Here is a 144179-nt window from a genome sequence, read left to right as displayed (position 1 = left end):
TCTTAAAAATGGTTTGTTTATTATTTGGGGTTTTTCCTGTTGTTCCTCCCCTCTCTCCACTGATTTGCTTCAGAGAAGCTAAGTGTACTGTACATAAACAGCTACCACAAAAACTACTTTCTGTTTTTTCTCCAGATTTTTACATACGTTTTTAATGACTTTCAATCAGAGACAATCTGTAGTTGTAATAAAGCAATGCATGTTTATTATTATTGCTATTACATTATTATTATTATACTGTACACTATTATTATTGAATTGTAAACTTGAACTCTGTGGTGCATTTTTATAATTTTCTGTGATTTGCAAGTGTTTGGGGGGATCATTTACATAAAACACAGAACTGATGGAGTTTTCATGCATCCTACAGTGAATTTCACTTTGTAGATTTGTTTTAAAAGAGTAATGTCACTCATTTTTGATTACCTTAGTAATTTGCTCTGCCTCTAGTTGGTCACAATTTTAATTTAGGGAAAGGATTCGATGTCTCAGAGACACTGGCGGATCCTGCCAGTGAATCCCACTGCCTGTGGGAAGTGCTGATTGATATTCAGAGCTTTAACACTTCCCATTTTGCTGAAGGAGGAGCTTCATCACAGACATTCTAGCTCTTCGGGCCCTATTTTTCACTTTTTTACATCCCAACCACGTGTCTCGTGCCGTGCCACAGCTACAGTACTGAATTCCTCATCAGAGAGCTCTCTGAAAGCAAGATAATACTCCTGCAGTCTCAGCAGTTACAATGTCCTCTGGGAGGTAAAACAGCAGTTGTGGGGATCAACGGGACCTACGTTCTCCTTGTTTTGCGCTCTTTTCCTTGGTGCAACAAAAAAAAACTTTTCTTGAAGAGAGGGCATTTGTTTAAGGTTGTACACCTTGCCATGCCCTGAGACAAATACTAGTTAGTGAATAGACAGATTTCAAAGCCATCTGGACATCTGTACAGGTTACTGCATGGAGGGCGGCAATTGTCCCTGCTGCGATCCTGGGTTGGTAATGGTTTGAAGGGTTTGCAGGCACACTCACACATCTGTAGGGTACAGCAAGTCACAAGGCACGTAGGTATGAACCGGAGCTGAGCAAAGGCAAAGGTTATGGCTCCAGACGTGAAGCTGACAGTCCTGTTCTTTCAGCTCTGGGTGACAGATAATCCATTTTATAGGCATTTGCTGAATGGGATCAGTCAAGGGGATGTTTGAACACCTGGGACGGTTTGACCTGGGATTGTGTCACCCCTGTGAGGAAGTTTGTCATTCTCAACTGCTCTCTTGCTGCTTTATCTGCCAGCTCTTTTTCACCATGTCCTTTTTAGCTGAGCGAAGTTTATATGTTTCAACCATACGGTAACCACCCATTGCTTAACTTAAAATCCTGCTGCTCACCTGAGCAGAAAGCCAGTTGTAAGCCCAGAAAGCAAAGCACAGGCTCTGCTTTTCCCCCCAGCACCACACAGAGACATTAGAAATGTCTCCTTCGTGCTCACATTTTGAGCAGCTTCCCCCAGCCAGCTAAAGGCTTAACCTCGTGTTTCCTTCTGAATATGGCTGACATGGGCCACGATGAATGTGGCGCTGGAGCCGTGACAGTTTCTGATAATCTCGGCTTTTTTTTTTTTTCCCTCAAGAAAGAAATTGATTTGTATTTTATCTGCTTTTGGCAAAAGCTAGCAAACAAACAGACAAAACAGCTACCGTGGAAAGGTGGGGCCTGAGGCCTGCAGGAAGGCAGCAGCTTCTGGTGAAGAGCTTCAGAAAAAGCCCAGAAGCCCCAGGGGTGGTAGCGCTCTTTCAGCGTTTCTTGGAGACTTGAAAAGGAAAGGACAATAGATTTAATCTCCAGGCAGGTTATTTCTATTAAAGCTCACAAGACAGTAAAGGTAGGGGTGGCTCTGTGAAAAGCTTGGGCAACTTCACTCCCCCAGTGTCCCCAAGAGGAGATGCCACCACAGCCTGATGCCACACGTGTGCAGCCTTGAGGTGCAGGGAGGAAAAGGCAGCCCTGAAACCAAGCTCGTGTGAGTTAAAGCAGTAAAATGGAGAATTGCATTCACCAGGACAAATGCCTGGTGGAGGACATGCTAGCAGCACAGGGCTCCCAGGGAGCTGTGTGGCGGACCTTGTGGTGAGAGCAACAGGTAGCAAATAAGGCGAGCAGCCATAGTAGGGGTGAGCAATGGGATCATGACCAGTGGTTTCTCGGCTGAGGCAGTGAAGCCTGACACCCAGAGTTGTGATAGCTGTGGAAATGTCGCACCTCCATGAGGGTCAGTGGGCTGGTAGAGGAAAGCAGTGACTTGTCACCCGTGCTGTCACTTATCCTTGCCGAGGGAAGGCTTGGACTACGGCCAGAGTGCTCTGGAGGCTGGTAGTTAGCCATAGGGGATTATTAATATGCTCTTATTTTCCTTCTATTTTTTGTTCCCCTCTCCCTTTTTCAATAGATGTTCTGCCGTTTAAATCCATGTGCTTAACTCATGGCGTGGGAGGGTGAAAAAAGAGTGCTCCATGTGCACCCAAGCCATGGGTTTTCTGAGATTTCTGGGTTTGGAGTTTATGCCAGTGTTTCAACATTTCAGGGAGAATTCCCTAGAGGCCCCTCGCAGCTGCCAAAAAGCATCCTGGCAGATGGGTTGCAACTCCATGACTTGATGCAAGTGAGGGGGAGGACATGCCTGCTCGGCATGTCACAGCCCTGACACCTCCCTGCACTTACACTGCTCTTCGGCAGCAGCCGTGCTGCTGGGCCCACCCTGCCCAGCAAGGGGAATGCTCTCAGAGAAACTCTCCTTGCATGCAGCTATTGATCTCACCAAGCATTGCAGTAAATGTTCACTTACAGCGTGATCTGTAATAAGGATGAAGCTGAGATTTATTGAAGCTCCCCTCCTCAAGGGCCAGGGGTATTCATCTGAATTCAGTGGGTCCCCATTTGCCTGGCGACAGGACTGTGCAGATCCTCAGTCATCGCCTTTTTATTTTCGCAGCAGCAGACTCTTTTCTTCTTGAAGACTAGGAGGGCAAAGCCCTCCGAACCAAAAACCCTCGTCAGAGGTTAAAAAAGCTCAAAACACTAATTAAAATAAATAACTAGGGATGTAGTGAGAATGTTTGCCCACAAGGCAGGTTCTTGCAGGCTGTATTTTTCAACATTCCAGAAAATAACCACTGAAAATTTTGCTTTTTTTTTTTTTTTTTTTTTTTTTTTTGCAAGCATCTACTTGCAAAGTCCTTTCAGTAGCATGGTAGTTTCTCTTAAACATTTAGCATGTCACTGTTTGCAAAAAGGCAGTGAATATTTTCTTAGCACATTCTAAATTATTTGATGCTTTTTGCTAAAATAACAAATTAGTGCTCACCTTAGCCAAACCCACAAATATTTGTACAATTAAACAGCAAGCTTTGTAGTCAGAGTAGGAAAAGCATTCTCTTGTATTTTGTGGCACCAAGCAGATTTTTTTTGTCCCACTAGATTAAGTTAGATTAACCAATCAGATAAAAAGAGCAACACTGAATGTATTAAACAATAAATTAAAACCTTCTTTTTTAGGAATGCTTAATTCATTAGCTTTGATATTTGGAAAGACTGAAATGCTGTGGAGGTGGGATGGAGATAAAGTCTTATGTGGCAATTATACCTATGGGTTTTAGAGGATTAGAGAGCATAGCTGTAGCATGCAGGTGGGTGAAAACCAAGTGAATGGAAAGAAAGCAAGGTGGCATGCTACCTTCAACTATGCCTCTTAGAAATGTCTCTTTTTTAGGCCTTACGTAAGTTATTGTTATGTAAGTGACCTGCACTCAGTCTATCCTTGTTTTTGCCTCCTGTCCATTGTAGGCAGTTGGGAAGAAGGTAGAGGTGAGAATAAAACAGGCTAAAAAGGGAAAGGAGAGAGGTGAACTACTTCCTCAACCCAGAGCAGACCTGAGAAGAGCTCCGAAGGTGAGGGCACCGTGCCAGCATGGAGATTTCAGGAGAGGATTGACACACCAAGAAGTGCCTGGTAGGGAAACAGTTTTCTGCGTGAGGAAGCAGGGAGCCTCTGCTGTAGGCACAGGGCAATGTGTGTGTGGATCCTGCCTCCCCTGGCCTGCAGGACACCCCTTTGGCAAAGACCCTCCTTACTGGAGCAGGGCAGCAGTGGGATTTAGGTTGTGTGTCAGCGCCTGCTTAATTTACTATTTCCTGTGATGACTGAGAGGTGGAAAAGGGTGTCACTGACCATCAGAAGTGAATGTGCTATTTTATGTATGATACATCATCCCTTTATTGATAGATGCAACTTGCTCTCTCTGTAATTCACTAAAGACAAGTGAAGGCCAAATATTTCAAAAGTAGTTTTAGAGTGATGTACATAGCTGATAAAAAGGGTGTAACCCCTCCCCTCCAAAAAAAAAACCAAACCAAAAGAAACACTGCTATTTTGTGGAGAGTGTTGACATACTAGAAACTATTCCATTGCTTTAATATAGAATTTCAGCCTTTCTGTTTCCAGGGATATTTTCATAAAGACATGGTCTTTATTGCTTGAGAGATCATCTGCTCCTGCTGCTTATTCATCACTTGCAGCCATATAACACACAGTCCTCTGTGACATCATAATCATCTCCAGAGCAACTAATTATGATGCCACAATCACAGGAGTGACTTCAAGTGAGGAATAAGCAGCAGGAGCAAATGAACTTGCTAAGTAACAAATAGTCTGTTTTCAAGCAAATGTCCCTAGTAATAAAATAGGAGGAGGGGGGAAACCTACAGAAAACATGACACATGGCCAGAAATGTTCGTAAATAGAACATTTAACAAAGTTTTTCACAAACGCCTCTTTGATGTCACATGCTGTAACTAGCTTCTCTGGGCCAAATTCTGAAAAACTGGAATAACTCCAAGGATTTGAGTCACTTGTATTGGCAAGGAAACAAAATACACCGGATTACTTTAGATTTGCCCCATTGCAACTGAACCTACTATGGAAACAGAATTAAAGCAACATCACAAGAGGTTTTTACGTTCAGATTAGGCAAAAGACAAGAAAATTGATTGGAATTGATAATTGTCAAACAACAATGGCTTTAAACTGATTTAGTTAGAATTTGGCTTTGTAGAGTCAATGGTTACTCATACATAAGCATGAAAGAGAAACCATCCTTTCACCTGTGTTACAAGGCTACCATAAGCTTGAAAAGATGGCCCTGAATAAGAAAATTAAAATGGTAATGGCAACTTTGGCAAGAAAATACCATGACAAACCTCAGGTTTCTTGTGGATCCGCTTGGTTTCAAATAAAGGGCAAAAAAAAGAAAAAGATTTTTTGGAAACTGAAGACTGGGTGAAGAAGTAGTGCGGTTGTTTATTTTTTTTTTAATTTACAGAAAGTATACTCTATATTGAACAACAACAGATGTCCTAGGAGTGAATGCAGGGCCATAATTCACTCTCAAGGCTCTGCTGCTGTTCATAAACTGCTCAGGCGCTGTCTGACATCGGCAGAGTCCCGCAAGTGAATTACAGTCCCCTACCCACACTGGGGCCATACATTACTGGATGCAACGGGCAGCCAAGACACAGTTGGCTCATGTCACCAAGTGGTTTGCAGGCAGACTGATAGTGAAGGAAAAAATTTTATTAATCATCAGAGGTATTTTTTCTAAACACCTTTGTTACTTACGAGATACATTCTGAAGCGAGTGTTGGTATTGCAGAGTTGGCTGCATTAACTTCAGGATTTTCTGCTAGAGTAGAAGCAAGGAGCTTTGAGGAGCATGTTAAACCTCCAGGAGAACATGATGTCTGAATTTCATTCATTTCTGCCTGTGCGACACCATGAGAGTAGGAAGGGACATTAGTGCCCACAAAATGGTCTGGGGAACAGGTGTTACAGCTGATGGCAGGTTAAAATAGACCTGGAGGCTCCAAGAAATAGCCATTTCCCAACTACTAGAGAATAGCCCAGATGGTAGATATTCTGATATCAGTGAATCTTTAATACTATCTCATAAAGATTTAAAATGCAGTTCAATTTCAGCACAGTTATAAACTCACATCTTACAGTCATACCAAAAGCTCCCTTAATACAATATGGCTGCTTGCACTAAAAGCAACTTAAGCTAAGGATCACTAGTAAATCATTTGTTTTATGCTCAATTTCTCTGAAAAAGTATTTCCCAGATGTAGTAACTTTGTTCTCAGCATTTTTCTTCTGGGATTTAAGTAACCCACAATCCGTTCTCATCTTACTAGATACCTAAAATGCTACATATTGCAAGAAAATTTGGCCAGAATTCTTCACGTGAAAGGAATATTCAGTTTATTTTGGAATCCTTAATAACTACATAAAACCTCCCCCGCCCCCCCCAAAGCCTTTACTACCACTCCTGTCCCTAAGTCCCATTGCCACATATCCCATAATTACCAACTCCCAGAGGCTGATTTTGAAGCCATCTATCTGGAACAGGCACAGCTGAAAGGAGTGGGAGGACAGCAGTGACTCAGCACTACAGACTATAGTGCAATTTGCTTTCTTTTTATTTCCACTTCACTGTTAAGAATTTAGCCAGAAAGGTTAAAATGAGAAACACGGCAAGAGTCAGGGCAAAAGTCAGAACTGTAAAGAAAATTAATGATTTTTTTTGTTTACATATTTTGCTGGGGTTTTTCTTTTACAAAGCATTGGGGAAGGACTGGAATATAAAAACCTACCTTTTAGGTGAACCTATTAATATAGGCCAGGTAGTTGCTAGGAATAAATTAGGGAAATCCTGTGATAGCTTTTATCAACCTGTTGAAGAGTTATATTTTAACTACTACTTTGTTTTCAACACAAAGGAGCTGGTTTTAGGTATCAAATTTGGAAGAGGAAAGAAATAGTATGCTAATGTAATTCATGGTCAGATGATACAAAGTCAAAAGAAGTTGCAAATCTGAGTGAAGACAGAAAAATTACAATAGGCTATAGAGAGGCTAGAAGCATCGGCAAAAACAGCATTAAGGGATTCAGTGTGGGGAAAAACAGTAGCTCAGATAGAACAATAGAGGCAAGTGATCCAGAACATTGAAATTCAATGGAAAGCAAAAATATGGAAAGCAATTGCTCTGTAAAAAAGGAAATGTTGTTACTGGGCGGTAATTAGATATGGGTTTGAATTGCAAATAAATCAGCCAAACAAAAAAAAAAAAAAAAAGAGGACAAGTGCAACATCAGGCTGTGTATGTCAAAGTGCAACATGAGCAGAGACAGTGGATCTTAAGAAACTGTATTTGGGTTGACTCTTCCTTTCTGAATGTCACACTAGCAAAGGAAAAAAAAATCCTAGCAAGTCATTAACTTCTTTGAGTCTTTTGTGAGGAACTTCAGATTTGTTTTATCTTTTATCCTCCGATGCCTTACAATCAGTGAGGGACTATTCCACTCTGATTTGAAAAATGCTCTTGCCCAAACTGAGTCCAGTAGAGGCAAATTTGTTGGACTACCCCAAGGCCTGACGCTCCTCATCCATGTGCAAGCGCCGAGTGTTCTTTCAGGTACTTCTGTTATTAACTAGCCTCTCTGCTGACATCCCCATACAAACCATTACTGTGGGTTTTTTTCTGTCTTGAAGAAATACACTAGTCTCAAACCAGTCATCTGCATGTTAAGCTGTATTTAGAACAAATCATTTTAAAGCAAAACAACAACAAAAACAACAAAAGAGGCATGCTGATTTTTTTCTAGATTTTTAACAAAATGTTTGATGTTGTAGAGATTTCCAAACAATTAATGTGAAATTGGGGATTGTTGTTCCCATGATTTATTTACCATCTATAGAGAACTCAGCTGTGGTGCTGCTGCTATTGCTACTTTTCCCTCTGCATTCAGAGCTGAAAACTGGTAAGTTCTTTGTTGGGGCATGTTTCCATTGAATTAAAGTGTGCTGGAACTGCAAGGTTCAAGCTCGAGCAGTGTGAAACAGTCGTTGCAACAAAGCACACGCAGAAGAGGCTGGCTTGGGGTCTTTTTTGCTTCTCTCCCTAATATATTGTGTAACCTTGGGAAGGCCTGAAGAGTCATGTTTTTAAACATGACTTGCTTTTGTGGTAAGGAAGGTAGTGCTATTCCCTCATCAGGAATAGGCAGATCACCTGTGTCCAAGGGCTGTTGCTTGGGGCCACTGTTCTCCCTGCCTGTTCAACACTCCCCTCTTGCAGTTAAACAACTCATCATCAAAGGTTGTTTCCTCTTGTAGGCTTCATGCCTCCCTCTAGAAAACTGCAGTAGTGAACTTGTGACATGCTCCATTTCTGTCTAAAAAGTGCAAAACAAACAAAGCAAGGCAAATACCCAATTTTCTTTGAAGCACTGTGGGCTTGCTGTCAAAAAAGGTCCTTTTCCACAGAGGAAGAAAATGTCCAGGTTGCAGCAGATGCAAGGAATAACTTGCAGGGTGCTCTGAATTTTTGTTCTGTACAGCTTAATAGAAAAAGAGTTGTGCCATCAATGATGCATTTAAAGTGAGCTTAAGTAGTGGGGAATATTGTCATGTCCCATCTTAGCTGAATTGCTGTAATTTTGCTCCAGTAAACCCATCTCAGTGGCAGAGGGAGGGAGGGAGGGAGGCAGGCTGGTTGTGGGTCCATTGCAGACCACGCTGACCCTCCACCCTCACCGCCAGCAGATCCCCCTGGGCCACTTCAGGCAGGAAATCTTCGTCCTGGCTTAAGAGACTTCTTCGGTTACTAGTTTCCTTACAACATGATTCATATGGACCTGCAAATGTTCAGCTGTTTTCATTGGGCTTTCTTTTTGAAAAGGCGAATCTCGGAGGGCAGGGGTAGCCACCAGGCCCCAGCTGCTTTGTGCTTGCTCCAGCCAGAGTCAGGCCTTCCCTGTCCACATGCTTGATAAGCACCTAAATTACCAGATTTAGTTCCCCCTACACTTTGCTGGTCCCCCAAGGGGAATCAGTTGACTGACTGGTTTCTATCTATATATAGGATAGAGGGAAGCGATGCAGAGATTTGTGGCAGAACTCGGAGGGAAGGAGGATATTTTGTTTGTCTGTGCTTTCCTCAGCTAGAAAAACATTTTTTTTTTTTTTTTACCACTGCTACTAAGAATCCTATTTCCCCTGTCTCTTGTTTTAATACTGTAGGGCTGCTTTTAATGGTAGCAATGTAGCCAGAATTAGATCTAATAACAGCCATCGTATAGAGAATCCTAGATGCAGCGCCACATAAATAAACCAGACTGGGTATTCTACAAAATTGTAAAAATGAAATAAGGAAGGTGTGAAGTTAGGGGGTTGATTTATATGTAGAAAACTAGTGCCAAGAATATTGTTATGGGCCTGGCTCCTAGAGGCAAGATTTGTTAGCAGAAACTGTCTCTAAATATTTATGCTCAGCTAAATAATTGCTAAATAATTCCAGTTTTCAGCTGGAAATTCAGGATCGGGCCTAGCCCGAATGGGTGACTGAGTAGGATGGTATATTGGTATTTTATACAGCAGTCCTCTTACTCAATGACACTTGTAACTTTCAGGATATAATTAATCTCCTTTTATAAAGTGCTCTTCATGGTCTGTCATTGGAACACTTCTTTTAGAAGTATTTCTTTAAAATAAATGAAGCACTTAAAAGCAATATATTCGGTGTTATTTATTTGGGAATTAGTGAAGAAAGTTGTGCTTTTCTGCTCTGATTGTGTACTCTGCTTTGCATGAACTCTATTTTTGTCAGTTAACAACTTTGCGTGTGAGAGTGAGATTATGCTATTACTGTCATTATTTAGGCTTCCGCAGCTTAGGGACAAGATTTTTTTTAATGTTCTTTTTACCATGTTGGCTAATACTTACTGTGCTCAAGATTAATGGTGGGCTCCCTGTAAGGAGTTTTTTATGGAGAGACTCTAGAAGAAATTACCTCTTATGAACATACAGGGAAGAGAGAGCCTCATCACTCAATGCAGCTGGGAGACAGACATCTACAGTACAATATTCTTGTATTTTCCTCATCTCAGAGCAGTGTTACAGTGATGTGGCAAAGGGGACTATTTTGAGTTTATGATCATGAAACAAAGAAACATTTTAAAGGGACCTTGTCAAGATTGGGAATTCTGATATTGGTGCAGGCCCTCCAATGGACTGGCTTTTGGTTACCTCTGTCTTCTCCCCCAGACCATCCCCTCCTCCCCATAAGACCCCTTTTGTAAATCTGTTGAAATAACCCACTGTCGGGATTTATAAAAAAACTGATAGCAGCAAAAGGGAGAAGAATTTCTTCTGGGCAGTTAGCATAGGACTGTCAGGGCCTGGGAAGGAGCAGTGGGCATCGCGGGCTATTCTACACACGTGTTGTGGGATCTGAGGGCTAGGGATACCAAACAGCGTGCTCTTGACATCAATGAGTCAATGGCTTAGCGTTTTTGAAAACTGAGCCCTTATCCTCAGAGGTGAAATGGCGTTGATCTCTCTTGAAACTCAGATGCTAAGAAGAAGAGGTATTTTTTCCAAATAGAGGCTGGGGAATTTGTCCAGGCTTTCACGTGCTTTGATCTGTAACTCACTGACACCACCAGACTTTTGGGCAAACCTGCCATGGGTTGCCACAGTAGAACCAATGTCTTTCCTTGTTTTCTCTTCTCTCAGATCCCTTTTCTAAAGTGCTGGACTGCCAGAAGCACTCCCTCTCCAGAGGACGGAGAGAGAGTTCTGCAACGTTAAGAAATGACTGGTCGAAAAATGCACTCTAAAAATTTAAGACTCTTAATCTTCTGGACTCTAAGACATTATTGGATTTATGGAAGATAAGATATCTTGTATCACTTACATGTACAAAGCAGCACCTATCTTCTGAACCAGATATATTTTGAATATTTATGCAGAAACAGCTCCTTTATGCATTTTCAAATGTTCCTGATCTAGTTTAATCAATTAAAACAACATTAAATGCATTTGAATATCTCAGCTCTTTCTCTTATCAATATAATTCTCAAATGTTTTCTTTTCAGAGCCCAAGGTGATGAAAAATAGATTCATTTACTCTATTACTTCTTATAATTGTGGCTCCAAGAATTTTTTTTCCTAATTTTGAAGCCACAAGAAGACTTTATGTGGCTCTAAAACTGCTGTTGGTTTTCATACCACAATACTCAAGGGCATATCTCTCCTTAAGGCTGCTATTGTTTGCAATCTGGAGATAAAGGCACACTTGATAAAACTCTTTTAATGATGTTAATATTAATACTTTGGTGGAATACTTTATCCTCTAGTAATAGCTTTAAAGAGTTTGTTGAGATTTTGTCATCTCATACATTTTAATAGAAAATTAGGTTTGTGATTAACAAGAAAAATATATCTACCTGTTACTTTTTATTTTACTTACAGTGTCATATAATGGCTGCCAGTGGAATAATGTATACCTTGCACCATATGTAGCTCAGCACTCATGGTGAATACTTGATGCTTCAGACAGAAAGCGAGGTGCAAACTAGTTATGAGCATTAACATAGGCCACGCTGTTCAATGTCAGTCCCTTGGGAAGCTCTGCGTCGAGGTAACCTGCTCTGAGGGCAGGGTGTGAAGCACTTTTGTCTGAAGGCGGGAAAGCTCCCAATCTCATAGGTAACACAGCTGCTCCAATACTCCCTTTGCAGGGAGAAGGTCATTTTCTTATCTGTAAGCCAGCAGCTCTGTGTAGGCTCTGGAGCTAAGCCAGGAACTCGTAGTTTGTCCCTCTCTGCTCCTTTGGAAAGTTTGTTTGCTCAAGGAAGTAGGAACAGCGGCTTGAGAGCACTTAACTGCAGGGCCATGGTGAGGAGGGCAGAGGAGTCTGCAGCTATGGAGGGCTTTGTTGGTTGGAAACGCCACCAGTAATAGTGTGTGATTGCAGTTGCTGAAGCTATGCAATGCCACCATGGAAGGAAGTTCAGGTTAGACCCAGGGCAGGGAGATTCCACACTGGCTTCAGATCCTGAGGAGATTGGGCTGCAGAGCATGCAGCACAGCATGACATCTGGATCATTGCAGTGGGGTCCACTCTTATAAAAGCCAGGATAAAGAAACAGTTCAGGGCTGCTCAGTGCTTAGGGACATGCCTTTACTGCTGCATGTCTAACAGCCATGATGCACACTCTGCTGACTCTGTTGGCCCCCATTTCTAACCCACATTTGCCATATTTGTCATGGATCTCCTGAGTCTCAGCCAAATCAGCCATCCTCTGGGCTTTAGGTTCAGGTAGTCACAGTCACATTTCATTACACTGCCTGCTTTAGTGATAGGAATACTGACGACATATTAGCTATTGAATCTGCATCCAGTTCTCCAGCAAGTATACAAGCAGGTTAAAGCGAAGGCTTCACTAAAGGGACTTAAGCCCCTACATGAGAAGTCCTCCTATGGGCTGTAGCACTGCTCACTGACGGGGTTTCTTAAGAAATGTGGAAGCAGACCTGCTTAAGGGAAATCTTATCTGGACATAGTCAATGGTATCCAGTGCTATTGCTACCTAACAGGAGGGAGGCAGCATTTGCCAAATAGGCCAGATTTACTCACATGCGGGGCAGTAGGGGACCAACCACCAGTCCCCTTGGCGGAGGGCAACGCTGCTCTGCCCGGCATGGGGCTGCATCGCAGCGATGTGAGCAATATCACTATCCTTGCATGGGTCAATCGCTTCAGATGCTATTGCATTCCCAGCTGCATAATTTATTGTGGCTGCCACGTGAGGGCTAGTGAAGACAGCCAGAATGAAGTGCTGTGCCAGTAACAGCCTTGGTAAATTAAGTAGTGATGGGCCTGAGCAGTAAGATTTTGATATGGATCTGAATTTTGAACAGCTCGAGTTCAAGGGAGCTGGGATCCTGATTTTGGGCTCTGTCCCATTTAGAATTACAGCAAATGAACCCATCACCATTTTGAACCCAATGTTTCACACTGTGATAGTGGCTGTGGGAACACTTGATCAGCTGCTGTCAGTCAGAGCAATAAATTGGCCAGCTTTGTGTCAGCTGATGAAAATGCTGCAGGAAAAAGTGCAGGCTTTAAATGTCCTTTGGTCTTTTTACTCTCAGGCCAAAAAACAAAAGATCTTCGTAATAATATAAATAAGAATGAATTCCCCAGATTCCCCTCTCTTTCAAGCTGGTAAAACAATCATCTTCTCTTCTTGCAATGCTCATCAGAGCTCAATTCTTTGTGTCGCAGCCAAGTATAGCAAAGCCACTGCAAATCAGGGAAAATAAACATTCTCTTCTTGCTTGTCATTGGAGGTTATCTTAACCTGATTCTAGCTGCATGCCACTTTGCAGGGCCTCATTACACAGCCCAACTATTTCTTCACCTGAAGGAACTTGCCTCCTCCTGAAAAACTTCTCAGAGAGGAAGAAGTTTTCATCCCTCACATATGGAAGGATTTTAATCTTGATACTAGACAGTGTGCAGGATTCATGCTTCATAATGAGCTTCCACCGTGAATTAGGATGGGACTTTAGACCTGTTAGGGGTGATGTAATGTGTCGATGAAAGATAATCCTGCTTGGACTTCCCTAAAAAGACCTAATGACTGTTGGGCAAACCAGTAGGACTGACTGTGCTGGTAGTTCAGCTCAGTCTGTACAAGTCTTTGTTTGGGCTGTTCTGAGTGTGTCTTTTTATCTTCCAGGTACATTATCCAGTGTGTAACTTCCAGGTGACACTTAAGTGGTACGTTTAGCCTGAGAATAAAGCTTCATTGCAGAATTCAATGTATGTTGGTTACCTTGCAGGAGCTGCAGAGAAACTCTGCCAGGGCCTGTAGGATGACAGGAAGTCTTCAACTTGCATTAAGAAAATATGATATAGACTACATGGTAGCCTTCTTCTATTTAGTGAGGAGCTGGACTATTATTTCGACTAAGCTTGATAATCTCAAGTATTAACAGTCTCCTTGACCCACGTTAGATGTCCTATAGTTATGTGCATGAGTTCTAGAAATATAGAGCTAGCAATAATGAGTGATATCTTGCTGAATGCCCAGTATTCATGACACTAACTTTTCCCTTTCTCTTTCTGCTGCCCCAGAATTAATTAATACCATTTTCTAGACCTCTATGGCCAGGGAAACTATTTATCAGTTCATTTATTGTTTGATTTTGCTATTCTAGATGTAATTGTTATTCCTGGGAATTTTTCTTTCTTTTCAATTTTTCTTCCAGTATCATTTCTCTTCCAGATAGATTCCTGGGATTTTTTCTTTCTTTTCAATTTTTCTTCCAGTATCATTTCTCTTCCAGATAGTTCACATTGCCCAGTGTAACCTTGCTATCAAAGATAATGGACTTTCTGAAAGACTCTTTAAGTCCCTTCTTCTATGAATAATCCTAATTGCCTAAACAGCCCATATGGCTTCCATGAGATTACTTGTTTAACTAATGGTTTCTCTCTCCTGCCTTACTGTCTCTTTCAATCCATCTGGTAATCCAAGGTTATAATTGGTCACAAATACTTTGTTAATTTGTTTTGCAATTCAAAAAGAAAAAAAAATCACTGAGTAAATGGTTCTTCTTTGCTTACCTTGTAAGGCTATCACTCTTTGACAATTCAAAATTCTAATGAAAAGCTCTAGCAAAGTTTTGAAATATTTTCATCTTCTTGGCTCTTCTGACCAGTATTTTTAAACTCCATTTTCCCTATTATAAATCTACTGGACTCACCTAATGCGTATGCATGACAGTAAGCCTGACAATATCAGGCTACAAATATGATTTAGTAAACATGGTTATTATGAGGAGGGTATTTCTGTCTTGACAGTACCATCATGTATTGTGGTCCTTCACTGTCCTACAGTGCCTTTTAAGCAGTCGCCCTTTTCCAGTCTCAGGAGAACTTTTCAAGTGTGACGAGGTGATAATCTATAATAGGATTTCTGCCTACAGAGTACTCACAGGGTTTTGAAGCTAATAACTTTAACTAAAGATATTAAGCATTCTTGAAGGAAGCATGCCCAAAGAAAGAGTAATCTCAATTCCAATGTAGAACAATAGATCACCAACTTAAAGGCTAACTGATGAGTGCAGATGTTCAGGGATCATGGCTAATTACATCAAAACCTGGCAACCACTGGATTCTAAGTACCATATGTTGTTTCTCAAAAATAAGTGCTGCTGCTCCTATCCAAGAGGCTGCCACCACTGTCAAGAAGCTAATAAAAGAGTTTGGGGTCTCAGTGGATCTGCACTGGAGCCAACAATATAACTTTGAAGCTGCCACTTTACAGATACAGCCTAATGTTTGTGTGCCCGAGACCTAGACAGCAGTGCTCCAGTCACAAGTGTGAGAGCTGCTGTTTGTTCCTCTTGAGAACAATATCTCGCTTGCTAGTATTTGATGGGAAATTTGGTAGGGAAATAGGGAGTCTATGGTAACAGTAAAATGTTGCAACATTATTACAGGCATTCTGCAAATACTTTAACAGTCCACTGTTTGTTCTGTGAATCATATCACCAGTCAAACCTTGGAAAAGTTTTATCTGTTTATTCCATTATGCACGAATATTCAGGATATAAGTCGTCCTCCTGCAGCAGCAGGGAGCAGATCGGCTCTGTTGTGCTCTTAGCTGTGCTTGTCTGCAGGCAGGAGTTGCTCCTCTGTGTATTTTGAAACAGTTGTACCTGTCCCACTGCATGGTCATGGCTGATGTTTCAGCTCAGCCCAATTTTCTGTCCTCTCCAGGGGTGAGGTTTCTCCAGGCACAAGGGTGGCTTGTCTCAGCCAAGGAGTTAGGCAGGCTGGGCAGGTGGAGAGTTTGAGCTGGAGCACCGAGCTGGCAGGACAGTGTAGATATGTCCATGTTGGCTGAGTTCCCTTTTCTTTCAGTGAATCTTGGAATGGACCCCTGGAGACCTGTGCAAACAGAGGCTTGTGGGTATTAGCTGTGAAGGAAAGAAAATATTCCACAGTAGTTTTACATTAAAATTTTCAAGTAGCCCAGTCACAACGATCTGTATTCTAAGAGAACATTTGTGCAAGAAAAATTTCATATTTGATATAAAACAGTGTCGATTTTTATTGTTGGTTGGATGATCTGCTTATCCATACTCACCTTTTTTGCCTCTTATATCAAAAGCTGATCATAGAAATTAAACACCTAGCAACTGTAACAAAAAAAACATAGGGGAAAAAAAGAGTGAGTGCTGAGGGCTCTGAAGTTTCAGTTGCTAAACACAAGACCTCATCCTCTGTTTCATTACAGTAAATGGCAACTTGACCAGCAATTTAGGGAATACAGCCATTATGAAATACAATGTTAAACATCCATTTTTAAAAAGTCCATTCTGTGCAGTTTTTATGATACATTATTTTCTCTGAATTTCAAATGTGTCAGCTGTCTTATGAAGGAAACACTTTCTTTGAAATAGATCTAAATGGAGAATTAAAAAAATGGGGTTTTAGCCAAGACCAGACATCGTAGAAGTAGCTATACTTCAAGTAGGAGGAGCTCTAAAAGGGCAACACAGAAAGTTACCATAATAAATACAGTCACAAAGTTTCAATGAAACAACATGGAATTTAGTACTTAAAAAGGCAAACCCTTTACCTGTTATAAATTATGACAGTAATTTCTAGCTCATAACACCTCACATAGTGACAAGAAAATCTTCATTTGGAGTGAGAGATGCCTCATCAGGTGTGCTGGAGCACTTGCTACACTTGCACCTTCCTGAAATTGCCTATAACCATGACACTTACTATCCTGCTGTTTACTCACATTTAAGATTAAGAAATTATTCATTGTTTAATACATCATGTAATGCCTCCCCTAGAAAACACCTCCTCTGTGCAAACATACCATGTATTTATTATGAATGAAACTCATTAATAAGTAGTGCAATCAATATTTGAGCTCTCGCAAATATCAAATGCTAGAGGTTGCCGTTTGGCTGCTATTCGTCTTAATGTCAGGATTTGGAGAACAGGTTGTACTTCAGCGGAGATATCAATTTCCATAAGTCAGAATCAGAAGTCGTGTCACCTGTTTTGCCATCTACCTACTAAATATTTCATCTGTCTCTTACACACATGCACACACGCTGCAGTCACTAGTTATGACTGCAATACTTACCGGCTTCACCTTTACAGAAGTTTTCCCCACCACTGTGTTTATGCCCGAGTCAGGAAGATCTTTTTCAAATTACTCCCCATTCAATTGCTTTCTACTCAAATTGTTCTCCTCATTCTTAACCAGACTCTCACTGCCATCCACACTTCATCACGTGTGAAGCACTTCAGTCTAGTCCAACTCCCAAAAACTTAGAAAAAATTGAAAATGTAAGTAGGACTGATCAAATTTTTCAGCGTAAACCTCTGTGTATTCTTCTGTTGGCTGTTTTTCTTGCTGTATTTTTCTCTTATGAACTCCGTGCATGGAGCCTGCCTTGTACATCCAGACAAATCCAGACCTGACAAACAAGCAGGGCTGTAATGCGCGAGGTGAGTGAAGTCAGTATGAGTAAATGACTAGATCTGTAGGAAGTTAGAAATGATCCCACTGGCTGAGCTATCGGCAAGGTGTGAGATTTAGCATAATTAGAGAATGACTGCCTTTAAACCAGCTCAAGCCCTCTCTGAATGTGGCTGGAGGTCTCATAGAGAAGCAGCTCTGGGGGTCCTCAGACCATACCTGGTCTTTGCAGGTCACTGCACAGATTTTGGTCCTGGACACATGCCCTGCACTGTAGGGCGAGCAGCTCCTGTGGTGAGCAGTCCCCTACCTTCCCCGTCCTCTGTTCCTGCCTCATCCTGGCAGGGACACTCACTGCCCTGCTCTGCCACTGCCCCCTGCAAGAGCCCATCCTCCAGTGGGCTCACCACAAAGACCAAGTGCCTCCTCCAAAGACTTCTGCTGTGCTGTTTTTTCTGCTGTAACCTTTCATGAAGAAATACTCACCTAAATAAATAAGCTGTACACTTTGGAGAATATTTCCCAAATACAGCTCTCCTTACTATGGTCAGGACAAGAAATACTGAATTCAATGCAAAATTAATTCAGCTGTTTTTCAGTGTTTCTTGCATTTCTCCTGACAGGTCTTTGGACTTTGAGTGATGTCCTTTTGGGAACCTAAAAGATTCCTTTTTGTCACTACTTCTTAAACTTTACAAGCTCAAATTTCTGTTCTTGAACATGAAATTACACATATTCTGTTCCTTTTTTGTTCTTTATCCTTACATGAATTCTTTTTAAATGCCTGTTCTACATCTCTTGTCTTTGTCTTTTTTTCTGAGAGAGGAAAACCCACTGCACCAAACCTTATTCTACATAAAGCTGGTCTGGAGCCATCGTATTATTTTTTAGGGCTGATCTGTTCAGATTATTTATTTTATTCAGTTTATGAGCAATGTAATACCTGACCCATTCACAGACAGACATCCAGGCATCAGGCTTCATAGCCTCACCACAAGTAAATATATAATACAGTAAAAACTAAGAATGTAGCAAGATCAAGAGTGTAAGCAGAGTTCATAATGTCCAACTGAACTCATTAATTGTATGAAGACAGATACCCCAAACCATTACAGGAATATATATGCATGCAATTTAATTCTGTTACACAAATATTTTAAAATGTCATGTGGCACTTTCTAAATTGAAATTTCATTCTTTTATTTTGGGGCTGTTAAGCAGCAAAATACCTATGTGTTCCTATAGGAAACATAGGTACAGATTTCCTGGCTCATTTTCTGCTATAGATCTAGAAACCTTCCGCCCCTTGTTTTTTCACATTTTTTTTTCTTTAGGTATGTGTAGTGGGTTGACCCTGGCTGGATGCCAGGTGCCCACCAAAGCCACTTCATCATTTCCCTCAACTGGACAGGGGAGAGAAAATATAATGAAACGCTCATGGGTCGAGATAAGGACAGGGAGATCACTTAGCAATTACTGTCATGGGCAAAACAGACTCGACTTGGGGAAAAAATTAATTTAATTTATTACTAGTCAAATCAGAGTAGGATAATGAGAAATAAAACCAAATCTTAAAAATGCCTTCCCCCCACCCCTCCCTTCTTCCTGGGCTTAACTTTTTACTCCCAAATTCTCTACCTCCTCCCCTGCAGCAGTGCAGGGAGACGGGGAATGGGGGTTTCAGTCAGTTCATCACACATTGTCTCTGCCGCTCCTTCCTCCTCAGGGGGAGGACTCCTCACACTCTTCCCCTGCTCCAGCGTGGGGTCCCTCCCGTGGGAGACAGTCCTCCACGAACTTCTCCAATGTGAGTCCTTCCCACGGGCTGCAGTTCTTTACAAACTGCTCCAGCATGGGTCCCTTCCATGGGGTGCAGTCCTTTAGGAACAGACTGCTCCAGCGTGGGTCCCCCGCGGGGTCACAAGTCCTGCCAGCAAACCTGCTCCAGTGTGGGCTCCTCTCTCTATGGGTCCACAGGTCCTGCCAGGAGCCTGCTCCAGCGCAGGCTTCCCGTGGGGTCACAGCCTCCTTTGGGCATCCCCCTGCTCCGGCATGGGGTCCTCCACAGGCTGCAGGTGGATATCTGCTCCACCGTGGACCTCCGTGGGCTGCAGGGGGACAGCCTGCCTCACCATGGTCTTCAGCACGGGCTGCAGAGGAATCTGCTCCTGTGCCTGGAGCACCTCCTCCCCATCCTTCTTCCCTGACCTTGGTGTCTGCAGAGTTGTTCCTCTCACATCTTCTCACTCCCCTCTCCGGCTGCAGTTGCTACTCCCCTGTAACCTTTTTTCCCTTTCTTAAATGTGTTATCACAGAGGCACTATCACTGTCGCTGGCTGACTCGGCCTTGGCCAGCGGTGGGTCCATCTTGGAGCCGGCTGGCACTGGCTCTATCAGACACAGGGGAAGCTTCTAGCAGCTTCTCACAGAAGCCACCCCTGTAGCCCCCCTGCTACCAAAACCTTGCCATGCAAACCCAATACAGTATGTAAGAAGCACATTTGCACAGCAGTCCAATACAGCCTGTGAAAATCGGTGTCACTCCATCCAAACAAGCAGAGCTACACTGATTTACACCAGCTGAGGCACCAGCTGAAGATGATCGTAAGTTTTGTGGTGGTTTTTGACTTCAGACTTCCTCCTTTTTCAAGGATATGTGTGATGATATCTCTCATGTAGACCATGGACAAGTGCACTATGCCATTCCTTTTGAGAAGCTGTGTGGGTTTGTGCTACACTTAACTCCTAAAGGTGTTTTTAACTGTCCTTGATTGTTCTTCTACTAAGTCAGCAGTTAAGCATAGCTCTGAAGAGACACAGTTTTCTTACTGTGACTCTAGTTTTCCATGCTTCTTTTTTTTGATTATTGACATCCTTAATGCATGACATGTTAATCGAATAAATACTACTTCAAGCAGTGCATAGCTGAACTTAATTTTTAAGGAAGAATATTCTCCTCTCTTAAGCATCACTGAAAGCTTGTACACAGAAAAAAGAACAGTTATCTGCTGAACTGTATCAGCGTCCTCTGATATAGCCATCTTTAAAGCACTCCTTTGGGTAACAGTACTAATTAAATCCTGCAATGCTTATTCAGTCTTCTGTCCATAAAAACTCCCACTGATAGGATCTGAGAGTCCTCTGAAAAGCAGGGCTAACTTTATTTACGTGTATAGATATGGATTCAAATGCCTAATATTACACAGTTCTTTGGAAAATGTTGGCCTCCATGCTCAAGGACCACAGAATAAGAGACTTCAGAGATGGACTCACAATCAAATAGGGTATTTCTCAGCCTCCTACCAGTACAAAGATGCACAGTAAACTACAGTGTATACTGCTGGGTAGAATTTCTTTCTTTCAAGGAAAAAAAAAGAAACATTGAAATGATAGAAAAGGAAATCAATAGTGACTGATTCCACAGTATAGAAAGAATTTGTGGGACATGAGTTCAAGGTAATGCACAATTACAAGAATAAACTATTTCAACTATTCATACATAATGCTCTGTTCCAAAACATTTGTAACTCCTCTAGAGAAAAGCTCTACACAAAGCCGTCAATATCAGAAAAAGTGGTTTGTTGAAACATTGTTTTGATTAAAAAAACACAGAAAAACTAACTACACAGTAATGTGAGCTAGTCCTATTGTATATGGATAAGCCCTTAATATTTTGTCACAGTTGGGTGTATGGCACATGACACAATGGTGATTCTTCTATTAGCTGTGTTTTGATATCTAATGCCCTGTCCTGTCCAGATTTCTGTGATTTGAGCCGTGGAGTTTTTTCCCTTACTGAATTAGATCTTGTTAGGAAGGGTTTTGTGATCTGCCTGGATCTTACCAGGTTTTGGGGGTGAGTCCTATATTCTCCATTGCTGTTTACATGCCAGGTCATTGTGAATGTGACCTTCTTCAAAATGTCTTGGCAATTCCACTTGACCTTGCCAGACCCTAGCACCTCTGTTTTTCAAAGTCTGATGGAAAATCAGTGGGACTGTGACTCCTAAGACATGGATTTTCAAAGCTGCCTGTTTACATTTTGGTGATTTGGATTTCTAAGTAAGTCCTGAATGGTAATCATCTAAATCCCTTTGGCCTTGCAAAGCTAAGAGGACTGAAGAGAAATGGGGATGGTTTCTGTATAGCACTTGGAAGAATATCAGGTAGTTTATTTTTGCCTGTTCATCCAGCTGCTCAGCCATTTACCATCCTAATAAGTCTAAGTAGGCAACCTTCTGTTTCCCTAAGGAGTCTAGATTGCCTGTGGCTACGTGGATTGGTCTCTAATAGACAAAATATCCTATACGCAGAGGAGGTCGTGCTGGTGCATTGACATTTGCTCGGGGAGGGGAATTTGCCATCGCTGTCCATCTCCTCAGTTGTTTTGCAGGCCATTTCTGTCCCTTCTGCAAAGGCTGTGGATCCCACATGTTAGTCCCCAGCAGCTGCAGAGGTAAGCCTCTCCCCTCTGCCGGCGTGTCAGTACTGTCCTATCCTGGGATGTGGGAACTCTGCTCCCCAAAGTGGGATTGGGGCTGATGCAACTCAGGCATTGCCCCAGAAAGCTGCTTGGCATGCAGTGTGCCTGCTGTGCTTGGCAGCCTGGTGTTTCATGGCTAATCAGCATGTGTGGGAGCACAGACAGCACAGTTTAGAGAGGAACTGACCCCCAAATGTCCCTTTTTGGAAAAAAGCAAGGGTCAGATTAATGTAAATCTCACAACTGAGGTGGCTAGGCTGGAAGCTCTCTTTAGTCTTGCTCCTGGCTCCAAGTGGCCCCTAGCACGGCACAGGCCAGCTGGGAGACTGCCCAAAGAGAAGGGCAAGACCGGCTTTGGACCCCGCTGGCAACCGGCCCCCATGGCCACACCGCCTCTGTCCACAGCCGCTCTGGCCTAGCCAGTGGGCTGGCAAGCCCACAGGATAAACCACGCTCACCCCTTGGCCTGCCACAGCTTCATCTCTGGGGACAGCGGACGTTTATCTGATGTCAGCTATATCAGTTTGACATTAATATCTCCACCAATTAGTGCTTCTACAAATCAGTCATGAACTGCAGTTTTAAACTGATTTTAACAACCAGAGCACACTGCCACTAGGAAATGAAAGCAAGTTTTTCGACAGCAATATTTTAATGAATAGGAAAGAGAAACAGACTGTACCTGCTGTACCTGCTGCTGAGTGCTTTGTATCAGGTTTTAAAGAAAACAAGAGTTTTGTTGCATTTTCTCTTTTTTTTTTTTCTTAGTAGTAGAAGATCAATTTTTCTGGCTGGACACAACACAGGAGAGAAACTCTCAGGCTTGTAATTCCCTCGAACAGGCAGCGAGCTTGCAAAGCAATTATGGGCTTCTGTGAATTAGGATAAATAACCTCTCTGAACTATGGTGTTGCTACATGCAAAACCAAAGTATATCCTACAGCAATCTCTGCTGTGCTTTGGTCTAGCTTGAACCTGCCAAAGACTAACTCAATATATGACTTTCTCATAAGCTGAGCACTAAGTAGACATATTTATGATATTTCCAAACAACTAAAGCAATGCTTGCTCTTCCTCGCTCCTAAGGCCCAAGGAAGCTCAGTGGTGCTGTTTTTTCCTGCAAGGGGGTCCAAGAAGACACTGTTTTAGCATGATGTTATGTTCTCACGAGCACCCTGAAGGAGCTGGGCGTGTGTCTGGGGATGGTGGGAGACTGGCGAGAGCAAAGCAAGAGGACATAAAGAATTCCTTTTCCCAATGAAATTTTGAAGGAATTTTAGGAAAACAAAAAACAGTCTCAATATTTCCAGGAAGATGCCAGGGTATGTGAATGTCTGAAGGTCCGCTTGGATCTTAGTGATGGGTGGGTACCCAGATGTCATATCCTTGATTCCTCTTTACCCATGCATCTATCATGACATTACTTTTATTCCCTGGCACAGAAAGAGATGTGCCAGTATCCTCTTTCAGGCTTTTGGGGGATCTCAGTGGTAGGGGTAGGAGGAAGGAGCATATCCCGTGTTTCAGTAGTCTTCAGGGGCTCCTGGCTTCCAGACAGTGAAAAAAGAAAGCAGGAGAGTTAAAGAAGGCAGAGGATAGGGAGCAACAGAGTGCTCCTTAATGCGCAGCTTTTCTCCCAGGATCAGGCTCCAGTCCGTGGCTGGGGCTGCTAGGGGTGTGTGGGAATCCCACTGCCGGACCAGGGTGCTTCATCTGAGCCCTTGTCCACTTACCGTCATTAAAGAAACCACAATCTTTTAAATGAGACATGACTTAGCCATTACTTTCTGGTTATGTTCCAAATGAGTAATCATATTTTACACAGGTTGCACACTCTTCAGGGAGAGTTTTTGATCTATACTTAGGATACTCATTATTAATAACGGGGACCTTCGCAGAGGTAGGTGATAGCTCATTAACATTCTTCCCAGGACCTTCTATGTTTAGATGTTGTGTTGATAATGCTGTCTTCTGGTACAAGTGCTCAGAAATAAAACTCTAATATAATCGGCAAATTAGCTGCAGAATAATAAGCTTCATTACAGCTAGCCAGCTATTCCAGCCTTCTGCTTTTATCAATGAATTAAAAGCTCTTCATCTGCAGTTATTACTGTAACATGACACGGCAGCAATGCTGAACAGTTGAGAAGGCGATTTTGCTGTGATAAGCATGGTCCCCCACAGACTCTGTGGTTCTGTAGCATGCATCCCTAGCCATGGGATTGTTCTCCATAATCAAAGATTTCATTTAAAAATAAAACTGCATTACATCCAGTGTGCCTGTAAAGGCAGCTTTTAAAATAGTCCTCCAGTGTAGGACAGCGTCAGGATGTCAGTCTGAGTCTGCAGGCAGACAGGAAATTATTAAGCCTAATTCAGTCGCTGCAATCCTCCAGGTATTTTGTGCAGGGGACAATGAGAAAGTGCTCAGGTCCCTGCACAAAGAGTAATCATAGTAGTTAATGTTTAGAAAAACCCTAATTTCTCTTTGGACTTCTGGATTTCCCAGTGGCTCTTTGTGGAGTGTGGGGCCTTCATTGTTGTCAGTGTCCTTTTCTGAGGTATTTGTATTTGTCCTGGATAAAGATTGTAACTTTCAATCCTTCTCCTTTCTGAGATTTAGAGATCTTTATGCTGATACTTTCTTTCAGTGATATATTTCCCGTGATGTTTGCTAGTATCCTATCTGGCCTTTTAGGGCTGGTATGGCTAAACAAATGTATGATCAAAAACAGCTTGAAAAAGATTTTGAAAAATAATTTAAAAACAGTTGTCAGCTCAAAATCTAATTGGAAATCCCTACCGATTTCAGCAGAAGTTACCCCGGGCTTACGTCTCCCAGGTACCTAACTACAACTTTGCTCATTTTGAAAGGGATCTTGTCACTCCCCGGCTTTGGCAATAGCCAAAACCTATCTTTTCCAGGTGAAAAGTCCTTTGAATGGTGGTCACCAGACACAAGGACAAAAGGGCCTTGTGGGAGTGCTGGCAGAATGGATGTCTTGGGTGCTTGATGCCAGGCCTGAGAAACTCTATTTGAAGCAAGAAGTCTGCAGAAACTTCTACTATGTTTCTCTTATAGAAAGTCCGCCTGCATTTCTCCTGCTCTGGGCAATGGTAGCAGTGACATGGCGTTGGTGCTGGCTCTTCTTAAGGTTGGGAACTGCTGCGAGAAATGGGAGGAGAAGGTAAGCCCAGAAGCAGACAAGAGAGAGGTGTTATGTCAAGGCTGGACTGCACTCACCCTCTCCCCACTGAAACTTTTCTCAGGTGTGAAAAAAAATAATTGCTAAGTAGTGTAATAGCACACTAAGCAAGCAGGCGTAAGAAATCTTTTTCTGAGGAGGAATTTCTCTTAAAAACCTTGTTCTCCCACGCTATCTCCAATCAATCTAATAACAATATTTTTGTTAGTCTTCTCCCTCTTCTTTCTTAAACTCTTCTGAAAGTGTTCCTGCATGGTACATTGGCTGAGGCACTGGAAGCAGCCTGTGTTAGCTAAGTACAACTTAATACTCCCTGCTGGCACAAACGAAGGGTTGACACGAAGGTGTGAATGAATATCCAGCAGATGCTCTTTAGGCTGCATTACAGTTAAGGAAAAGTTGTATGCACTCATATGTTATGAATTTAAAACTGTGAAAAAGCCATCCCTTCAACATCTAGAAAGTCCTTCTTCCTTTTTGGAAGTTTCTAGCCTTTAAGCTTCTTTCTGCAAGGATAAGCATATGCACTGAGTGCACCCTATGGAGTCAAGAACTTGGAAGATTTTTACAAAGACCCTAAATCTTTTTTAAAATGAAAGACCTGAAAGCAATCTCAGCCTGAGTCTCGGTGGCTTTTGAATGCTTTAGACACGACTACACAGTTCAGTATCTGGCAAAGAATAGCTGCTTTTTTTTTTTACTGAAAATTGTATTTCTGAAATAAATGCTTTTGCTGATTTTGTGTGTGTGAGAAAAGCATCATTTTCCAATGAAAAAGTTCAGCTGCTGTGCAAGAATGGTCAAAGACAATAATTTTTTTTTTTTTTGAGTTTGCATGACATTTTTGCACATGTATTTTGAAATACCAGTTCAAAATGAAATGCAATTTTGCATTTCTTCCAGACTTGCCATGGGAAAACAACATTTTTCTAATAAAATACCAGTTTGAAATGAAATGCAATTTTGACTTTCTTCCAGATTTGCCATGGGAAAACAACATTTTTCTAATAAAACAATTATTTTTCCACTGAATCTTTTTTTGCATAAGAAAATGTATGGGGTTTTTGTTGTGTTTTGTTTTGTTTTAATCAGCTTTAATAATGATTAATACCAGACATCACTTTATACCAAGTCTTTATTGGCACATGCCACAGATAGCACGTATATTATAAGTTGGCTCCAAAAATAACCAATCCAATCCAGGTAACATTAGCCTTTGCAGGTGCTGATGGAAGGTAGGACAGGAAAAGCTCTGCTCCTTGGACAACTCGGCTACTCATTGCCAAGGAGCTGGTGCAGAGGGGGCCTGGCGTCGCCAACTAGCCAAACTTCTCCTCAGCTGATTCAGTAACACTGCTGATACGCCAGCATTTGTGGGCTTCTAGGTTTTTGGTGGCCTTCCTGGTCTCTGATATCCTGTGCTGGATACAGGCCAGCTATTTTCATCCCGGCCAGGGCAATAGTTTTCCAAGGGATGGGCCATCCAAGAGCCAGTTAATAACTATTGTATTAACTCCTTTAAGGAATTTTTATTCGGCTTCATTGGGGCTGAGTGTTGGTTTGATTTCTGTTGCACATTCGTCTCTGTGTAAAGATGAGGCAGGACTATTTCTGCGCCAAGGAGAGGCCCATCATTGCAGGAGACAAGAGAACAAACATTCTCACAGTATAATCAATCTTATAGAGCAGATGGATACAGTAATTAGAGCAAAAACAATTTTGCCAAGAGTATTAACATTTCAACAGTTTATCAGAAAGGGGGTGTTGACACCGGTCAATAATTTTCTGATTATTGCAAAAACATCTTAAGTTGTTGACTATTTTGTGCAAAGTAGGACAGACTAATTTTGGCCTCCTGACCTTGTTTACAGCAATGGGAGGTAGCATTGCCACCAAAATCTTTTTTAAACAAACAAACAAACAAACATGTGTTTTTCCATGATTTGAAGGTATCGTAGGCCATAAAGATGTATGGGGTTTCCAAAGAGCATATTTATTTATATTTTACTCAGTCTCATGATACTTGGGTGCATGTTGCAAAAATTAAACAACTGTTGCCAACAGTTAGCACAAGTCAAGCCTACCCATTCCTCCCCCTCTTCCCATGTGTGGATGAGATAAACATCATGCCTATGAGCCCAAAAGAAAGAATAGTAATAAAAAAGAACTTAGAAGAATCCAGGTCCATCAAAGTTTAAAACACTCCCTTCACTGGGGAGGAAACAGCTTCTGTTTGATTTCTACCAGCTGAGTGAAAACCTGGCAAATCTTTGTGAGACATGGGAGGAAATACTGGAATAAAATGAGTATAGATGAGGGGTGGGACATTTTACTGCCATTAGTGTATATTTCAGTCATCTATTTGTCTTTTATTTCCTTTTTTCCCTCCATTCTTTATGGTTTCTTCCGTTTTTTCAGTATCAAGGCAATCCTTCCCATGCACATGTTTTCTCCCCTGTGCTGTTCCTCACTTGTCTCTGATGCTGTTCTCCTAGTGCACTTTCAGTGGCGGGCCATTAACACGCTGTTACACAGCCCCAGCGTATTGGATCATTACGCTGTGCTGAAGGACCCTCTCATCTGCCCGCTGGAAGGGATCCCTCCACGGAGCAGCAAGGTGCCTTGATATAACTGTTGATTACACAGCTGGATGTGAACATTTGAGAGAAGTCAGCACAAATCCCCTGAACAATTTCCTGCCCCTATAGGCAGCCCTGTAGCTCACATTCGGGTATTGTGAAAGGACTGGGGGTGCAGATATGAATTCACTTTGTGTCTTGCTTTCCCTTAATGAATCACACGAGCCAGGCTCTGGCAGAGCCCAGGAAGGAGAAATCAGCAGAAGGAGGGAATTTCCTTGATGTCGGGAATGCCCTCCAGCCTACCTACCAGACCCCAGTGCTGAAGAAGTGGATAAAAGACCACATGGCCAGGCAGAAAGCTGCAGTTACAGCTGCTCATCTTACATGTTGCATACAAGTGCTTACTAGCAGTGGTAACACTTTGCAGCTATAACTTCATAGCCCTAAACTATGGCAGTACAGATGGTTTAATACTGACAAGCAGTGCTTCCAGCAAAACCAAAGAGGTATGGGGTGGTATGGCCTTAAATCAAATTTTTTTAGCTCCAGCCTCAGTGCCGGGTGAATATAAGACCAATTCCTACCATAAGTCAGAGAAACATAAAGACTGTTTCAAGTTTTGCTTGGTGGCCCAAGACCTCTGTGGGGCCACAGCAGAACTGAGGGCTCAGGTGGCTGAGCCAATGTGTTGGCTACACACTTTTTTTTGCCCAAACACAATCTTATCCTTGGAAAGTGAGGTGAAGAGATACAGTCCGGTGGCCATGAGTATGTCTTGGAAAGGGTGAAGGTTGGTATCAAATTGCCTGATCCTCCTCAGCAGAATAACTATTTATGACATGTGGCACATTTGCTCCTTTGTTTTTCTTCTTGATGTTATTCCCATGGGTTTGGTGAAGCCATGCCCCAAGGCAGCCAGTGAAGTTGAGGAGGCAGGTTTGATAGAGCCTGCCATAGACCCTTGCTCAGCAGATAAGTTGGAAGCCGGGAGCTGTAGGATCCCAAGTCTGAGGCTGCTCCAGGTATCTGTAGGTGAGGCGTGAAAACTGACAGGCAGAAAGAGCTTTCCTGTCGTGTCTTGTGCCTCTGTCTTACTCATTTGCTGGCTGGGTGTGAGGTAGAGCTGCCCCAGGCTACTCTACATCATGACCACGCTGGGTGGGAGCTGGCTGTGGCGGTTCACCTCCTTTCTTACAGCAGCAGTGAGTTAACCTTTTATACTATAATGTCTAGAAAAGAAAGTAGTTTTTCCCCTTGCCCTAGCAAAGTAGCCAGAGACCATCAGGAGAGCAGCTCAGCAGCTGCAGTAGAAAAGGGGCAGCTGCTACTCAGAGCTCTTGCAGCTGCTCCATGCTGGACCCGGTGGGTTAAAAGTCTGGACTTAAAAGTCCTTGTGAGAATAATTGTCCCATCTATTAGCTGTCTGGCAGCGGTTGTGATCAACAGCTGACGTATTGATTAAACGGGAGACAATGGGTAAACAGATAGACTTATATTTGCAAAAATAAGAGCAAGCAAAATTGAAGCTAAATCACTGGAAATCTGCCCCTTTGAATCTTTAAAGGTCAGGAGTGTGGATCAAAGATTCAAGTAGTGCAGGAAGTGGCAGGGGTATAAATGCCCTGAAGGGCCTGAAACAGCCTGAGTTTTGGCCTTCAAAGTTTGTGCAAGGCATCTCCCAAAAGGAGGTGGAAAGGAGGAGGGCAATCTGAAGCCAAGCCCTAGGGCAGACGGTGGCAGATGCTGCACGCTGGAGCAGTGCTCCATGGGACACGATGCCAGCCCGAGGGTCTGCCTGCACAGGAATGATACATTGGATTAGGCTATTCACCCTGGCTTCAGGAATGAGCTGTATCAAACATGAAATGCAATCACATTGCTTTGATCTGCTTTCCCACGGTGCTTTTTTTGTCCAACATTGCGCTTGCAAGCGGTGTTGTGCTCATGTGCTACGCAGCGCCCTGGGGAGGTACCCCCGGCTGCAGTGCCCGTCCCTCTGCTTGTGGGCCCCAAGAGTGTGTTGCAGAAAGCCCGGTGACAACTGAAGGAGACCTGGGATCAAACCAGTACATTCCTGTGATTCTTTTCCCAGCCATCCCGTAACGTACCCTAAAAAGCTTGGGAGCGATGTCTCATGAGGGGATGATGCAAATACATACGTCTATTTTTTTTCCAAGCATCCTGGAAGCCCTCACTTATCTTTCCCCGGTGTGAACCTTTGCAGTGGGCTTTTGAAGAAGAGAAAGGAACAGGTCAGCTAAACCTGAATGAAAGTGGGATGTGCACAGGGGAGGCTGAAAGAAGGTGGTACCACATGATAAAAAATGGCCCAGTTTTGTAGGCGAACGGGGTCAAAGGAGCCTTACTTTACTCTTGCTGCAGTTAGAGCATAGTTGTGAATAGTGACTGCACCGGTACCATGGCAATGACCAAAATGATTTGGGTATAAATTTTTATGCTGGCGTGTGTGGGAGGGAATGTTTTGTAAATACGGGGTGACCTACTCCTCAATGAAATAATTCAGATCAGTTGTTTTAAAATCTGGTTATGAACGAGATAGGGAATAAAGTACACAAACTGCATTTAGCATACCTGACCAAGAACACAGTGCAAATTTCAGGCCACTCAAATTCGTCTCACTTGTGACTATGGAGCACTCAAAGCAACCATGTCCCTGGCTGGATGCTGGACACTGTCCACATGGATACCATCACTGGGTCACAGAAAGAAAAGAGTACAGCATAATCTTCACATGTTGTCCGGCACTACAGAGTGAAAAGCAGTCCTTGACCTCTTTAAAAGAAGGTCAGATCAACCCTTTGCCTTCACAAATTCTTTGAACTTTTTTTTAAGCTATTTGTGCTTTTGGTATGAAGGGGTGTGTACAGCAGTGAGTTCGGCAAGTTAAATGTGCAGAAAACTGCTCCCTTTTGCTGTTTTTTAATCCTGCTAGTTGATAACTTCAAACATTGCCTCTAGTTGTGTTAGAAGAAATTTTGAATTTTCTTTCTGTATTCACCTTCCATGCACCACTTATGATTTTGCAGGTATTTGCTAAAGAAGCAAGCTGCCACTACCTTTTTGCAAGCCTTCTCTATTTAATCTTCCCTCTGAAACAACTCTGTTACTGTGTTCACTCTTTCTGCATTTTTGCAGGACATCCAGTATGTGAACCACAAAGTGCTCCTCACTTAGTTTTGCCTGGTGGCTAACTCAAATCTCCTTCAATTTAAACTAGTCTTGCAATTCTCCAGTCATCTCTAGGCATGACTGCCCCCAACAAGTTTTTATCTAGATATTTCTTCTCACCTTTCCTCCTTTTCTGTCTCCTTCAGTCTCTCAGTTGATATTAAATCCTTATTAGGCTGGGGATATAGCATTTTGCCTACTAAGGCAAGCCAACAACAACACCTGTACTTGTTTCCCAGTCCAAGCTGTCATGCTGATAATGATAAAGAATCACTTTTCCTACACTTCCTACACTTTTCCTGCACTCTTTTCCCTGCTGTGGCTTGCTCTACGGTAAGTTGTTTTCTAAATTGCTTTCCCCAGGTAAAAATGTTGACTGCGGATGAAAGGCCGTGTTTAGGTTGATGATGGGAGAGTAAAGAAGCATTAAGCCATTTTGGGGCGTGCTACGTGCAGGGGAGCCCCCTTAAGATGGGGCAAGAAGGGACGCACAGTTGTGGGCAGTGCTGCTAGTTATAAGGATGGTGTCCTGCTTTAACGTAGATGTGGAAGAGCAACAACATCTGTAAGGTTGGTCTTGTAAAGACACTTTATTTTGTAACGTGAATAAAAAACCATAGTGCTTTTTGCTTTAAATTCTTTTCTGGGCGAAAGTCCCCTGCAAAGGTAGTAGGACTCTGCATGAATTTTTCTGGCCGCAACAATTTCAAATCATTGCAACTGATGCTTTAAGATGACTATAGCAGTATGAAGCCTCTTGGGGCAACTTACTTGCTCCAAAACTTCACAAGTGTGTGCACTTATATAACTCTGTGCACCCACAGAGGTCATGTTTTTTCTATTCTCTTGCACTATGATAAACGCCTGGGCCATACAACACATTTGATTTTTTTTTTTAATTCTTGTGGCACATCTGGTCCAAGGAAGAGCAGGGCTGTAGGAGACAGCTCAGGAAAGTAGGTTTGAGGCTGCAAACATACTGCTTGTGGTTGGATGTGATCCTGGAGGAAGATGAGAGGGTTTACAGCCTGAATGTTGCTTTAGCACATTGTGTGGGTAAGCAAGTAATCTGGAAAGAGAGTCCTAACTGCATCTGCCATGGTAGCTGTCAGTCTGCAGCTGACAAAAAGAATCCTGCATGTCCTACACACAGGGACAGGACCAGAGGACAAACTGTTAGGGGACCTCTTTTGCCATGGACAGCTGAGGAGGCTTTTGTGTTACCCTAGATATTGCCTGCCAAGGCAAATCCCATGATAGGAGACCATTGTACATTTCAGGTCAGGAATATTGTCCATGGAGTCTTGGCAGTACCTTGAAGTATTTCTCGGTATCACTGTAGCATGGCTTGCAAAAAGAGCCCGTTCCTCCATGCAAGGGTAGCTATTGTGACTTTACTGATGCTCCCATCTTTCTCTGGCACCTTCCTCTTTCCTTTTCCTGCTCCCCTCTGGGATGCATGTTCCCTTGTCCCCTCTACTCCATCAGCTCAGAAACTACTTGCCTGCTGGTGGGTTTCCTCCAGTTGTCACTCTCTTTCCAATGCAAGTAGTCTATTCTAGCAACTCTGCAGGGCTCACAGCATGAATGGTGAGGATAAAGGGTAGGGGTGACATCAGATACATACAGTCCTTGCTGCCTCATATTAAACTGTGGCACATATACCTGAGTGCTGGCATGTAACCAGGAGAGATGATATTTGGGCAAGATGACTGTCGTGGTTTAACCCCAGCCAGCAACGAAGCCCCACACAGCCGCTCGCTCACTGCCCCCCCGGTGGGATGGGGGAGAGAATCGGAAGAGTAAAAGTGAGAATACTCGTAGGCTGAGATAAAGACAGTTTAATACATAAAGCAAAAGCCGCATATGCAAGAAAAGCAAAACAAGGAATACATTCACTGCTTCCCATCGGCAGGCAGGTGTTCAGCCATCTCCAGGAAAGCAGGGCTCCATCACGCATAACAGTTACTTGGGAAGACAAACGCCATTACTCCGAACGTACCCCCTTCCTTCTTCTTCCCCCAGCTTTATATGCTGAGCATGACGTCATGTGGTATGGAATATCCCTTTGGTCAGTTGGGGTCAGCTGTCCCAGCTGTGTTCCCTCCCAACTTCTTGTGCACCCCCAGCCTACTCGCTGGTGGGGTGGGGTGAGAAGCAGAAAAGGCTGTGACTCTGTGTAAGCACTGCTCAGCAATGACGAAAACATCCCTGTATTATCAACACTGTTTCCAGCACAAATCCAAAACATAGCCTCATGCTAGCTACTGGGAAGAAAATTAACTCTATCCCAGCCAAAACCAGCACAATGACCCAGAGCAGGAAGGGTGCCCGGGCCAGGCCAATGCGAAACAACGCAGCGTGGGATAGTGGGAGGACTGCCAGCAGCAGAGCGGGCGGGAAGGCTCCCATATGAACCTGAAAGCAAACAAACTCGCTGCCAAGTAGTGCTACTCCTGCTCCAAGGAGGATCACTTATTGCAGTTTGAATTATTAGCTCATTTGTTGTAGTAAAAGACTGTGTGGACGCAAGGCACTGTGAGGAGACCAAACTAAAATTACATCTGTGTGCAAAAAAAGGCCTGAGAGTATATTTATATCCCTGCTTTGCTATGGGACTGTTATTCAAAGCACAATATAAATCATTATGTAAAAATCAAAATACCTTTGGTCTCTGCAATGTACCTGACATCAAAGCACAAGTTCAATTAAGTTAAGCAGAATTGCTAATACTTGATGCTCAAGTAGATCTTCTGTAGTATCTAATTTATACTGCTCTTAACACATGGGGCATTTGCTTTGGCAAATGAACTTAGCAACGTTTGGTGCTTTCCCAACACACAACCAAAGTACTGACTCAGTAAATCACTGAAACAAAATCACTGGTTTGAGGGAACCTTCCCTTCTTTCTCCATTTGCTGCACCTTCCCAACTTAAAGAAAAAATTAAGTGGAATAATTTACTTTAAAATCTGGACTTTTTTTTCTGTGTTTAAAGTAGCTATACGAAACACAAATCTAAAATCCTGCATTGTAGGGTAGGGAGTCTTTATGATGATAAGCAACCTCTGTATGTGTGACTGGGGCTTGAGACTGTCCCCAGGCCATGGACTTCTTGGAGTCTGGGGCCTCTTTGGTTTTCTTTCAGGCTTAAAAAACACACACTGGGGACTCCAGCATATACACATAAATCTTGTCAGTTAAGTATAGATTAATGGGAATCAACAGGGAGTAAAAATACTCCACTTTTTATGGTAAACATCATAAAACATGGTAAATACTTAACTTCAGTTTTATAGCAAAACCTAAATCCTGCCATCCCCACCCAACACTCAGTTCCCTCTTTTGTAGGCATTTGGCTTTCTTTGCAGTTTAAATTTGATTCCTTGTAAGCAATATTCTTTCCCCATACTTCCCTAAGTATATATGAATTACTCATTTCATACACTCTCAGTGAAGTCCGACTCAGTGAGTTTTACTAACAACTTCCCAACTAATAGTGTTTTGATGTCTCAATTTGTGTTCTTTGTTACAGAAGTCCAGTCTGATTTCTTAATCTTTGCAGAAATGGAAAGGGATTTTTTGGTAGGATTACGCCAGATGGTGAGAAAAAGGAACAGAAAAGGACATAAGGTAATTTTCTAGGTAGTCTAACCGCCGTGAGTCAAGGTGGCATATGCTTGTAGTAGCTTAACTCCTAACAGTATAGATCTCTCACATCCACATAAAGTTGGGATCCTTAATACCCATATCACCTTTGAAAATGCTGCTAAGAATTTAACAAAAATGCTTTTGGTCACTTAGGCCAAGTTAAAAGACTGTACTCGCAGCCCACCCACTGGGACACAAAAATGCACTGATTCAAACCTCTGTGCAGGTAATATGTGACTAGAGAAGCTGAACTACTTGGAAGATAACCTCAGCTATGCTAGAAGAAAGAAAAATGAAGATAATGGAAAAGAAACAGCTATAATAACCATCTGCAAGCGCACATGGCCTCTACTTCAGCACCCATAAAACTTAAAAGCATAAAAGAAAAGGAAATTGCTTTCAAAATAGCAAAGACAATTTTATAAACATTTCTTCTTATCCTTTTAGAGGGTGTTGGACTTGTTGCCCTGTTTCTGGTATTAGGAGTGGGGCATGTATTAGCTTTTAGCGTGAGGAGAGGTATATTCTAGGAAAGTCTTTCCTTCACTTTCCCTTCTACCCTGCATATGCACACGTATTAGTTTAAAAGTAACCACTTGGCACTTCAGCCAGCCCAGGGGTGCCAGTGGTATTGTCTGCACGTCAAATCAGCTTGCATTGCCTGGGCTACATTTCATCCTATCCCATGGCTGTGAACAGGGATCTGTCCTAGCTCCGAGCGACTGTGTGGCTATACAAAGCAATGATCCCATTTCAAATAAGTGAAGAAATTCAGCGGTGACCACAGTGGCTTCCCTGGACTCGGCTTAGGTTTTGCCCTTTTGCAACCAGCATAGCTTTGGGCTATCAATAACTTTATAGCTACTACAGGGGAACTACTACAGGGACTACTACATTCCCTACCAAGGGACTACTATAGCTTAAGTCCCTTAAGCGAGGGCATAGTTTGACTGTCCTTCCCTTGGAATGCAATGCCAAATTACACATCCATGTCCCTCCTAAGGCTTTTTTCCCTCCCAGAGTGGTACTAAGGCTCTTTTCTTTTAACTGGACTAGATCCCAAGCCCAAATCACGGTGCAGCTGCAACACAGTCCTGGGAGCAGCCAAGAGGTGCTGCAGCTGGGAGCTGCTCAAGGAACCCCAAGGGTGCTGCGGCACCTGAGGCAGTTTTAAACATGTGGAATGAAAACCTGCTTTGCTGCCTAATACGTGTCTTCTTAAAGAACTTAATGGAGCTAAAAGGAGAAATTTGCTGCAACCTAAGAGTCATTTGTGCCTTTGAAACTCATCCGGAATTTTGCAAACTTTTAGTCATGTTAGAAGAGCTGCACTGAATTCAAATCCTGAATTGCACCGGCTGTAAATTGTTTCTCTCCTAGGAAAAGAGAACAATGGTGTGTACTTCACAACTTTCAGCTGCAGACTTCTCTCTAGCCTAGACATGAGCCTTGCATAAATTCAGAGCCCACCAATTGTTATGGCTTTATCAAGAACCTTATTAGTGATCATTAAAAATAATCTTGCTTAGAAGGGGACTGGTATGTGCAAAGCCCATATTTCCTATTCAATTTGTGACTATTAATGTTTTTTTTTAATGTTTATACATTAGTGCAAGGAATAGTGTTAGCATAATTCTAGTGTAAAATAAAACCAGCTGTATCCATTATAAGTGCATTACTGCCAGGAACTGTAAATATGTTTATGCCTGATAGCCTTTTGACTCAATAATATCCTGCTATCTCTGTTGGGCAGGCAAGTTTTTAAACCAAGAAAAGACAGGTTATGATTTTCATAACCAAACTGTGTTTCTTTTTGAAGTATGTTATCTAAATTCAAATTTTAAGAAGGTCATTAAAAAAATCTGCCTGTGATTTTAAAGGAGAACAATTGAAATGTCATCTTCAAAGTGGTGGCAAGAAGGTACAATGTGCACTAAGAACAAGTTATTCCTCCCAGATATACACATACGCAGACAAACCCTGCCATATCATACCATACAAACAATTTTAATTGTGTAGTTACAGTCAATAACCACTCCTAGTCAGAACATTTCTGCATAAAGAAAATTGTGATACACTTATAAAAACAGCCAGCTGTAACAAAATAACTGGTGTTTTCATAGCAATAAACTCATAAAAAAGAAATACACCTTTATACAGAAAATTTATACAGCTGTAGCTTTAAAATTGATTGTAAACCAAAGGAAGACACATTGCAAACATCAATTATTTTCACATTAATTGCATAAGTTTCTAAGGTGATCTATTAGTTTTATTTACCTAAGCTTATTTGCATGATAGTAAAAATTGCATACAACAATAAGAGTGAAGCTTATAGTATGAATTGCTTGGATAACATAGAGCACTTTTTATAGGCAACTGTGTAAAGCACATTTTCTCTATTTAAAACTTTTAAGACACTTTGTTTTACTGCCCATCAAAATACATTTATAAATAGAAAAAAAAATCAGTATGATAACAAGAGAAGCAATATTACATTTAACGGAAACTTCCAAAAAAATTAATTACAACATGATGCTGCAGGATCTACAAATAAATAATGAGGACTAAATTGTGTTTCACATTTTCTTTTTCATTTTCTTTAAAACCATGTAACAATGAGAATGGAAAAAAAAAATACAGTGACCTTTATTTCCAAAAGAAAACAAATCTGAATTACGGCAGTGCCATATAATACAAGGCATTTGTTGGCATATGTTATCTTTAAACTGCATTCCACAGTCTATAGTTCTTTTGTAACATACAATAGAACAAGAGTAACAAACTCTTTTTATTTTATTTTTTTAAATAAATGTGAGTTTCCAAAGATCAAGTGTGGAGTGCTACAGTAATAATTAAAAAACAAGAACAAAACAGAAACGAAAAACGGTAAATCACAAAAGTTGTAATGCTTGTCTGAAGGCTCCAGAATCAAAATCACTGGTATCATGCTTATTGGGTACACTCACAGTGTATCCAGTGAACACAAATTAATATCAAACAATCCTCAACGCTTCATCTGTTGCTGCGAAGCAGTTTGTAAAACAGAGTAAAATATCTAGTGCAGTCTGCATTATCCTTTTTTCAACTTTTGTGCAAGTTTTGGAAGATTCATTGGCCAAACAATGAATAATAAAGGTTTTTGACAGAACGCAAGATGGAATTTTCATTTCATTAGTAAATACCAGTGGCACTGTTGAAAGAAAATAATACTTTTAGATCAGTCTTTCAATTCAGCATTAATCTCTGTGTTCCCTTCTACCGATAACTCTTCTTCTAGTTTAACTGAAAAAAGCGTGTTTGCATTTTTGTCTTGGATGCTGTCTTCTAAATCCTTGAGCAACTCTTCTTCCTTGTACTCTGCAACATCCACCTCCAAACCAGAATTGTCCTTCAGCTTCCCATGGTGCTTGAGATAATATCGCTGGTTCTGAAAGAACTTGATAATGGTGTACTTGGGCAGGTCAAGCTGAGCGGAGAGAGTCTGGATTGCTTCTTCATCTGGATACAGGCCTACATCTTGTATGAAACTCTGTAGGATCCCTAGGGCTTCAACAGAAATCTTTGTTCGTGGTCGGGGTTTCTGACGATTTTCATCCTCAGATTCAGCTGGTGATGCTACTGTCGGTTGCCTTGGGGGTAGTCTGGGACCTGGTTGTTGTTGCTGTTGCTGCTGTTGTTGTTGCTGTTGCTGCTGCTGCTGCTGCAAGACAAAGCATAGCACTTTTTTTGTACATGTATTCTTGCTTATATTTTGTGTTACCAAGAAAATCGGGCGTGGGGGTGGGGTGGAATCGCAACGCTATAAACAACGGCTTAGTAAGTGTAAAGAACAAAAAGGAGAAAAAAAAAAGGAAAAAAGAAAAAAAAAGGCCCATTATTGCTGAACCAGAATTAAAATATGAGTTAGTAACTCTCTGCATACCTCGCATGTATCTGTATGTGTGTGAGCAGAGACAGAGGATAAGGGGATGGTGGGATATGGACAGAGAGGTGGAAGGAACACTCTGGCTTTGTCTGACTGAAAGCGCCGATGACGTGACATCGGTGCGGTTTAGCTGACAAATTTTAATGAACATGCTCCATGAGTCAAGTGCAGACAAGACAAAATGCTAAGTAGGTGACATAGTATAGGATTAACTTGACCAGCTTAGCCAGAACTGTAGCAAGGGCAAAGTGAGAAAAGTGCCAGATGAGGGCAAACGCACAGGAGCTCTGCCAGCAGCAGCAGCTGCTGCCCAAAAACAAGAGCTGCAAATCTCTAGCAATAGCTAGACTAAGGGACTGGGGGGATCAGGGAGAAGGAGAGCATTTTAGCTAAGTGCAGAAATATCCCACTGCTGATCTGACCTTAGCATGCACTGAAGTCTTGTCAAACTTGCAAACATTATGACAGAATGCGTTAGCTGGAAGCGCCTAACGTCACGCTGTCAAATCCAGCCTCGGCAAGGAAAAGAGATCTGGAGGTAGGAAATCTGTATTTCCCCTTCTGGCTCCGACCTCTCTTGCCTGTGGTCTCGGAGAGGGTCTGTCTTGCCTGTGCTCAAGTATCCCAACGTATAAACAGGAAACAAACATATTTACCTGCTTCTGTGTTTGTGCTGGGGATTATTTAGTTAATATTTATAAAGGACTAAGATGCAAAGCTCTAAATAAGTTGCACTATTATTATTAGAAGGGAACATGCTGCATTCCAAAAACTCAGGCAATAAAAATGAGCCAGTATGCACATCAGAAGAATAAGATAAAGCAAATCATGATGTAAATAATTAACAAGAGCTTAAAATGAAGTTTTGCAACCATGGATTTGGAAACATTCTTAAAAGGTGAGGCACTGAGCCCTAGGGACAGAAATGTTTTTCTCATCTACCACCGGAGTACAGTACACTATAAGATCATAACATCAAAAAGTAAATTTATCAGCTACTGGTTTTGTTGACAATTCTTTTGCTTCACAGCACAGGAAGCACTGGTTAGTAAGTTATTTTGGATCAGCAAATTTCTTGTCATATGGTACAAACCACCAGTTATTATTAAAAAACAACAGCAGCAGAACAAGCAGTTGCTATCACTACATTTCATTTCCCTTTGCAAGTCTCCCCTCGACAATTTTTTGTGTCGGTAGTGGTTTCCAGGCTTCCAGTTGCAGCTCACTTGTAGACCTCAAGAAGCACAAAATACTGTACGAATAGTATAAATATTGGAGGAATTATAATTCTGTCCACTTCGCAGTGCCACTCGTGCTTGCAGAGGCTTCGCATAGGTCTCAACACCTGGTTTAGAAGCCACTGCTTTAAGTGATCTTCTTATTGTAAGATCTGACACAAATGCTAGTGGAATTAGGGCTCTTGCCTCATCCCTATTCACATCCTTTCATGTTTTATGGTCTGTGAGCAGTCCCATTCAAGGCTTCAATCCCAAAGAGATTCAAGACTACTCCCAGCACATTAAATTCTTACAAGACTAGAGGCTTTGTATATACAGTTTGAAAACATGTGTCTTAGCTGCATATTTATGCATCTACAACAATTACCATGTAGAAGAGCAGAGACAAAACTCAGGCCCAATCTCCCAATCCTTACTCTTACAAGTCATATTAAGAGATTACAATGCAACTGCTTATGTGAATAATATTTGCAAGATCAAACACACAACTTTTATCAACAAGGCAAGAAAATCTAAGTAAGTGGCATAGTGGTTGAATGTTTATACTGTGCATAAGCTTCTCCTTTTATCCCCTTAAGAAGCAATTTTATTAAAAACAATGTACATTTTCAAACAAGTGCTGTTTTATTACTTAATATAGATCTTTCTCTCTCTTTTTGCTAAATCAAACAGCAAGTTTCCAGGCTTTCACAATTATTTTAGTACTTGATATCCTAAGGGATTGTCTTATTCAGTTTGCTTTATCTTTAATATACACTCGTGTTGTTTCTGGCTGCGAGATAACTCTATCCTTCCTAGCTTTGTAAATATTTTTCTGTATAGGTAATACAAATGATACACTGGGTCTCAGCTGAGGTTGGGAAAGCACAGGGTAATATCTGCCCTTTAAGAGGGAGCAGTTAAAAGGCTGACCTCAGGTCTTTCGTGAGAAGGGATTAAAGAGTCCCCAGCTCAGAGAGACAGCAGTCCGCACTGCCGACCTGGGCTACAATATTTAGCAAAACAGCCAGCCACGCTCCCGGTTCGCAGTGCCCGTGCGAGCAAAGGGTGGGTACAGCCCCCGGAGGAGGGGGCACCGCCGGGGCTGCCCCGGAGCGGAGGGCGGCTGCTTCCAAGCCCCGTGGCGTGGATCCTGCATCCCCTCCTCTCTCTCCCTGACACGGTGCCCTTGTGCCAGCTCACCTGCGGAGCAGCACCCAGCCAAGGTCCAGCGGTCAGCAGGCCTGGTAAGAAAGCGCCTCTATGCTCTCCTTTCCCAAGGGTGGTGGGAGAGGGGCTCTGAAGGAAAAACAAACAAACATTGACTCACCCCAGCCTCGACTGGGGTTAAAGTGGGATGAGGAATCCCCTTCCCTTCACTCCTACCCGGGGCGAGTCGCCGCTGTTGAGGGTTCGAGCTTAGCTTTTGAACAGCAGCGCAACAAGGTCCTCCCGCTTTGCTGGTAAGGCGTTTGACAACCAGTGCCACGCGCCTCTGCCTCTTGGTCCTGACGCCTGTCTAGCCAGGGACAGCCAGCACGGAGGCTCGCCCTGCTCGGCACGCAGCTGCCTCTGCGCTACCGCGTCCACGCACGTTTGCAAAAAACCACGGAACTGAAACAAAAACCGTGGGTGGTCGCACGCTCTCCTTTGAACTCTGGTGGTGGACAGCCGCGTGCTCTTATCTCGTACTGGGAGACCTGCATTTAGCCTGGCCGGGAGGAAAGAAACACTAATTTCCTTTGCTCCGTTTAAAGCTTTATTTACTTAGCGCTCTGCGGGATTGGCCAAGGTAAACTAACCTGAATCTGTTCTGCTGGCACATGGATAATGTGGGAAGGCCTGTCACCATGGTGATGAACTGCATTGCTTTCTTGTTCATAAATGGCATCGCGTTCAGGCTGAGGAAGACTGAGGAACCTTCGGATCATGGAGAGATTCTCCCAGAGGGTCCTGTTCTCTGGTGAGGGATCTTCTTTCCAACGTAACAGCTCACAGAGCCACCCCTTGAAGATAACACCAGCAAAACATTAGTTTTTTTCCTCACTTCATGAGGGGCAAAATGAGGGCGAAACGTGTACTTTAGAGGCGCTGCATCCTCTCATGCTCTCCCCCAGTAAGAAATGGCTTTCACTGTACAGGCTGGGCTTAAAGCAAACACCGACACATCGAGAGGCTGCCGCGCCATTTCACAGACCCTCGCCAACTGCGAGCATTTTGGAAAGCACCTTCCCCTTGGTCCCGCACCACAGCGCTGCTGTTTGCTTAGAAACAAACCAGTTGATGAAGGCAGAATCCTTTATACGCTCCCCTCTGCAGGACAGGGGTTTCACTGACACCAGTATACTCTCTCTGCTGTCTGTTTTCTTTTATGCAAGGCTACACCCACCCGAGAGCATCAACACTGTGTTTCAGGAGTCGGCAGATTGTCTGCTGAGCAATTTTTAAAATCCTGGTACTACTACTCAAAACAAGAAAGTACTTCAAATATGTGCCTTGACTGTAGGGCCGCCTAATGTAAATCATAGTGGTAGAGGAGCTCCCGAATCGCCTTTGAAAAGACAGGAATCCTTTGACTAGATACAGTCAAGTCATATCTTCTTCCTATCTGCTACAAGTAGAGGTGCCTCTGCAGGTGAACTTATTTCAAGTAATACATGATTATCTGTTTCAGGATTTTTCTCATAGACCCAGAAAAAACCAGTCTCTCAATTTTACATACACTATTAGGGCTTGGGGGGGGGAGCAAGATATGCTCAAGCTTCTGCTCAAGCTTCTGACATACCCTTTATACCATTTCCACATCACAGGACAGCAAGTTGCCTAAGAGCTTACCTACTCTAATTCAGACATGGTTTTGGGATACATACTACAAAGTCAGCTACAGAATCCCCTGCAAGAACTGCAGCGGTTGCTAATTTGCCTCTAAAAGAGACATACAAGTTCATCTTGAAATTTTAACAATTGTTTTCTTATGTCTTCTTAAAATTTAATTGAGGATTTTTTTCTTAATTGTGCATTGGTAGTTTTAAAAGAAGAGTGCAAACACTCTAGCTAGCACAGTATGTATCAGCAGCAATTTTTTGGTATATTAAAATTTAGAAACAAAATATTACATGTATAAAACATGCATACTTCCTTTCTTTTAGCTTCAAGAATCTGTTTTCAAAACTAGGTCCATGCAATTTTATTTCTTAATGCTGTAGGAAAGATAATGCGACATTTTATTGAATCAACAAATAATATAAATGTACAGAAGCTTTTAGATCCTTTTTATATGTATTGGTAGTTGAAAAATGGTTTATCCAGACTAGTTTACTACTAGATACAATAGATACATAGATACAATATAGATATGTATTTTCTTGAAGACATTCATATCTTTAGCTAACAGTTAATAAATGCAGTGTAGAAATATTGCCACGATAGGAAGAGGTGAAAGTAAACAAATAATCTTAATGCATTCATATTGTGTACAAAAATATTTAGTGAGATGCATATAAAAATTTGAAGTATATTCTCTTGGATATAAGTGGAAAACTGTACAAATGACACAGGAGAAAATGCCCCCGAGAAACAGAAATAATCGAAATGACAAATGTTAGAGATGGTGGTAGCGGAGCTGAGAAAGCAAAAATTTAAATGGGGCCAAAATCCGCCGGGTACTTAGTAGGTGTGCTAGAGAGGGAGGGGAAAGGGAGGAGAGCAGTGGCAGCAGAAGGGCTCCCCTGCACCCTGGGGATGGAGGGCACCCCATTCCTTGACCATGCACTAAGGGTGGATGCCGGGTATTGCCCCAGGGTTTAGCAAGCTGACTGGGAAATGTGGCCAAACGCCTTCATATAGAGCACATAACGTACAGCCTGTCCCAGCTGGAATCATATGGCACGTTTTTAAAACAGTAGCAAGGGTCTGTGGATTCTCCCTCCCCATCGTAAGGCACTCTGGGATGTGTTAGCAGGTTAACGTATGAACTCTCCCTGCCTCTAACAAAATCAACATGTTGCTCGCGGTTCTCCGCCCAGGTTGCTTCCACAGGGATACGTGCTGGATTATGCTCAACAGCAGTATTAGTTTTCTGCAGTGAGTTAAAAGAGGTGCAATCAGAAAGCATAGGTAGTTTGTTGGGGATGGAGGAGAGGAGAAGATGAAGAGAAACAAATCTAAATCTTTTAATTGAAATACAGTTATAAAATTTTTAATTAAAAAAAAAAAAAACAACAGCCCGCCCCAAAGCATAAAAATTGTCCTTTGGTTGTCTGGAGTCTGCACTGCTTCACATTGAAACTGTTGGTTCTCTTTCTAATGGTGGTGAAACAGAGAGCAGAGCTGACTATCATGGCAGTTTGGTGAAAGTCAAAAAACAGACAAGACAACCTGTCCCCTCCCATGACACCTCTCTAAGGTATACAGACAGACTGGAAAAGAAACTGCACCACGCATTTAGAAACTGCATGTATTTTGTTTGGTGACCATGTGAATCACAGATGTTTTTGGAAAAAAGACAGTAGAAACTCTTCTTAATGTCCAGTAGTAAAAATAATTCCTAAGCAATCACATTTTATGCTGATTAAACATATATCACAACAACACAGTTTTTGTTAAGAAATTCCTTCTCCCCTTACTGTCTTTTCTGTTTCTACATTTACTAGATCAGACCTTATTTTTACTAATTACTGATGGCTAACATTGTATTTCCGGTATTTTTCTATCAACTTTTACACTGAAATAATACTTCTAATTCCTTATCTAAAAATGATTTAATGAATTGTAACCTGAAGCATGTCTCTGCTAGCCTTTCAGGGAAGCAGCGATTTTGAGATACTGAAATCAGATGCTTTTGACACGGTACACAGAATAGACTGCTATTCTACCAAAATGTCTCTCTTCCACTGAGTTTGTCATGTTTTTAAAGAAGTAGACATACTCTGATGAAACATAGGATGGGCAACATGGAAACAACCAACTGAATTCTTCTAAAATTACAAGGATAGAAACAATTTTTTGGTCTTCATGGTTTATTTCTGAAAATATTTATGAAAGTTGATCTCACAAATATTCTCAGAAGAGATAGTGAATGGGCAGTAGCAGAGGCTGTAGGGGTTTACTTTGTTAAGAGACTAAAAACTTTATACCAATATGCCTTCTTTTGGTTCAAAAGAAACAAACAAACCCATAAGTATTTTGTTTAGTTTCAGGTTCAGAATTCTGTATATGACATAAAGCTCATTCATAAAAGTCAGCTAAAGGAGAATGTATGAAATGTTTTTGTAAATTTTAGGAAAAGTAATCATACAGACTTTTCTAATGGTGAATTTTAAGTTCTGTAAAATTTGTGAATTTTGTTTCCATTTCATCTAAAGAAGTATGAACTGCTGTAGTTAATGCAGTTGAATTTACAAGTGAACGTAACAAGGCTAATTTTCTCCTCTTATACTCATTTAAATCTAGAGCAATTTCTGTCTAGTTCAAACAATTTATTCTGAAGGAGGGCTTGGGCCACTGGGTTTTTTTGTCTGTATAGTCTTACAGGAAGTGGAAAGGACCACAAAATAATAAGGAAATATTTATAACTCAGATTAGATCACAACCGGTTTATACAGCATATATAATACATCATTAAAAAAACAGTCTTAAAATAATTAAGCTGATATATCTATGCAGCAAGGCAAACCCCCCAAAACTCTGCAATGACATTGGGAACAACCTTGATTTTAAAACAGAGTAAATTTGCCAGGCAACATTACACTGAATATAAAGAGAGTACAAAGCAAAATATAAACATTAGCCACATGTAAATATGTTTGGAGAACTTTCAGGATGTTACTACTTTTCAAACTGACAAAGTTTAATTTGACACCTTCTGTTCTAAAACCTTTGTTTCTATTCAAAATCACGCCTTTAGCTGCTATCAATCACTATGCTCTCCCTATTACTTAAAATACTGGCATGGGCCCTGGATAAGCTGAAAATGCCATGCAGATGAATTCTGAGATAATATGTTCAAACCTGTTATATACAACACAAATCCTGTAAAGTTATGTATTGTAAACCTACATTTATTGGGAACTAAAAGTCTTAAATCCATCTGCTACAAAGAAAATACTGTTATGCACTTTCAAGTAACCAAGTACCATCTGCAAAGGTCTTGCTACAGTAAGCAAGAAAATGGTGAAAAAAAAAAAGATGCTAAACCTAAGATATTTAAAATAAATAAGAGTCTTCTGTCTGGTTTTCTGATAGGGATTTAGTAAAGAAACATAAGACATTAGAGGAAAAAAACCTGTGAAAGCCGAACTGCCAAACTATTGCAGGAAAAGCGCAAAGAGGATAACTGCCAAACATTAGACCCTGCAAGACCCATGAGCATGCTTATTTTAAAGAAAGCATCTATGCATTTTATCTATGTATCCAAATGCTATTTTATTCAGTCTGACCTGTGCTGTATTTAAATAAAATCTTCTGCTCTTTCACGTAGAGTTTCTAACAAATTATTCTTGCATTCTGGTATCTTTCTTATTAAAAGAAAAAAAAAAGATAATTGAAATCTGCACTTAAGGTGTAAATACCAACCCTAACTAGATCAAAGAGCATTACAATCATGAAAGATATTCTCTGGGCAAAGCTTTCCAAATCAGCAACAAACACATCTAGTCTGGGAAGAAAGGACTTCAAGGTGGAGCAATTGAACTCTTTTGTTTGGTGAATTAGTTATCGTGATAATAATTTGCCAAATGATGAGTATTTCTTACAGCATAACTAACAAAGACTCCAACATTTTTTAGAAGAGCTGTAATTTGAGTCTAAGAAGGCAAAACATTTTAGAGTATCAGTGCTAAGATATGAACACTTTTTCTCTGGTATAGTATATCTAAGATTATTTTGTATCATTCTCTGGGGCATACAGTATAATAAAAATATATGGTGTTAAAAGAAATCAGTCTAAATAGGGAGGTATTTGATACAAACATTTTAGCAGAAAGTGTGAATTGCGTTTCAGCATCTACTGTAAACAAAAACTAAGTACATAATCCATTAAACAGTACTTCTAACTCAAAAAAAATTGAGTATTGTAGACTAAAGTAGGCATTTTGAACGAGCACATTTTCAGCAACTAACTATAAAGCTAGCAATTTATCATTCAGCAAATAATTTTCTACTTTTAAAAGAATCTGTAAGTGTTACTTATGCTAATGAAGACTGTTTTTAATCTGCCCACAAACATGCTAATAGAGGGCAATTTTTTTTTATTTACAATGCTGAAGGCACTCCAGTTTATAGAACACAGATATGAAATTACACTTGGTAAAATGGGCTCTTAATTGTCTGAGCAACCCAAATCCTTCACCTTTAACACAAAAGCTTATAGACAAAACAAAGGAAAAGAACTCATGGACTAAACTTTAAATATTGACTTTTTTCCCTTCAAAAGCCATCCAACTTGCTTTACAAATCTCATCTTTGTTCCAAATGGCTGCGTTCATCATAGATATTTCCATTTCTTTTCAAAACAGAATCCACATATAGAAGGGAAGAAAAAAGGCCGACATCACCGCTACAGTATATGCATATAGTCTTAGTATTTAGTATTAAACTTGTAAGCTGCTCATTGCACAGAAAGGTTGCTTTTGGAAAAGTCATAATACTTTGAACGAGATACATAATGGTAGCAAAGGAGTACTGAAAGCATTTTAAATTATTTACTAGGTTAAAAGGGTGAAATGGTACTTTAAATACATCAAATTTCATCATCTGGGCCATTTTTTGGTGGCAAAGTGGTATTGATCTTTCCAAATGCTTAAAATTAACTATTTCCAGAAGGTCATTATTTGATTAAAGGCATTAAAGTTGAGGGCAAGAAATGATGCACTTTGTCTTCTTTCCCATTCAAATAATCATGTAATTTAATCAGAACTATCCCTTCATGTCCTGTAATAAAAATGTTTGTCTTAAGATATTGTTCTTTACCTAACATATTAACCTTTAAATGTTACGAAGTTCTTAAGAATAATCTCTGCTTAGAGAAGATTCTTCCATAATGCAATGAAAGGATCTCCAGCATTTAAATTGATAAGGCCAAATTTCCCCTACACGTTGATTGGAAAACGCATTAAACCCTTCAACTGAGCTTTCTCACAGCGTTCAACAGGATCGAAAATTCAGGGAGTTCTGAATCAGTAAGCTCATGCGTATGGCATTGAGAAGCAAAATAAACAAATGTCACTTCAGCACAAACAAATACGACAAATAAGTAACAATGGATGCTGCTTTAATTTATCTGGGAAATGCTGTTTGCGTTATATTTGTATTATCCGGAAAAATACAGCAGGGAACACCCACTGCAGGGTAAGAACAGAGCATTGAATTAAAAATTCATTTTCAGGCTGAGATTACTTAAATCTGACTTCTTCCTGGGTGAAATACCTGTGGGTTCAGAGACGGGAACAAGCCCAGATGATGAGAGTGGTCCTTTTTAACCTTAAATGTTCTTCTGGAATTTCCTGACTGCAGGAAAATTTATTCTGACTGCAGGTTTATCTTTTCTAAAATACATAAATTGTCCTGGTTATCTCCTATGCAAAGCTGAATAGACCTAAATGCTTCACAGAAGAACTGAAGTCTATTAAAAGAAACGTCACTGGATATTTTTATAAAATTTTAGGAAAACTAATAATCTACCAGACTTAGTAGTTTTTGATACCGACCAACACATTTATTAGTGAAAATCTTTTCAGTTTAGTTTATATTTTCAAGTAATTTTAAACACTGACTTCTGTGAGGCACATACCTTTGAGTAATTTTAAAAACTGCTGTGAATGTTCAATACTTTGGGATTTCCCTATTTTTCTCATAAAACTGTGTACCATTACTTCAAGAAGCAAAAGCTGGTTTTCAGCCTGTTCCAGAAGATGAGTAGAGATACCAGAATACGAATGCCTCTTCCTGAGATGTGGCCTAAAGTGATAATAAATGTCGCCAGAAAGATGGTTGCCTTAGTATTTTATTTACGCTAATCAGCCTTAAGTTTCAGGCTTTGCCTTTGAGCATTCCCCTAAATCAGAGAAAGTTTGAAACCTGAAGCTGTCCTTTATCTCCAGATATTTCTGGTTTATCTATTTTACTGGCTTTCATTACTAGAACATTGAAAGGGGAAGCCAGATGTGAATTTTAAGTAAATCTGTATCTGCCGTCATAATAGATGAGATTTAACAAAACAAACAAACTGAAAACCCCACAACCTCATAGGGCTTTTCAGAAGAAAGGTAAACTTCACTAGCAGGAAAAGCTTCCTTTGAAGAATACTGAAAGAGATTATGCCATTTCCTTAAATTTCTTATCCAACCTATTATTCAGCTACACCACCTGTCTGGATGTTAACCTCTACCTCTTCTCTGGGTTGTGAAAAACAGATGACCAAACAGCCAGCAGTGGTACTGATAGGATTTCACCACAATTTTTTGGTGATATTTTAGGGGAAAAGGATTCCTAACGTCTCTACTTCCCTCTGCCTTTTCTCCTCCCTTGCTGCAGCACTTAAAAATTAAATACATATTTCTATTCTTGTAAACATCCAAACAAATAAATAGGAAAAGGAAACTTGCTAAAGCAACCTCTAAAATTCAATGACAAGCAGCAAACAAGTACAGAAACAAAATGACCTGGACAGCTGTGGCCCTGCTCCCACAGTCTCGTCTGTCGTATTAGACCTCTCCTTCTACCCAGAGCCATGGTGAGTGGCTAAGAGCCAGTGCTACCGAAAAACTTGGCGGATTAAGGTCTGAGGCTGTATCAAAACTGGTGGGTACGTTCCCTGTGTATGAGCACTTGAGACATACCACCAGCTCATGGAAAGAAAAAACCTAACCCGTAAGTCTAAAACTGACTGAAAACACAAGTATCGTTACTTTTTAGTTGAGTACAGAGGGAACTGAATAATCTAAATGAAGGGCTTCTCCCAAGCTTGGTTCCTCTGCTCTCAGCCTCCTCCACCTTTCCTTTCCCTTGTTCAAATGTATCTTTTTTACAGTATTGCCTTCAATTGCCTAGCAATGATAGATAGGCACAAGCCCTGATCAAAAACATAATATGCATGCCTTTGAAAATCTTACATAAAATGCAACTACATTCATATGTAAAAAGAAGGGAAAAAAGTCATAGATACAAAAACATAGTGGGTGAACCTTTATTCTGCCTTCCTCTACTCCAGATCCTTCCTCTGTCACACACACAATTCAATTGGCATTGTAACCACGAGATACATGTGACAAAAATGGACTTAACAATAAAAAAAAAAGTAAACAAGAAAAAACAACTGCTAATTATTAAATAAGTCAGTCTTAGTCTGGTACATTACTTTTTATAGTACAGGCATATAAAATGGGTCAGTGGGTTTCACAGAGGGTGACTGGTAATATATGGCCCTTCATCTTTTATTTAAGTAGAGAGAAGTACTGATGTCACTGCTTGTGAATGCTTCCCTTGAAAGTAAATACAACCCCAAATCCAACCACGACCCTTAATAGCCTGCATTTATTTATTCTTAAACATGCAATCAATTTTTGTATGGCAGCTATATCTGCAGTTTAGTTAGAGAAGAGTCTTTAATAGAAAGAGCCTGGCAATTTAAAAAATCTTTTTTACTACTATCAATTTACAAGTGAACAGCAAATGTTTATTATTACGTTGCTTACAGAGATTTAACATTTGCTTTGGGGGAAAGACCTCCAGTAAAAAGGCCATAGGGCCAAAGTGTCACTTCCATAATTACTTATATGTGTGTATATCACGTTGTTAGATTTATTTTTTTAAAAAAGATTATAATTTCCCAGAAGGAGTAATTTAAATCCGTGGCTTCTTGTCATATGTTTTTTCCTTCCAGAATTCAGTTTGGATCAGGGGAAGATCTACCACACACTGAGGAATCACAGGCTCGTAGATATTTGGACTTCATTGTAAATTCAGTTCAGCTGACAAGATGTTCCAACAAGCGACATCATTCCAAAACATACACAGCTCAAATCCATTTTCAGACATCCCTTCACATTTTTATGGCCTAACTAAATGTTTTCATATAGATTTGAATTAGACATTTAAATATTCTGAGAAAATGTCTTTTAACTTATCTTTTGCAGTTCAGCTGGCTTCTGTGGTTCTCAGTTTCTTAGTGAAGAATGCTTAATGCTCTGATAATGCCAAGGGTGAGGGGAGTCTTAAGGAAATTGAAAAGAAACTTTTCCCTAACTTTTCTCCAGATTTTGTTAACCACAGAAACAGTCAGAAAATTAATAACGCCCATTACCTCAATGCAGTTTAAAAAAATCTTTAAAATCCACACCTGTGAAAGAAAGACGCCTCCCAGCAAATGAGAAGGGAGCAGCCAGAAGCATATATCTCACCCATGGAAAAATAAAGGCACTGAAGCCCTTAGAAAGATAAAATACCCTTACTTGTAGCATGGTTGCTTGGGGCATAGACTTAAAAGAATAGGAAAGCTGGATCAAAAGGGAAGCTGGAGAGATCGGGTTTTTCCCTCCTGGGTGGGAACCAACACAAGAGTGTTTTCAGGTAGTTTGCTGTCAGGACGGGGACAAGAACAGCCACAAGGGAAAAGCTCCTAGAGAGACCTGTGCTTAGTGTTAGGCCTTTCCTCATCGGCCAAGCAAAGTGCCAGCCAAGCTGAGCCCCAGCCGTATTTCTAGGCAGCAGCTTCAGCAGCAGCTTCTGCCCTTAAATCAGGCGCTGCATGGAGCAGGCACATTTCTTCCTGCCCTGATCCCTCCGTCCCGTTCCCCAGGTGAAAACGACCAATCCCTTTAGTTAGACTCTCTCCTCATATTAAATAAGAGTAGCAAACGATTTCTCAGAGTTGAAGCAAACTGGGGCTGCCCCAAAGCAAAAATAAAAAGAATCTCATTTAAGCCCTTCATAGCTTTTTTTAAAAATAACTGGTTTTATATAAACAGTGGAAAGTTCCTGTATGTGTAGAGCTTTCTCTTGCATGTTACATACACTAGAGATGCTAAGCACCAGGCTCAGCAAAATACCTAGTCACCTAAGTAAACCCACAGACGTAACTGATATGTGTGCAAATCTTGCTCAGTCGGGGTCCAAAACTTCAGGGAATTCTGCTAAGGACCACTCAATCCAAACATCTTTACTTTACGAAGATCCTGAAAACTATTTTCATACGCTTCTCAAAAGCCGTCCTGAAGTAAGGGAACATGACACTGCACAGGAATAAAAATGAGATGACCACTGAATAACAATGTGTTTTTCAGATAAAATTTGGCAGATTTGGAATTAGATAAATATTTGCAAATTGGAATTTTTCCCCACTTAGCTAGCTGCATGCTTGCTCTAGCCTATTCATTATATGCCAACAGTTTGGGGTAATTCGTAACCAGAAATCTGAAGTTTGACTGAGAGATTAAATTTGAAGAAAATAAAAAAATGGACACAATGAGAAATTATTAGGAACAGTGAAATTAAAAATTATCTGGAACAAAACATTTCTCACCTTGCACCTAGAAATCCTGTAACATTCTTTCAGGTGTTGTGTGTTTTGAATTATCCAGTTCAACATTAAGGGAGAAAGCACACATCTATTATTTCTTACTCCTTCCTTTGCCCAACAACCCTTCACCTGAACTGTAATCGGTCACTCCTTTAACAAACCGCTTCTCGGACCGTTACTGTATATTTGCGTTTGCAGAAGATGCCTTTATTCTTTGCAGTAACGTGTTTAGCAACTCTCGGTTTTTCAGGAGGAATTTTACCCTGTCATTTCCTGTTTAGTTACGGGTTGAGCTCGCTTTTGTTTTCTCCGCTGTTTACTTGGTACCCTGCTTCCCCCACTGCCGGGAACCACGGGCTGCTCGCTAACTCCTCAGCCTCCCTCTCAGCTCTGGCACTACAGCTTTGTTTTCATTTCCGTACGTCATTAACTCTCATACAGCTCGCTCAGACTCCCCCCCCCCCTTTTTTTTTTTAATAGTGCTTTAGTTTCTTCTTGTTAAAACACCGATATACTGAATCTTCAAAAGCCTCCCGAATCAGTGATCTGCCCACAGCAGGCATGAGCAACCTGAGAAATCAAGAACACGGCTCTTTTCTCAGCTAAATCCGTGTCACCACGCGGGGAAATGAACGATGTTTCACCCACGAAGCCGGCAGTGCTGGTGACCAGCCCTTGGCTCCCCAAGGGCATGGGGGGCCCACGCTGCGCCCCACGCACAAGGGGATACTTGTGCAAAGCAACTGCGTGCAGGGGGATGTACCTGGGGTGGGACTCTGGCACACAGGGGACAGCAGTAGGACAGGAGAAAGAGGCAGACGGAGCGAGAGTGGATGGTGAGGGCGTATATGGGGTGGGAAAAAGTCAAAGGAGGGCTAAAAGGAGAGCTGTAAAGAGAGGAATTAGTGAAGGTGCCAAGAGCAAAACAAAACAGAAGGTGAGGATACAGAAAGCGGGAAGAGAGATTAAGAAAATCCATCCTGCCAGAAACAGCACCTCTTGTCAGGCAGACAGCAGGTGCTGCCTGGGGAAGAGCTGATTCATGCATCTGGAGCGTAGGAACCAGAACACCTCTACCTAAGAAAGAAAAACTAAAAATAAAAGACTCAAAGGAGGTGGGAGAGGGTGCCACGCTATTTTTCCTTTGGCAGTCCAGTGCTTCCCAACTGCACAACATTTTTCGAATAGTTTTGCGAAGAAAAGAGAGCTGGATTTCCGGACCCTTGCAAGAATCCTGACGGTTCATTTCAGCATTATCTCTTCCAACACGAGCCCTTCCTGCCCTCCTCTTTGCCTTACTCCAGACTCATTTTTGAGACATCTGCAGCCATAGCACCTCCAGGACGAGATTTCCCCTTTGTTCGGGATCTGCACGGACCCCGGAGGAATAATGGAGGTGGCACTGCCGTGCAGCAAGGGACGCTGATGGCACACCTACGCTGACCTACTCCAGCTCAGCTCTGGGGGACTAGTAATGCAGTCAGTAACTGCTGGCCAAGTGGTAAGAGCATGGGTCTTTAACCCTCTCTGCAGCAGTCTGGGGGGCCATCTATGGAGCCAAATTTCTTGCTACAAATTGTGCCTTCAGTGGCTTTCAAAAACTGTCCTGCTCACCTTCTTCTGACTGACTTTGAACACTGAGTCGTAGCTCCCTGACTCCTGCACTTTCGATATTGCCACTGCATCACAAATCACTGGCAATGGATAAATCACTCTCTTACTAAAGCTGCTTTTTTTTAAACCTCCCCTGGAAGCCTTATTACAGATTAGATTTGATGAATTTCTATCAGATGCACTGCACCACTCCTCTCGCCTGACAATACCTGCAACAGCTTTTGGGGAATCTGCTCAGTTGCATTCTGCACACTTACATTTTTTTTTCCTTGCTGTAAGAATTGTTTTAGAACCTTATAATTAAAACTTTCTATCAAAACTGCATTAATTTTTTCTCTGTGTAGGAAAAGTAGCCAACAGTGATCTACTAAAGAATAGATGGTTTCAAAAAAAACCCTTACTAAGTATTGAAGGCTGTTTAATTAGGGCAAGCTGAACAATTTAACTGAAAAAATGGATTTATAAAAAAAGCGAAACAATTTACAGGCAACGTTTAGTTTCCTAAAAACTAACCATAGTCTGTTCTCATAAGAAATACTGGAATGTTTTAATAAAAAAAAACAATTTTCCATTTGCCAAAATTCTAGACACTTCGAGGATTCTTTTTTAAAAAGAATCTTTTCCCCAAAGGAAGAGGTAGAGGGAAGAGTTAGCAAAGAGACAAAATTCGTAATGAAAAACTTTGGCAGAAAATTTTATTTCTGCTAAATTTAGGCAGCAGTGAAGACTACATTTTTGGTTAGAAGCTCTTCTTAAAGCGAGGTGTTTGCTGGCACGTTATTTTGAAAAACAGCACAGTAGGATGACTTCTTTAATAAGTGGGCATAAAACCCAGAGATTAGAAAGTCTCAGAGTGAGAGACAAAATGCGATATCTGATTTCTTTGCCAAAGCAAGGAAGGTTTTTAATAAAGGTCATGGAGAAATAATCTCCAAAGACGGCAGTGTCTCTTTCCCCCTATATGTTTAGTCTTTTATTTCACTCCTTTACAGTGAAAGGCAGACCTCAACACGCGCATACACACATGCACACACAAAAGGAAACAACAACGAAAGAGGAGGGGGGGGGGGGAAAAGGAGCCTGAAATTTTAGTTACACCACATGTGGTTTTCATTTGTGAAAAATGAACAAGCTGTTTGTGGTTAAACTGTCTAATCTGCTGTTATCAATCTAGCGCTGCATTCAAGATTTACAGGATACATCAGCTTCTGTGCCACATTAGCTGTAAAAGGGAGAGGGGGTGGGAGGAAAAAGGAGGAGGAGAGAGTTTATCCTGAGGAATAATATTTCCAATGCAGCCACACTCACACTACATCTGGTTGTGCTGGTAGCGGCAGTTAAATTGAAATATTTCACAGCGTGTGTCAGAAACATGCAGAATGGTAATTATGACAGATCTGATTAAGCCTGAGTGCCACTAGCTCCCTGGCCAGCTCCGGTTGTGCAGGTGTGACCTTGTGCGTGCCTGCGTGTGTAAATAAAATTAATTACAAGCGAGAGGGCGAAGGCTTCGGTGACATCACAAAGCGGAGAAACTCCCAAGGGGGAGACCTAATGGAATATTTTCCCTCAGTCTAATAATACAGTTCATATTGACTTGAGGTAATTAGTGGGATCATTAAAGCAGTTTTCCCGGCGTATTTGGCTGCCTGATCAGATTAGTGAAAATGTTCTTCAGAACAAGCCCTGTGTGGTCTGCCAGAGAAGGAGGAAATAAAAAGCAACAAAGCATATTTTGGAATGATAAGCAGCGCTGGACTTTTTGCACGGCGTTTTGCAGGGCCGGTCTCGGGAGCCTGGGCGCCCGACTCTCCTGACCGATTCAATCTTTCATCCCAGGCGCACGTGCTCCCACTGCGCGTCATCTAAGACTTTTTAATTTTTGTTCCTCTGTCCTTCAAAACTACGCCATCCCTATCCCTTGCTGCTTAAAAAAAAAAATCAGATAAAAGCCTTGTGGAAGTGCTAGCCTTAGAAGAACTACATTAAGATAACTGGGGGAAGGAAGAAGAATAAATACGTGATCAGCTCCCCTCCACCTCTCCCCAAAAAGCTATTAGAACATTGAAGGCACCGGTTTGAGAATTAGTAACGTTTTCATTTCCTAACGAGCTTACCCCAGAAAAAGAAAAGGAGAAAAAAAAAAAGAAAAAAGTTTAACTATGATATAAAGTCTTCCACGGTAACAGAATACAGAGCCCTAATCAAGAAATGGACCATTTGTTTAAAAACAGTCTATTGAGCATGCTCTACCTTGCAAATGGAATATGCCAAGCTCTGTCACAGATGGCAAGCTTTGACAGTTCCCATCCGTAGCGTCGATACTCGACAGTTCAGCACAAGATCAGTGACATTCTGTCTCATTAGAGCCACGCTAATTATCACAGCTAGTTTCAGGGGAAACCATGTGTTGCAATGGTCAATTTGAAGGAGTCTGTGCATCAACAAACTGGTAATAAGGATCAGACACCTTATTATATGACAGCATGCTGCCTATGATCTGATTTACTGAATCAGAGGTACTGAGGCAACACTGAAGCCTGATGGGTTATGGAATCGCGTGTACACAATGCGGATCTGAAATATGCTTTAAAAATAAAAGGGAGCTATATAGAAACAATACAAATAAAAATTTTAAAATGGAGAAGTTATAATGAGGACTTTTTTCATTTGTCATTAAGATATGCAGAGATGTTCAAGATCTTGTCAGCCAGTTTTATCTTTAATCAAATCATATAAGATAAATAATTCAAAATGAAAACTGTAAAATTATGGATTATGCTAAATTATAATTCATTCCATACTCTGATTTTTCAGTTTCAATAACATGTACCAAACATTCCTTATGTTGTGCCGTCTTGCTGCTTTAACAGAATTTTATATTTTGTAAAGAGCTTTCTCTACTTGGCTCTCGTTTTTCATTTGTACATTTAATGACTGAAACTTGTACTTCTCCTAGCTTCTCCCACACATTTGTGCTCCTTCCACCAGACAGAAATCATCCAACCAAGAACACCCCCCCTTGCTGTTTCTGGCCACCTGCGGGGCCGCATCCTGCCAGGCGCTCAGCGGTTCCAGCCCCAGCGCCTCCCAGGGATGCGCTGCAGGCTGAGGCCGGGAGAGCGTTAAGCATTAACTCCCGACCAAGGCAGGGCAGGTGTGCACCGCATCCCTCCAGGGAAGCTCTCCTTAGGGCTCAAATCTACAGCGTTTCCTGAAGCTGCTACCAGCTCTTTAAACGGCCTCTATGCGGATTGTAAGCAGCGTTTGAACAGCTCGTGCTGCCACCCGCCTGGCTGGGAACCTCTAACCGGAGCCGATTTGACCCCACGTGTAAAGCATGCTCAGGAAGCACACTTTTTCATCCGTGTGTCAACAAATCCAGCCTTTGCCTTACGTGTTGAAAGGGCTGCCTGGCCCCAAGGAGCTGTTTGAAGAGGTCAATATAATCCTCTTACCAGTTAAGTATTTTCCATCCTGTACCTTTTTTCTTTGGCTTGAACTATTTCAGGTTTTAATGTTTTTTTTTCCCTCTATGCAGATTTCCGTGGGCAATTGCACACTGATATAAACCACCTTGGAGATTTTAAGGCTGTTTCTCTTCAGTGCATCTTTGTTGATTCAAGAAGTTGCTGCCTACTTTTTACTAGCGGGAATCCAAGACTCGCTGAAGTCAACCCACACCACCAAGGTCATACCAATAAAGCAGGATACCGCCAGGATCAATGCCAGCCCTTCTCCAGGTCTACCCAGATTGAGTGATAAACGAATTAACTGAACTCAATTTTTCTACCCCCTTTCTGAGAAAGAATTTTAAAAAAATTCCTAAGGAAATTTCCTGAGGCTTTAACCTTTATTTCTGTGAAGAAATGTTGTAAAAGAAATTAGGACATGAGGCAGAGGAAGGACCTGGAGCACTCTAAGCATTCATTTTGTTCCCGCAATAGAAACCCAAAAATCTCCTGCTCTCTGACTTGGGCGAGACAGAACACACTATGAATCTGCAACACAATATTTTGTGAAAGAAACAAATCAGCTCTATCTGCCAAGTTTCACAGTTTCACTGAACGACACGCCGCTTTATGGGGCAATTCTTGATCGCACGCAGAAGCCCATCTTGCTTTCTCAGTTCACACTCTTCCTCCCCTATCCCTGCTGACTCCCGATCCAGTCCCAACTCCTGCTGCTCATGGCACCTCTTCAACTGCCAGAGCAATCACCCCCGGGTAGCGGAGGGGGGAGGAAAACAAATTAAAAAAAAATAAAATAAAAAAATTAGAGGCTGTTGTGTGGTGTACTTCTGCAGCTAATGTTTTCTAACTACTGTATCTCACCTTTCCACGAGGGCATGGGGTTTATTTCCAGGTGGACCTGTGAAACAATGGCAGACCTCAGAGCACGTTTTGCTTCCATCTCGCGTCTCCCTGTGCAGTATCCCTCCCCGCTCCACAGAGAGTCCATTGTATGCCGAGGCGGGGGAAAAGAAGGTTTTTAAGCCAAGATTTAAACCCAGGAAGTGACTCAGCTGCTCTGAGGGAGACAAAGGCGGGAGAGGACTTGACAGAGACGCAGGGTGATGGGCGAAGGACTGAGCCCCCTCCTGCCCCCCAGGCTGGACCCCACTGGGACAGCCTGAGGTGCAGCACCCTGAGGAAACAGCTTTGGAAATAAGTTTCAAGACACCCCTCTTAAAGCCACATTGTTACCAGAGGGTTACTCTTGGTGATAAAAAGCTTTCTTTTCCCCCCCGCTGGAAAATAGTTGAATAGATTGTTCTATATCTGCGGTAATGGCATGTTACATCTTCATGCCAGATCCACAATACCGTGCTTGTTCAGTGTGGGAAGCTGTTTAAAAATGACTTTCCTATTAGAGTATATAGCTTAGTCTCTAGATGGAAAAAGCCAGATCAAAGATAGAGCATTTATAAAACTGCTGGTTAAAAAGATAAAAGTGAGATAACAGACATCAATTTTTCACTATAAATCTCCAGGTTTACTACAACATTAAAATTTCCAGTAAAAGCGGGGTTTTATATACCTGAACTCTAATGGCCTATTCTGAAAATATTTATGTCAGGAAAAGCATGGTATTTGCATGCCAAAAGCAATTTTAGTGCCAATGTTTAGCATTCCCTTCGCATTTAACTCCTTCCCATCTACTCACGAGTGTTAGATGCTCTGCCTGATGCCTACCCGGTGCACCTCCCCACGCAGCCTTTCGGAGGAGGATGCTCCAGGTGCATACTAAGGCAAAAAGTCGAACACTTCTAATAAAATACCACTGCACAAAATACTTGCCTAATGGCTTAGGATGGAGTCTCTAGCGTGGTCTGAACCACTGATTTTACCTCCATGCTTTGCACGCAAAACTACTCATTTCCAAGGAGCTAACTGCCTAACCAAACTGAAAGACGCGGACAGAAGGACAGGAAATTGGGCAACACAATGCAACAGCTCAGAAGTAACGGGTCAAAACTCTCCGTAATTAGATGAGGTTTCTGGAAGTATGGGTAGTACTCCATTAGTTTTATTCTAAAATTAAAATCAGAGCGTGATTCTGTGAGAGCCAAGTGTCTCGCCTTCAACATACAGGCATTTTTATTTGGTGAGAACGGAGGGCACTCGGCAGCTACCTGGCCATACACAGCAATTGGCAGGATTGACGCTGCAGAAAAGTATCGATTTTACCTATCTACTCTACTATAAAGCAAACTTATTTCGATATAATAATGCAGGCTAACGGCCTTACACCGTAGTGCATGGGACTCTCAGAGGTACGGAAGTTGATATTACTTCAGTTTTTGCAAACTGTAATTTCCTAAATTTAAGAAAGCTTTAGCAATGTAAGCTGATTTTTTAGCAAAGTTTTACTTTCTTCCCTGCTTCATACTAGCACGTGCAGGCCACAGCTTTTCAGGATAAGCCATTAACATAAATGTAAATTCTCAAAACACAGCAAACATACACAAACACTACAAGTCTCTACTTGCCTTATCTCTCGGGGCTCTTATGTTTGGGTTTTTTTTGTTTGTTTGTTTGTCTGTTTTTATGGAATAAAATTAGATTTCAGCATCTGTCACCATCAAGAAAAAAATTCATCCCTGGCTTCCACTTGAAAACATTGTAACCAATGCACAGTTACTGAACCATGATGCCTTAATGATCATTACACAAATCAACTTTTTTTTGTTTGAAGTAACGAAATTAAGAACGTGCTTTCATAATTACTTGAATCAGACTGTTGGTTATAAATTTAATAAAAACTCAATATGATTAAATTGTAAAAGTAACGTATACTACACAAATTCATATATGTGTGGATTCGTTTCATTTTTACTTATTCAGGTGTGCTGATTAAATTTTAGTAAACAATATTGTTAGTGTTGCAGTTCTACCACTAAAACCCAACAACCTAGGAGCAGACACAAAGCACTTGGTAAACCTTTCTGTCTTCCTTTTGCATGCATTTTTCTAAAGCTATCTTTTCAACATAATCTAACAAAAAAATACGTAGGCCTATTAGGCACACAACTTGCAATAAAAACGTAAGATTTAAATACTGACATTAGGTGTTTTGCCAATTAGAGTTCTAAAACTCCCCAAAGATATGATGTATTCAAGTGATTTGAATTATAATATCTTCCTTAGCTCCTCAGTATAACCATAGTAACTTTTCAAGTATATATTTTGAATTTAACAGAATTTGAATTTATTCTGCAGATAATATATCAATCCTTAAAAACATAGAAAATTTAAAAATATACAGAATGCATACATTCCTATACAGGAAAATAATTCAACATTTGAAGGAATCTTCTAGCTAAGTCCCCAAACTCATTCAAACGCATGTGCCAGATAGTCCCTTTTCTTTGGGAAAGCCAACAAGCCGCCAGCAAAGTGCACCGTGAAACTACAAGTACGCAAGTCATCACTCACCTAAGCCAGAGCACGATCTCACTAATGTCACTGCAATCTCCTCCTGCTCCCATCACCCCTTCCTTGCCCTGTGCTATGACCTCTGCCGCACCGAGCCCCCGTAGCCAGCTGGTTTGTTGAGCATCGGGTCCATATGCGGTCCTCCGTCAATCAGGTAACTCTTGCCAAAGGCAGTAACACAGCGCAAGGGAAGATGCTCATTTTTTACCTCAGCACTACCTGAATAGAAACTTCTGTAGCGCATCATTTAATAGCTCTTCTGTACAAAGTGCTCTAGTCAGCAGAACATTATCTGCAGTCTCCTGGCTCAGGCAAGCCCAGCCACCTTGCAGATGCTGGCTGCTTAGACACCCAATCTAATGTTGACCCAAATCAGTTCCTTAAAAAAAAACAACATAAAATAAAAAGGTCCTCCAGCAAACAACTATCTTTGTCCACAGACAGAGCTGTTTGAGGTCACATACTGTCAGGTCACCATAACTCCAGACCACACTCAGGAGTTAATCAAGCTTTTATACCCCAAATAAGATAAGAGCAGCAATGTTCAATTTTAGTGGTTTTAAAACCAAAACTCTTAACCAACATACCATTTTCTAATATGTGTCCTCCAGACTTTTCACTATGACTGGTAGTGATTATCCCAGGATTTCCAGTTCTGAGCAGGAAACCAGTATCCCCAAATTAAAAAACCAACAACAATGGACCTCTCGCAAGAGAGGTTCTCTTGAAGAATATGTTTGAACAAGCCTCTTTTTTGTGCAAGGGAGACTTCTTTGCACCAAGAAATATTTCTCTGTACCAGACAAGCTCCAATGCAGAATTTTTTACAATACAGATATCTCTTAATATACGTGGCTTTGCTACATATTTAAAGCTTATTAACTAGCAGAATAGCAGTCAACTGGTTAGAGAAGACCCAACACATCCAGTTTACCTAAGAGGTTACTTCTGTGAAGCAGCTTTCTACTACAAGTGGCACTTTGGCTAACTACAGACCTGAAAGCTTGCTTAACACATAAATTAACATTGCATTGCTTAAATTGGGGAGAAAAATAACGCCTGAGAATACAGGCATAATCTCCACAATAAAAGGGAAAAGAACTACGTGTTTGGCGTTGTTTGTTTTCTATACTTGGTAGCAAAGTTTGTATAAGAATCTAAACTTTATACCTATACTCCAAAAGAACTGCACCACATTCTCTGGAAGCTTTTGTGCTTCACTTTGATTACCTGTCCCTTTTAAAGTCAGCATTGGAAGAGCTGTCCCGCCTAGAAATTTTAAGGCTATGCACTTAAATAAATATACTATCACACAAATCAGATTAGATCAAAATTACATGGATCAATAGATTGGCTTCATACCTTAGTTTTGTGGAGAACTGCAATGGAAAGGGGAAGGTGTAGAAAACGGACAGTTCTCTAAGCCCGAGTCTTGACATGTAAATAAAGACATCTGAGGAGCACACAGGTTGGAAGCTGCTGTAACATTCTATCATAATTAGAAACATTTCAAGAGCCCTGTAATTTCCAATCAAAATTACAGTAATTTCCGATATACAAGCCATGATTCATGACAGAATTTTTACATTCCATGGGAGATTATAGTGGCCTGATGTATGACACACTGAGTACAGCACTAACATAAACAATTCAGTTTAATGTTTAAACAGCACTTGGTGTTTAGAATCCCACAATAAAAGAAACATATTATTGTAGAAATTATCACTTTGACAGTGATTGAAGGGTAGGCAGGCATGTGGCCTATAAAGCTATAATTTTTACAGTCCACAGCTTGAGTTTAATCATTTTGATATAACATTTCCAAAATATCCCTTTAAATGCTCCTTACAGCATATAACTTAAGAGACAACATCCTTTCTGTACAATGAAATGGAGTAAACTCCAAAACGTGAACAACACAGAAGTCAAAAGATAAAGACTGTTAAAAAGAAAACTAGCACTAAAATGCTGACGGCCCAAGAAACATTGGTCTAACTGATCATTATCAGCTTTCCCTGGAAGATGCTGTATTTTTCTATGAAGCAGTTTTAGAAAAGTAAAGAAATGGTGACTAAGTGGACTTAACATTTAATCTAATGTGAAAATTCAACATTGCAAGCATTGGTGCCTTTACCATTTCTTTCAAGCGTTGGTATAACTGTGGTTCTAGTCTTTCCCATTTTTCTATGTTTTTCCTTTACTTACTTCTTGAGTACATTCTCACTTAAACCAATGCTTTTGCATACTCCGGTGATCTTTCTCAGAAGACATGTCACTTATGACACTCACACCCACCAAGTGCTTGCTGATTTCCCTCTCTTGCCACTGAACTTGACAGAAGTTCTTCAGTTGAAGAAAACAGAATAGGAAACCAACACAACAAAGGCTTAAAACTGAATATGCAATACATATGTATGCACACATGCAGGTAACCAAGCAGCCATCATATTCCACAAAGATCATACATGTTTTCTCAGATGTAACTTGTATAACCGTAATTTGTTGGGGTTTTTTTTGGTTTTGACGTGATCAGTGCTGCCCCACCTCCTGTGCACAGCCTCACCGGTGGGTCCGACTAAATATTTTCGCGAAAACCAAAACCCCAGCGTTCCTCGTTACAGCGCATGTAATTGCAAAACACCAAAGCCTCGAGATGAATTCGGCAGCAATACATAGAGCTCACCCACAGCTTTTGCCACGTCCACGCCAGCTAAGAACTGATGAACCTGATGCTTTCTGAGCCATGCAAGAATCACGGGCATGCAGTGAAGGCATCTTGCTGGGGAAGAGGGAGGGATGCGTCTCGGGAAGCCGCTTCTCAACCCTGCCTGGTCAAGGGTAACCAGAGGTTACCTTTGGACACAGCAAGGAGGTCCGAGTTGTGGTACCGGGCTGGTGTGCTAACTCAGCTGCTCATTGTAACTCACACAGAAACAGATCAAAACCAGGGGAGGGGAGGGGAATAATCACACAGGGCAGGGAGGCCGTTGCGCCCTGGGAACTTTACCTGGCTTTTGGTTGCCGCAACCTTTGCAAACAGTGCTTGAGACACCTTAGCTCTCTTCATTTCCTGCTGAATCTCATCGTAAATGGAAGCATTAATGTTCATGGAATTATTTTCTGTTTTTCCATTCCTCTCCGTAGCTATAGTAGCAGTTTTGACCTAGAAAATATATTTTATGAGACATTTTTCATTATGAAAAAGTTATTTTCCTCTCTTTCCCTCCCCAAGTAGTTCCCCTTTCCATTTTATTCAATCTTGCTCTGATATTCTTTCAGCTTTTCAGAGACTTAACATTATAAGTTATCCGTGGTTCAGGCAACTGGGAAACAAGAAAATTCAGCATATTGTAACAGGTGAGTGCATCTGAAATATGAGTTATCATTAACTGACCACTGTGAATTTCAATGTCATAAAACAAATTAGGTGGAAACCTGTCAAACAGTCTTGTAGAGACTTGTGAATCCTTACATGATTTCTTTGCCCCATGCAAATTAAGTTAAAATTGTAACTGCGGTATAAAAGAACCTCTAATGAAATAAAAAACTGACAGATATATCTTGATTCATGCCTTATGTCCCGTACACTCAAATGCATGATAATGTAGAAAAGTTGTGGCTTTAGATTTAACTTTCTGAAATATTATCAGTTTAATTCTTAAGCTGTTTTTAAGAAAGCAATAATTTAGAATAATGCATATTTTAACCACTCACTCATGAAATCAAGATAGGGTTTTCTTAAAACTATTAATTCTAGTTGCATTTCACTTACATACATAAATTATTTATTCTTCTTGCAGTCCAGGTTGAAAAAAAAACACATGAAAACAGGACAGAATGATTACACTACCACCTCTCTGCTGCATCTGCAGCATTAAGGAAAACAACAAAAAATACATCAGTAGTGACATGATGTGCAGAAGACTATCCTTCCCTTCATCCTCTGGAAATGATGGAAGTGATGTTTCAACACCAAGAATCATCCCACCAAGGTTACAAAGCAGTTTCTGCAATATCAGTTGAGAGGTACAAAAAATCAGCAGGTACTCAGCTTATCCTACAATATTCTCAATAGTTAAGGATAACATCTTTCTTTAGCAGCTACTCTTGCAATGCCTGCCCAAGATTAGTGGGCCTAATGGACCCCTAATCCTGAAGTGGACCAGAGGAAAGGAAAGACTGGATTTCTGCCAAGAACCCACGTGGTGATGGTGCAAAATCAAACCTTTAGATTTCCATTCAAACCTACTGGTTCATACTGAGGTTGTTGAGAGCTGAATTAATTTAGCCATCACAAGTTACACGTCTAGTCTAAGTTAGTCATTCAGGCTACCTCTAAATCTAATGGACAGAGCTTGGCACTTCCAGAGGGTGATTCAGCCTACTCTTAAGTATGTGTCTAAAACCACACTTTCAGTTTAATCCAGTGCAAGTCAGCATCTTCCTGTGCTCTTAAGTCCCTTGAGGTTCAAAGGGAAATCATGACAACATGATAATTCATCTTCTAATTTCACTCTCTATGAGCTTTCATATGTCACAGGTCTCACGATAAGAGAGTCAAAGGGTTTGGGTGAGAGACGTACTTAGGCAAATCATCAGCCCATTTTTTCCTAGAAATGTCACGCTCAATTTGTGTTAACTATCCTCCATAGTGCTTTTAAGATAAAATAATCTAGCCCAGCAACTAGGAGTGCATGCCACTTTTGATGAGCCTGATTTGTCTATCAGGCATTTCAGGAGCTGTGCTAACACATGCCCATTAGCTGCCAGGGGCAAAACCCCAGCAAGAACAAGGCGTCCACACACACTCCCACCTGCCTCCTTCTGGCAGGCATTAGCACTTTCTGGTGTCTGAGAACAGGAGTCCTAAATGAAAAGGAAAATGAAGAAAAATCCCAGAATGTGGCATACAGTTTATCACGTGATTGGCTTTCATCTGAAAACAACTGGTACTTTGCAGCCATGACCTGGAAAGTGAGGCGTTTCCTTTTCTGCAGTGTGACATTTTACAGGCGACACTGCAGTAGAGGATGGCCAAGTCTGGGCCAACAGCTGCTCAGAAACATTTGAGGCACCTGGCAGTGGGCAGCATGAGGAGCAGCACCACGAACCTCCCTTCTTCCCACTGCAGAGCGGGAAAAAGCATGCCTCACACCAGGCAAATCAGCATGGGGCCACAAGAGCAGGTCCGGAGGAGGGCCACGAAGATGATCAGTGGGCTGGAGTACCTCCCCTACAAGGATAGGCTGAGAGAGTTGGGGTTGTTCAGCCTGGAGAAGAGAAGGCTCCGGGCAGACCTTATAGCGGCCTTCCAGTACTTAAAGGGGGCCTACAGGAAAGATGGGGAGGGACTCTTCATCAGGGAGTGTAGTAATAGGATGAGGGGTAATGGTTTTAAACTGAAGGAGGATAGATTTAGATTAGATATTAGGAAGAAATTATTTTCTGTGAGGGTGGTGAGACACAGGAACAGGTTGCCCAGAGAAGTTGTAGATGCCTCCTCCCTGGAAGTGTTCAAGGCCAGGTTGGATGGGGCTTTGAGCAACCTGATCTAGTGGAAGGTGTCCCTACCCATGGCAGGGGGGTTGGAACTAGATGATCTTTAAGGTCCCTTCCAACCCAAACCATTCCATGATTCTATGATTCTAAGAGCAGGTGCATCTCCTGAACAACATACAGTGAAATAATTTGAAAATTACAAACTCAGTGGCAATTTTATAACCTTTAAATGAAAAGGACTCACTAAAAGATAACTGACAACCAATGGGGATGTTAAGTATACAACTGGAGACAGCCTTCTCTGCTTGCATGTAAAAATCAGGCTAAGCTAAATTAGAAAATGAAAAAGTGATGGCTTTGTCAACACACCTTCTTGGACTTTGGGTTTAAATTTTGGTGAAGTTATTTCAGTCCTTCCCAAAGAAATACTTCTAACTTGTAACTAATCTTTGAGGGTCCTGAGGGAAAGATGAGAAGACGAAGGTATTCAGCTAGCACACACAAGTCCATGGTATCTTTTGGGAAGGAAACACTTTGCTTTTGTGGTCCTGATCAAAATGTCTCCCTTCTGTAAGAACACTGCCTTTTTGATTGCTACTCATCTTCAAAAGACAGCTTCACATTGTAGCAGTACTTCATAGACCACTTAACTGAGCTGTGAACACCCAGATCATCAAAAAAACAAGACTCACACACTATGCTGGAGACATAATTTAAACTGTGCATCTTGGTCCACACTTTTCAATGCCCAATTTAATACAGATATGCATTTAATCCAGGGGAATTACTGAAAATCCTCATTCTGGTTGGCAAGTCACATCTATCTTTATACAGGTACAACAAACTCAACAGCACCTAATATGTAACTGAAGTTAAAACAAACAAACTCCTATTGCCTTCTGTTGATATTGAATTAGGAAGTGAACAACAGAAAACACTAATATCTGCATCAAAAAGCCATATTAGCCCGAAGAGCTTCAGGAGAATAAAAGTCTTAAAGTTATAAAATGATGGGTTTGGGGATTATCAAGAGTTGTTGTTCACAGCCATACCCTCTCCCTCATTGGCCAGGTATAAAAATTCTTCCCCTGCCTCTTAATAATTTCTCTTCAAAGATCAGGTATAGACTGTGGCTGGACTAGATGGACCATTGGTCTGCTCTGGTCTGATGAATTCCATGCAATAATGCTAATTAACCTCTTGGAGAATATCCATACATAAAACTGTTTCATAATTTATACATAGCAAGCATCTAGGCTGTTGTGTTGAATTTAGAATTGAGTTCAAGACAGAGGCTGTTTGGAGCTGGGTTGAAAAAACACCCTCCTCCTCAAAAAAACCCAACAGAAAACAAAAAAGCCCTCAACGGTGCAACTTCAGGACTTGGGAGAGGAGGTGGAAAAAGTAATCGTTTTGGAGAGAAAAACAAAACAAAACATAATCTCTCATCTCATCCACACTTAAGCACAACCTCCCACCCCACCCACACTTATAGCCACATTTTCTGTTTAGGAAAGAAAGCATAGATCAGCTAAATTTTTTTTTACTGTAACCAAATTTTGCGAACACTAACTGAACAGGGGAGCATTATTTTACAAATGTAACACACTGAGAATCAGAAATGCATTTGGCCATCTTCCTATCACCAATCAATTTAGTCTTTTAAAAATACTTGAAAAAAAAAACCCAACACATCCATCCCTTCCTGGCCTGCCCTGATATATCTTCTCATCAAATAAGACTGATTACAGTAGCAAGAAGTTCTGGATTAATTCAATTTTCCTAAACAAAGGACAGGTTGCTATAGAAGGAATAACCAATCTGAAGAGGTTTTCACAAACATGGAAGCTCATTTCTTCCCCATCGAAACTGAAACAAAAAAATCTTTTATAACACATTCTCATAAGTACTGTTTTAGCTTGGGAACAAAAATCTTCTTTAATCCTGGTTTAGCTTTTAATATTACATCGTACATTAAAATTCATAAAGTAGTTCATTCCAGGCAAAACAAACTACTTTTCAGTTCTGCTCTGCAAATAGCACAGGAGGTACAATAAATGCTGTTGCTTTCAGAACAGCTTTTATCAGGACAAGGTTTACTACTCCATTATTACAGTGGCGCCTGGAAGTGCAGTTATAGTTAAGTGTCAGGGTTTCCATTAACTCTCCTCCATGGTGGTTTTCGTGGGGGGGTGAGAGGATTGCATTTATTATTTTGTTCATTTTTACTTTCACTAAAATGCAACTTGGCACAGAGACTATCAACCTAAATCTCAAATTTTGCAGACTTAAAAATAAAAATTTTGCTGGCGATGACGTATGGCGTGTGCGTGTGTTTGAACTCCAGGGCTCCACTGTCAAGTTTCATGGGAGCTCTAGAGTTTCTTGCCATGGAGGTTGACTGGTCCTCAAACACCAGCAAAACAGTGTCCTCCTCAAGACCAGTCTTTCAAGAGTGACATCCTATCTCTGGGACCCAAGCTGAAATTGCTTTAGCATGAAGGAACTGTAATTTTTCTGTAGTCAGAGGGAGGCCAGGATTATATTTATGAAAATGAAGGTTTTTGTCAATTGAGTACCCAGAACCATGACTTATGCAAGATTTGTGGATACTTCTTAAAACATTGCCTTGTTAAAATTATTTTCTGCTCTTGACGTTACACGTACTCTGTTTTTACACAGGATGATGATGGGCCCCAAGAGTTAGCACAAATTTTCTTTGGGGAATATGGGTAGCGAGAAGGATTTCTTCCTCAGCTCTGCTGAAATGGAGATTACTTGTCCTGAGAAGGAAGTGTTCATAACTGCAGGATGGCTAACAAGCTTTAACCAGAATATTTTGGAAAAGAAAATCTGCGACTTGGTCACCTGTCTCCATCCTCCCCCTAAGTTGTACTAAGGAGGAGGGAGTCCTCTTCCCCCCATACTCCGAACTGCCCTGATGAGAGGGAGAGGCCATCCCTAGCACCTCCCTGGGGAACTCCATCCACCCTGAACATAGCTCCACACTCAGCATCCTCTGAACTATCCCCACATCCTCTCATTCCCACACAATGTGTAATAGACTTATCCTCTGAACTTGACTTAGCGATATCCAGAAAGGACCTGTGTGGGGTGATCTGCAAGATGAAGGTGTTGAAGAGGGAAAAAAAAAAAAAAAAAGAAAAGAAATAGAACAAGACAGGACCTTTTTTTCTTCCTTCTAGGTTGGAGAGGTTAAACTCTGTCTCCATGCAGTACCTACCTGATGGAGATGCTAATATTTATAAACTCCACTGCCCCAGGAAAGAGCCTGACAGACAGGCTTCTGCCCCAGGAGGTGGCAAGATGAACAACGTCCAAGGGAAAAATTCTTGTGTACGCCGTCTCCTCACGCTCAGTCCGCCAGTGTGGAAGACAGTAGCAGACTTTTACAACTCGACCAGCTTAGAGGGCTATACACGTATCCCAAAAGCTCATGCATTAGAGGCTAATGATTTCAATTTAAAAAAAAAAAAAAAGTAAGATTTTGCTTTTTTGTTTGTCAGAGAGAAAGGGAGAAGTAAGGGGGACAAAGAGCTTCTTAAAGGATTTCAAAAAAGAATTGGAAACAATCCAGATACTAGTTGCTACTTGAGCTAATGTAAGAATGCTGTAAAAATGAGATAAATTCAACACAGTTCCTTCTAACTCAGGCACCAGGGTTTACGCTTAGTGAGTTCCTACTATCCTATCAGACCTCCAAGGTCACGCTTTCTGTTTTTGCATGCAACAGTATGCAAAATTCACACAGAACAAGCTCAGCTGCTAAATGGTTAAGTCTGCTCTACTGTCTGGCCACCAGTTGGCAACACAAAAATGCAAAATAGATCCTTTTCAGGATGTTTATTTTCACATCCTTCCGAAACTGATAACTTGCAATTGCAAAATAAACCTTCATGTGTGGCATATTAGCTCCCATTTTTCATGGTTTCATAGTTTAATTGTTTCAAATGTTACACTGGTCTAAAGATTTAATATTAAATATGTTGGCTCTTGTGTAAATTCTGTTGTCAGGATAAACGGTCTGTTTTGTCTTTCAATAGTTATCCAAGAAGCTCACAGCTAAGCTAGAAAAATATTATGCTGTATTCCTGTATAGTGAACTTTAAATAATTCCTTATAATAAATTCAGTAGTAAGGACACTATTTATTTCCTTAGTATCAAATATTCAATAAACTGTGGACATTTGGGGGGAGTATCAGAGTAGTAGTTTGCATTAATAATTTGCAGTATCCTGACTATAATTTATTTCTGCTACGATCTGCAAAGTTATACTTACCAGTGCAACAACTCGAATAATTTCATTATTATTTCTAGCATTAAGTATTGTACTTATGTTACCAACACGGATATTTCAATTTCAAACTTAGGGCTCTGAACACTTAGTAGCAGGTGGCAAGTGCTACACGTGTTCATAGGTGGGTAATTCTGGCAACATGTAAAAAAGTCACACAGAATCCCAACTCAGAGGTTTCTATAATCCTCGGTCCATCCACTAGGTAAAGTGCATATGTTTTGCTGAGACACAGACAGACAAATTGTCTCTTTGACAGAGAACAATATAACAACTAGAAAAATAACTGTTTTGTTCTGGAGACCTCAAGTATTATTCTATTAGGTTTCCTTGTTAACCTGTTTTCCTTTTGAAAAGGATCAAAACAAAACTGTATGCTGTTTCCACTTTGAACTGTCGCAATTAGGTTAACTATACTCCTGACTCCCACTAAAAACATGAAATGTAATTATGAACAAGAGTGCAGTAGAGGCAGATAGATCCCCCCTGCCCCGACCCCTGAATTTGGACTTACGGTATGTTTTGTCAGTTAAGAAAACCCCTAAGTCTCACTTTCTTTCTGGCTGCAAGGGATTTATACAGTTTAAAGTGTGAATTAAAACCAATACAAGGACTACCTCTGACTTGACATCCTTCTGGAAGGTCCTGTAATTAACTCTGTTCTTTAGCTGTGAAATTGCCCAAGACCACTTGAGACAGAGTGAGACATTACCTTGGCAGAAAGAGATAAGTTAAGAAGGAGGGTTAGCCTTTGCTCTGAATTACCTGGGCTGTGGGAGCAGGTACAGATATTAAAACAAACTCAAATGTTATTTTAAGCACAGTTATCTATATTTAACTATTTCCCACTAAAGCATTACTATGCAAATAGATTCTCATCCTTTATCTTCAAGAGTATCGATAGTGGATTTCACAGACTAAACTCAGTTAATGATAACAAAAGTAGACCATTAGCACAGTCTGTTCTTTCTGCTAAAATTTTTTTCTCTTCTTGTGAAAAGTGCTGCAGCAGGTCAAAATGAGCTTCTGTCCTTCCTTTTCCTACAATTTTGTTATTCATTACTTTAGTGTGGTCCTTAGTATCGATCAGCTGCAGGGAAATTAGAAAAATAATCTCAAGGAATCTATAGCATTCAGAAATGGGTACGAAATATAGTCATAGGCACAAGCCTAAGCCTGGTTAGCAAAAAATTGCTCTGTATATACTCAACCATCACAAAATTCCCAGAATCCCAAAATCTTGTTTTGTATAGCAAATCTGGACTGTGTATACAGCATGACTCCCACATATCTGCAGATCAGTTCGTTTTGTCCTTGCATAGGTATAAGCTTGAGCCACAGCAATGCAGAGTATTTCAGAAAAGATACAGTTTTTTGGAGTGTTTCATTCACAATCGCGTTTCTTCTTTGTGGAAATCCTATGCATTCCTATGGCTCACATCTGTATTTCTCATGTACCCTAAAACCAGCATCAGTTTCCTTGACAGACACAAGGACTACACCACTGAATTTCTGGATCCCACTCTACCAAACTTTATAATTTTGGGAGAATTAAACCAATAGTCCTGCTAGATTTTACAGAAATGAATAGGAGTTTCATTTGAACAAATACTAAATGAAGCTTTAATGAACATATCCAAATCTTTAAGAACGATTGACACCAGAAGTCTGTTATGTTATCCAGTTGTCAGTAGCTCGACCTGGTGAAAGTGTGCCCAGCATTTTGGGATGGAGTCTTCTTTGCCCCATCCCTTTAGTTTTACCTGTTCATTTTCTGGAAGATAATTTTTAAGGCAATACGATGTACTCATACTTCTGCTTTCATTCCCACTCAGTTTAGTGGTCCAAATCCTTCAAAATCCCTATTTGAACCTCTAACATTAAAAATAACACCTGAGAATTATAGGGAAAAAAGACAGCTAAAAGCCAGCATCTTCCAGGCCCACTAAAGCTCGTATCTCAATAAAACGAGCAAAAAACTCTGTAGGGGCCATAATGGATAGAATTTATCTTAAAACTAGAAAATAGGTAGTAGTAAACTGCTAGTATCATCCACTATATTTCTTAAATTTAATTTGTGATATGCAGTGCAAATAATGATTCTATGAGTGTTTAAAAAATGCAACAGTAAAAGCTTTCTTCTTTTTAAGAAAGGTATCACCCAGCAGCACAGTGAGAAAACACAATGAGCAAATCTCAAAGACACAGAGAGCGGTTTACTTGTGGAGGCCGGCTAGGCGGTGTGCTTATGAGAGGTGCGGGGCCCATTGCAGAGGCTGCGTTCAAGCTCCTTTCCCTTTCGTCCTGGTAAATTCGATCTCGTTCGGCTTCTGGCAGCTGCAAGAAGTTCTGCATAGCCCGAAGGTTTACCAGTAAGGACTGCGAGGCAGTCTTGGGATCCTCTTCCTTTCGGAGGATTTCTGAGAGCAAGCCCTGTAGGGAGGGAAGAAAAAAATAGGCTGGAGAGTTAGCCTAGGTGAGCGCCTGTAAAACCGTGCTCTGCAAAGCCACTGCTTATCAGTCCTCTTTCTTCTTTCCACGGGGCCGAAAACGAGAGCACCAAATGCACTATTCACTCCACATAGGAATATATTAATGGCATTTTAGGTAGCAAAGAAGAGAGCCTCAATTGTACCCTTAATTTTATTAAGCATCTGTTTTACATACAACATAAACTGAATCTGCCTAATAGGTTTCCTTCCTTCTACTGGCTTAACTTGCCATGAAATCTTTCACAGTCGACAGGCAATCACAAGACGTTAAGAATGAGTGAAATACAGATAGTCCAGAGGCATGACACTGGGGTGTTCTCAGGCTTCCCAGACAAAACGCATAGCCAACCTAAAAAAATGGCTTTCCACATTTCTAGCAACTTAAACAGCTCTTTGAAAGGAAGTGATATTTCACAACTAATCTGAGATGATAAACTTGCAACGTTCCTAAAGTACTCCTTAACTGACTCAGGTCCATATTTTTTATAAGTCAATATTTTGTTTTGAGAGTTGTATATTGGAGTTTAACAACAAGTGAGGAAACTCACTGTTGGATGCTCCCCCTCCTTCACCTTCCTCTTCCTCCCACTGTCCGCCTCTCCTCACCAGGACAACCCTAATCCTCACCCAGTCCCTCACCTGGGCTATTTATTTGAGCACCTGCTGTGCAGGTCCCATTTCCTAAGTCCATTTACCGTTGTTGTCCTTTGACCACTTTCAGAGTCCAGCAACCATAGGTAAAAGTGAGCACTGGAGAATGAGAGGAAAACAGCAAACAGGGCATCCGTAGCAGTGAGCCAGAGATGGGCAGGCTGCAGATGACAGTATGCCACCAGCGGCTTGTACAGACCACACCAGGTTTCCTACGTAATCATTTCATCTCGATTCTCAGCAATGGAGCAGGCCTGGCAGTCTGGGACACCTAATTACTTTAAAAGATGAAATATTTATGAACCTGTGAGTGCAACTACAACTTGAATGTCAACAGGTTCTTGAAATCTCCCCCCTGCCAAATTCTCCTTTTAAATATGTCAGGCATACAAAATGCTCTACTGTCTTGAAGTAACAAGGTGGTGATAAGAAAACTAACTTTTGCAAAAGCAGATGTGAACTTCTTTTTAGAATAAATGCTGTTGCCATGCTAGGACAAGGAGAAGGTTGGTATGAGAGGCTTTTATTGCTAGTGTAACAAAGGAACACAGATGTGATTTTAAAGAAGTAACACAACTCAATGTTTCTTCTCCTGAAGAACTGTTGTAAGTTATTTGGGATAATGGGGGGGGTGAATGGAGGGAGGGAGGCAGGCAATAAAAAAGCTAAAACTAACTAAGAGAGGCAATCCTGACTGAATATATCCTTTCCTAAGGGAGTGCAACAGAAAGCTACGGCCCAAGCATCAGCCTCCTCTGTAGGGAAGTCTGATGCTCACAGCACCTATGGAAATTGTCACCTCTCTCAAAGGTCCTATCCTATCAGGCAAAAGCCCCTTACGAAGGTGCTGCTGCAAAGCCACTGCTCTCAGGCAGCTGTGCTTAGGCAGGGTCCGAGCTCACCCAGTGCGGCTCTGAGCTCTGCATTTGCCCCGTCTCCCCTCCATCTCTCAGGGGCTATGAGGACAGAGGTGCTAACCACTACATTGGGGCCAGTGTGGTCCTCATGGCCCTGTCTGTGCCTGCACACATAAGAGGGAAATGGGATGGAAAACACAGTCTTTCCAGCACTAAGCATGAAAAATAATTTGGAGGAGGATTAAAAAACCCAATAATCCTGGGGGATACTTTCTTACCACTACTCTTCATCCATTCTCTTTTCTGGTATCCAGGCAGAAACTACTCAGACGGTAAATAAATGAGTTACAGACAAAAGTGGCATTTGGGTGGAGTATAAGTTTTAAAATTTTTCTTAATGATTAGTCTAATAATAAATTTACTTATTAGCAACTATGGAAATTAAATTCTTGTCTACCATTTTTTTCTACTTCTAAGTACTCAAACTACAGTTACTATTGTTTGTCAGTGGTAGGGTTACACGACCCATCCTCCAAGGGAGGCAAAAAATTATTTTGTGTGACAGGACACAAGGCAAAGCTGTCTGCAGAGCACAGGATGTATGATGGAGGTGTAAACGCATATGATCTCTGACTGCTACTGTGCTGAAAACAACCGCACCAGGATTAAAAAGAAGAAGGAAAAACTAAATTCAAGTGGACTGATCATTGGCAGGAGAGGAGACTCCTTACTAACAGCTAGTCTACTGTCAGCCACAGGAAATGTCCTTGAAAAATACTTTAGCCCATAACAGAAAATATTTGCTCGTATAAGCCTTTGCCACATAGTGGGCAGACAAAAAAAGCAGAAAAGGCTGGTTTTCTTGTATAACTTTTCCCCCCTCAGTGAAATGAGTAAACAAAGAAAATTGGTTTTTGTATTTTTCCTGCGTTTGTCAGTATAACCATTGCTGCAGGACACCTCTTGGTGATTAGAAATGCCAGTAAGTATTCATTTCCCTCTCCTTCCCCCATCACTGCCATGACTCTTTGCATAAGCTGGAAGCAGAGCAGAGGACACAGATGCAGAGAGAGCAGGGGAGATGAGAGAGCGGGAAGAAAGCAAGGAGGAGGTATTTGCTTCTAGGAGCTTTGAACCTAAAGGTCAGAATATGTGAGGAGATAACATGAAAAATAAGGCGTAGTATCAGGTGCAGGCAAAGTCTTACAATACAGTTTGCCTGCTTCAAATATTACTTCAGTGCTACTATTCAATTTTCTGAGCACAAAACTTCAGCTAAAGATTGTTAGACAAGATGTGAAATGGGAAAATCCTAGAAAGAAAACATCAGCTGTCACATCCTGCCTCATGCTGACGTGCAGAGATTTACTGTTCATTCTACCAGGCTTGAACTGGTTTGCCAAGATACAAGTCTTGGTGTGATCTCCTCATATTGTACCTCAGGTTGCATAAAAGCTAAACGCTGTTTTGCATAGAGATTATAAACACTGTTAGGCTCAGAGTCCTCCTCACTGTTCCTCCCTTGTATTCTTTTCGCACTGGAAATGTATTTTCTTAAAATGTTACCAGGTCCCCATTGAAAAAAAGAAAGTTTACATGTCATCACAAGTATAATTCATTACTAATTGCACAAAAATGTTCAATAAATATTATCAGGGCTTTCAAAAGCTAATTATGAATTCTTTAAAAATAGAGATAAACGAAAGTGTCTGCCAATATGAACAAAAACACTGCCTGTCTGGCCCCCAGTTTGTCTCCTCTTTGAAAGTAATCACTGATTCAAATAGATGTTATCAGCCTGATAGAACTTCAAAGCTCCCAGAAGAAAAATGCAATTTGCCCAAACCTCCCCAAAACATGCAGAACATCCCTGAATGCTATCCCTCTCCATTGCAGGGTGCTCCCATCCCATGTCCAGGTGGAAGATTATTTGCAAGCTCCACCCACAAGCCTGGATCCCCGCCAAGTAAGTTATAAGCAGACACATTTATCTATGTCGCTTAGTAGCAAGAGGAGAGCTGTCATGATAGTGTAATAGCACCTTTTTACCTTTTATTCAATAGTGATATGGATAGTGTGCTTTTTCTTAAATTACACTACGAAGAATTATATGAATACAGTGGCAATTTCTGTTATACTTAAGCAGGCAAATTTCTCTCTACCACATAATTTACAGAACTCAAATTCAATAAAACATTACATGATGGTCCATTACTGTTATCAATTTTGAATAATCCATCTTCATTTTTCATTTTACTGGAAAATAAAGTGTGCCAAAGACAAAGTGGAAGGAAAAAAAAAGTGCCTCAGAAGGTGGTTTGTGTAAACTTAGATTTTGTTTTAAAATTACACAGAGCCGTTTACTGCATCCAAGTGTTCTCCCTCGAAATAGTGATTGCCCAGAATTAGCATGAGCACAGTCCTAAATACACAGAAGTTTTCACATATGAGAAAAGTTATTCTACATGAACAGAAGGCAATGTATCCTGGCAGCTAATATTTTAAACAAGCATGAGGGTGAAGTAGAAAGGAGGGGGAGAAAAAAGGTATCTGGCAGAAACACTGAGAAGTACTCAAAAACCTTGAGATGAAAAACCGTCACTGGTGGGAAGAAGAAAAATTACAATAGTCGGACATGGCAAAAGCAGCAAAAAGCACTCCCTCTCCTTTCGCGAAGATGGAGCCGAGAGGTCACCTCCCTACAGCAGCACCCAAGTTCATGCAGCAACTGTTACGGTTGAAAGTGTACACAAACAGAGACAGGCAGCCCCGAGTTACAGTTCCAACCACAACCATGACTAACACAATTCCTTGCTCGCGCAGTACGTACATGTCACCCTGCCATGCACCAGGTTAAGCTACGCCTTCAAGTCAAATGTCAGACTTGCTTGTGGGAACCCAAGCTTTCCACTTCCTGACTCATGTTTACATTTACAAACGCACGACAGAAATGGTAGAGGAGTTTGTTTATTTGTTTAGGGCTCCGAAGTTGGTTCAGCCCAACAAACGCCGATGCTCTGCTCCAGCTCTCTCAAGAAGAACAAAAGAGAGTAGAGAGCCTCCCAGTTCGACTGCAAATTTGCAGGGGCAGGCTGAGCCTCTCTGCTGATGGGAGGCTGCGGCAGAGGCTGGCGTGGGGCACTGCGCTTTCGGGGGCTGCCCCGATGCATCGGCACCATCACCCCACGGCTGCTCCGTGCCACCCAGGCCAGCGAGCTGATCACAAATGACATTTTCTAACCAGCAAAGTGCAGGAAAAAACTGAACTCGCTCTTTCAAGAGAGCGGAGGTGTCTGCACAGTGCACTGACATCAGCTGGAAAAAATATCATGTTTATTAATTTGGTCAAACGGCAACTGAAACATAAGCAGCTCAATTTACCAAAATTACCCTAGCAAACAGAGACACCAGTAGATATGTTTGGTAGCCATGCTTGAGGTGAAACTCGGATCTGCTAGCACAAATCCTGACTCAACAAACTTTTCCATGGTGCACTACAAAGAGGTGCTAACAGGATTTAATCTGTTTCTTTGCAGCCAGTGAGCTGGAATCGCAACTGCTGAAGGACAAATAACACTTCAGACCCCACTGCGCTCTGAAGCCTTCCTAGAAGGACCACTGTGAAATTTCTTGCGGGGAGAGGTGCTCCACCCTCCGAAATCGCTTCTGCTCCCTACAATAATTGTTCTATTGTGGCTGTATAGATGTTAATTTTCCTTCAGGTTATAGCTATCTGGACTCCTCTTTGATTAAACTTTGGAAGGCACATTCCTGAGAACTACACATTTTTGAAACTACCATTTTGAAATTAAGGGTAGGGGGGAAGTTATCCAAGAAGATATTAAGGACACCCTTTCAATTTTCTGAGGTGTGGCTGAGGGTTTTTTTTCTGCCTTCTAAATAGATGATAATTAAAAAAAAGACACTCTGGTTTTCAGAAGTAATTTTACCAAATTCTTTCCTTTGAGCTGGGAAGAGGTAGAAATATTTCTAGTCAATATTTTTGCCCCCAAATCAAAAATTCTTGAAAATTAGGGCCAAGTGTTGAATTACCACACTAAGCTGGTAGAACCCACCCTTCCCACCCAAAACCAGCACCAAATTCTGTATTCATATTGTAGAGTACAAGTCTGTAAAACAAGAGGTGCCAACATCTTCAGCCAATTCCATCGAAGTCCATTTTTATTGCCAAAACATTAAGCTAAATTACTCTTAGTTTATAGTTCACTTCCTTCCTTAACTTTTACGCTGAAAGCAAATCTCTCCCCTCATCTGAGACCGTATCTCGACATCAGGGTCTTTTTTGCCCAGAACTCCTAACCGATTTCAGTGAGATCATCTGCCTTTAGAAACTGATGGCATGATATGGTCCCTGGACACAGCTCAAATATGCTTATGACAGTTTCAAAAATGTCAGTGGTAAGCCTGAGTTAGCTTTTTATCTCAGAAAACAGTAGATGAATTTAAACAAGCATTTTCACTTGCTCTAGCCAAAAAAAAAAAAAAAAAGACAAAAGATATTATATCAATATTAGAAAATAAGTTCTAAATAGCGTCAGTTATTAAAGTACTGCCCTAATTTTAGTTAAATTGAGGGATCCTTGAATAAGCTGTGATGAATTCCAAAGTACAGCAAGCAGAACAAATTTAAATGTTTTCATATAAGAATCACAGGTATCTCTACCTATGTTTATACTTGGACATTAGCTATTACTGTGGGTAAAATTAACAATTTTCAGTTTTGCAAAGGTGAAATGTGCCTACAACAAACTCCTCTGGATTTCAGTGGGGCTTCGCTTCATATGAAAAGTATGCTGAGATATTTCTTGGCAACACTGAGGCTAATATTGTCTAGGCTCCTAGCACTTTTCCTTTCTGTTCCCTACGTTTACCACAATACATAGCAAATACTGAAAAATCTTACGTAGCTACCTGCAAATACTAATTTGATTAGCTAACACAATTTGTAGGATATAAGGATACTACTCTGTGTTCTTTCAAGTAGATTTGGTTGAAAATTGCCAAAATATATTACATATATATTTCATATCTCTTCATGGGATTTGTTTTCAACGTTCATTTTGGGGTTTCCTCCCAGTTTTGGGTCACTTTGAACACATTTTACCAAGCTGGTTAACCACAACGTCTGTGGAAGAATTGAACTTTAAATAAATATTTAATAACATTTGTAGTAAGAAAAATATATAGTAATCAGGAATCAGTATTTGCACTAGAAATCTGGTTCTACAGTTGCATTCATCACATCTCAAGAGCATCTTCTCGTACTGTGTCATATAAATTCAATGTCCAGTCAGAACCAATCATCCTTGTATTTCAGGTAACAAATACTGCTCATGCACAAACGATAGACAAAAAGCTGTATGCAAAACTAGCTGACAAAAACTGAACAAATGACTTTGGAGAGGGAAGAAAGTTGAGAGAAAACAAGCTGCTTTTAGGCAAGTCTGAGAAAGAAGTAAATATATAATAAACTATTTATTCTCTGGATTATTTGCTTGGCTTTTTGTCCAGGTAAGATGGCAGCTACAAACCATTGTAACTTGAAGCTACTATTAGTACTTCAATACTTTACAGTATCAATAGTTAAAATATTAAACATTGTATTAAACAAAACTCTATGTCACTTACTTGTAAATATAACAACTGACACTGCCTGGACCTAACTTACGTAAGTAATCTTTGCATGAGTTCATGTATCCCATGAAATTTGATATGAAAGACCCAGATCATGAAAACCTCCTCTTCTGTTAAGAGGAAAGACACACACACACAGAGCTCTACAGAGAATTCACACCACGACTCTACTTTCTTTTAGCTAAAGGAGGATGTAAAAAATTTTAAGGCAATAATAATTCAAAACAATTACAAATGACATGCTGATTCAAACCCGGTACCAGTGCATTTGAAACAGAATTTTTATTCTCTAAGCTATGCAGGAGAAACATCAACATTTCAAGAGAAGCCCAAATCATGATTTTTTTACTATATCCTACAACGGACAAATACTTGTTCCTTAAGTTTAAAAATGTGGAATCCAAAGCAAATTTACCTACATCCTTTTAAAGTATTTCCCATTTTAAAAAAATCTTATTTTATTTTCTGTTAAAACAGACTTCTAAAATTTTGAGATGTTATTATTTGCATTGGATATACTGACATTTCTTCCATAATTTCTGCTTGATTAAATTCCATGCAACATGGCATTAAGTTAAATTCATAGAGCAGAATAAATTATAACAGGGTTAGCTTCTAAAACAGGTGTAAAAAATAACACATTCTAGTGTTACTTATCAGCTTTGCTAGGGCTAGCTTTTTCTGCATTGAAGAGCTGAAGTATATGTTCTGACGTGGACATCGGCAATCTCAGCAACAACTGTTTTTGCAACAAACTGCAAAAATACGTGAAAAGAGTAGATGATCTAAAAATAAAGGTTTTATTTTTTAATCTTTTCAGAAGCCTGAAAAGATGTTATTAAGACTTTCACTAGAAAATAATAAAAATAAATGCAAACAAGAATAAAAGACCATCTCCGGTACACCTGTGAAAGAAGACAGGTTGTTCAGTGCATGCATGTGGTCAGTACAGGTATACCTTTGCAACACAACAGGCAATCTGTTGGGTGACTTTTTGTGAATGGTTCTGCATAGAGCTGTTCCTTTCCTTTCCAGGGAAGATTCAGCTATTCATAAACCATCACAACTGGAGAGGAACCAAGATGTCTGTAAGAACAGCGGGTAGTTCCACAAACCAATCACTGAAGACTTCTGTACTGTATCAACACGGACACTGGTCCTGCAAGGAAGCGTGGTTCCTTCACAGGAGCTAAGTGACAAGGCAGAAATGAGAAGACTTAAAAGGTGATAATTACTAAATAGAGAGAGAAAGAAGGGACTCTTAGATTTAAAAAAATAAGAAAAAAGACAACTGACCTGAGTTCGGTTAAAAGCCACACGTGCAAATACTGCCTGTGAGATTCCTGCTCGTTTCAGTTCATCACGGACCCACTGGTAGATTTCGGAAGACACCTCTGTGTTTGTTGAGACCTGTTGCTCCAACGGCTTGTTCATGGATCTACTGACAGGTGGAGGGTGGTTCAAGTACTGTTGGTTTAAGGACTGCTGGGCTAGAAGTCTGTTCACTGCATACTGCTGGTTCAGCAACTGGGCCATTACCAGCTGCTGATTTACCAGCTGAGGGCTAATGGGAGTAGATACAAGTCCAGGGTGCAGGTTTGGAAGCGGGGTCCGAACTGATGGTTGACTACCATGAGAAAGCTGAACAGGGGATGGAGGCTGTTCGGCTGTGTTCCCTGGGACTGGCTGCTGACCGAAGTTGACATGGTTGGCACCTTGCTGGGATAGTTCAGAAAGGCTATCCATCTCAACTATGGTGGAAAAGAAACATTGAAAAAGCCAACATAAGACTGAAAATCACAAACTTCATGCTCCTCGCAAGACGTGCTAATAAAAATAAACAAATATAAAATGGCACATTCAGGTTCAAGCTTACTGTACTCTCCAGCCTAGATCAGCAGGCCCATAACATCACTGTTGCAGCTATTTGCCTTCAAAATTTACCTACAAATAATGGTGTAGTGAATATTTTTTAAAAAAAAAACATCCAACAAACTGCCCGTCATTGTCACTGGGCCCTTGCAGGAACCAGCAGAACATCAGAGGCAAAACCACGTATGGCAAAGGAGTAACTTCCTGAGAGTTTTGCAAAGGCGCAACGCAACCGAACCGCGAGCGTGCAGCTGCAGAGCGCATCCCTGCAGCGATGGATGCAGGGGACTTCAGACAGGGCAGTAAGCAACTAGAGAGAGGGCAAAGACGAGAAACGGGAAACCACTCTGCGCGCTGCAGAAGATGCAGGTGAAACGGTAAGTGCATCTGCGCAAAGGGTAAGGAGGGCTGTTACAGAAAAGCACACCCCAACCAGAGAGAGAGAAGCTCCCGGTGACTGGTTTTGTTCCTCCCGTGGTGTCCCCGCCATGACATCTGCAGTTCCCAGCCACTGGAAATCTGTAACAAGCAGGGTGGGGTGTGGACCTCCCCATGCTCTGCTAATTTCTAGATGCTGCATCAATTGTATGGGACTGCTAGGAACTAGTATAATTTATGTAAATTACACAGATGGGCTGCTTTATCTTGCAACCATGTATGCATGGTTTTTTTCAGTGACTTGCAACATGGTTGAATTTTTTTCTTATATTAACTCATCTGCCTTGACACACCCTCCTTTTTAATTAACAACACAGTTTTTTAAACTACAGGAGTTCTTCCAGCTCCCCTTTTGTGCATGATAAGACAATATAAAATAACTCTAGGCTGGTGTAAAGGAGTCTCCTTTTTAACAATATATGTCACTTTTTAATTTTAAACAATTCACTTCTTCATTTTAAACAATCTCAGTTCTAGAGCTTTAGCAATGCTGGTCTGGAAATAGCCTTAAGAAAATATGCTTTATTTAAAAACCAAAACTCCAGTATCTTCACAAAAGTGTTGTAGCAATTTTTTTCTTATACTAGTAAAGCATATTTAAAAAAAAAAAAAGCAGTGTCTGAGCTTTTCATAGTAATGATGATCTTCACTAACAGTCATTCAGTGCAAGACCACCCTTTCCTCCACAGGGATGAGAGCTGGACGAAGAAATTGGCACCTGGATTCCCACCCGCAGCCCTGCCTTCCCCTTCTGTCCTATCATGGGCAGAAATTTAAAAAATAAAAAGCAAGCCGGTTGTTCTGCAGAGAGGTCTGGTGTCCATAGCCTAGATCAGTCCCCCAGCAGACCACCCACTGCTCCTCATCCATGTGGCTTTGGGAGCAGTGCTGCCTCTCCCCCCAGCATTAGGTTACACAGGAACACACACACACACACACACGTTTCCTATGCACTGGCTTCATTGTCCCCGAACGAATGGATGGTGAACCTGTCTTGACAGGTCACGTAAGGAAAATTTTGCAGGGGTTGCCCCATGCAGGAGCGCTGCTGCAATGGAGGTGGGAGAGGATGCTGCGGAAAGGTCACTCTCCCATGCAGGCGCTCTGCTGCCTCGCACACAGACCACTTGGTTTCAAGTGAAGTCTTACCACCAACTTCGGTGGTCTCAGAAGAAGGGTTCGGTGTTGCACAGAAGGTACAAAATAGATAAAGGAAAGAAGCTGCCTTTTTTCACTAGCTGAAAGTAGAGATCAACCCAAGTGGGCCATTCACTTGGAATAGTAATTCAAGCAATTATCACAAAAGTGATGCATTGTCTTCATTACAGCCTTAAGCTATAAAAGGCAAGGAACCCGTTTTGGTAGATGAATGACTTTGCTTCAAATACTGAAAGCTAAGTCAAGCTCAAAATTCAATCCAAATTGAGGTCCCATTTCTTCATTCTGTTGAAAACTATGTAGAAATTTTCTGACATAAAGTGTTCAAAATTATGTTAACGGGTTTAAGAAATAGATTTAAAAAGGGACAATATGGAAAGATAAAAGGTATTACAGAATTGATATGTCCCACTGATGGATTTTTTTCTCCAGTAATTTACTTGTGCTTACTACAACAAGCAAACAATTGTCACAACTATTTGTTAAAATGAATTGAAATCAGGGTCCCAAAGTTAGAGAAAGATATGAATTTATAAAATTATAGCATTCTTGTGGGAAGGCAGTGATAGTTATAGAAGCCTGTTTCTTTAAATATACATTAGCCAGAGCAAGAAAAAAATACATACATTTAAAAAAATCAGTCCGTCACAGTTCCAGGAACAGGTTTTTTAAACAATTATTCTGAGCAGTAGAAGATCTCTAGATTTACAGAATGACAGCTTTACAACTCTGGCAACCCAAGTCAGTTTGGCTGTTTCAATAGCAAATATTTATTTAAATGAATTCTTTCACTATTTAAGTACTATCTACATCTACTCATCAAAAGCATCCTAAACTTATTGTGAAGGGACCTGGCTTCTTATATGACTGTGACAGACCTCAACGTGACACATAATGGTATGTATCCACCATCACAGCAAATTTTTTTTTTTTTTTTTTGCTTACCCATCATATCTTTTGCCTTCTTGAAATGTTTATACCACCTTCCAAATTCCTGACATTTTGCTGCTGAGACATTTGCATAGTAAGTGCTGTTCACAATGGAAGAAATCATACTCTGTGTGAAAAGGGGAGAAGAAAAAAAAAAATCTGTAATACAGAGCAGTACAAGTCAAAGCACAAATTATTTCAATTGTTGAAACCATTATATTTTTAGAGTTTGAGAACCATATTGCATTTTTAATCCTACTGTCCAAAGCCTTTTAAAAAACTCATTAATTGAGCATAAAACCAAACCAAGGTATAATGTAAATGGGAGCAAAAAAAGCAGATGTACTAAGGGAAGAACAATGTTATTGACCAAGAAACATCAGGCAATGGGATGGGCTCTGGATGGAAGATGCTAAGCTAGAAAGAGCATTTTGTTTGTACTGTTTCTGCTTTTAAATTTGATTGACCCTTCACGTACCCACACAAGTTTACAGGCATATAAATCCTACACTGACTCCAAAAATGCAAGCAATGCCCCAAGCTACCCGTGCCTATTCCCTTTGTGCCAGTCATCATAGGGCAGACCCCAGAAAATCATAGGATAAAAGTTTATCTGAATGACCTATTAGGAGGATAAAATAAGGGCGTTTATAGTAGAATAAAATATGTATGTAACAACTCAAAATGAACCCAGACTTGCTTTTCCTAAACAGGGTATTTTAAGTGATTCGCAGAAACAGGCTTATCAAAAGCTCTTATTGTCATGTCTAATTCTGTAACTGAATATTAGCTGTAAAATAGGCCAAAGGATGATAGAGATGATTTTTTCTCAAAGGTTCTCGAGTTATCAGATAGCTACAGTGAGAAATTTACCTTCTGCTCAGTTTTGACCAATTTTAAAATAGTGGAATTTACAATGCATAGAACTTTCAGTTCCAGTACATTCTTTTACAAAATCAATTAAGGCTAAGCCTTGCAAAATGAGATAATGCTCCAACTTGAAAATTATGCTCAGTATATGATGTATGAACAACAAAATTAGCAAACGTAATTTCAATAGACTGAACTTTGCCACCCTTTAGATTTCTATGTGGAAAGTAGTTACTTTTAGCTTAACTACAGGAATTGTCCAGCATATTGAGAAAACAATGACAGTCAAGAAGACAAAGCCCTGATTATTATGTTTCTTTGTTATTCAGCATGTAACATTTAGCTATATTTGTGCTGTCGTAAAATCGATGTACAGCATCAACCCTTTGTTACACAAACTGCAATAACCACTGGAAGAAAGAGTTTGGAGTAAAAATGCAATAAATATTACTATAAGTCTTCTTTTATAAGCCTAGTTCAGCTTCTGAGTAAAAGTACCTTGATTATTGATCTTAGTGAAGTTCATTATAACCATTTTCTAACGTATTACTTAGTAACAAGCTATTTGTGGAGGCTCAGAACTGCTAGAGTGAGGCAGTATTATTTATGCCAAATGTGGATACCCTCTACTCACCAGGCAGCTATTTTAATGTTTCTCTGAATCACCAAAATTCTTACCATTCGTTGATATTAATCTGGCATTTCTGAAATTAGCTAGAAGCCTTTTGTCAGTGGTATAAAAGGAGAATGAAATCTTAATAGACTACCGCAACTCTAGCCTGAATGACCTGAACCAAGCTCAGCTGAACCCAATTTCAATTTCCAATATAATAGCAGTATCATTAATGTCTAATACTTACAAAATTATTGTTTAAGCTCTTTTACAGATTAAACCATTTTAAACATGGGCATATGATACATAAGGCATGATTTTAAAAGTCCTTTGGATCTGAACTGGTAAATTATATGGATGCACAGTCACTGTACATGCAAAACTTGCAGATGTGCACGTGCAAAATGGGGAACTGCACACGTAATGGGCCACCATCCCATATTAGCTTGTGCATATTTTGTGGATGTCATTTAGACTTCAAGGTGGTTTTCTCTCATTTTACTTTGCCCCTTTCAGATGTCTTCTCCTGCCCAAATAACTTTAGCAATTATGAAAACATGTATATTAAAAATAATTTACATAAATTACCTATTATTGATGAAGATGTTTGTCTAGGATTTCCTATTCCTCCCTTCCATGTCATTTTACAAAGAAGATATGCCAATGACATGGCCGTTTGTGACATCCCCTGCTTCTTCAGGAATAAATTTAATGCAGTTACTTTATTTTACAACCAAATCGGGGACTGGTCTGTTTAAATAACACTGCTAGGAATTTTAGCTTCTTTAACACAATGTGAATTTCAGGCTCTGATGGCTAATATTGGGATTTCACCCCAGCTCTTCAAAGTAGGTAAAAAAAAACCCCACAGACATTATCAACACATTTTAAAATGAAAATTATCCTGCTTTTTCTTCGAGAACACTTCATGCAAACATTCAAGTGATATTACCTACACTAAGAATCCTCATCAGGACGAATCAATGATTTATTTACTAATTCACTGAAGGCAAAATTTTACAAGCCAGATAAAATATTACTACCTTGTTAACTCAGAAAATAACTTGACAACATTGAATTTCATTGTTTCTATGCTTTATTTATTGTCATCAAACCTGCAGTCACGTCAGTGCAGAGAGATGCACTTTGCTACAGAAATTCCTATGTAATTCCTATTGCTGTAGAATTCCTATATGTTTTAATGGCAATCTACACATACGAATGCGTACTATACTTAGGGCCTAAAACTGAAGATTAACCCTATGAGTTAGTGCTCTTCAGAGATCCACAATCTAGACTGGAGTCATATTGAAGTTTTTCCTATTTCCTGGGCATTACATGTGAGGAGCTCCCCATGTCTTGGCTTATACTTATCAATAATCAAAATGAAAATGATTGCATTTGAAGCACATCATATTCAGGTACTACTGTACACAGGCATTCCTTATCTGTGAGGCACAGAGGCAGATGCTTTCCATGTACAAGGATGACGAATATAAATATATCATACAAATATTCAAATGCATCACATTAATCACTCATAATCTGATTTCTTTTTCACACGTCACAAAGAAAATTGATAGAATGCAAAAACTGGTCACAGATCCGCAGTCTTAACGTATCTCCTAGAAGTTTATCCTTGAAAGTAAGTTGCGAGACTTCAAGATCCCAAATTTCCCTTTCCCCTCTCTCCACCCCTCCCCCCCGCCAACCACATCACTTGCAGTCCTGTTCTGAGAATCAGGAGATCTCATCTGAAATGGTGCCACCTTCACAGAAATCCCACTATTCTGGAATGATACCATCTGCTGCAGCCCAAGTGCTCTTTTTTTAGCCAAATAAGTTAATTATAATTAGGCATCCAACAACTGTGTGGAGGTAGGGGTAGAATTTGTTCTGAAGTTCAGCTGAGGTTCACCCAGCGTAGTTTGAACCAAATCCCATTCTCTCAGGAAGATTGAATACCAGAGATTTGAAAGCCAGACACCATCATTTCTCAAAGAAGTTGGGGAACTCCCCGGGGAAATATCTTAAATCTCAACCAGAACTCTTTTCATATGGCCATCAAATAAAACCCGATAAAACGGTAGCATCAGACACCTTTCATATTGTGCCAGAATCTAATGCAAGGTGCGTCCTGCAAGACACGGGAAGGACCCAAGCCTTTCGTGCAGGCTGGTCGCTGCGGCCACCGCTGCAGGTGCTACAAGGGAGGCATTTCTGAGTCATTGCCTCTAACACTGCTCTCCAACCAGGTGAAGTATTGTTCGATCATCACTAAAAGTATACTGTTGTCCTTTTTGCAAAACAACAAAAACAATGTTAATCAGGTTAATTCAATCATCTAAACCAAAACTGTTCATGCTTTTCTGCCAAATCAACCAACCACAGCAAAATCTGTTATCAGTGATTGCTCAGCTTCCAGTCAAAAAAGCTTTTAACCCCCACAGTCCCAAAACTTCCCCTAAATAACCTTAAAATTATTTTTATATGGGCAGAATGAGGTTGTTTTCATGCCTCATGAAGGGGTAGTTGGGCTGCAGTATTTACACAGAACAAATACATGCTAACAGACTTAGCAGAGAGTAACAGACACAGCAGCTTCCTAAAACAACTCGGCTGAATTAGATATCGGGGATTCCTTTGCAAATGAAAGATTTCCCTCAAAAGGAGCATTGTAACCAAAACTTATTTAGGCCTTCCAGGTTGTTTAACTAGGAAAAAAAAAATCTGAGCTTTTTTGCAACTCATTCATCAGTGTTTAAAGCTTCGAGCCTGCTCAGTGGAAGGGGCAAGGTCTGCAACAACTTATTTACACAATTATCTAAATACGATTAAACAGCTGATGGACAAATATTAAACTGGAAAATGTATAGTCATTTCAGCTTAATGTAATCCTCTTTCTGTAAACACCCAAGATGATTTTTTTTCAACCAGAACAGTCCTGACATCTCATAAGCCTAAGGGTGAATAGCAAGAGATTGTTTTTGATAGTTATAAATATTCAAAAGACATGCAGACCATCTGCTTTCATAATACAGGTAAAGCAAGACTGAAATGGTGACTGCTGTATAAAAATGGTTCTTTTAACAAAGTCTTCCTCTCCTCGAAAACTATAAAGACAGATGTCAAAAACTGTTTACACAGGGTAATCAGGAGCGTGCAAAATGTAATATTCCTTTTACACACAGTGCTTGCTAAAGAGATTTTTTTTTCTTTTTCTTCCCATCTGTGTGTTGCAACACATTTCTACAAGTTAAAAACATTTTTTCAAACAGAGATCTCATGAATACCCAAAAACATGCTATCTGGTTTCTGAATGCTAATTAATTTCAACTAAGGAATCTGATTTTTTTTCTGTAGGAAGGAATGCATGCTTTTGAAATGGAGTACTTCAACAATAACAGACACTGAAAACAGAACACCCCACAAGTTTAATTTTGCACTAGTTTGACACTGGCTATTTTCACAACTGTTTTACATTCAAACCCACATCTGCTAAATCTGGCTATAAGACAAACAGCAACTATTCTCCTGCTTTTCAAATGAGATTTTATTTATGTTTTACTATTTATCAAGTTTTTCAGTATAAAGCCTTGTAACAACATAATGGTTTTGTCAAGTGGTAAGTAGAAGATACCTCATCTTCCAAGCAGAATATGAACAGTGCTGCCCATAAACCCTACAGTCAATTTTCAGAGCTGAAACACTAATCTTGACAGTAACCTTTTAATGTATTATATTAATGGCACAGAGGCGTTAAGCACCTTTTTTATAATTCTCAATAAAATGAACATTTACTGAACAATCTGTCAAACTACTGGCTCCATTTTTTAAAGCCAAACTTTTAAGGCTCTATTCTATTTTCTCTTCCATAAATCCTCCACTTTACATCCCTAGACACCAGCAGGGTAGCATGTTCCAATGCTGCAACCCTAACATGCCTTTAAAAAAAAAAAAAAAAAAGAAAGAGAAAAGCTACGAGTCTTTGTCCCTAGACCTAGTTTGAATAGTGATAAAGTTGCAGAACAGAACAGAACTTAAAGATCTGGGGGGGGGGGGGGGGGGGGGGGGGAAGGGGGGGAGGATCTTTTCATAAAGGACAGAGGAACTTTGTTTCCCCAATCCTAGCCACTATCAGTGGCTTTTGTTTGCGTGGAAATCGCAAGCATCAGTTTTAATACAAGCCAAACTCTTAGGAGTGCTTCTTTCTCAGGAGGCTCTACGTTAACATTTTTCAAATGAGAAGGGAACATTCAAGCCCCAACTGGATAACACAAGATTATCCCCAAATCAAAAGATTTTAGCCTGCCTGAGCCTACGCCAATGTATTGCAAAAACCCAACCAGGGCAAAATGTTGTTCCTAGTGTTCTGCTATGGCAGAGAATTATCATCTGCCACTCCGAATAAAAGCAGACCAAATATATCCAGCCACTAGCTGTTTTTTGGGCAAGGAATCACGAAATGGACAGTTTAATTGCGTATGAAGAATTATGTTAAATTCCTTGGTCCATTACCTTGAACTATAGCAAGTAATGCAGTGGAATTTGTTGTCATATGCCCTATAAACACGTAGGACAAGGGATAAACCCACAGATGGACAGAGGAGAAAAAAACTTTTGTTTGTGCCTTTGGCATTGCACTTGGATGGCTATCTGACCTCCATACTGTTGCCAGGGTCAGGAGAAGTAAGGATCTGCATGGCAAATGCCGGTCATATAAGTTAAAACTGCCTAAAAGAAAGATTTAAAATGATGGCACAAGCTTTTCTTCCAATACATGAGCATGTCTTTCCTCCTTTTTCCTATCCCTGTAAAGCCTAAATTATCTCCTCCTCCTTTTCTGCCTTATGTTGTCTTTATGTATTATAAATGTACATATTAATGTAAACATAAAGCTACGTTGAATGTAATGAGGGAAGATATAAAACAAAAAGAACCTCAATCACATATACATATATTTATATATGTATAGAAATATACCCACACATGAGAAGATTTTGAAAATCAGAAATGAGGATTCAGCATCTGAAGGAACTGATCCTTGCACTATTTTTACAATTTTGTAATGTAAATTCCCAGTTGCTGCATGACAGAGCAGCATTCTCCCAATGTTTTCCGAGCATCTCCCACTGACAGATATAAATAAAGCTCAAATAAAAAGCTGCTTCCCAAGATACTAGTCTTATATCTACAAAGGTTAAAAGCTTAAAAGAGAGAAAGATAGGTAGGTGGGAAATGTTAATTCAGATTCGAAGAACTTCATAACTGCTTTACAAGCTTTATGGCATACTGCCTTAGACTTAAAAAAAAGAAAGAAATAGAAGTCAGAACCTTAACCTATAAAAGATAAGGAGACATAACACATTTTTGTCTTCATTTTCAGATGTCCAACATGAATCTTTTTAAGAATCCTGATTTTTATTGCACACTATTTGTAAATGGCAGGTACTTAGTAGTAAAAGCCCAGGCTAAACCCTTCCTAAAATCAACCTGGATAAAATATAAAATGCAAAATAATCAGTATTTAATAAGATAATTCTTCATTTACTTCATGGGATGAAAATGGTCCTATATTTTGAGGGGTGAATTATTACACCCTAAGATTTTGATTCTCCAAGTGCCTTTGCCAGAAAAGCTCTGAAACCTGAGAGCTCCACGGGTAAGGAAAGCACTATGCATTTTAGCCAGGAATCTGCTTGAAAAAGCTGTTATGAAGTAACTAGATTGCTTTAAACTGCTCTTTTAGCTTGAATTGGGAATGCACGTTTTCAAGGGCTCTCCCCATTGCTACTACTTCAGTGCCCATCACAAAGCTATCTTGGGGCGCACAGGCAGAATTTCTGTGCTGGATGAAGCCAAACCCAGAAGCCATGCTCCAACCGTGGCTGGATGTCAAGTCCACAGGACCAGAGCTGAGCTACTCCAGGGTAAGTTCCATCCCTCCTTCCCAGTCCCGTAACGTGGAGACAGGGTCCTCAGCCCCTCTCCAGGCTGCTGCTGCTTCTACACTAGGCAATGGAATACGTGAAGCCTGTGCGCCTACCCTCTTCTCCTTGGGATGCAAGGAACGAGACTAGAGGAAGCTGGAGCCCAGGAGGACAATCCAGATCATGCGCAATGGATGTGGACACGGCAAACCAGCATTTCTTGTACAGGAATAAAAGTTGGGGTAGCTGGGGCCTTGGAGACCTCACAGACTGATCTGGTGAAAATCCAGAGTAAGAGACACCTTCATCTTCAGCCTTCCTCTCAGATGGATTGCTTTTATTTCCAACCACTCTGTTTCAGCCAGGTCAGAATGCTTCTGACCTGTTTCCTATCTGGAAATGCTAATCCTAATGCACATGCTTCCAAATGCTATCCTAATCCAAATGCTTTGTGTGATAGGGGACATTTTAGATCTATTAATGCATTAAATTCAGCTTTGGGCACATAAAACTTTTTCACAAAAATGAAGTATACACATTGTCCTGATAGAGATGTTGATAATTGTTCTATCTTCAACCAGTTGCAATGGTTGTTTTCACTACAGTTTTTGTAAAAGGCTCTTCAAAATTGCTTAGCATTATGCACCACATTAAGGAAGATTTCCTTGCTGGGAAATAGGACATGATTTTCAGCAAGTCTCTTCTCGGATTCCACTGTTCTGCTAGGCAAAGCATCAGATGTCTGGCATGAAGTTGAGCCCTAAGGCACAATGTCCAGACAAGAAGTCATCAGACTCAGTAGCACTAACAGTTGTCTTGCTGAATTTCTTTTGGTGTTTAGGATAAGCCTTTTCTTTGATCTCTTTTCCTTTTTCTGCACAAGTTTTTGCAGATTTTTTAAAGCCAAAAGGGACCATTTTGAGCATCTATTTGGACTCTACATAAAAAGAGACCCTAGAAGTTCATCTCGCAATTTCTGAATTCAGCCAAGTTACCTGTGGCCGAGCTAGAGCAAACATCTGATATTGATCTGAAGACTTCTTGTGCTGGATCTTTCATTACATCCCATGGTAATCTCTTTCACTAGATATGTACCTCTTTTAAAAAAAAAAAAAAAAAGTATGACTAGCTTTTACTTTGAACTTCATTGATTTCTGCTCCTAGTCAGTGCATCTCTCATGCCTCTGCTTGCTTAAATACCCCTCTAGTGCCAAATGTAACATCCCTTGCCTATCCTTTGTTTAAATGGTTAAGTGTCAAATTTATTGTTTCAGGCCACGTGTCTCTATGAGCCACCTGTACATCTGATTATTCTTAATCATATAGACCCAAATTCTATGAGGATATTTATGCTGCTAAAAGCACATGAACAAACTACTTTCTGTCCTGAGAAAAATGTAAAAATTTGTCAGGAGCAAAATGAGTTATAGTATGAAATTTGCTATGGATTCTTAACTTCTGCTACATAAAATCATATGAAGGTGACATTTTAAGCAGCTATGTTAGCCAAGATACTAGTTTCGCCTCTGTGTTGCTGCCTTTCACTGACAAGAGTTTGTGAAAAGTATAGATGCTCTGAAGAATTCATAAAAAGATGTGAGATTCAATGAAGGTATTTTGAAGGAGAAATGTTCCAGCTAGATTTCCATGTGGAATATGCATATGCACTTTGAGGGTCTATTTATTAAAAAATTTTTCTTAGTTACCCCTTATATTAAAATATATAAATTAAAAAAATGTAGCTAGATTAGGTTTAGTACACAAAGCTCCTCCTTACAAAAAGTGCAGAATAAGGAACACAGCTTTAAGAGCTTGGGGACATACTAGCTAGCAAGTATATTTTGGTGGGATTTTATTGTGATACATATATATACACACACACGTATATGTATATACACACACAACCCCTCACAATTCTGAGAGAATCTAGATATACTGATTCAAATACAAACACACTAGGTAATCTTAGAGAGCTGAAATCTCCTCTACATCTCTAGAAAGGCCATTGACACTCATGTCCTTTGCACGTGCCTCAGTTTTTCACCATCACGAAACCCATCCTTTGGAAAGCTGGCACAGCCATGCACAGGTTATGCTTTAGTGCAGTTTCCCCCCTCCTCTGGCACAAGCTTACGAAAGAACTGCAACTCTCAGTGTAGGATATCTTAGTACTTAAAAAATAAAATAAAAATAATTGAGAGACAGGTGTATATGAGGAGAACCTTTCATCTGTTCCCACCCCCGGGGAACAGAACTTTTCCCTTTTGAGTAGTTTATTCCATGGCTTGGAGTGAGGCAGGTCTGAGGTTGCTGCTGTCCTGAAAAACCTGTCCTCTGATCACTGCTGCAAGGCACCAGGGGAATCTGATACTATTTGTGTTGTTCTTAAAGAAGTGTCCAAGGAAAGAGAGACAAAGCTCACCCTTGCCTTAGGTTTTCCTACCATGTTTCTTGGAAATAAAAAGGAAGAACCTGATTATTAATTTAAAAAGAAAAAAAAGGGGGGGGAGGGAGCAAGCTTTGAGAGTTTTGCTCAGAGCCTGTTTGAGAAATGCATCTCTCTCCTTCTAAGTTATGATTAGAGTGAAAACATGCAATGAGTCTGGTCTAACAAGGTGAGAGTTGCTCATCTCTTAGCATTGCCTCTCAATAAGTGGGTCCTGCTTTGCTTTCATTCCTGTCAGGTAAAAAATTATTACCAATTCAAGTAATTTTCTCCCAACACATCTTTGTGCCTACACCCCTGCATCCCCTAACACAGACGTACCTCAGCTTTAAAGCTGCTGACAGTGACACTACAGCACCTACAGAATTTGCTCAGCTTTTGGGTAGGTTTTATAACCACCCTGATCTCTGTGCCTCCCACCACTGCTAGTAATAACTGAACCAGTCAGGGAAGGTCTCTGCAAACCAGTCGCAGCAGTGATTAAGATGTAGACATACGTATCTCCTCGCCCTTTAAATAGAAGGCTTAATTGGCGATGTGGATAGTAGCTTCCTAATGGACAGAAATTAAACTCCATTTAATTCCTGAGCAGACACTTCCAATGCACAAGGTTTACCACACATTTGGAGCGGGGAGGGAGGGGGGAAGGAAGGAGCTGCACGCACAACTCTCTCTACCTCTGACAATCACCGAGGAAAAGCAACATGAGGACCAGAATGGCATAAGTGTGGCAGGTGTGAATTGACCTGCACTGGCAAAGCTGCGAGCTGGGAAACTTGCAAATCACATGATTGTGCAATACTTGGCTCCAGTCAGTGCTATCATGTTCTTTAAAAAAAAAAAAAAAAAAAAAAAAAATTAAAAAAAATCTTAAAGACATGTACATCAAGTTAAGGGATTAACTGTCAAGTGACATTACTGAAACAGAGACAATATATTTCTTTATTGTTAATGAAATTCAGTTAAAAGTGAAGGAAGTGATAAAGAAAGTACTGTTTTGTAATGTATTTTACATAAGAACGTAATATAGAAAGGGAAGTGCAATTAAATCTTAATGTGGACTTTTTTATTTTTAGTTTATCATCTGGTTTACATTTTGAGCCCCTTTGCAGCAGTAAATTATGCTGGCATTTCTTAGGGAATAACTGCCATGTTAATTTAGTTTAATAAAATAACTGACAGAAAAGGGGGAAAAGAAGCAAGAAGAGACACTACCCCCCCACACGCACTCCTTATCTTTAGCTAAGTATTCAAATGCTTTCTATATGAATTGTCCGTGGTCCAACTCCAGCACCATGTAATAATACAATACATTACAACACAGTACAATACAATCTTGGGTTTCTGTAGCGCCCTTCATGCAAGCATCCCAGGGTGCTTTACAATCATTATGAGTTAAAATTAAAACTGAAGCACATACAATTCCTAATAGAATCATTTTAAAAATGCTAAACAGAACAAATAACTTTTAAGTCTAGATTTAAAAGTCCCAACAGCCAGAGCTTTCCTTACTTCAATTGGCAATGAGTTCCAAAGCTAGGGAGCAAAGCGACTAAAGGCTCTCTCATGTTATGTTAAAGGATCTCTCATGTTGTTTATACTTGTGCAGTACTCTACAGCCAACAATTTGCCAATAAGAAGAAAAAAAAGACTTATTTGCAATCTTGCTTTAAAGAACACTGGAGGAGTGGCTTGTTAACCCTCTAATAAGTTATGGAAAAAAATAAATAAATCAGGGTTTGCACTTGGCCATGACTGCATTAAGAAGTATGCGAGAAACATGAATGAATGAATACAGAATTTTGTAGCAGTGCATTACTTGGCTGCCTCTTAACCCACTAAATGTAAAAAGAAAAAAAAAAAGCATGGTTATATATATATATATATATATATAAAAAGAAAATCACCACAAATATTTAAAATGTGAGTTATTCTATATACCATTTTCAGGACCACTGAGTGAAAACAGAAGTCGAGTAGGGCTCAGTTCTACAACACGTGCACATTTTAGAAGGAAAACGTATCAGAAGAAAACGTGCTGTGTTCCTTTTTTATTCTGTCACTTCCCTAAAACTTGAAGTCCATATGATGCAGATAATCGTTCACATGACACAGTTCTCAAAATTGCTGAGATAAAATCCCAAGTGGTTAGCACACAAAGTGCGGAGCACAGTCCCAAATATGTTATTCCCTTAAAAAGTATGAATTTTTTACTTTGTTCACAGGAGAGCCTGGCAGAAGACAGCTGCTTATATCTCCATACAGCTGACTTTAGGAGTGTTAAAAAAAAAAAAAAAAGAAAAGAAAAAAAGAAATCAACACTAACACCATCCCTCTATTGGACACTTCTCCACTTTTTCAGAAGCAGAAACACAAGATCTCATGACAGCACAGATACTAAGGGACACTCTGACACCTTACAGAGTCCTCTGAAGTCAGAAACTGCATTTATTTGAGAAACAAGGTACGTTCCCCTCCTCCCCACAATAAGTCCAGGCCCCATAACTGTTTTGGAAAGGGACTTTGACATCCTCATTATAGTTAATTCTAATGAAGAGGCAGAAAAAAAAAAAAAGCTATATATTTTCTCCTTTAATAGGGCGCTGCCCAGATAAAACAGTTGTAGATAGACTGACATAGCTTTAACATTGAGAGTGTTTAGATGCATCTAAAGAACATAAATCAGTGATCAAAAGATCAAACAATTGAAAGGTTGAGTATCCTGCGAATGTCCTCACACAGCTCTACCAACATGCGTATTTCATCTTCCCCATCCTGTCAGCAACAGGCTCTGTACTGCCCTTTCTATCTGGATGACTGAAAGTCATGGTCACAAATTGTAATAGTTAATGTTTTAAAAATCCAGATACCACGTCAGCTTGAAGAGACATCAGAGTGAATGCTCTTGAGCAACTGAGGGGTGGGTTGAAAGGCCCTGCCTGCCAAAACCTGAGCCCAGGCCCTCAAGGATTTACTTCCCTGAAATAATTAATGACATCTTTAAAATCTAAAGTACAGTAACTTCTAAAGTAGAAAAAGGAGCTGCATTCCTTACTTAGGTTATTAATTATTGGGGGAGGGGAGGAGGAGAAGGAAGAGAGAAGTAGAGAAGAGAATCACAAGCAACAAAGAAATCCAAGGACTTGATCTCAGGTCTAGGCAGGTAAAATTGAAAGGGGAGTGCAAAAAACACCTTTTAGTTTTGTAAAGCATGAATTAAAAATTGCTCATAAAAAGTATGTATTTTGGCAACTCTTAATAGCTCATTCCTTGGTTATTTATAGGTCTGGAAATTTTAATTTTAGCAAATGAAACTTTTTTTGGTTGGGATTTTGGAGGGGTGGGGGCATCAGAGCAGCAGCAAGGAAAAGCAAGAGGATTTCTATTACGCTGCTTATTTGCTAGGATGGCCAGGTGCCTTCAGATCAGGTGAACTGAGAAACACTGATGTGCCAAGCAAGCTTTCTGTCTGGCGTCTCTGCCAGATCATATAAAGTCTGCACGATGTCTGCATAAAACAGCATGCAAATTCAGGGCAGGATATCTGAACAAGAAGGAAAGTATATGATCTATATTGTGCCCATGTCAGATGCAGACAATCATTCACTACAGCACGGAAGTTTGATCAAAATGCAGTTAGGATAGCTATATTTATCACAAGTACAAAACTATTCAGACTTAGGTATCATACCAGCACTTGTTCTGTGTGTGCATACGTTTCACGGAATGCAAGTGTATATCCCCCAACTGAAAAAATGCCATTCCCTCATCATCAAGAGCAAAATTACATAAAAGACATTACAGGCATGGGGGGGAGCGCACACAAATATCTTAAAAAAAAATTAAAATAGTAATGCAATATATGTAAATGACTATGTCCATAAGTATCACAGCCTCTGGATATATTCCATGGAAATATTGCATGTCCCCTACAAAACATTTTTAAAAATAATAAACCATGAGATTTGAGATTCTACTACACATCAGGCCTGGAATTTCTCATCTATAATGCACTGACTATTGGTTGTCCTGAGAGTCAGGCTAGATACAAGCAGTTTCAAAGGATGAGCAAAGCGGGGAAAAAAAAAAAACCAACAACAACAAAAAAACCCTTCGCATTTCAGGATACTATAGGGGAAGAGAAAGAATTCCTTGCTTCAGAAGTGCTTTTGCAGTGGTTTGATAAAGTGCCTGTTTGTGAATACTAACAACAATCATTTAGAAAATCTTTTTGTAGAAAAAAAATCAGGTGAGATAATTCCAGTAGAAAAGTCAATGTCATTTAATCACTGCCATATTTTCAAAGCAGTGCCCAGATACTAATTAATCTCTACAATCTCTTCGTTTGGTAGGTGACTTGTTATCTTCCTTTCATGGAAAAGGTTATAGGAACTCAAGATAAGGGGTACATCTGAATGTTCAAAAGCACACAGTGAGTTTGTTTCAGAATTATCAAAAGAATTTCCAGCCTTTTCTCGGGCCAATAGCCCATGTTGCTCTCCTCTCCCTCATAAAAGCTTATCTAACGAGAGAGAGAGAGAGAGAGAGAGAGAATAATTCAATAGGGACAAAACAAAAAAATCTCCTTATTAATATCAGTACAAATACGGTCTGTAGTATTTCAGTTATTTTAACTGTGGAAGTAATAAAAGACTTCTGCACTGAAAAACAAAACAGAGCAAAACAGTGAAAGTGAAGTATGAAAATGCTAGGACTAAGGCTGAGTCGAGAGATGGAAGGACTAACATTAAATAAATAAATGCAACAGGCCAGCCTGCCTGATCACTTTAGAGCAGCTCCCAACAGACTGAGGTAGAGTAGAGCTTCTGTGCAAGGGGTTGGAAATAAGAATTGATGGTAGAACAATTTCTTTACAACCCTTTGGAGACTGAAGAGCCAAAACAGGAGGGAAATGAGATCTAGGCCACTCGCGAGATGCACCAATTTAATGGAATGCACAAGATGGCCCAAAATTGAGCCCTAGATTAAATTCCAAGTTGCCTTCCCCATCAAAAGAGGTCTGGAGAGGAAGCAGAAATTAAGCGAGCCGTGCGTATCAAACGCAAAAAGTCTTTCACCCAGCATCTGTGTATGTTGTTAGTCTCCAGCAATAAAATCTGCAAACCCAAGGTAAAGCATGAAAATACACACTGCAGCGCATAATTCAGAACAGGCTTGGCTTTTCCATGCGAAATTTGCAGCGTCCTTTTACCTTGCCTGCTTGATACCAAAAATTTGAGATTAAACCTCTGGATGGATGCTTCCTATTCCATGGCAATTCAGAGCCATGCATTTGCTCCGGTCCCTCTCGAGCACTCCCAAGTCATGTCAACGGGGATTCCCCATGATGCGAGCTTGTATACTGAGCAATAAACCTGGCCTTTGGGGGTTGCCACAGCAGTCACAGAGTGAGCTAATTACAGTAGCTTCAAAAGGGACCATGTATTCAACTCTCCTAATGAGAGCAAGAGTCACAGTGGTATTTTACCGAGGAAGGCATGAGGAGTTCATACCTGTACACCCCAAGGTTTTAGTTGGACAAGAAAGCAAATGGCAAAAAAAAAAAATTAAAAGGGAAAAAAAAAAAAGAAAACCCACTCAAGTCAATAATGCTGCTAAGTTTTCAAGACTCTATAATTAAGACAAACTGGATCTCAAAGTTTGCTCGCATATTTTCAAGCTATTAAATATATCTGCACTACAAAAATAGTTTGCTTGGGTTTTTTTGAAGTACATAGAATATCAGTATTCTGAATAAATATGAGCAATTTTTTAACACACAAAATGCAAGATTAATTAAGAAAATACAGTAAATTCTAAGTGAGGATGATGATTCTCAGTTTTCCATGCTTAGGTGGGGCTTCGGAGATGCCACGCATTGAGCACAGCAACTTAAATACTTTACAACAAATACTTCCGTACCTACACAACATAGAGTATTGCTAATGACAGTGACAGAAAACGATAACTACTCTCGTTTCCACTTTGAGTCATTTTTCTGTGGTTAATAAATTATATCCATAACAGTGTTAATAAGTTATGGTACGGTGTCACTGCATTAGTTTGCATTTGTGATGAAGCGCTTCATATGGCATTACCTATGCCCGTGGAAGTACATAACAGGAGAGACCACTTCTCTGCTCTCAGAAGAATCTCCCATGCTGGCATTTTGATGGACCCTCTAAGGAAACATTGCCTCCTGACCTCTGCCTTGCTCTTACTTCTCACCTCTGTTGCAGCAACATGCCACTGCGGGGCAATTCACAAACTTTAATACGTTTAATGAAACACAGACACTCTTAAATCAGTGTCCCTTCCATAGGAGTGGTATACAATGAGTTATTAGTTACGCAAATATGGGAAGCATTCAGATCAATTTAGTCACGTGAAAAAGACACCGTTAGATCAACGTGTCCTCCCTCAAGCTCCTGGAGGGAAATGGGAAGAGTTAGACTGACTGATGGGCTCTCGATCAACCACTGTAACAGCTTTTTTTTCCAAAAGTGAAGAATAAATAAATAAATGTATTTTAAGCTTAATGTGATTTGGTCTTTAAAGAAAAAAGAAAAGTAGAAGCTATTTAAATTCTTGCAAACCAACTACTGCAGTGCTGGTGAAGACAGAGATGACAAAAGTAATAAGCATGCTTTTAACAACAGAAAGAAGCTCACGGCTTTAAGTATATTCTTTTACAAATAAAGAAGTGCAAAACAGTAAACAAACAGCCCCAAATCAGAGTTCTGTAATCTGGGGTTTTGGTCATCTCAAGCGCTAACGTCAAGAGCTGTTATTAGGCAAGATATTTTTTGTCCATTAAAATTATTATGTAAAAAATCAGTATAGTTTAAAACCAACTTTTAAAAAGAGTGTAATTATTGAATCGTCTCCAGTACCATGATACTGTCTCTAGTGAAGTATTCCTTTTAAAAACTTTTTTCTGCTTTATCATTGCACCATCTACATATATACAGAAGCTGCTATGTGAAACATGATGTCCAAATAGAAATGAAATATTCCATCTCAATAGAATTTACTTGCTTTCCATCAGTATCAAGTAAAAACCAGCACTATTAGATTAAAATGGAGAAAAATCCCAAATTATCTGCAGCCTCCATAAACCAGCAGTGCAAAAGCTCATATGCTTTTATAGTAGGTATGTACAAGATAACTTTGCAGACATATTACTGGAATGGTTTGCAACCAGTGAAGATAATTTTGATTATTTCCACTTCAAAACTTCCTATATTGGAGCCACATCACTGAAAACAATCTAACCAGAGGGGAAAAAAAGTGATGGGAAAACGGCCTGCTAATATATCCGGTGGAAAGACAGACAGAGAAAGAAAGTAGCCCTCTATAGATTAACTGAAGTCTTTCGGAGACAAAGACTCCAATATTCTGAGCAAGAGAAATAAAATCCCCATAAAAATACCTTCACTTCCTTAATTTCCTTTTTCCCCTCCCTACCACAACTAGCATCATTTATTTGTATACTGAATTTGTCTTCACTGCACCACAACAAAATACATTTTACAATTTAAAAGGTAAAAATAAATAAGATGTTCCCCCCACAGCATCATTGGACACCGTTCTGCGTAGAAAAATAAGTTGTGCCTTCACAGTAATTTGACAAAAGAATGTCAAAAAGAATGGCAAAAAAGAACAATACAACTAAGGCTTGAGGAAAGCACCAGTTCAATATTTAGCGATGCATAAATTGAGGTTTCATTTTTGTTTAGGTATATTTTGATTAGAACTAATAAATGACTGATTTTCCTTTGGTTGTTTGCAACAACACATCATCCAAAGAGCTTTATTCTTTATTCCCTTCTCATATAGCATGCCAAAGGCTGTCTCATTTTATGAATTAGCATTTAAAACTACTGTAGGTTATCTAACAAGCATTCAGATTCAATAGTACTTTTGACAGCAGTAAGTAAAGAGCCTTTTAACATCTTGAACACATGTGCTTGAAAAAAGTAGTTGCATCAAAGCAGTTCAAAGACTGAAGACAAAAACCAGTTAAAATCCAGTTTGCTGTGAGACAATTTTAGTGTGGTGTAAACAACCTTTCACAACTCCCCATGGGAAACGTTGTAAGACTATGTTCAAAATGAATCAGGCATATTTATAAAGATCATGAAGTGGTCAAATGAATTTGCATTTTTGGCAGATTCACTCCACGGGTACTACTTGCTACAGTCTGTAGAAATCTCAAATCTCACATCAGCGTTGCCTATAGTGCTTTATTATTTATTACATGTTATGCTAAGTACCTGTGAAAGGGGACATTCCTTGGCCAATGAACTCTGGTTCATATCCTTCAGTAAGTCCTTCAGAGCATTTCTTACTGTTGTGTGAGACCATTGTTCAGGAGGCAAGTCTTCTAGTTTAGGGCAACTATTTGAAACACAGATTAGAAAAGGGATTATTACAAGATTGCATCCTGCTGCAGAACATTCCTTTAAGACAGACAGATTTCATTTCGCGCATCAAGCAGATGCATCTGGAGATTGCTCTCGGTCTCCTGATTGTTCCGATTAGTTAATTACTTTATACAACACATCTGCTGTATTGATGCATGAATTATACATCAGCTGCATGTGGCGACTATTTTTTCATGTTACTTCTACCTTCCTGCTCTGATGCGCTTGGTAAAACAATTTAAGGTGTAATGCTTTCTCACGACTGATCATGAAAAGCATTAATATATTAACCGTTTTTTTCTTTTTTGTTACTGTGAAATTTAAGAACCTAGACAGCAACAATAAGTGTGAGCAAGTCATTCTTTTACAAAATGCACACAGATGGTACTGTTCATGATATGCAAAAATATTTTTCTCTTAAGTAAACTTTATGTAAAATGCCTTCTTGTAATGCATCATTTAATTGACTAAAATGCAATATAGTTTTAATGAGACATCCAAAGAAAATCTATATATCAGAGCTATAAAAGTTTTCTGCAATAGTATACTGTAAGTTAAAGAAGAATTAGAGCAACTAAAAAGGAATTTAGATAAGCCTTTGTACTTTGAGCACACAGCATAGTGGGAATTAAATATAAGCAATATTAACAGTAAGAGCAGACAAGTAACAGTTCACGTCCCAGAACTGGTATGCAACTTACCTGTGTAACTGGATTTTCAGTGTGACCACATGATACACGTCTTGCAGCATGTCTGCTACTGTAGCATCAGGGGCATCTGTCACATAGGAGAGTGGAACTGGATTCCACTTCCCAACCTGGATAAGCCCTGCAGGTTTTTTATTTTTTGAGGGGAGGGGGAGTGGGCAAGACGGGCAGGAAAAATGGGAAAAAAGTAATTTACCTGTTAATTCCTAGGGGCAAAAGAAATATCTAACTTTAACAGGATCACCGCCTTTGTTTCTAGCCTCTTAAATCTGGCAAAAGAAAAGAACACCCCCCCCAAAAACCCCCACCCACACACCACCAAGGATATGCTTTATCTATATTATGAAATTATACAAATGCATTACAGCAGAGATTTTTTAATATGTATAGAAGTGTATTTTCCTAAGTTCCCATGAATTCAATAGGACATGATATAATAGTTAGCATTCCTCTTAATAAATTAGAAAGGATTTTGCAATGCAAGGACTGAGTACAAAAAAAAAAAAAAAATACTTTGCAGTCTATAAAACCATCAGGAACAAAATAAAAGAAACAGAGCTGGATATTCAGTCATAAATGCAAGTTGACTCTCAACAGTCCATCTGCTCAAATATGCTTTACACTTCCTTGTGGATCCTCAGTGGAGCAGATTATTAAGGTCAATAAGCATACTAATGATTCAGTTGAAGTCTTTTTTTTTTCTTTAAACAAAAAAAAAGCTACCTCCACATTCCCCATGAACAAAACGTGCACTAACTAAACAAAAATACATTAAGGAAAAAAAAAAATACAGAGACAGAATCTGCAAGAAGTTTAAGAAGTAAAACCTGCATCGCATTCCTGAAAGAAATCCTGCCCCTCCCCCAAGACCCCACAAACAAACATAATTCATAGTACAATTTCGTAATCTTATTTACCTTTTGCTTGAGCAGCAGAGCTGTGAGAATATCCAAGTGATAGCAATGCCATTTCAATCAGTTGGTTGAAAAGCATATCCTTCCTCACCAACACAAATTCTGCATGCTCCTCCTTAGAATCATACTCAATGGCATTTTCATAATGTTCCACTACACAGAAAACTGGAAGCATACTTCCTATTAAAAAAAAAAAAAATAAATTTAATATATTAAACTTGAGTTATAGTAGAGTAGGTGGGTCTATTCAGCGTTATGTAAATAAAACCTGTACGAACAGGCAGAGGAGGCATCAAGAATCATCACAAATATTTGATAAACATATTCCCTGAGTCCTTTCCTCTCACCCTCCCCAAAAAAGAGAAAGTTCTACAAAACATACATCTCTCTGAAAAGCAGAAATGCAAATTTATCTCGCTTGATCGGATACAGATTAAAGAATTACCTTCTATAGAAATAACAAGGTTGACTGAAGAGAAGTTGATTCTCTCTGTCCTGCCTGATTTGTTGTGAGTAGCAGGCAGCATGAGAACCTAAATACATACTGCAGATGTCTTCACTGTAAGCCATTTTAGTACCAGCTACATAATTTTGTTCGTTAACATTAAAACTTTCTTAGTCCTGCCAAAAATATTTAATTGCCTTCAACATCAACAACAAATCACCTTGTGTGTTATACATTCGCTCTGAAAAGAGTACACAAGGAAACAAGGCAAAAGTTAACACTAATTCGTGCTTCATTCACTGAGTGCACTTGAGCACTACTTTCACTCACATCTTTAAGAAACAAATCATGATTTCAATGCCGTTTTAAGAAGTGTACCTGCAGTTCGGGCTTTTTTTTTGTTGCCTCCTGCACTTTACATTCCACATTTCTGGTATTCATTGCTATTTTGGTATGCCTGAAAGTAATTACTAATTTCCAGTTTTGTAGCATCCTACGACAAACCCTTCCCTACGCTGCACAGAATATTAAGCAAATAACCTTTTTCCTTTCCTCTTGCCTTTTTTTTAAAAATTTTTTCCTCCCTTTTGACTACAGACAGAGAAGTAACAAATGGCCCAAGCTGTTTTAGGGACAAAGTCTCTCCCAGCAATCAGATTCCTAGACTTTGTGAAAATCCCTCCCGGCCTCCCAGACGGACATGGATGACACGATGACCTCGGACCTGCGGTTTTAGGCCCTGGTCTGGTCCCGCTGTCTCCAGCAGTGCAGGTTAGGATCTCTCAATGACAGAAAGCAAAAGGGTTAAAAGCAGATGTACAGAACTGTCTTATGGCAGCCTGCCAGAGGGGTATCATCTTTAGCATAAATGATGACAAGGGTTATTTTAACAGGGCACCCAGGAACTCCAATTAGTCCTACAATGTTAATGCCTCTATAACCACTGCCCTCTAGACTTACGGAAACCTCCTAACGTGCTAAGGTGCACCAGACATGCTGTAGTCTAAAAAGAAGATTTACTCTTGACAATAGATAAATGCTTTAAGACCGCGTCTGTTGATTTGTGCTGTAACGTATAGCAAGAAATCACGGTAAAAGAGATACCTCTTAAGCACGTATATTTCAACTACATCTGTTCACCAGAGAGTCAATCTCTGGCAAACAAACCCCTTCAGGCTCGCTTGGAAAAGCTCACAAACTCACTCCAGTTTGCCCAATAGGCTCAGCATGAAAGACAAGACTAAAAGCTTGCCAATATTTATGTAGTGCAGGAAGGAGCTTTTTTTTTTTTGTCCTTTTTTTTTTTTTAAATCTAAGTGAGACTGGTCAGGAAGGGAGAGAAGACCAAAGCAAAAGCAGTACATGCAAACTGGTGATTTCTTCATTGGTTTTGATTAAGCTGTGGAGAGCTTTCTAAAACACACACACGCTTCATCTGCAAAAAGGTGGTGGGTTTGTTTTTTTTTTCCTTCGAGGCTCTCACAATTGATGTTTGACCTACTACCGTCTGACTCAGAGTAAGGGCTCAAAATTCTTAAGTAGTTTCACCATTAATACCTGAAGATAAAATGTAAACAAAGCTTCATTTTAACAAACAGTGCCGATAAAAACAGCTAAAGCATATTTGTTTTTCCCCTTATCAGTTCCTACAAATTAAGCTATGATCAGACACAAAACTAGCAATGCACAGGTACTTCACTGCATATCAGCACACTTTTTGCCAGGTACACGGTCTCGTGAGTTGCAGCATTCTGGAAAATGTGGTACTTTAAACAACACGGGAGAACCTCCTGGCCAAATTTTGATGTACAGCATAGATTATCAGAGGTGGATCCTGGTAGTGCGACACAGGTATCATCTGACTACAAATCAAGCCACTAAATCTTTTAGCAAACTGTCACTAGTGTCCTTCTGTTAATGTGAAAAATGTCATACAGGAGAGCACAATCTCAGCTGGCTGATCACTCCTGCTAGTACTTGGCAAGACCTCCAAGTGCAGCAACTTCATAACCTTCTAGTATTAAAGGGGAGAGCATTGGTCAGTGCTCGCTGCTAAAAATACAGCATGATTTAAACCTGAAGGCAGTGTTAGAGCTTTTGCTGAAGGTTTACGAGTCTGTGTAAACAGCACGTCTGCCATAAGGAGCAGTGAAGTCTGTAGAATCCTTGTCTAAAACTGTCCTGGCATTAAAGTTTGCTGTGCAAATATCACATAATACCAGAGACAGCTGAAATCTCCTATTTAGGAATTTATGGAACTTATATGTTTGCAGGCGTCAGAAAGTCCTTTTTATATAGCCCCACTGCTTCACTGTACAATATTAATGCACTCTGCTTGAAAAGCCGTAATAAATTATATTTTTAATGCTCTTACCCTGGCTTTCTTAAGATGCATACATTCTTGGCAAACAATCAATAAATAGGGTAATCATGAGCAGAGGCCAAAGAATTTGCTGAAGTGCTGTTTTTCCATTTTTAATAGATAAAGATCTAACAATACGGACTGCTGTGTCTGTTCATTTCAGGATCAATATATTCTTTGTTTTCGCCAAACCGAGGAAAAAATAAATGATTGTACAATAAATGTTATGCATCAGACACAATGAAATTCCTCTGCCTTCTAACTTTGTGCGTTTAATAGTCTTGGTTGCATTTTGCACTTTGCTTAGCAAATGCAAGAAAAATCTGGATTATAAACATACACCGATTATACTAAGAAAAGTAGAGGCTGTTTTAAAACAAATGCCAAATTACATGCAGCATATTTTGATTTAAATCAGCAAGCCTGCAGGACATGGTCAAAAAGACTTACACATTTTGATAAGCAAAATTTATAGATTATTGTCCGTTAAAAGTATTTTCAATGCAAACAAAAGCCATCCATATACAAACATCAGTGATTCTAAATGTGCCTTTTCCTTGTGTAAATGTCTAATTACAGCAAACCAGCCACTGAAAAATATGACACCCAAGTTGTTCATTGTTCAATAATGAATTGTACTTAAGAAAATAAACTGCGAAGATTGACATCATAAATGACTTTTCCAATGTGATACCTAAAGATTTACACTCTCTCCTTTAAACCAACTTGCAACTGTTATGGAAATACTGCTGCCCTTCCAAGCTTGGACCATCATTAAGAGGAAAGGCGAGAATTTGTTTTGGGGGTTCGGTATTTACCCTTACATATTTTTGCGTTTCGTAGCCCAACACTTACTCAAAGAATTAATGCATTATATTACTTCTATTTCAATGTAGGAATTTGTTTTAATCAGGGCAGCTAGCCTTTACCTTAACAAAAATCAGACTCCACCCTGTAAAGCAAGATGCTCCACCCAAGCATGAAGCTTACATTTCCCAAATGTGATTTATATCAGAGTTGGGAATATATAGTATTTTAGAATGGAGATTTAATCCTGAAATATAAATGAAGTAGAGTCTGCAAAAGTATGCTTTCCCCCCCAAATATTATAAATCATATTTCTCTAATGCAGAATTATCAAAAGTGTTACCTTTTCTAATATTAGTTTTCATCAGGTGTCCAGAGTGTTTTAAAGGCACTCCTTGCATTTTAGTTCCTGTACTTCCAAGTCTTCCTCTTCCTAATGGGCTCCCATTCTGTTCCAAGCGCGCAATTTTGGCTGGTGGACCCTTCGGATCGCTTACATTGTTAGACATTTCTGAATGTTCTTTCCCCTGAGTTGCCTCGTTCAAATGATCCATACTCAGTCCCGCCTCTAAAGATCACCTGCCATGATTCAAAAAAAAAATATATATATGTTGCACACGTGTGCGCATATGTATACGTACACAGCCTGCACATGTACAGAGAGATATCTATGTATCATAAGCTCATAAAGAAGAATAAATAACTATTTTAACTGAAAAGAAGATGCCTTTTTTAAAAGAAACAAACTTATTCTCCAAAAATGACCTCATACCCCAGTTTACAGAGAGATCGCATCATAATCTGGTGGAATTATTTTTTAAAAGCCAACTAGAGTACCCTTTTAAAAAAAATCTTCAGAGATATTCTACTAAATCTGAGAGAGACTAAGACTCATATAAATGATGATGATTGTCAAGGTATGTGCTCCAACACAGCTATTGTTACAGATCTCACAGAAAGGTTTGTTATTAATCCCGGGTGTTTTTATTGTGTTGAGAGAGAGAGAGAGACAGAGAAAGAAAAAGATTCTAGTGAAACCTTTCTCGATCGACTTGATTAAAAAAATGGATGCACAACAATAGAGAGATTGTTAAAACTTTAGCTGAGGGAGCAACAGATTTATTAGATATGTAGAATATTGTCCATTTACAATTCCTCCCTCCCTTAAAAATAAAAGTTAGAAGAGAATTTAACATTTAACTTTGGAAAGCAGTGGTGGGAGACAGTTGCTTTTGAGTTTCCTAACCAATATTATACAAAGAGTTTATCAACTTTTGCAAAGTTCAAAATATGCCTATGAAATTTTTCAGATGTTGCGCTTTAAGTGTTAAATGGAGTAGTTCAGCGAATTAAGAAAAATAACTGAGAAGGTAGCATCTCACAAAACATAATGCTGGAAAAAAACCCCACAATTTCTACAGTACATTTGAAGCCCTTAAATATAAAAAACCCCAAACCCTGGGTGATGCTAAGTTACGTGCTGGCACAGCTACTTGAAACCAAAAAACAGAAGTAATTTCAATAGCAAATTAAGAAAAGGTATATGTTCGCGTGCTTATATTTCCCTTTTTATCAACTTTTGAAACCTCCGTCCATGAATAACAATTTCAGTTAAATCACTAAAAATCTCCTAAGCCTAGAACATAACAGAGTAAGTTTTGAGGATTTTTGTCACTCATCTGTTTTGCCAACTATATTAAAAAAAAAAAAAAAAAATCAGCTGCTGAGAACAGAGACATCTTTCTGGTTATGATTTCATTCATCAATACTGTTGTGATTGTTAGGTATTTTACCCTACCTTTCTCTGACTGAGAAAGGTGTGACTACACTGACAATTATGTTATGCATATAACATAATCACTAAGGACAGGTGACTAGACATTAATTTATGAACCAGTATTTACATTAGCAAGTACAAATACTAATACTGGGGAAGTCATATTTAGAAAGACTAGTGTGAATCTGATAATGCTACTTTCTTTCAGTTGCCTAGTAATTCAATACATTTTCTACAAATTTCATAGCTTTGCTATTAAAGCCTAAACATCTTGGGATTTTTTTATATACTTCTATGTCATTGGTATATATGCCAACGACAATTCTGTAAAGTATTTTTTTCATGTTTGAACACCATGCTGCTTTTCCCGATATGGTGAAGACAGAGGTAATATATTAATCTGAACGTTTACAAGCAACCTCAAGAATGCCACTGAATAGCTGAAGTTCAGAAAATCGTTATTTTTCCTTATGCTGTAAGGTGACAGGCTAAGGTTTACCATTCATCTTGATCCCATCTGTTTTAGGTCGTGTGTCTCATTAACGCTAAACGTGCCTATTTTAGCCACTTTTCGAAAAGATTTTTTTTTTTTTTTTTTACTGTGTTAACTGCAGCCTAAGCAAGGAATTACAGACTCAAACCGTTAACATTTTCCGATGTTTCTGATGATGATAACATCCTATAGGGCTGCTTTTCTGAGACTGGTCTCTCTCAAGAATAAGAGGATTAACAAAAAAGAAAAAAAAAAGAGGGAGGGGAAGAGTAAAACAAAACAAAAAAAAGCCTCGAACAAGAAAATCCTTGTCACTTTTGGCAACTTCAGAAGTACTCTAAGGCACCGAGGTTCTTTGCTACAAAAAGTATCTAGTCATCATGAGTCAGAATCGCACTACATCATGTACAGTGAATAAAAGTGATAGATCGCAGTTTAGTTAATACACTGACTACAACCAAAACACCAAATGGGTCATTTTCGCTTGGCCTGAGAATACCCACCCATCGGCATCCTTTCACCGCTTAGTCATCTTGTAAAAAGCTTTATGTTACAAAGCAAAATTACATGCACATAAAACACCTAATTTACTCATTTAAACTCCATGCCCAAGGCTAAAGTTCACTGAAACCTCAGTTTGGAATAGTGATGAGCAACAACCAGCGTGGCCTGCCCAGGGAGAGGGTTGCAGGGAAAAACTATCATCTCCGCCGGTTCCAGGCCAAGAGTTTCCCCGGGTTTCACATTTAGGCATCTTTCACAAACTACAAGTTTTCATCACAGGCATTGAGAGAAGAGCACAATTTCAAGGCACAGTTTCCCAGAGACAGCGTACACGTACGGGCACACCGCGCAATTTCTGAATGAGAGTCGGTGCGGTATCTCCTTTTGTCGCGATGTAACGCCGCCGGTATTATATTATTTCTTCCTCTCCTCCTGAATCAGCCCCCTCCCCATGCCTTTCCCCTCCTCTTCCCTCCCTCCCCCATAAAAACCCATAATCACATTTGAGAGAGGCTCCGCACTTATCCGTTCCATATGGCTCTCACAATCCAGGCCAAGCTTTCCCTGTGACCTTTTAAAGAGACAAAGAAGCAAAGTACTTATCTAGAAACAGAAACACTGCAGTTTTCTGAGTGAAATTAGCAAAACCGACCCGAAACTCACCACTTCAAAACTTGACAGCATATAAATAACAAAAACAAAGGAGGTTTCCTTTGCAGCCCGAGCTCTTGAAGAGGAAGAAGTTCAAGACTGATGTTTTCTAGGTCCCCCCCTTTTTGGAGGGGGGGAGAGAGGGGGGGCAGCAGACCTGAGGACTACTTCCCCTAATATTCTCTTATTTTTTCTTTTTTTTCTTGTTGCTATTTTCCTCTAGGCGGGGAGGGGCAAAAATAGATAGCGAGAAACAGAGTAGCCATGAGCAAAAATGGCAATGGACAAAAAATACAGATTAAATATCTTTTGAGAGAGCCAGTTTTCGAGGTTTAGCAACGGAAGAAGGAGCTGAAGATCAAATTGATCAGACAAGTGTAACGCTCAAAACGAGGAATTCATAATAATAATTAAAAAAAATAAAGTAGGAGGTTTAAATTGAGGTGGAGGGTGACTTAAGTCTAGCTATCCTTTCAAAAATAAAACCAATGCGTACAGGAACAAGTGAGAAAGGGGGGTATTAAAAAAAAAAAAAAGGCAAAGAAAAAAAAAGGCAGCTTTTCTATCCAGTGTGAAGAGCAGAAAGTCTACTTCTAGGTTGTCACTTACACTATTATTCTCCAATAGGCACCCAGAGGAGCAGCACACACAGAAGGAGCCCGCTCCCCTCCCCCTCAGCAAAAATACACACCGTAACAGCCCCCAAACTTTCTGCGGAAACCTCAGCCCCAGAGATCGCTACTGGAGATTAAAAAAAAAAAAAAAAAAAAAAAAAAAAAGTGTACAGAAAATTGCAAGAAAAGGCACTAAAATGCCACTTTTAATCTCGCCTTTGCGGTCCGGGGAGGAGAGGGGGGGGAAAAAAAAAAAAAAAAGGCAGAGAGGACCTGTCTCCTCTCATTTACCGGGGGCTGTTGTGCGAGTGAGGGGGGAGAGAGGGAGCGAGAGAGGAGGGGAGAGAGAAAAAGAACAGAGGGGAGGAAGGAAACACACACAACAAGGCACACCACCACCACTACAAAAAGTGACGAGGTTTCACTCCCTCCGAGTCCAAAACCGGGAGAAATTATAATTTTAAAAAACCCCAACCCTATTAAAAAAAAAAAAAAAAAAAGAAAAAACCAACAAAAAACTGGTTCTGCTTCTGCAAAGAAAAAAAAAAAGAAAATCTGGGAACTCCGAGAAGAGTTACTCGCAAGAAGGGGTAAAAAATATAAAATAGAAAGGTTGCAAAAAGCCAACAACAACAAAAACCAAGCCAGCAAAAAACCAATAATAATTGAAAAAGAATAATAATGGTAGGCTTTGTTTTTTTGTCTCTTTTTTTTTTTTTTTTTTAATTCTCTGGCTGGCTGAGTATGGTTGTTATTTAGGCCGGTTTGGTGGTTGTTGCTGGATGTTACATGGATATATGTATGTGTGTGTGTATGTGTGTGTGTCCCCGGACGGAGCTGCCTTGCTCTGCTCTCTCTCTCTCTCCCCCCCCTCCTCTCCCTCTCTCTCTCTGTTTCTGTCCCCATTAAATTATTAGTTGACTCATCACTACTCCTCCTCCTGCTGCTGCCGCCGCCGCCGTCCCCTGCTCAGAGCCTCCTCTCCGCTACCGCTCGCTGCCGCTGCTGCCGCTGCTTCTTCTTCCTCCTCCTCATTTTAATACAAAATAACACCGAGGCCACCGGCTTTTTTTTTTTTTTTTTTTTTTTTTTTTTTTTTTTTTTTTTTTACAGCCCGAGACGGGAGGAGGACGCAGCCTCCCTGCTGCTGCCCGGAGCCCTTCCCCGGCGGCCCCGGATCATCCGACGCGTCCTGGGAGAGAGAGAGAGAAAGTGGCAGAGGAGGAGGAGGATGAGGAGGAGGAGGAGGAGGTGGTGGTGGTGAAGGAGAGAGGCGTGGGGGAGGGGAGGCCGGCAAGGCGGGGGGGGCGATCGAGAGAAGAGAGGTGGCAAAGGGGGAGCCGCAGTGAGGAGCGGGGAGGGGGCGCCGGGCCGGGCCGGGGGGGCGGCCGCCGCCGCCGCCGGTAGGTGAGCGGGGGGGGGGCCGGGGGGAAGAGGGCGTGCGGCTTCCGGGCGCGCACGAATTTGCAGCCAGCTGGGTGCGGGTGAGGCGGCCCTGCCTGCGCCGCGCACAATGCCCGCCGCCCCGCGCCGCCCCGCGCAGGCAGCGCCGGCCGCGCGCACACACGCACGCACGCACATGGCAGATGGGGGCCTGCGGCGGAGGGGGGGGGCAGCCGGCGGGAGCGTGGCGTGGGGGGAACGTTGGGGGGGGGGGGGGGAAGAGAAGAGGAGGAAGAGGAGGGGCGGGGGTGAAGGCTGAACAATATCCTGCCGGCGCTGCCGAGCGCGCCGCGCCAGCGCAGCCCCCGCCCCTCTGCGCGGAGGCTGCGCGGGCCGGGCCGCGGCGGGCAGGTGCACAACGGCGGCGGCGGCGGCAGCGCGCCGCGGAGCGGAGCGGAGTGGAGTTTCCGCGCCGGGGAGGAGAGGGGGACGGCCGGGGCGCTCGGCTCCGCGCACCCGCAGGTGGGGGCGCGCCGCGGGAGCAGCCCCCGGGGAGCCGGCAGGCCACGTGGGGAGAAAGAAGTTTTTCCTTCCCCCCCCCTCCCCCCCGAGATCAACAGAGGTGAAAGAAAAGCACCAGGCACATTTTTAAAAGGCGGCAAAGGTTGGGTGCAACGGTCCCCGTTCAGTGGAGGGCATCGTCCAGGCGACAAGCCACCCCCAGCTTTCGCAAGGGCGAGGCGGTGGGCGCCGTGGCTGGCCGAATCATCCAACAACATACCCCAAGTAAGAGTAATAAATCCCTCCGTGCTCGTAACGGTGAAATACTACAGCCCCACCACCATGCGGGACGTTACAAAACTGTCCCTGTATCATGTCTGCAGACCGGGACCGAAAGCCACCCCTCAGGTGAAAACTAAAAGGTGGTAACGTATTGACTAAATAATTGCGAGACAGACATAACTTCTTCCCGTCATGCACTTGGAAAAAAGTAACCGAACTAGACAAACTTGAAAGCAACAAGTTTGTACAAGCTTCGAGATAAGAGAAAAATTAAACTTCTTTATTGATAAAATGCATAGCGTTTGAATATACTATGTCTAAAAGGAAAGTTGCATCCTCAACCAAAGAAAACATGAATTATTGCACAGTCAGGTATATAGCCAAAATGTTTAGGGTAGTAACTAAAAAAAAAAAACCAAAAAACCGCCCCATACCGAACTACACATACGAATTTGAAGCAGCAGCAAAAGTAGACAAGTGGGGAGGCTAATACCAGTTCTGTAATACACAAAATAGCATGGCCTCTGAACAAAGAAAAGGCAAATCAATAAATCTATGAAGAGCAAAATTATCACTACACATACATTACTATAAAAGAAGAGGAATGCATCGAGACTAGGTAAAGAAACAAGCTGACGTTTACCGAAATAAGCGCAAACAGCATACAGGGCATGCAGGAAAAAGAAAATGGTAATAGGGTGAAATACATGAAATATTTATCATATTCAGCAATGCACAAAATAGATTATAATCTCAGAAGCAAAGAAATGCAACGCTGGAAAATGAATACACTGTTACATAATACTATTATTCAAAGCGGAGCAAGTGGAGGTGGCATACATAGGAAACATGAAAAGTTGTACATGGGTTGCATGTCCTGAAAAAGGTTACTAAGATTGTTACCGAGAGTGCTGAAAAGGAAAAAAAAAACCCAAGAAACATGTTTCACAAAGAAAAACAAGGGAAAATGTCGATGACATCTTCCATAACATATGATCAAGGGATAACTGTCCAGCGGGTTGTTTATATAGAAACCAATCTTTTTCCAACAAGATAGATTATTATTCAGTCCCTCTAAAAAAAAAAGAAGAGAAAAAAGAGAGAATTATTATTTCCCAATACGTTTGAGTACTTGGAGGAAAACCGGTGTTAACTAGTTCAAGTCAAACTTTGCGGGCACAATGGAAAATATCAACATTGTATCATTTTTCATCCTTTTCAGGAAAGCTTGATACAGTAAACTGCAGCAGTGAGCAAGAATGACCACCAAAGAAGAAAATCATGAAGGATGACAGAGTTTCAGCTGGCAGTATGCTGCCTGCAGTATGATGGAGGAAAAGGACACTGAAGATAATTTGAGATGCAGAGCTGATTAGAATAGAGCAGATATTTACAAATATGATTTGGAACAAGATTTGGGACTAAAACACCACCTTATAAAAGTGGTTACCAGATATGACAATAACCAAAAAAAAAAACCAACCCAAAAAACAACAACAAAAAAGATTAAAATCTGTTCTAAAATAACTTTTGCTTTGGTGTTCACGAACCATTCCCTTCATGGTCAAAAAAAACTTAAAATGTTCAGATTAAAACAAAGTGATTAATCTAAAAAGCAGAGACAGTGAATTAAAGGAGCAGGGAGATAACAATCTGATAATACAGGAGCACAGAAGGCCTAATAATCATATTATTATGCACACTAACCAAACACTGACAAACAAATATTCTGTTAATTATATAATCATGCATATGCTTCCTATGCTTGAGATAAATGATTATGGAAAATAACTCTCTTCTTGAAACTGCATATATGTACTAAACCTTATAAACTCTCTACAACATGGATTAATCTAATTCCCGTACATCACTTATGCCTGGTAAAGTATTTACTACAGACTTGGAAGGCTGAGCGTGGAACCCTTGCTTTGACTAGAAAGCACGAATTACTGAAGGCTGCTATGTCTTGACATATAGACAACAGTCAGATATCTCTTATCAATACCAAACTACTTGGAATACATTCAAGATACAGATATCTGATTTTCATTTGACCTATTCCAATTTGCACTTCACTGTGTCAACTCTGATATTAAAATGTTCCACTAGAATAAAGATATTTGTAATAAAAACATATATAAAGAACAGAAGATGAATAGATATTGTCATGGATACATATGCAGGCAATCATTTAAACATGCGGCAATAGTAACATCACATTTTTCATAGCTTCTAGTCAACATACAGCAGACAAATATATGCTTAATAAAGCTTATTAATCCTTAATAAAGTTGTTGCACTGTGTAATATGATATATAAATGCATTTTGCACTAGGTTGTGTTGAAATAAGACAAATACTTAAAAAGTTGGATGGCGTTTTTTCAACCCCACAGTGAATTAACTCTTGAGCAGCAGTCTCAGTAGCTGCAAAACAAAACAAATTCTCCAGTGTGGCATGCTGCCTCGGTGCCTGCTAAGGTCTCTGTTCCAATCTTTTCTTGTTCAAAATAAATTAGGAAATATGGGCCCAAATCTTGAGGCTTGGCTCCTGTGCAACGCAAACAGAAATGACCTGGCAGCAGAGCAAAACCAGCATGGCTGTGTATTCTCTTTTATCAGATTTCTTTGGGGAGATCAGGCTGATTGGGTTTTATACATACGTACTTCTGACAACTCTGCGGCCATTTGGGTAACTCGCAAGCACCAGCCCATGCTGGAGGTGATGCAGAGCTGTGCAGCGGCAGCGGGACTGCCGGGAAACTCACTTCAGTGGGGATTTGAATGCGTTTTCCCCGCTGCAAGGGGTGATGCATGCGCATCTACAGCTGACAGTAACTGCTGGACAGCAAGGCAATGAAAATACCAATCCCTGGCTTTCTGAAGGTAAACATCTATGGCCAAAAGGTGGATGGCTCCCCAGTGGCCCTGTGCCTAATTGTTGCATGGGTTAGACAGAAGCGTGGGTTAAGGGGAAGGATGCACCCTACTGTCCTTTCCCACATCTACCTGTGCAAGCCTCGGCACAGTCACCGCTGCGGTGCGGACGCAGTCCCGCGGCCCTACAAGTTTTGCACCTCTGATTGAAGTTGTTTTTCAGTCTCCTCAGACTGACTTCCCCTCCGTTTTGCCCTGAACAACCATAGTTGCCTGACACCGCTCAAACACTTTAACCAACCTGACTGCAGCAATCTCAATTTACATATGACCCAAGAATCTGATGCGCACCGATGTGAATCACAGCATTCTGCGACATCCCCCACGCTGAACTCAAAAGTTACATACCAACCTAGATTTTTGTGACTGCAACCTGCCCCAGCCTGGATAGGATGCCTGTCAAAAAGCAAGTGCTATGAAATGAAATTCATAGCACTGAAAGGCATCGCACACAAGCTGTCGTCCCCTCTCACATTTTGCATGAGCAATTTCTGCTCGTTTGTGTTCTCTCACACACAATGTCCTGAAACAGTTACGTAAAATGAATATTTAACTTACGATAGTCAGCTGTATTGAACTGCACTTAATTGCTTATTAAGTGAAGTAAATCATCCTTACCATATTCGTCAGAGGTGAAAAACCTACATATATGGCTACATGTAGTGCATTCATTAGTTTACGGACCCCAAATCCCTTGGAAAGTATCAGATATCTACACAGTGTCCCATGGTGCAGCATGTTGTAGTTGGATGTCTCAGCTAGCTTGCAGATATGTAAAATCATATACAAACAGACATCTCCCTATTGATTGCCTCTGTGATGAGACTCGTTTACTCCTGCAAACATTTTCTGCAGTATATTTCAATCACGGAATCTTTTTTTAAAAATAGAGTTGAATAAGAATAAGCAAAATGTGGTTTTGGATAAAAGAAGTTACTTTTAGTCAAACTACTGCACCATTTTGCGTTAAGTCCCTTTCATAGCTGTATGTCTATTTTGACTAAGATGCTTGTACAACTGAAGTAAATACATACAATGCTGATGTGGCCCCAACAGTCATTTCAGTTCACCCGTTGGTGCCAAAAGAGTCACAGAGAGGCAAAATGCTGGAAGAAAATTATGGAGTAAAACCCAACAAAACTGGCATGATGAAATAAAGGGTGAACATGACCGCTAATGAGAATAGAGTGTCTTTCACCTCTGGTTGCCACGAGAAATCCTAGCTGGTTGAAATTGTAATAGACAGGTGTCCCCTTTCCCAAAAAAGATCACAGCAATGAATATTAATGGATTAATCACATAAATCTTACTCTGTAGTTGCACAGTCTCTGCCCGCTATGTGGACAAGCTGAGTTCACTTCCTAAGTGTATCAGCATTGCAACTTCCACAAACACTATCTATATGTTATTTAATGTAAGCCAATATTTTTTATGACTATGGATTTCAGAACTACTTCAAATACAAAGCTTCAACTTAAATAAAAAGCATTTTGTGGACCATATCCTCTTCCATCCATAACAGTAGACTAGATCCTTGATGAGTCATGCTCGTAATTTCCATGTGGCAGCTACAGCCAACTACTTCCACAAAAAAGAACAAACAAAAAAAATGCAATAGACTTTATATAATAATATTTAATGCAATTAGGCAGCTGGAAGAAAGGAGGAAAGCTGGCATCTTAGGATCAGCCAAGTTACCTCTGTCATAAGTGTATGTTCAGCAGGTCACTAATTTCACAGCTTCCTCCCCAGAGGTATAATTTTTAGGCCTATCATGTGAAGATGTTTAAGGTGGGACATGGGGAGATGAAAAAAGAGTGGTTCCTGTTAAAACCCTGATCATCACAGCACTAGATAACTCCTAGGCATGAGACGGGCATATAACTATTACCTAAAAGAAGAGTTGGTTGATAAGCGGTTATTTTAGGGATGTCTCTGAATAGAAGCTCTATTAATTTAGTAGTATGTAAACCATGATCCCCGGATGTATAAATCCATAGTTTCAGTTATTTTTACTTGTTAAAAGCAAAGTTACACCAAATTATCTCCAAAGTGGTTTGCAATGTTGACTGACTCCACTTCTCTTCCCTTTCCTGACTCCTTTTCCATCACCTCCAACCACTGCATTTCTTTCCCAGTCAAAAAAAAAGGATGCTTTTAGGAAGACAGAAGTTTGATCCAACAATTCTGGGTGAGGATGAATTTCACACAGCCCAAGCAAAGCTGCACGTTATGGTAGAAAACAGTCTGAACCATTGCGGTTAGCATTCAAGCATTATTAGCTAGAGCTTAGATGTTCATGCTGTCGAGCTCAAACCGCAGTGACTTGTTACATAGGAATACTTCATCAACGGGACAATCATCTTTTTATTTGACCTGATAGTATGAATAAAATCTACTGATAAAAATTGAAAACATGGAAGAGTTTAAGTCTAAGGAAATGGTTAGAACTGATTGATGACTTGAACTATGTCAAACTTTCATTATGAAACCCAAAACCACATGAAATGTCCTGTTTCCAGTTTCATTGTTTAACTCAGAACTCTGCCCAGGTTCTGCTACACTTTTTCTAAGGTTCAAAACCTTTTAAGTAAAACTGTGCATCTAATTACGGCCAAACTTGACAGGAGTCAATATTCATTGTACATAAAATACATGCAAAATCTGTGGTTTTGGTGTAAAACAAATTGAAAGTTGGTGGTTTTGGCCGAATTTGCTTTTTCTTCTAGGGCTCGTTCCAATCTCAAACTCAGACGATTCCACAATAACAAAGACTAAATGAATGAGTTTTTCACAGTTCTTTTCAGGAACAATTAGCTGTTAATATTCACAGTTCTTTTAAGGAACAAGGTACCTGTTAATATTCAGGCGCTAACATAAAAAAGGTTTAGCAAATGCAGTGTCACTAAGATAAAGGTCATTTATACATGTGTCAGAGTATGCTTAGTTTAAGTGCAAACAACATAAGGCAAAAACAAGTCACTTCAAAATGTTACTCCAAGTACCCTGTCAATGTTCAAAATACTTGTCCTGATTTAGAAAAACAGCAAAAAAAAGGAGAAATTAATAAAAATGTATTCAAGTATTTAATGTATTTATTTGCTAAAACAACTACATTTCTAGATTTCCTGCTAAGTGGTTACAATGGAAACAAACTGAGATGGAAAGCAGCAGTTGGGAACCCACTAGAATACAATATTTTTAGGGCAAAATGAGGTTAATATTTATGATAGTTCATTTATACTCATGCAAGCACTAGAAGGAAATGCCTGAATAAGTGTGTAAAAATTAGTTCCTGCATTAAATACAAAAAATTTTTGGGAAAAGTTTGTATGTTCTGTTGACATAAGAATAGCTGAGTAAGAAGAAACTGAGGCATGCACATGAAGTTTCCTAGCAGAGCTTCAGCTGTGATAGAAGAAATAACATTTGAAACTAATTATTTTCACAGCATCCGTGTTCATTTCCTCTTCTATATAATTTCTTTCTGGCAGGTTATACTACAAACTCCTTCCTGTATTAGATTTTTTTTCTTCACAAATGTAGGTAAGATGCTTACGAGAAATTTTGAAATATTCTGCTCATGAAAAAGATGCGGTGCATTCTCTAAACTCATTTTTCCTTTATAGGTATACAGATGGAAAATCTCTCTGCACCACATCTGAAAATGTGCCGCTTCAAAGGCAGGTGGAGCCAGGTGAAGAAATGCTCCAAATTATTGCAGTCATAGAAAAGTAATGTCCAAATCAACTTACCCCCGTGTTTATGAAACACGGGACACCTTCAAATACAAGAATTTCTCAATACACTGCCATGAATGAACTACACAAAAAACCTGCCATCTCACATCTAAGCCTGTGCTTAAAGCTCTTTTAGATATTTTTGTGTAAAAAGAGAAAGAAAACATATTTAGCTCTGCTTTTACTTAATACCAACTGGTTGTTGATGTGGGCATATCATGAAGGGTTATCATCTTTTTTGCTTGATTTAGGTCTGTGAATATCTTTCCATGACCAAAAGAAATATTATGCCCAGTCCATACTGAGCTTTTTAATAAAAAGCAGTAAAGCAATCTGCTTCATTGTCAAATGATTGAAAGAAATTTAATTAATGCCTTTGGAGGGAACGCCTATATAAGTATCACAATCACAAGAATGTGCGTATATGCATATATGAATACATATGCACAGCCACGGTCTACCCTGTTGCTTTAATGTCGTAACGCTATAGGCCATGAGCAGCTGAAGGCAGAAGTGAACTCATACAATTTAAAATATCGTGCTGACACAATTTTAAGGGTAAATGACACTGTGTAATTTATTAGAAGATTAAATGCTGGCTTCATCACAGGACAATTTAGCCCTAAAAAAGGAAGGCAATATAGAAATGCTAGCAGACAAACAAATTAAAAATAGTAAGTTATAAAGAGGGGAAAATGAGTTTATGCCACACTGACAAAACCAAAAAGAAACAAAAAACCCCAAACCCAAAAAGCAAAAAACACAAAGATGCATGAAAAGCAGTATGCTATGTTAGATGTTTATCTATACATAAGAGACAGGTGTCACAAAAACAAAACAAAAAAATCACGAAGCTAAAGAGAAACTTTAACTCACCAGTTTCCATCTGTTATATCTGAATTCATGCATAATTGATTATCCATGACTGGTAAGTTCTTTTTTTTCACTAGCCTAACACAGTTTTCTAAACATTATGTGTTAAATCACCACCAAAGTAAAGGGTGTTTGAGAAACCGTAAGGGCAGAATAAAAATTTTTTAATGAAAAATAACATGTCAGTTAATAATAGAGCTGACCTATGTTTAAGAGAGAAATTTTAATCATGTGCATATTAAATATTAATAACCTATTCTGTTATTGTTATAATAAGGTTAAGTAAGCTTCTCCATGCTTAAGGAAAGAGAAAAAGTAGGAATATGTAACAGTGAAAAAAAGCACTGAGAAGCAGAGACATAAGGAAAATGTGTCAACAATAAACAAGAGGAAATGAGAAAGAAGGAAAAGATGAAGGTGGAAACTAATCTCTATGTGTCATTATGACTGCCAGAGTACTGGCAAAGAAGCAGCATCCTTTTATTTCAATTTTAATCATTTCTGAATTTTAATACCCTGCTCCTTTTGTAATTCTCCTGGCATTCCCTATATGCATCCATCCCAGCCAAAACACCAGTGTAAATTAAATGGCACGCAACCATACCACTGATGTAGTTCTCCCAGTAGAACCAATTGAGTGACCAAAAAGCAGAGAAGGTATGACTACTTTGTGTCCCTGTAGACCACTGGCCAATTAAGTGACTTAATGTTCTTCAATTCCTTTAATTTTGAAAAGAAGGGCAGTGGTTAGGTAACCCAGCAATATAGAGCCATTAAAAAAAATAAAGCAAGCCAGTAGTAATACAATAATCAGTGACCATCAGGGCCTGGAAAAATGAGTTTGCTCTCACTGGCACTAAGGAGCATCACATGATTATTTAATTACAGCTCTAATTTTTGTCTCGTGGATGGCAACATATCAACAATTAATAGGGCAAATAGAGGAGACTGCATTTTTAAAGAGACAGAACCTCTATCAAATACTGCTTGGAAATGCAATTTATCAGACAGTATGATGCTTCGTAAGGCATATCTGTCGTCATGCCACACATATAAAAAAATTCTACTGGTTCAATTTTCTTGCATGGTATCTATTAAATTCTTCTGGAATGCTTAGAAAATAATAACTACACCTACGAGTATCCTAATTGTTATTTTAAGTGGCAATGCAGAAGTCAGTTTCTCGTAGGACATGCAGTCCAAATAAAGAAAGTAGTGGAATCACAAGTTTCAAATATGAAAATGTTATTATAAAATTATTACATCCTTTATCTTAAAAAGGTTATAACAAAATTCTTCAGGAAAGGCCAAAAGGATTATGGTATTCAGTGAGTCAAGTGAAGAAAAGAAGAAAGAAAAAGAAAGTCAATAAAATACAGTCAATGGGACAGAGATTGATTCTGATTGATTGATTTTACTGTGAGATTTTCTTACAAAGCATAACGAACCTAGGGGCTCAACACCAACATTGTACTGTTCCTGCAGAATACTGCTAGTTAAGAAGCGAAAAACAGAACCCAAAAGAGGACATACATAGGATTGATTGAAAAGCTCTGCTCTAAAATGGTTGGATGCGGTTCCCATTGTGCCTCGTCCTGCAATGACCACAGTGCAAAACACGGGGAACTGTGGGAAGTTCAGTATGTGGAGGAGCGCTTTTCACAAGCTGCACAATTACAGGAATCTGCAAATGTATCAAAAGAAAAACTCTGATTTTATGCACCTGATCTTTCTTGCAAACGTACTCACTTTTCCACAGCAATGTGTGGACCAAGTTGCGAATCCCATAAATTTACATTATCCAGAACATGTTTCAGACAATATGCAATATCTGACATGCGAAAGGCAAGCTCCAAATTTCCTCTAAACATTAAGCTGTACATGTGAAAAACCTACCAAACTACTCTTAGATATTTTGTTTAATCTTACTTCTCAATATAAAACTTAAACATGCTTTTTCATTTGGTATTCTAAAATCTATCCTTTGAACAAGCAAAGAAATGCTGAGTTTGGGCCCTTGCACAGAAAAAAAAAAAACCCTGCTAAACAACAGTTCAAGTATTATTGCAAAAAGAAGTGTAACTACAGAAGAAATACTATTACAATAAATGCCCCATTCCTCCTGAAAATTGTGTAAAATTAAGTTGTTTTCATTGAAGACATGAACATTCTGGATTGGAGATCTTAATCTATAATCTTAAAAAGAAAGCTGGCAAGCAAGAGCTTGTATGTAAAAGTATATATCATTCTTTTTATGCACTGGTTACTATACAGATAACATGTCTCACAAAGACTGTAATTAAATGTCTAGTGCAGAAGTAACACTAAAAAGCACACAGTATTATTATATTACAATGAATCCTTAGAAGCTAAAACTGTCATTTTTTAAGTTTTAAGATGCCTTTAATTATTCTTGAGACTTCTTACATTTATCAAGGAAGCCCACCTATGATGAAAAGCATTAATGATTTAAAATCTTTCTAATACAGCTCTCCACAAAAATATTAATTTAATCTTTGATTATAAACATTTTAAAACTCACTCTGCAATTTCTCTCCACTTCATTCTTTGCCTTTGGTCCTTCTGTGAGTTTGCATGCACACACACTCTCACACTCTCCCCTCCTCTCTTTCTGTCTTTTATTTAATGTATTAGAATTGGGAATACAGGGCATGTATGATATTTAGAATTTTTCTCCTGTTCATTGAAAATGTTTTTGATTGCCTGGCTGTTAAAACCAGACATATATTCTAAGTGCAGTTACTGAAAAGGGAATACCTTTGTCCTACCTTTGCATGTGGGTTTGAGTTCAGAGCAGCAATTCTTTGCACTTGTACTGTACAACGTTTTCCACTCTAAGACTGATTTACAAATATAAAGAATTAATTAATCCTTCAGTGTTCTATGAAACATATATATTACTAGTTTTATAGCTGGGTAAATAAACCAGGGGCGTATTAAGGCCGCATTGATAGAGCGATTGTGTGCTGCAGCTTCCTTTTCTTTCATATGAAGTTGTGAGTGCCGAGCATTTTCAGAATCAGGGTTACAGCATTAAGGATTGCAAACATGGCATGGTCAGTTATTTACCCAAGATCGCACATTTTTGTCAGGGCTGAAACCAGAACCAGGACTCCAGACACCAGAAAAGATTATGAGACCATCCTCCAGGTATATATGATCCAAGTGCATCACCACTTCTTCTAGTGAGCAGCAAGTGGAACGACGCACAAATGGTTGCTGCTGGCCAAATAAATCCTGTCAGAGCAGGATCCTGGGAAGATGAGATGCACTCGAGGTTTAAAGCACCTCCCTCATCTCCTCAGGTCATATCATGTCATAATGTGCCAAGAGAAAGAGATAGAGCAGATAGTCGCTAGGAGTTATGCAAGGCCAACACAGCTGATAGACATGGCCCATCCTGATGTTCTGCACCCAGGTGCAGCTGGGGTGACTGAGGTCCATCTGCAGGCGAGCAGACTCTTCTGCCTATCTAACCTGCACTTCACAACAGAAAAGCACGAGGTGGCGAGAGCTAACTCTTGTGAACCTACAGCTGTGGAGACCTGTTTTCAAGGAAGCTTTACAACAGCTCAGAGAGAGGAGCTAGCCTATGCTCCGGTGAAAGGAAGCCTTCTTACAGCCTATCCTAATCCCGGCATACACAAATGCACACAGTCTCACAGGAAAATTGATCTCCAAAGAGATCACTGCGTATTGGTATTCTAAATAAATAACTAAAAGGTGACCTTGGCATAAATACTAAGCATTAGTGTGTTCCTCACTCGTCTGAACACCTAATACTGATCCCCTGCAAGACCTGTGAAAATGAAGGTCTACGAACCTCTGCAGTGATACACCAGTGTGCATGGGAGGAAAGTCAGGCCCAGCAAGTTTAAAAGGCGATATTTACAATTCAGACCATGCCTGAGGTATGTTACTATGCTCTGCTACTGTACTCTACTATTACTATGCCATTCCTAGTACACTGCACCAGATTACACAGATTAAGAGTAGATTACAGTTGGTACAGGGCACGAGGACCAGATCAGAACATATGAACAAGATCAGTACTGGCAAGTCTCTTTAAAATTAATCTCTATCAAGATTTATACTTACTGAGAGCAATGCAGTGCAGAAACCATTAGAAAGTCAACATTTGCAAAGCAATAAAACGGATATCAATTAAGTAATGAAGTGTTGGTGATAACTGTGGTAAGCTTAGATGCCACAGGATGGCAAATGTTCGAAAACACCTACATTTTTGAAGGGAACATTATAGTATATCCTTCTTGAAGTAACAGTTACAAGTTGTGGTCGGGGCTGTTGAGAATTCATGATACCACTCACATGGGAACTGACATACAAGCTAACTTAATGTTAAATATAATAATTTCAGAATCTGAGGAAAAAATCAACCTCTCAGGTAGAGGTTATTAATGGAATCCTCCAACAGAGAATTTAGGGAAGCTTTCTCCAAACTGTGGGTTATTCTGACTGCGGTTATCTTCAGTTCAAATGCCAGCTACTTGGATGCATTGGTCCAAGATTAAAAGTAACATCAATAGGGTTTTCTGACATGGACTTTATAAAGTTGCAAAATTTCAGTGTAACAAGCAATAAGAACTGTAAGTTACTCTTTAACCGTCAAACTGTTTTACTTTTTTTTTTTTTTTAGAATCAGTAGCAACTTTGTGACAACTAAAGTTTAAAAAATGCACTTGATTGCATAGTGACAGATTTGCAGAACATTTTTCATCACACACACATATGTGCTTTCAGTTATTAATAAAATGCTTCTGCCCTTAATCTGCCATTGCCTGAATATACAATTTCAGTGACTTGGATAGACAAATACTGTTAAGGAATTCTGTTTTCCCTGTTTGAGATGCAATTCAAATACACCAAGTAAAACTGAATACTATGTCTTTAAAACTGGCTTCTGCATGCCACAAAAAGGAATACCGAATCACTTTTCTATGAAGTTCTTCTTGGAGTGGAATGATAACAAAACTTTCTTTTCTTTCCCACCCTCCCCTTCCTTTTTTCCTCGTTTTAAAAAAGGAAGAGCCAGCTGCCCTGAGTAACACCACAGGTAGATATTAAAATGGAGACAGCCATTATTTAGTGGCGACAGGGATATAAATACATGCGCTAACCTATAAACTGGTGTTTACTTCAGGAAAGTAAGTCATATTTTTCCTGTGATTGCCGTGCTGTCAGTTTAATGCAGCGTAAATAAACAGTAGGTGCATGATAGCTTTAAGTAGAAAGTGTTCATTCCACAAGAGGAACAGATTACTGAAGCCTGATGCCTATAATGGCAAAAGCAGAACTTCCATTTTACCTGAAAATATAGCCTCCTGTGCTAAGAGACTTGTGGCTTTTCTATTAAATTAATTTGTCAGAATTCTATGAAAAATATTATGTACTCAAACAACTTTACCAAAAACATTCATTTTTGCAGCCCTCAACTTGAACCATTTGAAAAAACAAAAGCCAATCACTCCTCTGTAATTTAATCATCCCATCGCTCTAAATGAAAGCTTTATATAATCAACCTAATATAACAGAAAATAAAATGATATATAGAATTGCCTATACTTTGGGTTATTTTGTTCTTATAAATATATTCCCTGACTGAAAGTAAAAAAATTCCCCTTTGGAAAAAGCAATGATTTCTGAGAAGATTGTATATACACTCTACATCTATTAACATAAATTATAAGAAAGTAAAATGTTCCAGATGTGTTTAAACTGTTGTAGAAGGAAAGTTTGTGGCTTCATTGGATATATATTAAATATATCTGGAGAGAGCAATGGCAGTTATATACAAGAAGGCAATAAAATGCTTCAGTAGTATCTATGTTAAAATTGTGTAGTTCCTAGAAATATGACTAAAACATTTCAGAAGTCATATTTCCTCCAGTTTTAATGCAGAAATCTACTTTTAATATATTTTTTTCTATATATTGCAAACTATTTTATTAATAAAATTATCTCCTTGATTTATTTTTTTCCAAATATGGCTGGAAACCTTAAGAAGGACTTCAAATTTATCTGACAATGCTTAGATTAAAAAATAGGTGACAATAAAAAGGTGACAATACTTCCAAAAATTGAGTAGTTGATACAATTAAAAGATTTGTGCGTTTTTTTTTTTTCCAAGAACACCAGACTTCAGCTGATCATCTTCTAAACAGCAGTCGCACACATTTAAACCCCTCTCTATCCCAAACCTGAAATGTGGGATGAGTTAGTGCTTATTCAGAACTTTCCTACTCTAAAGAGGTTTTTGTGCTGAAGGGGTAGATGTGCCCGCGTTCCCGGCAGGACTGAACGTGGCGGTGCCCGTGGGATGCTGGCAGGGCTGCTGGCAGGGCTGCAGGCAGGGCTGGCGCTGCCTGCCCTGCCTTGGGAAGCACAGCAACAGAGGGCAGGTGCTCATCAGCTGACCCGCTGGGCCTACGCTGCAAACCAAAAAGGTGCCCTGCTCGCGTACAAGCTCGGGCTATCGTGGCAGACCCTCTCTGCTTCTCATTCTGCCAAAGCACTATGTCCCATGAGCGAGTTACAGATTGACTCTGTCTGCTTTACAGTGCTTTCTTGGGAGCGCGCAGCAGCAGGTTAGGATTCACGCGTCGCGAAAATAACAGGAGAGGAGAAACTGCGAGAGTTACTTTCCTATTTAAAGTATTACGAACAAAGAATATAAAAAGGAAACGGCCAGTTTTTCAAAGTGTACGCACAAAAAGCATTCCATTTAAATATTTTTTGTTCCAGTAAACTCTTTTGCATACAAAGGACTTATTTATTACATATTTGAACTTGTGGGAAAAAGGGAAGGAATGCACTGATTCCTGAAATAACTCTACAGTCTTTTTGGAGAGTTCACTCTTCTGTGCTCTTGTTCTACTCAGAACAGTTTTATTCCAGGGACAGAGGAATTCCTTGGAGTCAGTTGTTTCTTTTCCACTGGCTGTTTGTATTCAAGAGTGGGCATACATAGCATACTAGCCAGTGATTTTAATTTCTCTTCTATTGCCTTATTATGTGTGTGTGCTATCTGTTTAGATGCATGCTTATACGTGAACACGTTGCATTTTCTGCCTGCTCGTTTTGTTACCTACTCTACTTTATTACACATTTCTGTGCAAACCATTGCTTCGACTTGAAAAGCAAGGTAATACCAATAACAATCTCAAATAGAAAATGAATTAGAAAATGAGTGTATGTATAAATGTATTAAAGAGCATGTAGGAATACGGGACTGAAAAAGCACTCTCAAATTCTACAAATAGTGCTGCAGAGTAATCAGAAGATACAAATTGCAGAGAACATCCTACATTCATGTCTTTACACTCTACGCTTACTGTTTCAAGTTGTTTTTGAATAGTGCGCCTGATTTGACACATTTCTATCTGGTGATTGTGTTAAATGCTTGAAGAGATAGTGAAATACCCAAGCATTCCTTGTGCTAACTACAGCTGAAATTTTACACTTATTGTAACCTTTTCTAACAATGTGAGAAAAACAGAGTAAATATATTAAATTTGTTTCACAACAGATGCTTAGGTTGTTAATATTTAAGATGCCTATTCATGCTATTCCTGTCTGCACATTTGTCAAAAATGTAAGCTTGAATGCTAATGTTTGCCAGCAGACTACAGCAGACAAATATACGAATGTACTGTACCAAAATAATATAAAGTAGAAATAAGGGACTGCCGCTAACTCCCACCCAAGTAGCATGGACCAGAATGAAAGGGCACTACCAGATCATACGCCCTGGAGTCTCTGCAATCTGAATTTGTGAATTATTTTCACAGAAGCGCTGCGCTCAGTTGGACTGACTAAAACCAGCGGAGAGCTTTTGTCAGTTTAAACTCATTTCAGCTCAGGAGCTGGTGCAAAGTATTTCATCAAACTTGCATTTTAGCGAAGTTTCTCTCGCAGTCGGAGAAGCCTGGAGACTGGCAGAGGGAAACTCCGGACCGGGCAGGTGCCTGTCAGGAGCGCTCCCCCGGGCAGCGAGCGGAGACGGCGACAAAAGGACGACGGTTTGAGCAAAACCTCGGGTGGCGGGTTTGGAGACGGAGCGGAAAAATCAAAAATAAAATCCTGGAGCACAGAGGCGAGTTCCTGGCACTGCTCCCCGTGACAGCGGCAGCGCCGGGTCGTGCCGCGGGCGGGCGGGGGGGATGTGCCACCCATCGCCACGGGCGCGCCCCCGGCGGGGCGATCCGCCGCCGCTCGGCCGCCCGCGCAACCCCCGCGCCCCGCGGAAGCGCCACCCCACGACCCCCCACCCCCACCCCCCTTCCCGCGCCCCCCCACGCCCGCTCCGACCCGCCGCTTCGCCCCGCGCCCCCCGCCGTCGGGGGTGCCGCCGCCCTGCCGCCCAGCGCCCGCCGCTGCCGGGAGGCGCGCGGGGCCGGGGAAGAAGTTTGCCAAACTTTTAGGGTTTTTTTTTTTTTTTTTCCCCTCTGCCCCTACCCCCCGCCACCCCCCTCCCCGCTTCCCCCGTGTCGGTGGCGGGTGAGGCGGCGGCGGGCAGGGGAGCGGAGCGGGGCCGGCGGCCGCCAGCGGCGCGGCGGCAGGTGTGAGCCCGTGCCGGCCGGGAGGCTCCGGCAGCGGCAGCGCCAAGCGGAGCCCCCCCCCCCCGCCCCGCGCCTCCCCCCGCCCGCCCTCCCGGGTCGGCACCGCCGGCCTTGGTAAATCACCACGGCGGGTGGCCCCGGCACGGCCCCGTCCCTCCCGTCCCCGAGGAGCGACGCCGAAGGAGCGGGACCGACTCACTCATGGGAGCGCGGCGGGCGAGGCCGGCGACACCTCCGGCTTCCGAGGCGCCGGCGAAGTTAATTGCACTGAAGTTCAAGTTGTCTTTTCACCCATCAGGAGTGGGCGTTTAAAGGAAGGAGAGCGAGGAGGAGGAGGGGGAGGGGGAGGGGGGAGAGTCGCTCTCGCTCTCGCTCGCTCTCGCACACACACACACACACACGCACACACACACACGCATGCACGCGCACACACACGCACCCGCCCGCTCGGCTCCGCTCCCGAGCTGCCTCAGCAAGGAGGAGCCCGGACGGAAAACACCAGGGCAGCAAGGTACCGGCGTGGGGCAGCCCTGCCTCTGTCTGTGTGTATGTGTGTGTGTGTGTATATGTGTGTGTGTGTGTGTGTCTGCGCCCCCCCCGCCCGCTGCCTCCTACGGCCCCTTCGGGCGGGGAGGTGCGCGCTGCCCCCGGGGAGGGGGCGGCGGTGCCGTCGGGGCAGCGCGGCGGCGGGAGGCCGGCTGCGGCCGGGGGGGCTCCGCGCCCTGCGCCGCCGCCCGCTCCGCGCTTGCTGCCTCCTGCCTGCGCGGCGGCGGGGGGCTGCGGGGGTGGGCGGGGGGGGGGGAACCGAGCAGCGGCTGGAGCGCGGCGGCTGCGTGTGTGTGTGTGTGTGTGTGTGCCTGTGTGTGTGTCTGTGTGCGCGCAGCGTCTCCTCCTCTCCGCCCGCTCCCGGCCCCGCGTGGCGGTGGGGCTGACTTGGTGGAAGTGCCGGGGGGGGGGTGGGGTGCGTGTGTCCATCCCTGCCGCCCCCCCCTGCCCTGCGAGAGGGGCCAGAACCCTCCTCCGCCCCCGCACTGCATTCCCCGGGCACCGCGCCCCCCGGCCCCCTCCCCGCTCCCCCCTTCCCTCCATCCTTCCCCCGCTCCTTTATTTCCACACCTGCCCCCGCGCCCCGTGCCCGCCCCCCGCCGCTACTCCCCGCGCCCCCGCGGCGGCCCCTCTCGGGCAGGCAGCGCCCCACGGCCACCAGCGATTTAAGGCAGCTGAGGCAGAAGCTCCGCGACCGCGCTGGCGGCCTCCGCGGGACGGGGATGCCCGGGGTGCGGGCAGGCATCCCCCGGGGGTCGCTGCCCGCCCGCCGGCGCCTGGCAGCCCCGCTGCCCCGTCGGGGCCCGGAGTGGGGCCGGGTCCCGCCGCGCATCACCCCCGGTTCTCTCGCCTGGTGTTTCACCTGGCACCACGTGCTCCTCAGTAACGCTGTTTGAGAATTGCCTTTATTCGTGTAACTTCTCCTTGGGGAGGGACTTGTTCTCTCCTCTTTTGTTTTTAAGACCTTATTTCCCATCTTCGCTGATGCAGGATTTGGAAGTGGCGTTCCTGGAGAGAGAACCTGGCAATGAGTGCAGGTTTCCCTGAAAGCTGAGGCTGTTTCTTATTCCCTAGGAGACTGAGAAGAGAGGGGACCCTGGATGTCAGCCCAATCTCCGTTTTTTGTTTGTCTTGACTTTGAGGCAGATTTCCTCTTTCAGCTCTGGGAATTGACAGGTACAATTCCTGTAGGCACCTTTGCATGTCTCAGAAACAAGACTAAGACCATGAAGTTGATGTGTCAATGCTTTTCCTAGTTAACCAGTGGTATGCCCTTCTATTAATTGATATTAGAAAGTGCAATCTTGTAGCACAGTTATTGAATAATCATTAATCCGTGGAGGATACACAAGCCCAAAGGTTAATAATAGGAATAACAATTAATAATATTGACCTTGCCAGTGGGGAGAGTATTTTCGTCATAGTTATTAAAAGGCACACCTATTTATACTATGTACAGTGGTGTAAATTTGGACCCAATATGTTGAGTACCAAATTACTGCAGCAACACTAGAAATTAATTTACCCCATTATCTCCACGTTATCAGGCCTCTGACTTTTTCTCCCTTTAAAATGTATCATCCACTACTCTCTCATTTTAAATAGAAATGCTAAGTCTTTAATCAATTCTGACATTTCCACTGGAAAATAACATCGAGCTCTCTTATAAAGATAAAAATTTATTTGCCTGCAGCTGATTTGTTGTAGTGCTTTGGACCTACTCATTTCTCAGAGGGGACTTCGCTTTTTATGGTCTTTAGGTACCACGGGGTAATAAATAGAAAATCAGTACAAAGGGGACATTCTCACTTTTATAGGTCCAACTATCTGCTCCCTAGAGCTGCCTCCTCGCACAGCAATTCAGACTGACTGACTAACCAGCATCCTTCTATTGTCAAAGGCGTATCTCCTTTATTTGTATCACACTTTTCTGACTGGCTGGTCAGTAAGTCCTAATAATAATCATGTTTCATATCTCAGAAATCTAATAATCAAGTTACTCATTCTTATAAATTGCAGCTAAGCTATTTGGCTTAGTCGAGTTATCCCCACTTTAAAGGCAGGGAAACTGAAACAGGAAAATTATCACATTTGCCTGAGGCCACACATGGATTTAAGAGTAGATTCAGGACGAACTGAATTTAGACCAAGCTCCCTCTTAAAGATCCTCAAGTGCACTATGGAAAATGCTTCTTTAAAAAAGAAACGTAATGTAAACCTTATTTTTCATCAATTTAGTATATTAGTCAAAATACACACACTTTTTTTTAGATCACATTTCCTTTTTTAAAGATAAGATTTATCCAGCTTTTTAAAAAGTGTGGTGATACCTTTCAACTACATAGGGCAGTTTACTTTGGAAACAAGAAACATTTAAGATGAGACTGTGAGCAGTAATGGGAACAATTGCTTGTTTTAGGTTACAGTAAATGGTGTTCACTGAATGTTACGGTGTAGTTACAGGCCAACAAAATATAACGAGAAGTCCAGCATTAGTATAGATAAGGTGCTATTGCTTACCTAGTGTGCATTGGTTTTCACCATAATGCTCCTTCAGTGCTTTCAGTATCAAAATACTCAGCATGGGTCTAAACATGGAAAAACATACGGGGCAACCATACACTGTGTTTGAGAGTTATGATTTTTATCATTAAGCAGTGAGTTTTACAAAGTTGTGTCATTCATGTCAGTGAAGCAAGATGTATATTGCCTGCCCTTTAGCTGTGGCACGTCATCAAAGCTATATTATGGTATGACTGAGCGCAGATGGCATGCCTAAAAAGCAGGTGTACAATATAACTTTCCTATTACTGACACGTAGATATTTCCTCTTCCTCAATGTCCACCCCCAGATGTTTGCTTGCCCAACCTTCTACAGGAACTATAGAAAGTCCTGCTCATCCTGCTCATCCCTGGTGGCTGGAATTGTACAGTCAAAACCCTATACAGAATAAGTGTTCACATATATTTTTATGTATTTATGCTGACAGCTCCATTCTGAGCTTTTTTAGAGTCCTGATTTGAGGGAAGTGGGTGCAGATCTTATTCAAATAATCATTCTCCAATACCATTAGCATTACCTGCCAAAAATGAAAGTGGCATATGAATCACAATAAGCCACTCAACGAATTTGTGGATTTAGAGCCTGCCAAGGAACACCAGAAATCCACATGATTTCAAAGTCCCATGAGTTTTAGGGACTTTGAACAATGTGTAAAAGTACATCTATCCATAGGATATCTTATTGATGACCCATCCCATAAGGACTACAGACATAACCAATTCAAGTGAAGGACAATATTAACTGAAAATATTTCTGTTCAAATTTTTCTTTTTCAAGTGAGGTAGTGAAAGTGGTGAATCTGCTAATTGAAACTATGTCAGAGGCCCTTCCTGAGGTGCCCTGTTTTGAAGTGCTACTGTGACATAATGATGTGGAAATATGCTTTTGTGTGAGAAGAGCTATCAGATCCTCTGGGAAATATCACAGATGCTTTCCAGTTCCTTTCAGACATGTAAATATGTTTAGACATGACTAGAGAGGGGTGGGAAGTGAAGTAGAGCAAGGAGTAGAGTGGAGTTAAAAGCATCTACATAGATCCAGGAACCAAATAAATACATGTGAGGTTTTTTTCTGTATCTGATGTTAGCTGGGGCTTGAAATGAAATGTTCATTATTAGGAAGAAGCACTGCATGCATGTGTGCATACTTGAGAGTTATGTTGACCCATGTTTGATAGAGAAGGCCATCTTCTGCCTGAAATTACAGATGATCAACAGAACTCTCAGTAATGCTCAGATACTTACGGCGTTCCCAAGTAATATGTACCTTATCAAGTATGGTTTATTTCCAGCTTGTAGTGTAAGATTAATGCTCTAGCAGTGAAAAACACTAGCCACCTAGCACTTCTTATGATTGCTTGCTTTCTTCATGGTTTGCTTTAAGCTAAGCACATCAGAAACTGAAAATAACATTTAAGTCTTTTTTTCCCTCTTAACATACAAAAACAGCAGCCTAAGTTTTGTAACCTGTTTATATGTTAGTATTTGTGAAACACAGCAAAAAAACCTGCTTACTAGCATGGTCTACACATAGCTGTCTCAGCAGCTTGATGAAATGTTAAGACGTGGTTTGAGTAACTATGTTCCAACCAGTATTAGCGTTATCTGTCGTAGATGAAAATGGCAGTGAACAAATACAACCATGCTGGAGTGGCCTTCTGTGCATATTTTAAATGTAAGTGGCCATTATCGGCTGTACCATAACCTTGTCTGATGTTGCATCTCACTGGTGGCTCAGTGGAAGACACTCAGATGACTGTTTCTGAATGTGGCTGCTGCTTTCAGTGTATTTCTGCAGTCTTTTGGTTATTCTACTCTTTGTTGGTTAGACACCAATCTCCTGAGCTTAGGCTTATGCCACCTCACTACCTGAATGTCTCTCCTGAAAATTTGTTCACTGAAGTGGGCGTCATGTCAATAATAACAGATTCATCTGTCTGTCTCCAGACTGGCTTAAGTTTCCTCCAATCGTTCATTGAAGGTTCATGTTTCCAGGCCCTGATGCTACACGGTACCTCAATCCATTCAGCTTCTCTCCGAGATGGTAACTACTTTCTGCTCCACATCTCTGTTACGGGAGATGTTTTGATTACCTAAAAAAGTAAACTGCATTCTGTAGATTTCCTCTTAAAACTTCTGCTTTATGGAAGAGAAGATCAACTTGTTGCAGGTGCATCAATGACATCAAACTCACTTCTGGTTTGCCTGACTGCCCTCTCCATCTTATGTCAGTCTAAAATTATCATTTTTGAAAGGATTGAAGAAGTTGTATTAATATTTGTGTGAACCACTTTTCCTGCACATTGTCTGTTGTTCTTTTCTTCTTCCCCTTGGTGTCTGGTTTGTCTTGGCTGCTTTTAAAAATTCTGTTGCCTCTAGTGAGGGACTGCCAGATTAAACCAGTGAAGAGAAACCAGGTGACTGTCTACTTTTACGAATATAGGTTGTGTATAATAAATTCAGGTTTTACATCTATGCAAATTAAATCATCATATGATTCTGACTACATGCATTTTTTATCAAATAGGGCATATATTTCACAAATTATATTTAACTTATAGTCATGTTGCTATTCTGAATACCTAACTAGGAGTTACAAGGTGTGCCACTAGATCTTAGTAAATAGGCTTATGAAAACAGAAGAAATAAGAGAAAAACACCATTTTTTCTTGTATTCCTGGTAAGTCCAGTGGAAAGGCTTTTCCTGCTATAGGTGATAATATAAACATCTCACCACTGAGCTGTTTAGAGACACAAGTACATCTTGTTATTAGAAATGTAGAGATTTTGTAAAGGCTTAAACAGAACATGCCCAGAATAAAGAAGTTTTAAAGCAATGTGTCTTTGGTCTGGAGTTTACTGCATCTAGTTAGTAAGGCCTTCCACTAATGTTTCTGTCATGGAGTGGAGGACATTAGTCACAGTGTCAAAATAAACTTTTTACTTCCGCAAAATTATATTTTCACCTCAGGAATATTGTGAAGCGAAAATAGGATTTAGCACAATTCTTCCTTCAGGGTTTATCGACAGACAGGGCAGTTTTAGTGTAAAGCCCTAAGCCTTGCAATGTGATTCCCAACCATAGGTGCACCATACTTTGAATAATCAATCTGTCAGCTGAGCTATGACAAGGATTATGCTGTGAAGGTAACAACTCAACGCTTTCGATGTTAACTGTCCTTGGCAACTGCTGCTGTTTTTTTCATAAATAAAAAGATGTTTTGGTGAGCACAAAGATGCCTCTGTCAATACTTGTGTTTCGGTCAATAAGAGGGACTGGATGGTGTGAAATATGGGACTCGGGTGGAATTTAAGCATGTGAACAAACAGGTGTGATTCAGAAAACCTCTGCTAAGCAGTTGCGTAAACCTCAAAGCACTATGTTTGCCTCTCATGATTCATGCCTTGGAGTTAGTTCCTTTTGACCTGGGACTCTCGAGCGGCCTTTCAGGAGCACTCATGCCCAAGTCCTCTGGACCCCAGGACCATGACATTTCTCCACCCAAGTGTCCTGGTTGGCTTGACCTGGCCACTTCTGGAACATGCGCCAGACTCCCTGACACGACTGGCTTCTTGACAAAATGCATCAGGGTCACAGTGGTAATGATGGTGCTCACTCCCAGGACTTTTTTTTTTTTTTTTTTCTTTTTGAGGGGAGTGTTGTGTGTACTCCACAACAATTTAACATAGCGAAGACAAATAATCCCAAGAAAACTCAGTGTGTGCCCCAGCCCTGGGAATAATCTAGACATTAGATTATGATCTAAGGAATCTTGAATTTGTTTGTGCTCAAGGGCACTGTTTCAGCAGAAGGGTCGAGACTGCCTTTTCTAAAATAACCATCAGCGTGATGGTCAGAGTCCTCCCTGGGGTGAGAGGAGTTGTGAATTGGGGCCTTTCAGGGCAGGAGAGATGAATCCCATGATTGCGTGAGTGCTCTAATCACAGAGTTGTTATACAGAGGGAGATGGGAAGCCAGCTTCTCCTCCAGCTATGTTTTAATAAAACATAAGTTTTGAAGGAAAGATCACAGGAACATATTTTCATAAAAAGAATCAGGGTGTAGATACTGAGTGGATGGAGGCTTCTCTCAGACAGCCCTGAGTAGAGCCCTGTCTTTAGAGGTAACCCTCAGGTAGAGCCCTGGCTTTAGAGGGAGGCAGGATTTTAGATTTGGGACAAACCTCATTTTTTCCCTGGTTAATTCCAGTCAGCTTATGTTGAGGTCAAGGCATGCTGTGCCGGCTGTTTTCCAGGCTGCCCAGGTGTCTCTCCATGTACACCACAGGAAAGCTGCGCCTTTAAAACATGATTCTGGATACCTGGTAGGGGACCATGGGCCGAAAAATTCGATGTTGGAGCACCAAAGTTTTTGGAGCGCCAGAATCCTTTATAGGATTAGGCCCTAAGCCATATAAATCAGTATCTGTTTATTCGTAACAGTTGGTTTCATATTAACACCAATACTTAGTATCTGCTGGTAACTGTTCTCTCAGTAGAGTTTCTGGTCCATTTTTATTTTGTATCACAAAGGACAGCACAGGAAACTGTTGGATTGCATTTTATTTATAATGAAAATTCTCACTCTAAGTGTTTCCCATTAGAAGCTGTAATGGCTAGCATGGCTAGACACTCATATTGGTTTGAGTCTGGTGGGATACAATGTTAGAATTATATTTTTATGGAATTTAACTAAATTAAAATGGAAATACATACTAAAATTTTGACCTTTTTTAGGAAAAGTGTAATGATATTCAAAGATGCTTATTTCTCCTTTAAAAATCATTTCATTTTACCTACTTGCAAACTTCCAAAATCAGGGGACAATATATTCCTCCAAAAAAAGGTAACAACATGATGGCAGTCCAATGGGCAGATTTCCCCTGCCACGGTGTAACTGACTGCTTTTGCCACATATAGGATGTATGAGCACAGTTCAGACAGTCTGTCCCATGCATGTTTCCTTCCCCAAACCTGCTTGATACAACTGAAGAGAATGTTGCAAAGCTGCCCTGGAACCCTTCCACTTGTGATCTGCATCCTACAATATGGAATATTCTAAATATCATGGGCTTTCCCTAGCTAACAAGCTGGTTATTCTGGCTATGCATGAAGATACAGATTTGGGTCTTAATTAACATCTGTAGTTTAATCAAACCATTTATGATCCTGAGAAATCTGAACTGTAGACTTTCTGGTTTTTCTGATGACAGACAAATACCATAAACGAAAAGGAACTAAAATAATAGTTTAGTACATAAAGTGTTTGCACCAGCTATGGCTGTGGTAACGTTTCTGGAAAACTGAGAATTCTGAAGATCATATTTTTCAGTGTCTGATGAAGATTTTAAAGATAACAGACATGAGAATAATAAATTGGGGACCTCACAAAAGTTTTTGGTGTCTAAGTTTAAACAGTATTCCATTTAATTTTACAGGGGCTAAGTCTCCTGCAGTGACAATGCTGTAAATTTCCAGCTAGGCCCAGTTTTATTATAAAAGAAGTTGGCCCAAAAGAGAAAATCTGGAATAAGTTGCCGTGAAAGTGGATTGGCCTGTTTAGTCTGGTGACCTAGTGAAACAGTGCAGGACTTTATAATCTTCAATGCAGACAGGTCTTCATTGTTGAAGGAAGCAGGAAGTGTAAAGAGGGCTGTAATTGCATATTCTTTAATAAGAAATATAATTGTTGCTTTCTCCAAACAGATCTCAGACAGATTTTAATAGTGTGCACACATTGAAAAGCCTCTGAAACACACCCTTCTACCCTAATTTGTTCATATACATTGATATATTCTAATGTATTTACACCCTTTAAAAATGTAGTCCATGTAGAGCATTTCTGATGTGCAGGGTTCCTTACTCTTTTTTTCCTTTTAGATGGACTATGATGTAGAGAAATATAATGGAGCAAGATTCAGTAAGAGAAAAAAAGGTCCAGTAGATGTTCTTTTGATACTTTGAAGTTTCTGTCTTAAAATAAGGGCTTATCATTGCCATGATTATAGTGGTCAGTCTTTACTGCAATGTCAGGGCCATGCCATCTTTCGTATTCATTGACATAGTTCCACTTGTGCAGCATGTTTTAAAAAAACCAGAAAACCAGTATTGTATTTTGTTTCAGGAAACTTCAAATTAGGAAAGTACATTTGTGAAGTAGTATAATTTTCTCTGCTAAATTTGAAGGGATCACATCTTGTGTTAAACTGATATCAATATAAATCTTGGTCAGTATGAGGAAAAGTGGTGTTGTGCAAAGCCTATCGTAACTACTGAATATGAAGTTCAGCAAAAGCAGACATCAGGTTCTCCTAACACAGCTTTATCTTTGGTGACTGAAATTCAGTTTTTCTTATTTCTTCATGTTCTATACTCTTGCTCTAGTCATTACAAAACAAATGGTCGTCTTAACTGGCATTAGGTGTATGGCTTCCTGTGGACCATGTAACAGGCTTGAGATTTATGAACGATTGTTTAGTTTTCATTAAACTCTGTCAATCCATAGATCTAAGCAAAATCATGCCATGTGTTGGAAATGAGTTCAGTAGTGACTGTCCTTCAGCAGCTTTGCTAAATTTGTATTGCTCTGCAGCGCCATGGACAGCTTTTTTCAGGACAATTGAGATCACAGATATTTATTATATTATTTTTATTTCCATTGAATATGGTATTTTAAAAGCCTTGAATTCTTCTTTCTGTGAAATGTGAAGTTAGGAAAACATTAGCTTTTCATCCCAGGAGATTCATGCCTTCAGTTTATTTGTAGAAAAGATACACCATGCATAGTGGACTTGTAAGATTCTCCATGATGGCTTGACTCTAGAATAATCACCTCAAAAATGTTAAAGGTTTCAGGCTTTGTACCCATAAAGCTCATGTATTTTTTTGTTTCACTACAAAAAAAAGCACTGCATTCTCTTGTAAAGTTGACATTGTCTTTAGAATATACATGCTCATCTGATAGTAACTGGTGTGAGTTCAACTCCTTTTATATCTTCCACTAATCAGTCACACCCTGATGAAGTCTTCCATTGCTTAGGTGACCTATGTGTGAAGTAGCCCACTTTAGTCCCTGAGGAGTATTCAATATCCTCTATGTGATCAAGGAAGAGTATGACAGTCTGCAGTATCTACTGATGATATTTATACAACTGGGGTTTAGAAAGAGATTTTATTAAAAAGGATATCTGCAGAAAGAAGAAAAGGACCACTACTGTTTGTCACAGTTCATTCGATTCGTCTTTTTTAAAACTGCATGTCAAGGTAAGTTGTATCCGTGCAAGCAGGAAAATGAAGTCGTGGTTTGCTACTGCTTGGCAATATTCATGCAGTGAGTCAAGTCAACAATACTGAGGTTGAGAAGAACACAAACCAAGGAGGTTGCCCATGCAAATGATACATCCTGGTTGCTTCCTCATGAACTCTTCCATGAAATCTTGCTGCACCCATCTTGATTGCATATGCTAATCCTGGCTTCTTAATTGACTCATAACAGATTTATCTGGATTTCCAACTTCCTCTTTTCTTTAGAATGTTAATTAAAAGAAAAATGATTACACTTAAGATATTCATGACAATAACAGAGTTTTCTGCTAGAAGTGTTCAGAGCCAAATTTTGCTTTTATTTATATGGGACTATTTAAAATTAATGAGCTTGGAACTATTTTGCACTAGGAACCTTTTGATACCCACATAGTAAAAAATGGCCTTAGCAAGAGTGGAAGACAGTTCATATAGTATATTTTCTAAATTTTATCTCATACAGTAAAATTGAGAAAAAGCCCCCAGCTTTTAGAATAAAATATATATAACAAGTCAAAAGCCAGTTTGTTTGGATGAAAATGAGCCTAGAAGTGCTCATGCAGACTTGTATATTCTCCCTCTCTACCCCTAAATCAGTCACTGTCACTATTAGGCCTGCAGAAGTAGGAGAAGGAGGACTTCAATATTCTCCGTATGGAATATGGAGATTTCGAGTCATGTCCCTAGCATAAACAGATAATTGTCCTTTGTTATTTCTTAAGCCAGATGCAGATCTTGTTTATTTTTACTCAGGATTTAGGAACTCTTTAAATAATAATCATGGTTTTTGTCATATGGACAAAATGAGATTTAATTAAAGTAGTAGAATGAAAATGCTCTTTCTTCTTCCTTTTTTTTTTTAAACTTCATTCCTATTGTGGACTTGTACAGGGCTTTTTTGTGTGTGGTTTTTTGTTTTTGTTTTTGTTTTTGTTTTTGTTTCTTCTTAGCAAGGCACTTTGTAGTCATAGTCTTGCTTGGTACACCACCATATTGTTGTTGGTGATTTGGGGTTTTTTTATATTCAGTAGATTAAATCATACTATCCTATTTGGGATCTTCCCACCATTACAGCTTTTGCCACCCATAACCTTATTTTATGATCAAAGGGGAAATAAAGGGAAAGCAGTAATGTTAATAGGCTTTCCCATGCAGTCTCTCTGGGAATGGTCTTTTTATAAGTGTCTTGAACTTGACCTCTTCAGAAGGCCCAAAGGTCCAACACACATTTTTAAAGTTGCATTTAAATTTTAATATTTTTATTCTGTGAAGCCATTTAAAACCTGGCCCTCAAAACACAAAGCATAAATCTTTCAGGACAGTCATACAGTAAAATTGATGTGTGCGGAAGAGAAGTTCCGGAAAACCCCTAAAGCTCTGTTGCTTTGCTTTTCATGTTGTTTTATAGATACATTCCCTACAACACTACCAAATAATCAAACAAAATCCAATGAATAATATTGTGATTTCATCACTCTGGCATTTGAACTTGCAAATACAATTTAGCAATGAATTAGGAGAGGAAAAGTTTTGCATTGCCCCACCCTCATTATAAAAATGTTCTTCAGAGCCAAACATTTGAGGCATTAGAAAGATTTATAGTAATAATATAAGTAGCTATAATGAACTTGGGAACAAGGGAGTCTTGTAAGAGATTCTCAGAATTAGAGAGAGGTTTTGTAAGCAATTCTATCAACACTAAATAAATATTTAGGAAGATTGTCTTCTCTTAGTGAGTCTATATAATAATTGTAGTGCTAATAGGAAATATATGATTTGGATATGAGAAGATACGTATCTCTGAGTCCATACAACTTGTTTGTGTGGGTGAATCTAGTTCTCATTAAAGGTACTGGTTTGACTGTCCTGATTGCTGCAGTCTCTTTCCATGAAAATAAGTCAGCTTTGTCACCAGCTGTGCAAGGTTTCCAGCCATCCCTCAGTTCATCTGAGGGCAATCTCTTCTGTCTACAATCTCTTTTTTTGGGATGGTCAGCAAGGCAGCCAGATGTGACAGGTCAATTTGATAATATACTTGGAAAGGAAAAGAGCACGTGTTAAATGATTGAACTTAGCCTGTAGGTGGGGGTCACACCGTTGCCCATCACTGTAATGTCAGCGTGCACTCCCCAAGCTTGGTAACACACACAATCCCTGTTTAATTTTGCTTTTTTTACTTGTGCAACTTTCCTAGCTCTAATTCCTAAATCCAAATCTCTGACCACACCAGTAAAACGAGAAAGCTGGGGAACAGAGAAAGGCAAGGCATGGGGGAGGCAGGAGAGAGTGGCTACCGGTCACCTCTGGCACGTCTGCCGTGACACCCCTGTTCAGTGTCCTCCTGTGAAGGGAGTGGCTGGGATGGAGTGTGACCTCTTGTTCCTGACACTCGCCCTGGCTTCCCGTGCGCAAGGCTGAGCCGAGGATGTGGGCACAGAAACAGGGAATCCCGTTGAAATTGCTGGAAAAAAACTCTCATTAACTTAATGAGATTTGGAACATTACAAGGGAACTCCAGCTGGAACCAGATCTGAACCTGAGTGCGAAACATTCCTGAATATACTACCACAAACTTGTTTCAAGGAGAATATGTGCTCAGACATACAAATGGCTAGATTCTGATCTTGGTAATGCCAGCGTGAGTCTCTTGACTCATATAAACTGCACTCAGAGGGCTAGCCCTGAAGACTATAAAATGAAGACGCACACATGCCACAGGAGACTGTGAAAGGAGGGTGGAGCTATGAAGATTTAGCCACACACCTTGCTGGAACACCTTAAGACAGGTAGACCTGGCAGCAGTTGGCTGAGACGGGACTTTCATCCTGCATAATCACTACTTTCCATAATTAAGTGCAGAGTCTGACTGGGTTCACACTTCATTGTGCTGTAGTCTAGCTACGCTCAGATCCTCAATACCAGACTTCTTGCCCAGCTCTCTGACAAACACACTTTGCTTTCATTTCTTTAAGATAAGTAGCTGAGCTGCCATGATTGTTGGGCTTCTCGAGGGGAAGAGGACTGCCTTGTGACTATCAAAAAGATAGATGGAGGAGAGAAGAAACAGATTCTCCCCTCAGCATAATGCAACAAGGCAGCAGGCTGGGCTCAAAATAGGCAGAGGAAGTGCTGAATGACCCAAATGATGACAGGCTTGGTGGCATTCTCCTGCGTGTATAGAAGACACTTGTTTTGTCCATATGTCTCCGTACTGTAGCTGAGAAACTACTGTAGTGTTCTCCTGGAGTGATATTCAGCCTGCGAGTTTAGTCTGAAGGGGAAAGCCAGTCTGTTTCC

At 40.5% G+C, this 144179-nt stretch overlaps 1 protein-coding gene across 3 annotated transcripts; it reads right to left on the bottom strand.

The window, feature by feature from the left end:
• Window positions 1–37414: 37414 nt before the first annotated feature.
• On the bottom strand, window positions 37415–108673 carry SATB1 (SATB homeobox 1). Of its 3 annotated transcripts, XM_050891585.1 has the most exons (11): window positions 108463–108673; window positions 104509–104685; window positions 103586–103712; window positions 102735–102858; window positions 84615–84726; window positions 81498–81952; window positions 72767–72979; window positions 63739–63894; window positions 41468–41671; window positions 40869–40964; window positions 37415–38223 (listed from the first exon to the last, which is right to left on the bottom strand). In XM_050891585.1, exons 1-11 carry the CDS (start codon window positions 108671–108673, stop codon window positions 37741–37743), a joined length of 2358 nt encoding a protein of 785 aa, XP_050747542.1. In that variant the 3' UTR covers window positions 37415–37740. The 3 variants fall into 3 exon arrangements, with proteins under 3 accessions (XP_050747542.1, XP_050747543.1, XP_050747544.1); XM_050891586.1 differs by lacking the exon at window positions 40869–40964; XM_050891587.1 differs by lacking the exons at window positions 40869–40964; window positions 108463–108673 and adding an exon at window positions 40846–40853 and having other exon boundaries at window positions 37415–38190; window positions 41464–41671; window positions 104509–104681.
• Window positions 108674–144179: the final 35506 nt, after the last annotated feature.

This window comes from Gymnogyps californianus, chromosome 2 (assembly GCF_018139145.2).
Source record: "Gymnogyps californianus isolate 813 chromosome 2, ASM1813914v2, whole genome shotgun sequence".
Taxonomy (NCBI): Eukaryota; Metazoa; Chordata; class Aves; order Accipitriformes; family Cathartidae; genus Gymnogyps; species Gymnogyps californianus.
The sequence above is the reverse complement of the archived record's forward strand: the minus strand, read 5'-3'. Positions and strand labels throughout refer to the sequence as shown.

Excerpts from the sequence above, each read along its gene's own strand:
- SATB1 (XM_050891585.1), bottom strand. The coding sequence starts at position 108,673 with ATGGATCATTTGAACGAGGCAACTCAGGGGAAAGAACATTCAGAAATG. Across the intron at positions 104,686-108,462 it reads GAAAACTAATATTAGAAAAG|GAAGTATGCTTCCAGTTTTC; the intron begins GTAACACTTTTG and ends TTTTTTTAATAG. Across the intron at positions 81,953-84,614 it reads GAAGGCAAAAGATATGATGG|TTGAGATGGATAGCCTTTCT; the intron begins GTAAGCAAAAAA and ends TTTCCACCATAG.